At 38.5% G+C, this 144,179-nt stretch overlaps 6 protein-coding genes across 9 annotated transcripts; 4 read left to right on the forward strand and 2 right to left on the reverse strand.

The window, feature by feature from the left end:
• Window positions 1-3,843: 3,843 nt before the first annotated feature.
• Window positions 3,844-37,888, forward strand: rab11fip5a (RAB11 family interacting protein 5a (class I)). Its single transcript, XM_059353279.1, has 6 exons — window positions 3,844-4,737; window positions 20,647-21,158; window positions 24,298-24,880; window positions 27,823-30,309; window positions 32,603-32,759; window positions 34,240-37,888. The coding sequence occupies exons 1-6, from the start codon at window positions 4,361-4,363 to the stop codon at window positions 34,495-34,497; spliced, it is 4,374 nt and encodes a 1,457-aa protein (XP_059209262.1). The 5' UTR covers window positions 3,844-4,360; the 3' UTR covers window positions 34,498-37,888.
• A 1,098-nt stretch (window positions 37,889-38,986) lies between these two features.
• sfxn5a (sideroflexin 5a) lies at window positions 38,987-78,592 on the forward strand. 3 transcript variants are annotated; one of them, XR_009395866.1, is made up of 15 exons: window positions 38,987-39,152; window positions 42,517-42,585; window positions 46,449-46,526; window positions 49,929-49,955; window positions 52,287-52,341; window positions 52,803-52,828; window positions 53,569-53,622; window positions 54,531-54,587; window positions 54,675-54,740; window positions 57,916-58,006; window positions 61,646-61,761; window positions 61,940-62,025; window positions 67,089-67,206; window positions 69,619-69,774; window positions 78,147-78,592. XR_009395866.1 is itself a non-coding variant. In XM_059353296.1 (14 exons), the coding sequence occupies exons 1-14, from the start codon at window positions 39,105-39,107 to the stop codon at window positions 69,694-69,696; spliced, it is 969 nt and encodes a 322-aa protein (XP_059209279.1). In that variant the 5' UTR covers window positions 38,987-39,104; the 3' UTR covers window positions 69,697-69,887. The 3 variants fall into 3 exon arrangements, 1 of the variants encoding a protein (XP_059209279.1); XR_009395865.1 differs by lacking the exon at window positions 78,147-78,592 and adding an exon at window positions 73,448-74,215; XM_059353296.1 differs by lacking the exon at window positions 78,147-78,592 and having other exon boundaries at window positions 69,619-69,887.
• emx1 (empty spiracles homeobox 1) lies at window positions 74,241-81,144 on the reverse strand. The gene is made up of 3 exons (XM_059353298.1): window positions 80,617-81,144; window positions 78,132-78,316; window positions 74,241-75,044 (listed from the first exon to the last, which is right to left on the reverse strand). The coding sequence occupies exons 1-3, from the start codon at window positions 80,963-80,965 to the stop codon at window positions 74,877-74,879; spliced, it is 702 nt and encodes a 233-aa protein (XP_059209281.1). The 5' UTR covers window positions 80,966-81,144; the 3' UTR covers window positions 74,241-74,876.
• Window positions 81,145-91,097: 9,953 nt separating this feature from the next.
• Window positions 91,098-92,220, reverse strand: noto (notochord homeobox). Its single transcript, XM_059353297.1, has 3 exons — window positions 91,845-92,220; window positions 91,549-91,736; window positions 91,098-91,432 (listed from the first exon to the last, which is right to left on the reverse strand). Exons 1-3 carry the CDS (start codon window positions 92,218-92,220, stop codon window positions 91,226-91,228), a joined length of 771 nt encoding a protein of 256 aa, XP_059209280.1. The 3' UTR covers window positions 91,098-91,225.
• A 24,456-nt stretch (window positions 92,221-116,676) lies between these two features.
• Window positions 116,677-125,179, forward strand: cdc25b (cell division cycle 25B). 2 transcript variants are annotated; one of them, XM_059353918.1, is made up of 15 exons: window positions 116,677-117,215; window positions 117,348-117,430; window positions 117,938-117,989; window positions 119,216-119,257; window positions 119,437-119,470; window positions 119,847-119,984; window positions 120,469-120,588; window positions 120,685-120,819; window positions 121,020-121,097; window positions 121,408-121,599; window positions 122,172-122,276; window positions 122,365-122,427; window positions 122,521-122,619; window positions 122,881-123,126; window positions 124,066-125,179. In XM_059353918.1, the coding sequence occupies exons 1-15, from the start codon at window positions 117,001-117,003 to the stop codon at window positions 124,204-124,206; spliced, it is 1,743 nt and encodes a 580-aa protein (XP_059209901.1). In that variant the 5' UTR covers window positions 116,677-117,000; the 3' UTR covers window positions 124,207-125,179. The 2 variants fall into 2 exon arrangements, with proteins under 2 accessions (XP_059209901.1, XP_059209902.1); XM_059353919.1 differs by having other exon boundaries at window positions 122,172-122,251; window positions 122,367-122,427.
• A 6,115-nt stretch (window positions 125,180-131,294) lies between these two features.
• On the forward strand, window positions 131,295-139,722 carry ap5s1 (adaptor related protein complex 5 subunit sigma 1). The gene is made up of 3 exons (XM_059354107.1): window positions 131,295-131,550; window positions 132,747-133,038; window positions 135,092-139,722. Exons 1-3 carry the CDS (start codon window positions 131,369-131,371, stop codon window positions 135,218-135,220), a joined length of 603 nt encoding a protein of 200 aa, XP_059210090.1. The 5' UTR covers window positions 131,295-131,368; the 3' UTR covers window positions 135,221-139,722.
• The last annotated feature ends 4,457 nt before the right edge of the window (window positions 139,723-144,179 follow it).

The following is a 144,179-nucleotide window of genomic DNA, read 5'->3' on the forward strand; positions in this document are numbered from 1 at the left end:
GCTGACTTTACGCCCCCAAGGGAATTTTTTGAAAAGGTTCTACAGTGTGGGATAATCTGCTGTCATAGTGTTTGCTTTCATAGTCTAATATAGTGAAACCATCATGAGAAACACCGACAGGATGTGCCAAAAATATCAGCCGGGTACATCTCAGATGTGGCTGACTTAAAGTCATGACCTTTGATGCTTTGGTTGGAAAATCCTGCCTGCAGTGCTGACGAAGAAAATGGTGCCATTGGCTGTCAAATTAGACCATACTCATAATACAATAAACTCTATGTGTAGAGCACTTTCTACAGAGGATACCAAGACTAGATGTTATCACACTTGTACATGCTAAAATTCTCACATTGTCATTGCTCGTGTTATTTATTAATGTTGTTCTGCGTTTTGTCAGATAGTCCTATTGTTTTTTAGTGCAAACCAAAGAACTGAACTCTGGTCTGCTAAAAAATGGAGGTCCCGGTTCGTTTGCACCAGAGTTCGGTCGCTGCAGGTGAGAACGAAGGAGGAAGTGAACCAAAACACAGAACATTGTAGGTTGAATTTGGGCAAACCAAACCAAAAGAAAAATGCATCACTCAGTGTGTTTACATGCACAGTTTAATCGAGTTATGCTTAAAATTCAGCATTCATTTTGGCGTATAATCGGACTTCTGTCTTTGTCCCAGTTGACATGCAACTCAGAAAATCAAATAACTGACGGGAACATATCCTCTTCCGCAACACTAGGTGGCGACATCGTTTCAGCGGGTTAATATGCCCCCCTTTCCGGTTGACCTATTACGTCAGTAAGTACGTAAGTGGAGAAAGGCAGTAAACCGGCCTTTTCCAACAACAACAACAACAACAAGATGGATAATCATACGCCTCTGTTTATTTTGTACATAATGTACACGTTACTCGTGCAGATAAGGTGCACACTATCCCTTGTGTTCTTGGTGATTATGAGGGGTAGACAAAAAACGTCGGATGCTGTTGGAGGGCTACAACAGTAGCCTGTCTTCGGTTCGACACTTTGTGCCGTCGCTACTGGCCCTTGGATGTTTTTGTTTCTGGGGTCATATGCCAACGTGGGGGATGGGGCAGGTGGAGCATGTGCACATGCGTTGTCTTGTCGTTGGCGAAAATCCTGTTCCAGTCTCATAATTTGGGTGTCTTAATCAGAGTTGGAGAACTCAGACATTAGTCAGACTAACATGTTTACATGCACTTCAGTTGTCCAGTTATAACCGGATTAAAGCAATAATTCGTTTTTTTCAAGAGTCATGTAAAAGTACTGTATGTTGCAACTTGTCCCCTTAATCACACCGAGTCCACCAGACTCTCTATGTGAGAACAACCTGAGTCTGCCCTGTGATAGTCTGGTGACCTGTCCAGGGTTTCCCCTGCCTCTCACCCAATGCCAGCTGGGATCGGCTACAGCCCCCTGCAACCCGAGTCTCGGTTAAGGATAATGAATGTTTGCATCATAGAACAAGAATGAACGACACCTCTCAACTTCCTCCCACTGTACGACAATGAAAACAAAATATCCCTGATACCGGAGCTGCCATCTTGCTCTGATGACTTAATTTGGAGCCGGAATCTGTTCAGTAGTGTGAAAGAATGGAGCCCAGGCACTGAGTTCCCGCCCAAACGCAAGTCAATCAGCTGTCAATCATGATGTTACAGCCCCGCCTTACAGCTCAAATAACTCATTAAAACCAAACTAATCAGAATAATGAATAAACAAACATCAGCATGATAAGAACTACCTATGATGAAAGAAACCATCATTGGGAAACAGTTATTTGACCTATGTTTCGAGTTTTTAAGTTTGGCTCATGTCCCTCTACTAACATGGAGGGGTGTGATTTATGACCTATTCTGCAGCCTGCCACCAGGGGGCGATTGAGATGGTTTGGCCCCTAAAGGTTCACTAGATATTATTACTTATCCTAAAGGAACAGTGAATGACTGTAACAAATTTCATGGCCAATAGTTGTCAAGACATGTCATTCAAAGCCACAAATGAGAAGCTCATGGGGGTGCTAGAGGAAATGTCAGGGGATATCTAGAATCGTTAGGATTCATCCTCCGGCGACCATGAATGTGTTCACAAAACCTTATAACAACTCATCTTAAAGTTGTTTGGATATTTAAGTCTATACTACATTTGTTGACCTACAGAACAAACCTAACCATCCATAGAGTCACACATGGATAAAAATGTGAAAAAATGGCATTTTATAACAGCAATTAAACAACAAGGCTGAAATCTGATTTATATGTACATTTTTACATGTATTCATTGGCAGATGCATTGACCATAACATGGGAATTAGGTAAATTCTAAGAAAATGAGAAATGTTATAATAACAGAGAAAAATCATATGGGGATGAAAAGATAAGTATTTATAACGATTTGGAGTTTAAAAGTAATATAACAGGGAAGCAGTCAGAAAGTATCTGATAATTACAGAGTGGAGGATTCATAAGAGAATTCAGAATATTTATTTGCAAAATGTTTTCCTTGCCAAAGAGCCATTTAAGCACTAATGTGCATTAGTTATCTGATCATCATGTATGGACTGCCTGCAGCTCTCAGACAGAGAAAACTAAACTCAGCCAAGCCATAACAAGGCTCCAAAAATGGCTGCCAATTTCTCTGTCTGGGACATTTGGGCCAATGACATAGCTTTAGGGTGCATCTCTGTGCATCCAGCCTCCACATGTACAACAATTTAAGTATGCCAAAGCACACGCAGACAACAAGGACTGCACTTATATCAGAGGAAATTGAATATTTAACTTGCCATGGCTTTAAAAGGGCCAATTTAACCTCAAACGTTCTTGGATCAGGCTCAAAGAAGTAGTAAGAGTCTTTGCTACTGCTTAAAATACCCTCTTAAAGAAAGAGAAGTTTGAGAGGCAATGAAGATGCTCATGAAGTGATACAGTTATGTTGTAAGAGTTAGTAAGTGCACCTTGAGTTGAAGTTGTTTTGTCAAGAATTAACTTTCAAGAAGTTTTTCATGCAAGGATGGCAGAAAATGCTGTTTTGAGTCTCTCAAAAATGGAGATTGATTATAAAAATGGACCAACCCAGAATGACAAAAAGTACAAAAAGTCTTCATCAAAACATCGGCTTGGACTTTGGAAACCTAGACTGGATATATGTCACTATTTTCTGACATTTTATGGATGAAATGATCAGTCAAGAATGTAATCATCACTTTAATTGATGATGAAAATCATTTTTAGTTGCAGCCCTACATTTTAATGTTATTCATGGGTGTATGTTTTATGTTGTTTGTGAGCCACTAACCTAAAGAAGCAAATAAGCATCTTTAAAAAAAAGAAAAGAAAAAGAAATGACACATCATTTTACAGCCTGCAGTTGTACAACACCTTTTGTGTAGATGTGAAAAAAATGCATGCATATGTGAAGTTTGTGAATGCGTAGTGAATTTTTAGATATAATTTGCACATGTAAAATGATTTTGTAACTATTTTGTGTATATGTAGCATAACTGAAATGTATGCAGAAATATATTTTATCAGTAATTCACAAAGTCTGAAAGACAGACAGAAAATGTCTGTTTCTAAAAGTAATGTGCACAACATCTGGACCCTGTTTTTCTAAACTTAGACAATTTCTATCATTATGCATAAAACAACTAACTTTTTGGGATCTTGAATCTTTAGGAATGACATCAACAGTGTTGTGAACATTTGTTGGACTTATTAAAGTTTGCATGTGTTGCTGTAAAATGACCTCAAGCAGCCTCATTTTGCTTTTAAAAGATTGTTTTTGTGGCTTTTAGTCTAGAGCCCTTCATCATGGTGTCTGCAGTCACATCCAAATAGAGGCGAGTTTTACATTCTTTCAGAGGAGTGGACCTGATTTGGTTGAAATATCACACCCTTACATTCCAGCACGGGCCTGTATTGTAGTGTGAGTGCATGCAGCCCCATGTGTTGTGTCGGAGTTCAACTTCCTCGTCCTGCAGAAGAAGAAGGAGGATAGAGGCGTGACGTCGCTGCCCGCAGAGAGGCCCGTACGGCAGCAGGAGGAGAGAGGCAGGGACACGCCGTGCGGGGACGGACGCTGCTGCTGCCGCAGAGCAAGACTGCTGCGAAACACGGGCAGCGGCCAGGGCACAAAACAACCGGCAACCGCGGCAACTTTGCAGAAACGACAGACAGCCATAATGCGGCACCGCCCGCCGACCCCGGAGCTGATGTGACTGTGCACACCCAAAAGCAGGGAGGAAGCGGCGGACAACCACCACCACCTCTCCCCGGGTTGCCTCGCCTCGTCGCGGTGTGAGCGGCAGGTCAGTCGGTCGGTCTGGCTGTGTGGAGGAGGGGGGACATGTCCTCGCTAACCGTGGAGGAGGACCAGAAATGGTTACCGACACACGTCCAGGTGACGGTGCTGAGAGGCAGAGGCTTACGGGGCAAGGGCAAGCACGGCACAAGCGATGTGTACACTATCATCCAGCTGGGGAAGGAGAAATACTCGACCTGCGTGGTGGAGAAGACCACCGAGCCGGAGTGGAGGGAGGAGTGCTCGTTCGAGCTGCAGCCCGGTGTGCTGGAGAGCGGCGGGAAGAGCAGCTATCCGGCCGGGAGCAACGAGCTGGTCCTCATCGTGATGCACCGGGCGCTCATAGGAATGGACGTTTTCCTCGGGCAGGCAGTGATCCTTCTGGATAAACTCTTTAGTGAGACCAGAAACGTGAAAAACGAGTAAGTTGAACTGTCTATGCATGTCATAGTTGTGTGTGCGTGTGTGTATGTGTGTGTGTGTGTGTGTGTGTGTGTTTGTGTGGGTGCATGCAGATGATTGTGACCAAAAGCTGCATGCATATACTTCATCTTTCATTGCTTTATCTGTTTTCCCATGTTCACTGAACTCATCATAGTGTTTCTACTCAGCTTTTGTGCTGTTTTAGTTGCTACACAGTTTGTTCTCGGATATAAACACAGCTGTCAAGTCTCTGGTGCTGCATCAGGGCCCTGCAGACACACCCTCCCTCCTCCCACAGACACCAAACTAACTCTGAGCACTGGCTTCCCCCAAAAGCCAGACCTTCTAGAAACCTCACTCTCACCCCCTTCAGGGTGTACACATTAGGTGTTTTGTTTTGTTGTGAGTTCTTAAAATGTTGTTTGCCAATAGCCGAGGCATGACGTAGAGCAGGGGGGATTAATGCCTGTCCCAATTCCAGGGATTATCTAAGAGATTCATGATCCGAGAGCTCCAAGGTATTTTTAGCATAACATGTTGTTTTTACAAAGGCCCACCCACTGGAGCACGGGATGTAAAGAAGTCATGAAGTTTGATGTTACATACATTTAACAGCTTAAACATTTGCCAAATCTTAAAAAAAGTTTCTACCCTCTGATAATTGTACTGTATGTAACTGTGTTGTATTTATGATCACTATGTGATTCCGATGGGGTTATTTATTAATGGAGGACAGCGATGGTTTGATGCACCAGCTTTCCTGTAACCTTAAAGGTATACTATGCAAGACATTCCTAAAAAACCCCAATATATACTCATATAAACTTATTGCCTTTAAGCCCTAACTTATGTCCCACTAGAAGTGTGTGGTTGTGTTTTTACCTAAAGAAACTTTGCCTTGTGCCCATATTTTCTCTTTTCTTATCATCTTGATGTCTTCAAACAGTTCCCTTTGGCCACAAAGCTGAGTAAATAGACGAACAAGGAGAAATCAGACAAAGAGCCTGAGAGGAAGGGCTATGTTTGAATGTTATGTTTACAAACAGTAAGGAACAATTCCTGTATAGTATGCCTTAGGCTTGAACACATTTTTTAGAGGGCCATCATCAGCCAAGTAGCTGGTGATTGGTAATATACTTGTGAAGGTGTTGTGCTAGTAGTAAAGCCTTTTCTATTGTGTCAACAACCGCCAACTCAGGTTTGGTTGCGGATCTCTTTTATTGGCTTGTTGAATGAAATCCTGTAACTAAATACTCTCGCTTAGCCAGACTTGTCTTACTATCTTATCTTCCTCACTCGGTGCCATGACCATTCTTAAATTTGCAAAATAAAAGGATAAAATTTGGCCCAAAAATCACGCAAAACACCCCAAACAACCATCAATGTATTCAGTCAATCACTGACAGCAGATATATTCGTCCCATTGCGCCCTAGAATGTCTTTGATATTATATAGTTCTATCTGTGATCTCCAACATTCCACACAACCCCTTTCAACACCTCCCAGAGAGCTTGAACTTGTTTATCTGCAGTTATTTGTAGGTTTGAAATTGCTAGCATAAAAATGAGCGATAAAATGAGAGATTTGCAGTCATGACAGCTATGTTTTTATGGTTTTCTGAGGCTACTCTTCCTGTTTGATTGTAGGTTCATGCACATTTTAGGGAATACAAACAAGTTTTTTTTATTTTGAGTAACTGACAGCAAAACCTGACATTTACTGCCATCAAACTATAATGAGATGTGGTGGCACCTTGTTTACATTCTCCCAGACCGAGCTAAATTACCCCTTTCAACTCGACAAAACAGCTTTTCCCCCCTTCTTCTCCAAGGCAAGTTTAACACAAATATGATGTTTTTGTGAGTTAAAAAAGACCTACTGTGGTTGAAACATGACAAATAAAACCATTAGAGCTTAGTGTGTGGTCACACTCTTTTCAAACATGTCTTGACACAACCGGGACCTAATGTGTGGTGTGTGATTATCAGACAATTCATGCTGAAGAGGTAAATTACACCTGCAATCATCAAATGTGACCTAGCAATAAAAAGTGAATCACACGTAGGTGTATTTGTACAAGTGCCAGAGTATTTTCAGTCCAGCCGAGCAGAATGAATCATGATCCAGGACATCTCCTCTCATTTTGACATGCTGTTTCTCCAGCATAGATTTAATATTTTGGCTTAACAATGAACCCAAACGTTCCTTTCGCCTTCTTTTGTTACTGTGAAAAGACTACCAAGCGAACCCAGCTGTGCTTTCCCTCAGATAGACCTTTTGAATATGAGCTGAAAGGGGAACCAGTCTCCTCCTGTTGGAGCTGGTGGTCACTTGAAGGTTAGAGTCGGCCTGTGATGTTGAAGTGTCAGCAGTTTGGTGTCTTGGTACATTCAGTGTCTCCATGTGGTATTCAGTGAATCTGGGTTGGTCAATAGCAACACTTCCCCCAGTCAACACTGCTCACTTATATCAACCCTTCAAAATGATAAAAATTCTGATTTATATCAGGTTATGTATTAGCCAGTAAACAAGAATTAGACAGTTTTCAGTAGAGATTGTCAATTATTCCTGTATCACAGTTTGGTGAAATCTTATGTCAGGTTATTGATGTATTTAGGAATCAATGAAAGTAGTTTTTAACATTATTATTTTACAACGGGCAGTGGAACATAGTTCAAGATAGCATTAATCTTGATTATAGTATTGATTTTGTATTGCCTGGCCCTAGATACAAACACAATTGAGTTAAGTGTTGAGGTTTAAAACCCAGCCATAGTGATGACACAAGAGTTATTAAGCTTTTTTATAGCTGAAAATAGTTCACAAATAGAGAAGATTAGCTTTATCTTTTTGCGTCTTTAAAAACCAGGTGGAGACTGACAAACGGCACAGGATTGCACAGTTTATCATGTGTTGTATGTTTTCACTTCAGGATGATTTGTGGTTTTGGGCTGTTCCTAGAAACACCCTTGAAAGTAAAGCTGTGATTTGTGTTATCTGTGGCCTCTCTGGATAGAGGAATAATAGGTTCTTTGGGACTAATTTTGTTTAAGGTGAGCTTTATTTGCATGGTGATAAAACCTAGATGGAGGGACGAATGCTGGCAGTAAATTCTGATAATAAAAGTGCAATCAATTAGCTGCTCAGGTGAGATGGAGGAAAGAAAAACAGGTGCCTTTTAAAACGAGCTCAACTCAACACAACCACTTTATGTCAGATGACCTCCTAATATCTAATTTTCAGCTTGTGATTATCAGTGTCGGTAGTGGGACATTTAGTATTGCAGAGGTCGAGGACTGTGCCAAGACTCCTTCACTTTAAAGTTTCTAATATTTATAAAGCCCTTTAGAGGAGGTTGGGGGCGTCACAGTGATGTAGAGCTCTGGGTCGTATATTTCAGCAAATGGAGATACGTCAGGTCGAAATGGCTCTTTTCTTCTCAGCCTCTGACTTGTTTTATTCTCTGTAGGATTCATCAGTTTCCACACAGTGTACTTCTGAATCAGCGTGTTCCAGTCGCAGTCAGTGCAAATGACGGATGAGGTTTAAATTTAGATGTCGTTATGTTGAAGAAGATGAGTTTTTTTCTGCAGGTGAGAGGATGAAAAGAAAGTATAGTGACGTCTAGTGCTCGAGGTGAAGACGCAAGTTGTGAGTCTGGCGAATTTAGACTTTGGACGGAATAGAAAAAGACTAGGACTTGATGTAAACAATTATAATGTCTAACTTAACTCAACATGGAGGACTTTTCTTTTGCCAAAACAGAACAACATGAGAGCAAAGGTTTAAACAAGGGAATAACAGTGTGTTAATCTGCTCTAACATAAGCTGCAAGCGTTGGCACACACAGCTAACTATCTTAATACCAGCAGTAGAAACAGAATGGTAATTAATTGATGAATTAAATGCATTCATTTGTGGCATTACAGGTTACTTTAGAAAAGCAAATGACTTTGACTTTGTTGCACCTCTTAGTTGATCTATATAAAAATACAAATCATTTTGATAACTGCTTAATCATTCAAGTAATTTAACAAGCAAAAAAGCCAAACATTCTCTGCTCCATCATCTCAAATGTGAGAGGATTTGCTGCTAATCTGGGGTATTCTATACCTGTTTATTGAATGTATTTGGGTTTTTGGATTGTTTGTCAAACCCAAAAAGCTATTTCAAGGAATCACCTGGGGTTTTGGGAAACTGTGAAGGGAATCTTCCTGTATTTTGTGACACATAACACATAATCATAATTCTCTCACAGATAAACACCCAAATAGCCAACATTATGAGCATAAATTAGGGCATGGTTGCTTTACTGTAAACATGTCCCAACATGTCTAATCTTTCGTCAGCATTTCCTTCAGTAAATGAAGGCAGAGCAGCTGCCCTCGAACGTGTGGCACTGGGGGAATGGGGTGGCCGTGATGTATTTGCATTTTGAACTATCAGTCTAGAGCAGTTTCCCGGAAACGTTGGGCGTTGGGGGAATTCCCCTGCAGGGTCTGTCAAGGGGAAACTACAGAAACACTGCCAGATTATCACATATTCCTTAATAATCAAGTTTCTTCCCAAGAGAGTAATTTTAAGTTTCAGCTCTTTTTTTCTGCAGATGAGGGATTCTTAACTGTGATGGTTGGGTGGTTCTTACAGTGCTAGATTTTTAGATTTTTATAACCACCCTTTTTTTGTGCAATGCTATGTCAGTCACGTTGTTTATCTGAGGGAAGCAGAGCTCTGATGCTGTTTCAGACAAGTGAGTGTTACTGAGGCAGGCCTGAGAACTGAACCTCCATCTGCTGAGTGAGGCAGAGATACTGTGTGTGTGCGTGTGTGTGTGTGTGTGTGTGTGTGTGTGTGTGTGTGTGTGTGTGTGTGTGTGTGTGTGTGTGTGTGTGTGTGTGTGTGTGTGTGTGTGTGTGTGTGTGTGTGTGTGTGTGTGTGTGTGTGTGTGTGTGTGTGTGTGTGTGTGTGTGTGTGTGTGTGTGTGTGTGTGTGTGATGTACATCCAGAAAAATCCTCTGCTAAGAGCAGACAGACTTTCAGTACTGCTGAGAGAGAATACAGTCTAATGGACATTAGAAGTTACATAACGGCGTGACCGGACAATCCTCGATAATATAAATGTACCTCAACTGGTTGAAAACAAGGAGATTTATCAGATTAACTTCAGTAAAACACGTTTTATTGGTAGCAGGATATTAAGCAGGCTACGTTTTACTCGTTTTGCTCCTCCCTTATTTCCCTGAGTCATGCAGAGGCTGTATAGTTGCATCACAAGTCAGCCTGTCTGTCCCCATCATGGAAGTACAGTGAAGCAAAGACAAAAAGACACATAAAAAACACTGTTGAGGTTTCGCTAAACAACATTTAACCAGCCAGAGGCAGAAGAGACAGAGTTGTTTCTAAATCTAGGTCACTGTGACACAGCAGCCTAAATTGTTTTGTCTTCAGTTCCTGTCGTTGCCATGTTAAGTTCAGGTCAGAGCACTCTTGCAGTAGCTAAATAATGAGCAAGCAAGCAGCCAATGCTAAGCGATGCTAGCACCACTAGCTTCTTGTGCAAAATCATCAAAAGAGAATATACCAGGGACCCCTCATGTCTGTCCTACACTTCTGTATTGTTTCTTATGTTAAAGTACAACACAAAATAAATGTATTAGAAAGCTTTTACATTTTTTAAACATATTTGCAAGAATTTGTTAGAACATAATGTATGAACTATTATGTAGTTGAAAAGGTAAATATTTTTTGTTGAACTATGATGCCTTTTGAAAAAAATAAATTATACAATGACAATTAAAAACTAATTAAACTCTCCAGGGACCCTACTTTGAGAACCTTTTATCCAACTATTTCTGCAAAATAATACATTTCTCTCTCTAAATTGATTGGAAATGCACTTAAAATGTTTGTATTATAAATAAAGGGGGAGGATACTTTTTTTTTTTAAAACCACTCTCAGCCTTTCTTACTTAATTTATTTAATGTTTACTTTAATTTTCAAAGCCCAGATTTCTCTGTGTCATAGTTGTCTTTATCTCCATTAAATGTCAAATGAGAAGCTTTTATTATTTTATTTCACTTCTTACAATAAATCACAAAAATTTAGTATTTTAACCTTTCATATTTTTACCAATGGGATTTTCCATCTCGAGTTCTCCAAAATGAGTGCCAGATCTGAAAGAAAGAAGAACTTTTAGTTGTGTATTTAAGAGATTAAGGACTGGTTCTTCTGCATAAATCTCCTAGAGGCATTACACAGTCGTTAAAGGAGTTACGTCTGCTCAAATAGACAGACAGACACTGTGCCTGTAGTCTCACGCCTGGATTCCACTGGATGCGTAACGGCTGCAGATCCGTCGTCGGAGCCGTTACGCACCCATTATAATCAATGTGTGAGATTCCACCGACTGCAGATCCGCTGCGTAATGAGTCCGACAACGCAGGGCCATCCGACAGCCCTCGCAACACTTGCGCAGAGCTTCTATTTTTGTCGGACGACGGAGCACTACGCATAAATTCAGCACAGAGCAGATCGTTCGGGACAGGAAGTCTTGCACAGACACAAAATAAAACACCGGTATATTTTCAAAATAAAATACCTCGGGTTCGCTAACGAGGTCGGCCGGCTCGTTAACAAGCCGGCCGACCTCGTTAGCGCTCGTTAAGACGGAGTCGCTGGATTTGTCTCCAGTCATTAACGAGGAGATGTTGATTATCTTCCAATTATATCAATTGATTAGGCGTGAATTCGCGAGATCTCGTGCGTCCTCGGGACTCTGCTGTCCGCAACAGCTCCGACACAGACGGATCCGGTGGGTGTTGACGGACTGCGTAGATACGCAGCCGTTGCGGACAGACCCCTGTCGGAGTCGTTACGCATCCAGTGGAATCCAGGCGTCATACAGCTCCACAATTGTGCTACTTTGAGAGAAGATTATGACACAAAGTTAACTGGAATCTGCCTTTTGTAAGGCAGAGATCGGCCTTGAATTTCACATTGGACAACATTCCATTTTAATAACACAGTCCAATAGAACAAAAGATGAAAGTTGTATTACTTGTTTAAGCCATTGTAAACAAACTCCTGCTTCTCTCTGTGCTGATCTATTTTTCCCATTGACTCAGTATACTGTTGCGTCATGCTTGAGTAAACAAAGGTGATCAGTATTTTGGAGGATATGCAGGTATTTCCTTTCCATGTGGTGTTTTCTTGTGACCATAATTTATTTTCTTTTTTCTCTCTCTCTGCGTATAACATTTAGTTTTCCTGTGGTCTTGAAATAATTGTTCTGTTATTATGTAAAATACAATAATTTCTTACATCCTTTAATTTTCTTCACAATATAATTCATGTTGTACAATTAATTAACAATCTCAACAAAACCTGCATGCGTTATTAAGAGTTTATCTACAGTACATCTTTTGCTTAAAGCTACATAAAAACATTGGTCGTTGGTGTTTCAGAGCAGTGCAACTAGAACAATTTTACTTGTACAAGTGCATTTCTTTCGAGCTCACTTGGAGGCTTTTTGTTTTTTTTATACAACTTTAATCTACTTTTCACAAAAACTGAATCATTTCCTTGGTTTTCTATCTCTGTGGGCCAGAGGAGGTGTGGTTTAAAGACACAATGCTGGGCTGTGTGAAAGTATTTGGAGGGAAGTTGGTGGTGAGGTTAGAGCTCATCGCATCCAGATGTGGAATGTGGTCTGGGTCTCGCGGCCCGTCAGCTACATCTGCTGATGAGGCAGGAATCCAGGCCACATTACCAGCATTACCCATAGTGCTTCTGAATGGTTTGCTGGCTTATATGATTGATAGAGATGTCCACTTAATGATTCAAATGAACAACACTCAGCCCTAAGTGGCTTGAGACACTAAGCTGATAATCTGCGTGTTGGGCCATTCTTGAGGCGACAATGAGCATCTTCAGCTGACCGTTGATTGTAGTTTTTTGCTCGGACCTGTTGACTCTAGTGGGACCTAGCTGTGACTGTTTTGCTGAATCAGCAAGACTACTCTCTGAATAGTTAATTAATTCTATATTTCACACTTTAACACAAGATTTTTGTTTGTGACTGCCCATTTTTGGACAAAAAAACGTTGGTTTGTGTTAATAAAAAACTGTCTCATGCATCACCTGTTAATTTTTGTGAAACAAGGTGGTCTAGCAGTTTGAGTAACTGAAAGGTCAAGAGGTTGATCTATAATCTCTATAGACTATTGGCTGGCCAGTCGGTTGGTAGGTCTGCAGAGATATTTAAGATCGAACCGAAGTGATGGACCTACCAACAATTATTTGATAAATTGCCATTAAATTTGGTGAATAAAACAGTTTTATCTCTTTCGGGAGGGGGCTGGTGTCCCTAGTCAATGGGAGTGGAAACACTGATCTCACTTCCGCAAAAGGGCCGTAAAGACCTCTGCCGGCAATTTGCCTTAGGACATTTATACAGATTCAGCATTATATTGGTGTCCATTCACATTGCAATCTGGCATTTTGGGACACAGTGGGAGGAGACGGTAGTGATGTGTAACTGCAGTGGAAACACATTTACAATAAGGGACAGCAGCAGCGAGTGCATTTAAAACAATAATTTCAGAACTGCATGACATTACTGCAAGTCTCGCTGTTTCTCTTAGAGATTCTACAGACTCTGGCTAACTTTTTCTGCATTTTGCTTAACGTGATTTGATTACTGTCGGACTCAAGTAAGAGGCGTGTTTTTGATGATATGGCCCAAATAAGGTACGTCACGGTGTGTCCAGTTCACATTGATCCTGCCTCAGTCTCGCCAATTTTACGCCTCTGTTACTAGGCGGTACAGAGTTGGGATCACTTGGTCCCCCATTACGACTATGGGACACTCAGACTGAAGGCGCAACATCACAGTGGCGTAAATATCGTCTGAAAGGGGCTATTAAGGGGATGTTAACTTTCAGCTTGGCCTACACAAATATCATCATCTATCTAATCATGCCTGCAGAACTCTATTAGTTTGTTTCTAGATGAAACGTGTCAAAGATGTGAAGATATTTTCTTTATTTGCTTGTGTTTTCTAAAGTTGTATTGTAGTGCATTAGGTTCTCTCAGCCCCTGTAGAGGTCCTTGAGCCTCACAACAAACCCTCCAACTCTTTTGGGAGACAAAAAGGGAGTTTCTCAGCATTATATAACCCTAAATACCAATATGTTTGTTGAATAAAGTGCACTTCTAAATCTCACAGTTGACACAGATCTTGCGCCCTCTGCACCAGTTTTAATACAGAGAGTCTCTCCTGTGTGGCTCTGATACCACCCAGGCTTACACAGCCCCGCAGAGACGGAGTACTTGCTGGATAAAATAGGTTGATAGCCTACTTGTCTTGTAATTTCAGCCCTGTCCCGCCTTGACGGCTGGTTTCTAGGGGACGATTTATAAGGCATAGTCTAGAATAAGACGTCAGAGCAGAGAAAACTTTCCTATCTGCTCTTGCGTGGATGAGGGAGGTGGGTTAGATGAGGAGATGGTGTCATGCTGGGATGGGGTGGAGTGTTGTGATTTCCTGTTTTTGCAAGATGAGGAAGCAGATATGCAGTCATGCTCTTCAGCTCTGGAATGGGACTGTTTATAAAAAATGAAATCTGTGTTGACTTCCACAAATTCTCAAAAAACAGGCAGAACATTTGGATATGAAGATAGTTTTGGAACATACACTTTTATAACCAAAAATGCTTTCCAGTATCACAGTGGCCTTGTTGAACTCGACAGGCGTCTGTGTGGGATGATGCTTTTGGGAAACTGGGTCCTCTTCAGTAACAGACTGTTCTCTAGCCCGAGTACGTGGGCTTCAAAATGTAGGCTGCTGTTTTTGTCTGTGTTGCAGTTTCTGTAGTCAGGCCTGATGCTACTTACGTTTACATTTGTTGTTGTCAGGCTTTTTATGAGTCACATGACCCGCGAGCACAGGTGCATGTACCTAAATAGGCCTCTAACTTTTTTTGCATCGTCTTCAAAAAACAAAAGATGGTTTGCGTGTAACAGTAATAGCTTTTGAAATGTTTTTTAGTCTGCATCTTTTCACCCAATCCTTCTATATTAACCATATTAATGTGAGATACTGCTTAAGTCAAATAAATACACTAATCTTATACCAAAAATGAACATAAATTACAAATTTGCATGATTTTGCTGCTTGTAGTAGTAGAGACAAGGAGGAGGACTTCCCCCATGAATAGTGCCCTAAATTCAAAACCCTGCATGGACAATAGTATGATGACGGTAGTAGTAGCTGTAGGTTTGCAAAAGAAAACCCTTACATAGCTCCCAGGTCCTGTGTTTGGAATTTGAACCTCACCTCGGCTACAGGGAGTTGGCTGCCGAATCAGGAGGAGGACTGATACTATTGTTGGAGCATCGATGTGAAACTCGAGTCCACACCTAACAGGCATGTGAGGTAGAAGCACTGCTTTACAATATTAGTCACTTGAGCAAGAGTCTCCTTAAAAAAATCTTTGTGTTTTGGATGGTTCCAAACGTGAAAAAAAAAAGACAAGACAAGCTCAGAATTGTTGACATGCATCTTAATAATCCGGTTACAGGATTGGAATTAATGAAATGCTCCAAAGTAAATATCTGGATTAGAATAATTCCGCGTCTGTTAAATTGATTTTTATGCAAAACCTAATACCACAGCTTATATACAAACTGGCTTCATGGGAGAGTTCCCACGTCTTTTGACACGTGGATTTATTAAAACAATTTCTCGTGTCTCATGCTCATGTGGCACGTTAACATTGTTAATGTGAGACGTAATGTTTGTTGTTCCAGTGGAGCTATAAAAAGCATCAGCATTCCTGTCTGTTCTCTGCTCCGGGCTCCACCTATTTGCTATTTGTAGTTCTCGGAGTGTTTTGTTCTGGAATGAGTTTGTTTGCTAATTGTTTTCACTTACGTTCATCTTGGGTGTTACCGTGTTTTCAGGGCTGAACTTGAGGTCGGTGCGAGGATGATGATGACGATTACATAACAGCTTGTGCTGTGAATTATAGTACTTGTGTGTTTCTATTTCCTGCAGTCTACAATTACACCAATGTTTTTGCTAGAGAGAGAGAAACTTTCCTGTCAAACAGGAACTGGAAATAAGGGCACTGGGTTCAGATGACTGTTAGTGATGGGTTTTTAATAAATATGAAGCTACCAGTTCTGTTCTGACAAGACCTGGGCGATATATTGATATGTTTTTAAATGTGATATGGAATTAGACCATATCACATATATCGATATAGTTCGAATTTGTACTTTGATCCTTGCTCCAGGCAGCTGTGGCTTTTATTTAAGATATTTCTTTTACTTAAATGTGCACTTTATGGAGCTTTGATTTAAAAAAAATAAAGGAAAAAAGGTAGTTGTTACCTGTTGTCATACAGTATTTATGTTCACTTAAATAAACGGATTCAATAAAACTACTTGTGACATGTCATGTTCGGCTTTAACATTTGCTCTCACTTTGCGATAAAAATATCAGGATCTATATTATATATCGATATTCAGCCTAAATATATCGGGATATGACTTTTGGTCCATATTGCCCAGCCCTAGTTTCCTCACGCCACAGTTACTTAAAATAATTAGTGTCTTAAAGATTTAGTTAGTCATTTCTCTTCCATTATTTTTATTGGATACATTGTATCCTAAACAGTCCAACTTCAGTTCAGGGTGAAATATCCTGCAATAGAATTTGGTACAGACATTTATTATCCCCACAGGATGAATAAATGTAAATTAAGTTCCACCATCAGTTTAAAAAACGACAACTTTTTTCTCCACTATTTATATTAACAGGATAATCTCTAAAACTGATTTCTACTCAACCTCATGTGTGGTATGAGATCAATGCTAACATAATGTAGCATGATAACATTTCCTGTTGGCAACATGCTAACAATAGCATGTTATCATGTTTTTTTCCCAAAATAATGATTCTGAGCAGGCTGTTAAATTATGATTGTAAAAAATATTTGTTTGTCATATAATGTTGTAGTTCAGTCTTATGTACAGTTCACCTTAAGTGTCAGTTTATTATTTATAAAACCTTTTCCATGCTTGATATTTTCCTATTGTCCTTTAAGTGCTGGTGGACTAAATAAAAATACTAAAAAAATAATTCCTGACAGAAAATGATCGCCTCCTCACGTTGAAGAACTCAGTGAAAATCTTTGTACTCAATTTTAATGGCTCATGTGATCCATTTCCTTTGCTTTTTGTCGTCGCACAATTATACTGGGAACATCTATCAATGTGTTGTTTAGAAGCTAACAGTGATAAAATAAACCACAATTTTGTAGCACATGTGAACGCTCTCCTGGCTTTGGCCGACATCTGCTTTCTCTGAGTGCCATTCAAGTTTAATGTGTCACTGATAAAAATAAATACTTGCACGCTAACAATAGTAATTTGCAGCATCATGTTTTGCAGTTACATTGTGGTTAAGCCAAAATATCACCAGTCGAACCAACCGGTAAGGTCAGTGAACTTTACATCTACAGCTCGTGTTGGGTTGTGCCTTGTGTTAATTTTCTGCCTCGCCGAGTTTCTGCGAAGTCATACTGAAGGTTTACAGAAAAAAAAGGAGGAAATCTTGTGGGGGGAAATAAAAAGCTCTCTGGTTTCTAAGATAGCTGTGCAGATAAGGTGCGTGTTTCCTTTTCTCAGATCCTACAGACATCAGTGGGTCTGCTTTAGCCTCTGTTCTCTTTCATGCTTCATCTTTGAGGTTTAAACCTCCGTTCTTCTGACTTTTCTTCAGTTGCACATTCGACTTTCCATAGCTCGACATTTAAGCTTTCTTGTTGACTCATTTTAGTTGTTTGTGAAGCAGAATTTAGGTTACTTTACCTCCTCTAACTCCTCTCACATCCTGTTTTATATTTGTGCATTAAGGCTGAATTCACTGCACGTTAAGCTCTCTTTCTGCCTGTCCAGAGAAAAGGGATCCCTCCTCAGATACTCTTCCTGATATATCTCTATTTTTCCCATGTTAGAGTTTTTTTGTAGAGTTTTTCCTCACCCAAAGTGAGGGCCAAAGGACAAAGGATGTTGTATGCTTTACAGAATGTAAACCGCCCTGAGGCTAATTCTTTATTTGTGATATTGAGCTATAAAAATAAAATTGACTTGATTTTTTTGGAATTTCCCAGCAACCTAAAGCAATACCAAAATTAGATGCATGTGATTACATTAAGTTTAGTTAAAGAATTTTGTTAAGATTCAATTTGAACTGTACAGTATTTTCAACAAAACAGCTTATTGAAGACATAAGCTCTTTATTTACATTATAGGATGGGAATAATGAATCGATAATGGTCATTAAGAATTTAGTCAATCACATGGAACTTTTAATCGATCTGCCATTTTTTTTATTTTATCTATGACTGCATATCAGTACTCACTGAACTGAAACACGGCCGAGCATTCAGTTCTGCGGCTGTGCATGAATAAACCAATGAGCTGAGAATTAAGTTGGATAAAGCTACAGTTTGCAAACTGAAAGTTAAAGGTACAATTATAAAAACACACAGAAATACAAGTCTATTAATTTTAGCAAAACTAGCTCTCTGTATCAAACCTTGCTAGCATGAATTACTACGTGTTCTTTATCCAAAACTTATTTAAACACAAAACACACTTAAATATGCAAGATTGCTGTGAAAACGTACTCCCTCTTCGGGGACTAAAACATAAAACATTGAACTCCTTGACGTTATCTTTACAGTATAATCTCAGTTGAGTTAGATTAACGATCAACAGGAAGTCTCTTTCCGTCCTGTCAAAATAAAAGCGGCCGTTATCAAAACAGGCTTGTGAATAGTACTGTAATTTTGCCCATGTATCCATGCATCCATTAATCGATTAATTGATCGTTAACGTTATAGATAATTGAGTTGGCAGGTTTCTTCCAAACGCCCATCCCTATTACATTATGTTGTTTTTTTACTGATACAATTAGATAATATTTCTGTAAAGTCTACTAATTCCTGAATTCAGAGCCCATATATACAGTTTAACCTACCCCTGTCACTACGTCAACTTACCCATTTCTCTCTAAGAGTACTCAATCAGAAAAGTAGAGTGAAAGTTGGGCAGGTACATGTCACCAATAGAGCTTATTTATGAACAATAGAGAAACGCACTGTGGTCGAGGTGTGAGGTGAAAATAGCCTAGTAGCACAGGAAGTGAAAAATTAACTAAGCAGGGTTTGGTTTGAGGCCCAGTTTTCAGTTTTCAGTCCTGCTTCCTGCACTGATAACTTCTCGTTGGCAGCACAGAGTGTCAGAAACACATGTCAACTGGGGGAATTTTTCTCAGTCATATTAATTTTAAACCGGTCACAACAGATGAGACTTTCCCATGAGTCACAGTGTGGTGATCTTGTTGGCGCTGTTACGCCCACCGGTGAACAGTTTCTAAGAACTGCCACCTCTGTGCCCGTCCGGTAAAAGAGTTTACATGCGGACAATCTGTTTTTTTGTCATATTTATGTAGGACAGTCTGTTAAATCAGAAATGAGCATTGTTTTAGTGCATTGTTCTTGCTTACCCGGTCTGAAGACAAAAACAACAGGCCTCCCTAAGGTATTGTGGGATGTCGGGCCACACACAGCCTTGTGGTTTAGTAGGACACAGACACACTCTTACCCTTTGTGAGGACAGATTAGCCCCATTCATCATAACAATACGGTCATTCACATTTCATGACCCCAACTCAAAGGACACCTTATAATTAGTTCCTAAATTGTAAAAAATATATGTACATTTTTAATTTAATGATTGATTTTATGAATCCTATTTCACACTTTTCACGCTTTTTGTAAATAATTTTTTTGTAACCATTATTACACAAAATAATTTATTTTGTTAGTCAACTATAGAGACCATTTTAGAGTTGTGGTGCTGTTTTTTCTTTTACTAATCCTTTATTTCCCTTTACTTAGCATAGAAACACAGGACTGTCCCAGAACAATCCTGGATGTTTATTTCACCAAGGTGGAAACTAAAAAACTGAATGATCTGACTAACAGTTCACAACGCAAATACATTCAATTTACTATGATATTAAACAGGAAATTGGCAAATAAATCATATTTGAGAACCTGGAGCTGACAGCTGTTCTGTATTTCAGCTTGATAAATTACTTCAACAATGAATTGATTTTCTGTAAACCAACTAAATGATGGAATTACGTATTATGTCACTGCTTGATAATTTAATAATAGTAAACTTTATTGCTTTACAATAAGATTACATGAAATAAACATAGAAGGCACATAAAAAGAGATAGAAAGTCATAATTATTTGGAAGTACGATGGACAATAATACACACATAATAATAGTAAAAAATAACAAAATACAATACATAAAATGCATAACATGACATTCATTCAGTCATTCATTATCCATAACCGCTTATCCGTCATGGGGCAAAACATGACATGGAAAATACAATTCACTAAATAATTATGAAAATAGAGTTGAAAATACTAAAATCAGTGCTCATAATTACAGCATCAATGGTGGAGATTTCGATTTTTAAGATGATTGGTGAAGGTATTTTGCTTTCAATTCACTCTCTACCAATACAGTGTTTTCTGTTATTCTCATTAGGGTTGTCACGATACTAAAATTTGATACTCGATACCATTTTCAATACAACAGGGATAAAAACAAAGATCCCAAAATTTAACAGAAACATTTTTATCAACAAGAAAAATGCAACATGTAAAAATGAACAGAACCACAGGTTAAATATTTATAATAAAAAACAGCTGTGCAAAAAGAAACTGCAACTATGATAACAAGCTTCATGCTTCGATACTTCATCGATACTTTTGACAACCCTAATTCTCATGTGTTGTTTTTCTGTTGCAGGTGGTACAAGCTCAACTCTAAGACGGGGAAGAAGGAGAAGGAACGAGGAGACATTCAAGTCACCATCCAGTTCACCCGAAACAACCTGACAGCCAGCATGTACGACCTGGTCATGAAGGACAAGGGCGCCTCCACCTTCGGCAAGCTGAAAGAGCGCATTAAGGGGAAGAGGAGATCCAGTGAGGAGGACTCGGCGTCGGCCGTCCTGCCGAGTGGTTACGGGTCCCTTTACAGGATGCGTAACCGGCTGCCGAGCGACGGTGGCGGGGAGGAGGACTACGAGGACGACGAGGGGGGAGAGGTCCGACGGAGCAAGATGAGGACCTTCTTCTTGAGAGGGAAGCTGAGGAAGTCATCGGACACTCGCTCCAGCACGTCGCTCGGCTCGGAGAGCAGCGAGTCGTCATCACGGGGCGGGAGCCTGAGCCCCACGGCCGGCATCAGCGTGGTGGTGTCTGACCTCTCCAACTCGCCCAGTAACAGCAGCAACCTGACAGTCGATAACAGCCCAGGTGAGTATGAAGGGTCATCACGTGTTGAAAAATATTTGACTATTATATTCACTACAAATTCACAGTTCAGTCAGAGATTTCCCTCCTGTGTAACAACTCTGCAGTCTTAAACAACAAAAACAATCGTTTTTAGTTATGGTTAGTCTGTAACATGTCAAATAATTGGGAGAAACTTAAATTGAGACATTTGGAGGGGCAGAGCAGGGCAGGTTAATGCTCTCTGAACAGCAATTTATTTATATATTTTTTCTCCACTTTCTCCACTCCACTGGTTGCAAAAAGAAGCCAGATTGTATAGAAATCTATGAGAAATTACCCTACTTCTCACTTGATTTATTAGCTTAGTAAACATTTTTTTCTAATGAGCTTATGGTCTCAATCTCTACTTTCAAAGCTTCTTAAATACTGCATGATGTTCATTTTGTAAATTATGGTCCTGTTGGAGTCAAATAGATGATAAAGCAGGGTATGCTTTACAGCCGGGCAACCTTGTGGTTGACAAGTTGCTACCATGATGTCCTTTTCAATTAGGATGAAGACTTAAGACTTAACTTTCTAGAGTCCAAGGTGACATCTTAAAGGTCTTGTTTTGTTTGTTTTGATTGTCTAAAACCCCAAAATATTCAGTTTATGAAGATATATGACAAAGAAAAGCAGCAAATCGTCTCATTTGTGAGCAAGGAATCAGAGGATGTTTGGCATTTATTTCACTATTTTGCTTGAAAAAAATAATTAAAATTATCCATTTAAAGTCCATTATCAAAATGTCAAAATTCTTATTTTTTTTCTTTTCTCAGTTGACTAATCTTTTCTGCTCCAAACCAAATTAATACTACCACTTTAAATGTCAATTGCAGAACTTGCAGCATAGTGTAAGTTTCAGGGTAATTTGAATAAACTTTTTTTGTAAAGTATTAATAAATTAACCACTTCCTCAAAATGATTTAACACCAGCCAGCAGCTAACTTATTAACTGACATCTCACTCAGCGTGTGAGAACTGCAGATAAAGTAATTTGAGGTTTTGTTTTTGTTCTTGCTTATGAAGTTGCTTGTCACTTGTGTTCCTCCGTCTAATAAGAAGCTGCACTTTTGAGAGAAAGGATGGGTGTGAAACAGAATTTCTTCCGCATGCTTCAGGAGAGGTGTTGATAAAACAGGAAGATGCAACAAATACTCCATATTTTTCCTTTAATTATCTTATCTTAATGGAGGTTAAGGGGGATTATGTTTTCACCTCTCTGTTTGTTTGTCAGCAGATTATCCCAAAAAGTTGGGAATGTATTTGCACAACAACTTTTGCAACAATTAAGCTTTTAGCGAGGAGAAACCAGTTTCACACTTCAATGAGTAGTTTGACATTTTGGGAAAAACACTGAATTGTTTTGTTGCTGATTAGAAGATCGCATTAATACCGGAAACGTGGAAACAACATGAAATCTTGTCGACACTTAGACATAATGATGATGATTCACAGTTGTTAAATTCAAGTTAATCATAGTAAAAATATCAGATAACATATACATTTCTCAAAATATAGATTTCTAATTTATGATTGTGAGATGAGTTCACAACAAGATTTTGAATATTTAAGTGAATGTGTTTTTTTCTTAAAATAATGCCAAATTGACACAGTTTATCTCCGCATCTTATAGTCGGATTTTCACATTTCTGACTGTCCTTGAACAAATCATGTGTGTTGAACATCAAAATCACCCTATTCTACATGTATCATTTAAATTGTTATCAAAAATAAACTCTTTCCTGTAAAAAACATTAACTTCTTCTGGGAAGCCATAACTGACCAACAGATACATGACCAAATATTGCAGGCTGTTTACACAAAGCAGAGAGGAGAAGAAAAGAGAGGTTGTAAAAATCTAAAAGGTTAATTTTTTTTATAGCATGTGGAGCTGTCATATATACATACATATATATTATAATATTTTATATAACTAACATTTGGAAGAAAAAATGTAATATAGATAAATTACATTTATTTAGTCCAATTTTGTATACTAAATTATCAAATAAATTTAACTCTAAACTTAACTTTATACTTTAAAAAATAGAATGCATTTTAACAAAGCAAAACTCAAAACTATCAACCTGTGGAGAGCAACAGCAGCTCAGATATCAGACATGGTGACCTCATCAACACCACAGGAACTAGCTAGATCCCTAGCAGACAGTGAGTAGGGAATGTGTGGAGTTATTTTTATTTTATTTTATTTTTAACTATTTTTGTGTTTTGTGGTTTTTTATTTTTATTTTTATTTTATTATTTATTTATTATTTATTTTTATTATTATTTTTCAATGTTTTGTTTCAGAGACCGCAGGCAGGGGTGGGGGGTTGGTGGATTGGGATTTGTATGTTAAGTGTGTGTTGGGGGAACAGTGGGAGGGTAAGGGTGGGTTGTTGTCGGGGAGGAGGGTGGGAGAGGGGGTAAGTTTTGTTGTGCTATGTTCCGGTACAACATTTGAGTGTCATGCATGAAGTGTCATGCTTGCTGTTATTTCACATGTATCTGTTACTGAAAAGGTGTCAATAAAAAGTTGATCGCAAAAAAAAAAAAAAATAGAATGCATTATAACTGTGTTAAACTGCACAAAACATATTTTTGAGCTCTTCCTACTTGTAACCATGATTGTGCTGTTTCCTAAGACGTATAGACTTGTGTATGTGTTTTGAGGTTAAAAACAAGGTGACAGTGAGTAAAATGCACAAATTTAGAAAAAAACAACAACCTAAAACTGGTTGAGGTTACTATGGAAAAATGACTGTGACTGTCTATACAATTCACCTCTTACAGCAGAGTGTTGCTATAATCAGCTAACATACTGAAATGCATGTTTCATAATCTCCTGTTATGAAACGAGTTGATAATGTGCGTGTGGAGAATTAATTAACTTAACACTGAATCACCTGATTGGAGAGATGTTGCACTGTGAAGCTCAACACATCACATTCTTACACCTACTGTACGTCTGCTATTAATACTAATCTGTCCTGCTGTGAAAACTATTATCAGTCCAGGTCATCACAAGGTTTAATTAACTAAATATCTTTTATTATCTTCATCATTTTTTTTCTCTTTTTGTCTCCTTTTCTCTCCGCCTATTTTCTGTCTTCTGCAGAGCACACGTCGCCCAAGTCGTCCTCTCTCAAATGTGAGTTTGGTGATGAGGCCGGTGAGATCACCATCGCAGTGCCTCAGCCCACTGTGTGCGTTAACGGAAGCCATGCTTACAAAATCCAGCCCCCGGACCCAGGCTCAGGAAAACCTGCAGATTCGTTAGGCCTGGGACTGTTGCAGAAGTCTTTGCCTTTCTCCACGTCGCTGCAGAACCTCAGACCTTCCACAGACCTCCCCAAAGGCCTCGTCGGGGACGGGCGCCGCTGGTCTTTTGACAAGCCCGGCGAGGAGGAGAAGGCGGCCATAGCTGCGGCTCTGGAGCAAAGCGGCCCCATGCTGGCCGACGAGGAGGAGGAGCAGTTGGGACAGGCCGCTCCGCCCAAATCCGCCTCCTCCTCCTCCTCCACGGTGGAGTCGGAAAGCCAAGGGAAAAAGCAGAGGAGGAACTTTTTCTCCCACGGGAGGAGTGAGTCTGCGGGGAAAGGGCAGAGTCAGTCCAGGGATGAGTCTGAACAGGCCCCCGCTGCCACCGAGGAGAAACACAAGGGATGGTTTGGATCAAAGGAGTCGCACAGCAAACCGAGGTGAGACACACACTGTGATCACTGACAGGACTAATCACACACTGACAGGTTCACGTGTCACAACATCAAACAGATGATGAATTATCATTTCAACATGAATATGGATTGAATGAAGATGCTCAGGAGCCTGCTGAGAGTTTGTAGCGGTGCTGTTTAGATCTCCCAGCATCATAAGTCCTAGACTGAGGGCTCTTATTGCAGATGACATCTATACTTCAAAAACAAACAATGAAAGAATCCATTTAATTGAGGCTAAAATTGAAGTTAAAATCAGAATTTAACAACTCATAGAAATTTAGATAAAAATGAATGTGTGTTCCAAAACATTCATGCTAATAATAATTCAAAAGTTTTAGAAATCTACATTTAAATAAGCGGCAACAATAATTTAGCAACTACATAGCACCTTCAAAATGTACCTAATAAACCTATAAAATGCTTTTTTACTTTCTTCCTGAGAGTTTGATGAAAAGATTGATACCACTCTTATCTATTAAGTATGGAGTTTAAGCATAAAACTGCAGGAGGAAAAAAAATGGCACCCCTAGAATTCAGAAATTAGCATCTATTTAAAAAAAAAAATTAAAAACAATGTGAAAAAAGGTGCAGCATTCCATTGAGTCAGCCTTTGGAAGGTTTGTTTTTCCAACTTTAAACAGAACATGGCTGCTGTTTCCCCCTATTTTGAGTCTTTATGCTAAGCTAATTGTTCCCTAGCTCTCACTCCAGCTACTTAAAAAAAGAGAGGAAGATTCCTGATATCTAATTGTTAATCAAGGGTTGGGCCAATAGAAGATTGTCCATCCGTGATTGCTCACAATCAATGACCACTGTGCCCAACATCATGATTTAAATGCCCCCACCACACCGTCAAGGCCCAACATTAGGGCATTCATTGTGTTCTTAAAAAGTAACAATTCTGATTTATCAATGATGCACAGATTGATTTTGCAAGTGCAACTGAAGGTGGTGCACTTGTACAACTGAATAGTGCTGCGTGGCTCGGTCTGAGCCACATTTACAGAGCCGGGACTGATTATGAACACCAGAAGTTTTTCTCCGTGCACATACAGAACAGACAGTTAGTGGGCTGTGAGGATATTTGCTGAATTTGACAAAAAAGTTTATTGGATGAGAATCGCTGACTGCACCTTTAACACACAGAAATGAGGGCGGTATTGATCTTTTCTTCTCACTCTTGAAAAACAAACCTATTCCTTTAAAGTATTGAAATATTCCTTCAAAAATAGTTTTGACTGTTGAGGTTCAATATAGAGAGAAAATCTAAGGGGGACCAGAAGGTTGAGTTAAGCTTAAAATGTAACAAGAGGGTTGAATTTCAGAATCTGTGTTCAGAGAAGCAGCATCATGTCACAGTCACATCAGGGTAATTGTTTAGTTTTTACTTCCTGTGTACCAGCATGGCTGCTGGAAGTTGCCTCCAGCTCTGTTCACGTCCCACTTCAGCTCCTGGTCTCAGTCTCTGGTTACAGCAGGTATCTGCAATGCAGATGGAGGAGGGGAGCCGCTCTTGTGAAATTAGCTCCATCAAGCTGAAGCCTCCTGCATGCTTGAGTGATAATGTCAATTTCATTGCAAAGATGATGATTTGAACTGGTACAATATTTGTTCTTTTACAGGTTTATGTGTTTAGCTGTGTGTGTGGGCATGGAGAGGGAAGGGGAAGACACCTCCATCTCATTTTTTCCCCCCACTTCTATCACAAGAACATTCTTTAGTGGGTAATTTATCTGGAGGGTCTCACCTGCTGTACTGTACTCTCTCTGGTTCTGCTCACTGTGGTGTTGAGTGTGTTGCTGCTGCAGCTTCTGTTAGTGTTTTATATAACATGAGTGTTTAATCCAGGTCTTAAAGAACCTTTAAACAACTACTTTTGACTTAAATTTCTAGACCAAAAGACCAAATACAGCTACAGTATCGTGGTGTTTCTATACACTGAGCGTAAACAAAATATTGAACAGATAAGCGCCTGCTGATTGAGGCGAGGTCAGCTATTCTGGATCATAGTACACTCAATAGCTTTGTGCCAGCTCTGTAACTATGCATTTTCACAGCCTACACACCCACATGCTTTTATATCCGTGGAGGAAAACTGCCAAGCTGGCACCAGAAGCACTAGGTAATCATTACAGCCAGCTGCATCAACTTTTCTTATGAAATATTACATCATGGGCCAGTGAAAACATACACAAGGCACAGAGATGAATTGGTGCCAGCTTTAGTTTTGTTTAGTGTGAATGATTTTAACATTTACGCTGTGTTTTGATGACTTTTAATGTTTGCATAGCAGTTACTGTTAAAGCCAGTTTGTGAATAATTTTCATGGGCTTTTAAAGATTTTTCCAATTATCATGATTTAGTTAGTAGGAAAAAAAGACAGAATCCAGGTGGAAAAAAGTGTTTATTTTAGCAGATTTATTCATTCTCTGATAAACACAGTGCAGCATTTAGCAGCTAAAAATACAGATATCTACCTCAGCAGGTGGTGGAGACTAAAAACAGAGATAAAAGAAGAGTGAATGTTGGACTAAAATGCATCAAACTAAAATAACTACAAATGAGCGCCAACGTTCCTTTGAGTCTGTTGGACGTGTAAACTGGCATCAAGTTTTTTTATAAAAGAACATAAAAAGTTTATGTTGTGTTTACAGCTTGTTGCGCTGCCCTCAAGTGGCCAAATAATGCAGGTTTAAAGGTGTTTTCCAGACAACGAAGCAACAATGAAGATAACCTCTATTATAAAGAACAAAACTAGCAGGTCTGACTCAAAACGGGGATTAAAGGAATAAGACGGGATGTTCATTTTGATGTAATAATGTTTAAGATGTGATTAGAGACAGAAAAACCTACTGCAGGCCTGTAGTTGAGCTGTGTGAATAATCCACACTAACCGAGCGGACTGTGTGCCCTTCCTTTCACAGCCTGGTGGTGTCACCTAGACTAGAGCCCAGCACTGACCCCCACCCGCCACCCCTCCCACCCAGTCACCACCCCCCGGGTCCCCCCGTAGATCCTCTGGTTTCTCCACTGCATCACTCTAACCCCTTCTGCAGCTCACCACCTCCCATATCCCCCTGCAACCCTTTCTTCTCTCTCATGCAGCACAACCCTTTTTATGACGACATGCTAACCGCTCAGCCCCTAAAACCTTCGCTGCCTCCTCTGCCCTATCTTTCCAGCGCCCGGCCCCCCATAGCTCAACTCTTTCCACAGGCGAGTAACCCTAATCCCACCCTGACTCCCAATAACCCAGCCACAGAGGACTCCATCATTGGTACGGATGCAAAAAGCGAGGTGATGGCCAAAGCTGAGAAACGACCTCTTCCTCCTCCTCCTGCGGTGGAAGGGGAGAAACCTTTAAGTATGAAGCTATCCAACCCTTTTATGCCTGCCGGGGACCCGGATTCAGAGTGGGATGAATCCTTTGAAGCGTTTGCCGCTGGCAGGCTGCAGTCTCCTGAGGATCTGACCACAGACTGCAAAACACAGCAAAACACATCCAGCGACAATCCACCGAAACACTGCAATAATAAAGGTGCATTACCACCCATAATGGATCGAAACACAAATGTAGATAACGCACTACTTCCTCAACCTTGCACAGAATTTGCATTCGAAGCACATAAAGCCCTCAGCCAGGCGACCAGCACTAATACACATCATCTTGACACATTTGCACAATTCCTCGAGACAATCCCAGAGCACACCAGCTTTGAAAACACAACTTTAGATGCTTCCATTAACTCACAGGAACTGGATGCTCGCACTGAAACTAATCAAGCTCACAGTGACACTAACACAAATGATTTAACCGACACTCATATGCATCAACCCCCCTGCCACACCTCGGCTGTAAAGCTCAACAACAGCTCCCCGGATCCCGGTTCTTCTGGTCTCGGCAGCTCCGCAGAAGAGGATTTCCTCTCCTGTGTCTCTTCCTACTCGGATAAATTCTCAGCATCCTCCTCCGAGGAAGCCGAGGCACAGAACTTTGAAAGCAACATCCTCGGCTTTGAGAAATCCTCTGATTCATCTGTTGAAAAGAATGTTAAGCCCTCAGAATTGGGAGACGACATTACTGACAGGTCCATTGATCTGTCTTTAGTTGATGTAGCCCAGCATACTGTTATTCTGCACAGTGATGGTGATGAAAAGGCAGATTTAAACAGTCTAGAGGCGTTATCGGCATCACAGTCCTCAGTGCTTGAACACCAGCAGCCTGTGATCACCGCAGGAGAGACGGGAAGTGAGGATGCAGATACACAGGAAGAAAACTTTACCAACACTGACTTGTTAAAAGAACTACAGCCAAACATCTCTTCACAGCCGGACAATGAGAATGGAGAGAAAGGCACAGGTGAAATCAACGGAGAGGATATTTCAAATGTGTTAAATGATTCCTCTCTATCTGCAAGTAACTCTACAGATTTGTTGACTTCTACGACTCCTGATGAAGAACTCTGCTCCACACACCCGTCATTACACATCATAACCTCCTCCCCTGATGTGAGGCAGAGTTCGTCCGACTCTCTCATTGAGAGCACAAGTTTAGGAGGACGGGATGCAAGCCAGGCTTCGCCTATCCCATTCAGGCTTTTTGGTGATTTCCTCAACATAGCTAACAGTCCCGGCCAAGACTTTGACGATGCATTGATGCACACTCAGGTGTCCGATCAGAGCTCCAGCAGCAGCTTTTACCAAAGCCTTTACGTCAGCACCAACTCACAGGAATACCAAACCTGTGCGTCCAACCCGTCCTCCAAATGCTCCAGCGGCTCGGAGCCAAACGAGACGCTGCACTCTGCGACCTCGACGCTCTGCGGTGAGCTGAGTGACATCCAGACGACTGCTGATGCTGCGAGCCAAGAAGACTCCACCAATGCATGCAAGCTAACTAATGAAGAAATCAAACAGTTTGAAGGAGCCGGGGACAAGATGGCAACTGTTGCGCCGAGCTTCATGATAGGGGATGACATTGCTTCGCTCCCCGTGGCATCGACAAACTCTCACATGAGCTGTAATCCGAGGAAGCTCACAGAAGGAGGTGTGGAAAGTCAGCACGTCGTCTCCGGCGACATGTTCTCGAAATGCCCTCAGGCACAAAGTGCCACGCTACACCGCTCCCAGTCTGAGGGAACACTGACACCCGCCTTCGACGAACTCCTCCTGCCCTCCTTCGGGAGTGATCCCGGTGCAATACAGGAGTCCTCGCCCGGCCCTGACCTCCCCCCTCTGACCTCCTTTGCTCCTTCTCTAACTCCTCAAAGTAGCAGCTCCCCTGTAGCGCTCTGTTCCCTCCCTCCTTTTGCCAACGCTACAGCGAGGTCACCACCCAGCGCGGCAGGAGCTGCGGCGCCAAAGCAAATGCTTCAGGACACGCAGCAGCAGGCAGCCAATCAGGAGATCAGGTGAGGTTGCACATGCTCGATGAAAAGGTGGAGAGGAAGTACTTTTTTTTTACCACTTCCAGAGATTTCTATCCTGTCGTCTCTCCAGTCTCCCTCGGCCGCTCTGCTTCCGCCTGCTTTTCTTCTGTGCCGCCGACTCTCGAGGGGATTCTCCTTTTGTGGTGTGACCTTCTCTATTTCGTCACTTTGTTAACACGCACACACACACACACACACACACACACACACACACACTGGTGATAACAGGACTCCTCTGCAGGTGTCTTGTGTGTGTCCTGGCTCTGTGGTAACGAGAGGGGAAACAGAGCCTCAGGCCAATTAGCAGTTATTATTTTGCCCTGATTCCTACCACACACCCCCTCCTTCCAAACACACACACATGTACACCCACACACCAAACCCCCACTCCCAACAGGGCCACATAGTGTTCTCACACAGCCGCACTCATTTGCCAAAATCTCAACCAGAAACCAGGCTTTCCACGATGCAAACAAGGTGTTGTTGTGTCGCTGACAGCATTTCCTTTTCACCTCGGGGTAATAACACATTTAACACACGTCTACATGTTTGATTGCACCAACACATGCAATTAAGTCTTTCAGTTTTCAGCTCATTTAATTTCAATTTTCACCAATATTTCCTTTTAATGAGGACTCTTACACATGTCTAACCTCTTTACTCTTGATCACTAACATGAAGAGTTCCTGGGGATTTCAAAAGGTTCATCTGTAGCATCCTGGAGGTCCAGAGGACAATGTTGTGCTCAAATATGGGTTAAGCCTATAATGCCTGGGCCAAAATAAAATATATGTGGCACAGGTTGTGGTTGCATAAATGTCACTGCAGTAACTGATCTGTTAAATGAAAGATTTCCTTGCAAATGTAGGTCACTGACACAGGAAACTGTCTTTCCTGTGTTATTGTCGAGTTGTACTTTGAGAATATCTTTCAAGTTGACCTGAGCAAGGAGCTGGTTTCTGCTTGTTTTTCAGTGAACTGGCCAGCAGGCAAATTTAATAATTCAGCAGCGAGACAGCTGCATATTTTTAGCCCAGAAGGATGGCTTCAAAACAAATTGAATGTTGTGATACTTGTATTCCGTTGTCTGTCTGCAAACTAGGGTTAGTTGTGTGTGATTTTCAGAGTAAAAGCTCAGTAGTGACCTCTTAAAGCTTGTGACCCCTGTAAATAAATCTTCTAGTGACCACTCGCCCCAAGTTATGGCCTCACTAACTAAAGAGTGAGTAAAATAACCTAGTAGTTCACTAAAAAAACCAAACAACCACACAAAGTCAGAAAAGGTTAGTCAAAAACACAAAGAAAAAAGGTGATTAAGTAATAAATACATTTTTTTAAAATGACAAAAGGCAAAAAAGCATATAAAATCTGATCACTGTACACTATATACACCTTTTACTTATATGCCCATGATGGATAATTGCATCTATAATTGTAATACATACATGCTGTTTTATAGCATTAAAGATTGTAGTTTGATGATTAAATGTAGGTAATACTTTTATTTTAATCATCAATCAATCAATCAGTCAATCAGACTTTATTTGTATAGCACTTTCATACAAGAGAGATGCAACACAAAGCGCTTTACATAAAAAAGGAGAAAATAATAATAATAATTAAAAAAATAACGAAACATAGAAACAAGCAAACACCCTCCGCCCATCCCCAACCCTCCACCCTCCACCTTCATCCCACCCATCCTATTAAAAAAAAAAGCACAAACTGAGGAAGCGCCATCTCAACATGGAGCATTGAGGAAACACTGGAGGTAGGTCAGAAATTAATTAGATAAAAAATAACGTACGATAAGATAAAATAAAATAAGATAAAAAAGAATAACATAGAAATGCTAAAAAGCACCGATTGTAAGTCACACTAAAATCATTCTATTGTTTATTAGTAATACAAACCTAGAGTATCACCAAGCATGTATGCTTACTTATGTTTAGGTTTAAACTGTGTAAGTGGCCACTTAAAGGATTTTACTCTGAAAATCACACGCTGCACAATCCATCCCCTATTTCCCCTCTCATTCTTTGCAAATAAAACCAGGGGAAAGAAAAATGTAAATTCAAGTCCTTTTAGGTGATCATTTCAGACCCATGGCTGAAAGGTAATTGGCTTTTTTCAGCCATGAATATATTAAAGAGCTTTGGACCTCCAGCATGGCAGCCAGATGTCCTTACATCACCTGAATGCCACAGAGGTGTTGTTGCTGTATGAAGTGGGATGCCTGACCGTATGTGTGTGTGTGCGGCTTGTCGCCCTCCAGCCCCCACCCGGTGAAGCCCCTGACCACTGCCATGCTGGCTGAGGAGAAGCGGACTGAGGGCCGGTCAGTGCTGGCCACCGGCCTGGAGAAGCTCAAGTCCACCATCCACCCGGGGAGGAGCAGCCAGCCGAGCGAGCAGGAGACAGACAGGAAGAAGGTACAGTATACTTTAATAATAATTATCAGGTAATAATACTGCAACACTGCCCTTCAGAGGAAAACAGCAGCAATTATGTGTTTGTGTTTTGAGGTTTAATGATCGTGGTTTGTGTTTAGATTTATCTTACATTTCAACCTGCACTTCTTACATTTAAAAAAATTTTTTGATACCATGTGTTTGGTAAAATAGTGTCCCTAGTAATTATACATAAGATAGTGTCAAAAGTACCTAAGGTATTAAAAAAAATACGGTCAGCTTTTCAACCCAAGGCTGCACAGTGTTTTTTTTATACTGGTATTGTATCAAAGTCTGGGATCTTGTCGTCTTTATTAAGTTGTTTGTCTCAGTTTCTCTACCTACACAACGTATGCTTGTTGAATTTGACAACTACAACCGTACTGATGATAATAAAAACCTAATTAAACAGTGTAACAAATGTTGCACAAATTACTTTTTGAGCAAATTAATTTAAAGAACTGTAGAAAGCAGAAACAAAACAAACTGGAATCAATCAGGGAGTGAAAACAAAAACGTACTGGTGTAAAGAAAAAACAGGCACAGTTTTATAAACGCATCGTTTCATTATTTTTTATTTAATTTAAAGTATATAGATTTTTAGGCAAATCAAAAGTTAGATTTTTTGCAGTTTGATATCACCATTTTCTCCTTCAATTACATTCAATAAAATTGAGTTTTTAAAGTTTTTATTTTTATTTTTTAACTATTATCATCAATTTTAAGGATCCAGCAGCAGATGATTTGGAAAACAATTAATAAACAACTTTTTAAAATCCTGTATCCTGGATATGATACTTTTTGTTAACATAATTTACTTGCATTCTGTAAAAAACACAATTTTGTTTGCAATCATAGATGACACAGATCGTTTTTAAGTAATAAAACGGGTGCAGTGATGGCCTAAAGGTTAGAGAAGCAGGTTTGTGATTGAAAGTTCCAGTTTCACTTCCCTCATTAATGAAAAATGTAAATTACATCCATCCTGTTTGTTAAAGCTATTGAATCTACTGGTAAATCCTCTGATGCACAAAAGGTTATGTGTTCTTAGATTTCTGCAGAGACAAACTCAATTTAATCTTTGTTACACTTTGATTTCTGTTTCTATTTTGCATATTTTTAGCTCATGTACAGAGAGTTAAAGAAACAATTTGAATGTTGTTATGCTTGTATTTCGTTCATCTGTCTGCAAACTAGGGTTAGGCTGTGTGTGATTTTTCAGAATAAAAGCTCAGTTGTAACCTCTTAAAGTGTGTGACCCTTAACCAAGTTATGGCCTCACTAACAAAAGAGTGAATAAAATAATTTCACAAGAAACAAACAAACACTTTAGAAGTCAGAAAATACTTTTATATACAATTTTGTGAAGAAAAAAAATTGTCTGTATATTATGTCCATTTTAATTCACGTGACAACTATGTTTCTGTGGAGATCCTCTAAAGATTCCTTTTTGTGTCTTCAGTCCGGGTCAGAAGGAGCGGGCTCGTACTACCACCTGAACCACAGTGAACTGGTCGCCCTGCTGGTGCAGCGGGAGACGGAGCTGGATCGGCAGAAGGCGGAGTTTGAGCGGCAGAAATTGTTGCTGGCCAAGCGGGAGGTGGAGCTGCGGAGGCTGAAGCCGCAGGTCAGAGATCTGGAGGACTACATTGACACGCTGCTGGTGCGCATCATGGAGCAGAAGCCAACTCTCCTGCAAGTGCGCTCCAAGTTAAAGTGACGACCGGGGGGGAAAGGGTTTGCAGTTCTGTTCACTCTGTCCTCCACAACAGCTCTTTAGTCTTTTTCACTGCTATGCTGTCCTTTTTGATACAAATATCTAGGCACCGAGAGATGTCGAGGCGACCGTTTCCAGCCGGCATGCTTTACTGTGCTGAAACTCGTCCTCGTAGAAAGCTTTGGATCGGGCGGTTCTGAATGTAGCGGGTCCTCAGGTTGCTTTCAGGTTCACACAGCCACTTGGTTTTGAGCTCACAGAGGAGAGCCCAGATGCTTCCATTTTGGGATCCTGATTGTAGAAACATTGATTCCTCCTTTTCACCTCACCTCACTTCTATCACTTTATCACAAAAGAGAGAAATGGTAGAGTTTCAGTCCATAACACTGTATATCCAGCTAACTCCTCACACAGTTTTTCAAGAACGATTCTCCAAAAGTGTTGCAGCGATCACCATGAAAGGCCACTCCGGTGCTTTTGCATGTTTCAGACCATTAGCTACAAATTGCATATGCTCTAAAATCAATGCAGGCCATTTCTGTAGCATACCATCAGGTTTAGATTGATTTTATACCTCCAAGGCAGCTGCTGGTTTCACTTCACTTCAGTGCAGCATGAAACTCAACTTGCAGAGCATCAGTGAACATTTTGACGTATTTGTTTTTATTTTATAGTTGTGTTAGGAAGCTAGTTGAGAGTCAGTGCTGTGATATCCAAGATACAATTGCCAGAAAGCATTACAATCACAAGCTGAAGTGTAGGTCTGCAACTTTTGTTATTCTAATTTTCAATCAATCCACTGATTATTTTCTTGATTAAATCATCAATCATTAGGTCTAAAAAAATGTAAGTGCAAAGTGACCTGTTTTGTCAGACCAACAGTTCAAAATCCGAAGATATTCAGATTATTGTAATGTAAGAGAAAGGAAAAAAAGCAAATCCTCAAAATCTGGGAAGATGAAAATATCAGGTTTGGCATTTTGATAACTGATTTAAACAAATATTTAATTCTGCAAAAGTTATATTTTGAGTAATTGTTTCAGCTCTACGATCTGTCAGAAAATGAAAAGAAATTTTTAATTCTGGTCAGTTATACTAAATAAATATAAATACACAAATAATAAAATAATATTAAAATGATCCAAGATATGCCAAAAAGGCGCCGCTAAAAACTGCTATACAGCATAACACAATGGCAAAGCAAATTACAGTATCATAAAGTATGTCGACTAAATATCAAATTTGGTTTTTCATGCTTAAAGAAAATATTTCACATGCAAAATGAGTTCTGTTAACTCGGATTTATGGGGAAAATTGAACAGTGAACAGATAAACCCCAAAAATTGAAGTAAATGGGGGGCGCATTTCATAACATCAAAACTATGTCAAAAGATCAGTTTGCAAACTCTCACTGCCAACCACAGTACTTCACAAATACATGCATTTTGCTAAAATCTCACTATTTAAAACAGTTCCCATAAACACAAGAATTGGACAATTCTAAACCATCGAAGCATGCAAGAAAAACAAACTTCTCTTCAAGAATTCAGGCTAACACAGGTTGAGTAATTGATGGACAAATGGTCAATTTTGGAGGGAAGTATTCCTTTTAAAGTATGGTTCAACATTTTGGGAGCATGCTTATTCACTTAACTTACCAAGAGTTAGATGAGAAGTCGATACCGTTCTCCAGACTGAGAAATAGTATTGATCTTTCTGCTAACTCTCGGCCAGAAAGCAAATAAGTGCATTTCCCTAAATGTCGAGGAATTCCAGAAATGAACTGAAACAAATGGCTGCTCAGAAGGAAGGCAGTAAATCGATCATCTTCAAGTATGCTTTGCAAAATACGCTGCATTATTTTAAAGTATACACAGGTAAATACATGCAAAAAAAACACCAACATGTTTCTGAGACAGTTGAATGACATCACTTCTTCCTCACGGTCTACATGCTGTTTTGGATTGACACTCTACAAACGTTCCCTAATTAATACCGAGTGCTCTGACTAGTTCTTGAAACTACAAACCAAATGAGCGGTGTGAGAGCTCTGCCTCATCGCGTGCACAGTAATGGGAACTGATTGTAGCTTCTGAATGTTCAAAAGTGTTCTTAGCCAGCAAGTGAATGGTTTTATTTTCTACGCACGATGAGTGCTGTTTATCTTTTGCTTGCTCCTTTCTACGTTCTTCCCCTCCTTTTTTTTAATTCTTCTCTCTGTTCTTTGGGCATGTCTTGAAATTCCCCATAATGCTCAGCCACATAAGCTAACTGATTCTTGTATGGGTCACGGTGTTATCAGGTGAAGACAGTTCTCACTCAGTATCCAGTTCAGTATCAAGATCAGCCATCACAGCGTCTCTGATCTCAAGCTTCTGCCTTCCCACCTGTGTGTTATCAACACGGCTCCACTGTTGAGAAAATGCCTGCGAACGTGCTGGTTCTTGACTCCCCCCAACCCCCCCAACCCCCGTGTCTGTGTGTCACATACGCTTCTGCCCCAGCACGCATATCGCTACAGCTTTCAGGTGTTACAAAGGGATATATACCGCATTTTTACAGCATATATGCCGTATCGAAATGCCAAATGCTGCCTTATTTTTGTTTTGTTTTGACGCTCGTCAACAATCTAGCACTTCATTTTACTTGTCCGGGCAGGTTTTGAAGAAGAAAAGCCATCTGATCACTGAGAGAGTTCACTTTTTTTTTTTTTTTTTTTTTTTTACTTCTTTCAATGCTTTGTTAAGATATTGTTTAGATCACTGCACAAAAAAATGTATGCATACCAATAGAAAATAAGCAGAAACAGTGATTTCCTGTGAAATGCCAAAAAAAAAAAGCCTTGAAACTTAATCTTTGGAGCAGATCGATACACCATAAAGTATTCTGATATGATGCCACTTTTAACAGCATTTGTGGATGTTCTTGCACTACTTAATCGTCAGAACATAACTCTACTGTACCCGTCTGTTGATATCGGTATAGTTAGATCTACTTTACACCGTACTGCACTTTCTAATTGCTCTGTGATTTAAGCACTTGGCCTACTTTGACACCACAGCCATCATTCGCCAGTGAGCTTGAAGCATCCAAAAACATCAGAAAAACCGTCTCGTCATCTCAGTTCTGCTGTGCAATCGCAGTATCAAGTGCATAGATGACTGTAGAGGCATATTTAAATGTGAGTCGGCACTTCTTAAGAATAAATGTCCTCTTCCATGTCTTCCATTTTTATTTAAGTTTAAACTGATTGTATTTTGTCCTTGAGTGTGTAGCCGGTGGAACGTGCTTAAGGTAGTATGTGAGATTGGAAAGTTTACAATTCGTGATGCAATTCTGTTTCACAAATTTTGTATATTTAATAAAGAATATTTTGTGTTTCTTGCTCACCGTATGTTTGGCTGTAAATCTTTATTTGAGGGTTACTTGTGTGTGTTTTTTTTTGTTTACAGTAGGGTTTTATGTTTGAATTCAAGACTTGTTTCTCATAGCTTGCTCCATTTTGTATCTGGCTCCAAGCTGATAAAATACCTGGATTTAAAAAAAAGAAAAAAAACAAAAACATCTTTTTATTTGCAAAGAAAAATTTACAAAACATTAAGGCATTTGTGTAACTAAAGGAGGTGCTAGTTTTAGTGTTTTTTATGTCCATCTTTTGGTTGTATGTCTTAAATGTAAAACTTAAACTTTTCTCACCTACAATTGTTTGCTATATATAAAATATTTTATAAAATTTATAAAAACTAAATTTATAAAAACAATCGTATGCTCCAGCCCCTATAGCTTGATTTCTTTCAGATATTACTCATGAAAACATTACTTAATAATAAAAAAAGAGAAACTTATTTTTTTATATCTATATTTAAAAAGTTATATATCTGTGCCCACTGCAGTGGTGCTTAACTTAGGGTATAACACCTACGGAAAAAAAGCCTATCACATGTAGTGTCTTCCCTTAAATGTGAAATTAATGTTTTGACATTTGAGCTTACATTTTACACAATACATCTGTCTATCTTATTTTATATATGAAAATCTGTCAATATGTGAATCCTGCATAAGTTGCTCTACATTTAAAATGTTTCACACAACAGAATACATTAACACATGCTTATAAAGGCCAAATACACAATATTAAGTCTAAATATACAGAAATCACCATATGCACTCCAAACCATATGTGCTGTTCATGTTATTTTGTCCAACCCTTCTCATTTTTACTGACTTTAATCTAAAACCACCACTAGAGGGCTATGTTATACTCTTTAAACTCTTATATTTAGTGCTTCCGCCAATATTATACTTAAAATTGTTTTGTCATCTGTTGTGCACCAAAATGATGTATAACACTTTCACCCCATTAACTTCCCTTCTGAGTCGCTATAAACAAAGCATGGCCTCCTGGGAAGTGTAGTCAGCTTTCAAACGTACTGTCTGGGCAGTGCACCCCGGAAAAACTAAATTTCCCATAATGCAACGGGCTGCCCACAGAACAGCTGAATAGTGACCGCGCAGTTCTGCAGCTACAGTTTGATTAAGTGTTTGTGAACACTTTTTTCCACCGTATTTAAGAATAAATCAGTTGCAGAGGTGTGAGCTTCTGCAGCAACATGTCTGAATATGTGACATTCCAGCTCGGCAGGCCCCGTTACGACCAGGTACTGTTATTTAATCGATTAAAGTTTGTCAAATGAGTTTATGTGTGCACTTCAACCCCAATGCAGCAGAATATATGTCATGTGGTCATAAGGTCACATTTTAAATAGTTTATCTCTCCGCTAATAGACTGTTACAGAGTGTAAAGGTTATATCCTGTGCACTCACTAACCGTGTCACTATGTAAACATTAGCATTAATAGCTAGAGTTTACTAGTGCCCGAGCAAAGACAATACAGTCATTTTTACATTTAAACTAGTATTATGAGTATTCAAACTCGACCTGTCCGTATTTAAACATTTTGGTCAACTGAAAGTCAAATTCAGCTCTGAACTGTGAACGGAAAAAAGTTGAGACACTTTTTTTGCATTTCTTTCAGATACTCAAAAACTATTTGGACTAGACCAGCCAAATTTTAAAATACCAAACTTACATCTGTCTGCTAATTACCCACACCATTAACATATGATTGCATATGACATCCGTCAAAAATATGTATTTAAATTGAAATTGTAAGATGTTTCAATTCAACTGACCCCAACCCTGCAACATGTTAAAATACATTAAATCTCACTTAACATAATTAGCTTTTTGTCACCATGAGCATAGTGACAATAAATATCATATTATTGTTTAGATTGATAGATAGATAGATAGATAGATAGATAGATAGATAGATAGATAGATAGCCTTTATTGTCGCTGTATAGGCACACAAGATTAAAAATGATTCTCTATGGTGCAACATAATAACACAGGACATAGAACATAATAAATACATCCTAAAACTAACGTGTTTAAAGTGTTTATAATAAAGTAAAGTGTTTATAATATTTATGAAATAACAATTGAGAAGAGTTGAGATTTGAGTTTTGTTTGTGTATGCATATAAAGTAAACCTACTTAGAGTCAATGTGCAGATGTTACAGATGCTATTCAGTTCTCCATATTTTAATGCTAGTCAAGAGGAGTGGAACCATTTGCAATGAAGAAGAAAAAATGCATTATTGTATTAATAGACCATTACAGTAATAAGTGTGCGTTCATTTGAAATAATTAAATTATTGCATTATTGACTAAATTTATTAAGTTTGGGACAGTATGACAAAGCACTGCTTATGGAAAAAAATACTTTTCATTCCTCCACAAGAAGTTTTTTTCTGACTCAGGTCAGAAGTAGACACAAAACCTTTATAAATGAGTTGAGGTAACAGTAGGTTTGCTATCAGGCTGGAAATATCTATCATAATGTACTGCACAATGTACTTAAAGTAGAGCAGCTCTTTCTGTTATGCCGCTTTCTTCAATATAATCACCAACTATTTTGATGAATAGTTAATTAATTTGTCACACAAAAATGGCAGAAATGCTCTTTCCAGCTTTAAATCATATTAAACTGAATATCTTTGTGTTTTGGACTGACAAAACAACACATTTAAAGATGTCACAATTTGAGACAACTTAGACTTTTACAAACTGGGATGAACATTTTATTTTACTATTTGTTTGACATTGATAAACCAAATTATTAATCGGGACAATAATCTACAGATAATGCAGATAATGGTTAGTTGCAGCCCTGATAGCTGGAAAAGCATACACAAAATTGATAACGGTAAAAATGGCTTATTACCAATAAGTGTCCCAGTAAACTATTCCAGTCAGCCAGCATGCAGGGTTCCCCCTTTTAAGTGGAATGCAATCATCATCTATATAATCTACAACATGCAGTAACTCAACTCAAGAGAAATGTATGAAAATCAAGATTTCTACCAGTACCGGAAGTCCTTGAAAACACTTTAATTTTAATCTGATATTTTCAAGGTTTAAAAGGTGTTTATTTTGAATAAGAAACTGCTTGAAATGTTATTTTTATAAGGAAGTAAAGGATTTAATTGATCACATTAACAATGGCTCAGTACAGGTAAGTGTCCTAGTTAACTATTCCAGTGAAAGCAATGAGTGAGTAATGTATTTAATAATACACCAATGCCTTTTCTATTATGACATGTTAAAATGTCTGCTGTGAAAAAGGTCTTTTGTCATTATTTAAAAAAAAAAGAAGAAGCTTGGATTAACAAAAAAATTCATTGTCCTAACTAAAAATTATATCAGTCAACTGATACATCTGCCGGGCTAGAACTGACTTGTAAAAACATCAAGCAGAGGCTCAAATCAGGTCACATAATCTGCTGGGTCACAGAACACAGTGTAACACTGATGAAGCTGCAGTAAAGGTAGCATCTCTTCTTCTGCTCACCAGTGTCTGCTTCAACACGTCACGTTGGCGTGGTGCTGGTGAATAATTGAATTTAACAGATTTAAAAACCTATTCCCCCACGCTGTGTTTTTACCAACCATCCATATGTTCAGGAAGTCACAAGGCGCAGCAGTGAGTCAGAAACCAGATTTTCATCCAAATTAGCAGTTAGTGTAATTAAACTCAAGTTAGTGAGGGTTGTGGGGGGGGGGTTTCTCAACGCTGCATGGCGTGTTGCTGTATCTCCAAAATTGTTCCTTATGCTCAGTTATGAATAAATGATTGAAAGGTATTTCTGGCACAGTCATTATAGAAATTAATTGCAAATGGTGTGAGTGCATTCGGGTTCCCGAAAAGATGCAGATAGGAAACAGTTTGTCGGAGGGATTAATGAGGAGGCTCCACCTGGTGTGTTAAAACAGCTGGCACGCTGTAATATTACTGTTTACCAGGCAGCAGCTGGAACCTCTGCTTACAGGAACAGTCCAGAATCAGATTTGGCTGCCTATATTTCAGCAAAAATGTAATTTATTTCACCTGTGCAGTAGATAGAAAGTCAGATTTTCTCAACTTCCTCATCCTGACTGAAAACTTTAAAGCCGACAAGTTGCATTTAATATCTCACGTTTAGGCCTCAAGTAACTCTAATTTTAAAGTAATATGAATATGAAATGCATATGAAGAATATGAATCTTCTAGTTTCTGCAGTTGTGCTTCTTTAACATGGCTAAAACGCAACTGATACTACATCAGTTCAGAGAGGTTTAATATATTGTTTTTCCATAGTTTTTAGTTAATTATAGAGCAAATGATCACATTCTGTCTTATTGATGTTGTCAACAACGTCCCCTCCACCTTCACCAGCTGCAACAATTAAGTGATGAACACATGAATGCATCATTAATTATAATCCATTATATATATTCTGTCAGAAATAGGCCATTCTGTATAATGAGTAGTATATTTTGAGTGTTTTTCTAGAATGTGGTGTTACTATTTTTAATTACAAGTTCTGTGGGTGATGATGTTTGAATGAAAAATAATTGTTTAGTGCTTTCAACACATTTAAGATAATGTTTGTGTTATGTATTTTCTTTTTCTCTCAGAACACATTTTTTGGTCGGTTCAGACACTTCCTGGATGTGATTGACCCCAGAACGCTCCTTGTGACCGAGGTAAAGAAACGTACATTTAAAACGTGGATCTGGTGTGATGAAAGCTGAACTGAACCATGTTTTTAAACTGTGTTTCACTGGAACACTTTCTATTGACTATATGTATTTTGCTTTGGTGCACTTCAACCTAGGCCTGTCACTATAATTAATCAACTTATTGTGAGGGACGGCACAATGGATGGATCTGATCAGATTATACTTTTTTAAATTTCTTCTGATATCTGATTTAGTGATTTGGGCCAAAATCGGCCCGATACCGATACTGAATATCAGATTGGTCTCAAATTACAATAATATTGTTCATCGCAGTAATTTAGGGGACGATATATTATCTAAAAGAGATAGTTATTCAGCAGAAGCCCCACGATTCGATTTATCCCAATACTTAGTCACCATACGATACTTATATATATATATACTTATAGATATTTTGCGATATGGTGAGTATTGCAATACAATATTCTGTGAATTAACTGCATTTTGTGTCCACAAAATTAAATTCAACCAAGAATTGTTTTGTCAAATAAGAGAAAATTCTCAGTCTATTCATCCGACTTCCGTCTTTTATTTCTCCAAAATGAGAGTCAAACCCACAGACTGACCAACAAAGTATTCAGTCAAACTGAACTGAACTGATATCAAACATGTATTGACGACAACAACTGCAGCATTTTCTCAAACTTTCCTCAACTTTAAGCTTCACTGCTCTCAATTTTTTTGAATGAAACATAAAAAAGTCTTACTTTGCAGCATTTTTTTGACATCTTCCCGACACAATATCCTGACGCACATGGTGATCTTCTAGTTTCATATTATCTCAAGTATATTCCCTTAAAGTGAAAAAAAAGGCACGAATCGATATAATGTTGCCACACAAAATATTGCAATACTATGCTGTATCGATTTTTACCCCCACCTCTACAGCAGGACGAGATGGAGAAAGATAAAATGGCACACATACAGAGGAGGAAGAACTCATTTAGCACTGACACAGTAAAGAAGGGAAAAAGTGCTGAGTGCACTTAATAAAACGTATTATAAGTCGTTTTGTTTAATTATTACTAAGCTCAGTGTTCATAATGAGGAGAGATTCTTAGCGGTGACTGTTCCTGAGTAAAACTGCAATGTTTTGACGTGTTAAATCAAAAGCATTTTTCACTTTAGTGTTCCCACCCTCTCCTCGTGCAGCTGCTGCTTCTGTCTTTGAGATATTCAGATGAATCTTGCAGAACACAGTGAATCTGTATTCAACTTTCTGCCCATTTTGCACTTTGCAACGCAAAACTGTTGTTCATGGGATGACACCTCGCTGGCTGTGAAGGGAGGAAAATCGGCTGTTGATTGCTGAGGTTTAGTTGGCATCCACACATCTGGTGTGTTACAGGGAGGTAACAGGCAGGTATTCAGCCTCAGCTTTTACATTTTATCTGACCCTGAGGCCACATTTCTTGTTTTTTCAAGCACTGAGGCCCAAGTGGAAATCCTTGAAAGTCCTTGAATTGTCACTTGAGTTTTCAAGGTTTGAAAAGTGGCTTAAAAGGGCTTGAAATTTAGACACAAAGTCTACTTACAAACAGGTGACACATTTTTAAAAACAGGACATTTTGTTGTGCTTTCCCTTTAATTTGCCCTGCAGAATGCTGCCACAAAATAAAGTTTGGGTTGTTTGTAGTATGACTATAGTGGCAACATTAAACTTAACACCAGCTCGTTCCAGCATTTATTTCTATTTTTCTTTCATAAATTAGTTTGCACTCATGTCAGGTCATTGCATTTGTGACTTTATTGGCAAACGTTACATCCAAGTCTTTGATTTCCATCCAAAAGCATTATTTCCCCGGGCTTTTCTTTTCTGACAGAAATCCAATTTGAAAATTACTTGGGCTGTCCAAAATTTACATCATGGTTTATTATCTAATGGTTAAAAAAACAATCCTTTTTACTCCTCAACTACTGCTTGCAACTACTGATTTTTTTCTCTCATCAGACCTTCCAACAACCTTTTGTTGGACCTGCACAGTATCTCAAATACCATAAAAACAGAGCAAATAAAAATGTATCAGATAAAGATGGCCTATTACTTAGAGCCAAACAGATATGGGATATTTGAGACTGATACCAATAGCAAATTTAGAGCGGAAAATGTATTAATAAGCGATATGGCAGTCAATATATACTTTTTAGCTGGAATTAAATTAGATGTTTTTTTATGTGCACGAAAGTTGCACCATTATGACAAAGGCACTTAGAAGGCTACTTCCTCAAACAAATAACTTAATTCGAAAATATTTAACATTATTATACATTATTAAAGATTACACAAACAATGTTTTACATTGTCAACCAATTCTAGAAATAATAACTTAGAAAAAAAAGAGAATAAGTGAAATGAAATAAATAGATAAATAAATATCAATACCACATATTCAGTGTCAGTAAAAAAATAAAAAAATAGTTAAAACCATTTCTAAATCACCCATTGTTTTCTGCATTATATATTGTGTATGAAAGATTTCATATTGGCCTATATTGGACAACATATACGGACATATAACATATGCAGATTGACTGATTTGACAGACCAATATCAGCTGATCATATCGGTCAACTAATAAATCTGTCAGGCTCTTCTACTAATATCCAACCCTGTAATACACAATGTACATAAACCTGCAAACAAATTATAATGTTGTATTATAAAGATTAAAAATGAAGGCAGAAACATTTACCAGACGTATAAACACAGATCTCAAGTGTTTGTTGTCCTACAACAAAAACAATGTATTTTTTAAAGTGAGGAAGAAGTGAAATAATCTTTATACTAGAATGTATTGTAATCGTATGTAATGTAAATTATGTAATTTGCTGCTTATAAATGTACCTTCAAAATGCTTGAAAAGTGCCTGAAATTGACTTGGAAAAGGTGTAAGAACACTGAAAAATCTAAAAGGCATCGACTTTACTCTGTATTCATAGTTCTTAAAATGTCCTTGACCGTGACTCATTTATTAACACACTCTGTTACTGGGAACAAATCTCTGACCTTTTTGGCTGCAGACTGTTCTCTGCTCGTTGAAACATTTCTCCAGGTCTTTGTTGTGTTTTGGTAATTTGGTTCATGGAGTCATCAGTGCTCCGGTGCTCTGGGTAATGAAGCTGTTAGCGAGCGCTTTGGTGACAGTAATAGCGGCAGTAGCTCCTGGGATGTGATGAGGTGTGGACATGTGGGGCAGCTGTGAGGGGTGGAGAGTGTGTACTCCCTCTCTCTCTCTCTCTCTCTCTCACTCACACACACACACACACACACACACACACCTTGCACCCTGCACCCCGCTGAGCCAGGCATAGCCTCAACTTGCCCCTAATGAAGAGAGTGGAACAGGGGTAGTCGTGATTTTGCATACAATCGCACGCACGCACACACACACACACACACACACACACACACACACACACACACACACACAGACACACACAACCTCATGTGTGCAAAAGTGCACACCTAACATTATCACAGAGAAAGGAAGGTACACACACACACACACACACGCACACACACAGATGGCAAGCTCATTAGAGCAAATTGGGCCACATGACCTTGTATTTTGCTCCGCATTAGACAATGATCACACCACAGAAAGCTGCTCATTACCCGTTAGGAAACTCATTTGTCAACTGAAAATCAGCATGAAAGTTTTAGTGAAACACAATTATCGTATGCATTGAGCCGTGTGGCTTAAATAGTGGAATATTAAAAAAAAAAAACATCTCTGAGCTGACTAAGACTCTCCAGGGAAGACTGCCTAAACTGACTAAAATGTTAAATTTTAACTGAGTTCTTTTTATCTATTTGGTCAAATCAGAAATGTCTGCAGGAGTCTGTGGAGCTGCTCGACCGTTTCAAACAAGGAACTCTGCCTGCAGGAGTGACAGACGCTCAGGTAAAGACACAAAAAGATGAGTTGACTTTGACATAATTTAGGACATGTGAAGCATTAGGGAGTCTGAAAAGCAAGAATTGAGAGGGAGGGGAATATAAATGATATCCTATGTTAAAATAATTTGTTATTCTGTCTCTGTTGTCTGTCTCTGTGCGTGACGCAGGTCACTATCAAAGGTCACTATCAAATGCATGCTTAATTCACTGTGTGTGTGTGCCCTCCCTCTATGCATTAATATATTAAACATGTAAGATGCTTTTGTTACAATGATCATGTGCTAATATTGTTTTAAAACTATGATTACTTCAAATACATTATGGTTTGTGTGCACATTGCAACATCTGTGTCTCCAAATTATATCTCTGTAAGACATAACAAGGCAGAATGTTTGTCTTAACAAGTTTGATAGCAGGTCAGGACACGGACTTGATGTGACATGACGTGTCCCTGTATTGATTAAAACTGACGAATCGGCGGATCAAGAAGGCGGCACTTCCTGGAAGAAATCTACCTTCATGATTAGTAAACCATCGTGAGGATAAAATAATGGGTACGAGGGAAAGGAGACTGGTTCAGACTTCATTACCTGAAACCAGTCTCATGTAAATCAGGGAAGTGATGTTTGAACCTACAGAGATCTCTGTAGTCAATACAGGGACACGTCATGTCACATCAAGTCCGTGTCCTGACCTGCTATCAAACTTGTTAACACAAACATTCTGCCTTGTTATGTCTTACAGAGATATAATTTGGAGACAGACAACAGAGACAGACAAAAGAGACAGAATAACAAATTATTTTAACACCTACTATAGACACATTGAAAGCTACAGTTGGTAACTTCACCGGAGGCTGAGGCAGAGTGAGACCAATATGTTTTAAATTATTTGAGGTTAGAAATAGGAAGTGCAGTAACATAATTATTCTTAATTCATATTTGAACAGTGCTGTTTATTTTGACAGTTTAATGAGTTAACAAGAAGACATGATTGACAGTTAGTAGCTAGCCTGCTAACGCTAGGCCGCATCAATCACATTGCAGTTAAGCAAATCAAATCAAATGAATAATACACGTTTTAGTTGGTCTTGTTGGTCACAATAATCCGGCCACAGCCCCTACATAAGTGGTTCGTGGTTCGAGACCAGCAGAGAGTTGGTGCTGTTCTGGAACCAGTTTTCCTGGAAGAGAACCGGTTCTTTGGGTATCTGAAAACGAAGAACCAGTTTGAGAGTAGGCACCGGCTCCGTACTGCACCGGATTCAATCCAAAAGGGGTATCAGATGAGGCAGAGGAACCTGATTTGTTTTGTTTTTTCATGTGACAAAAACTTATTTCTCCAAAAGTTACCAACAGCCATTTTTTGTTTTGACATTTTATGTATTCCATTGAGAAACTAAATATATCCAGCAGTTTACAATTGCAGTATAATTTCAAAAAACGCACCAGAGAAGTCAAAGAGTGTAGGACGACTGGATTTGCACTAAAACATTGCGTACGCTGTTTTTCCTGCACACGCCACATGTATGAAAGTGAACTTGCGGTGAGAATGTGCGGACCGCTGTGCAATCTCTCGAGCTGTCGTGAGAATGTCCAGATTATGATTATATTTTATATTTCACCTGTCACCTGTGTACTGCTGCTTATTTGTGCAAAAATAGTATTTTGAAGTCTGTATATTTCATTATATTATTTGGATAGGCTATTTATATTTTTAAGTGTGTTTATTTTGTAGGTTTGTATATTCTCTCAAGTCTATATATTTTGCTATTTCTACCATTATTATATCCATACATTTCTCTATATTTTTCGTATTTTGTTGGAGTAACTGGAGAGAAACCGAGTTTCCTTCCGGGGATGAATAAAGTATTTCTGATTCTGATTAACATAAAGTGCAATAAAAACCTTGTGAAACAATTTATTCACAGATTACAACAGGCCTTAATCACTGTGTCAAAGTCAAGATCACAGACTGTTTTCCCTTTCCGTTTAACATAGAGTTAACGCTACAGGTGCGCAGCATTCCACAACACACACATCTCTCTCCCTGGAGCAAAAACGTGTAGGTGGGAAAATGCATTCAGAATAAATCAGGTGTAGTGCATAATTGATCCCGTATGTGATGACTATTTAGGACAAAAAGGTATAGGCAAAGTGTGACTTATAAAATGGTGCGTAAACATGAGTTCAGAGGGTGCGTGTGTTTAGGGACCATGCTGATTTACTGTCCCAGGATGATACGTGTACATTATTTTAAAACTTCTCTGAACTCACCCTAATCTCAGTTGGATTTATTTTTCTTACTTCTGCCATGGCTGCGGGTAGCTGATCCAGCTGTGTTAACAGCCACAGTGACACCTTGCCACTCAGTTTGCTTGCACTTGTTGCTGATTCCAGAGCTGAAAAACTAAAAAAAAACTAAAAAGCACAGTTTTTTTGGCCTCCATCTCAGAGATCAGCACATCCACCTTGCACACAGTGGCAGCACGTACATTTACAATTGTTATTTCGAAAATCAGCTGGCAAGCCTGCAAATTTATAGTCATTTGCATGTCATCTGCGTATTCATTTGCGGGAGGAGCCGGGGCGTGGTTGGTGGCTCGTGCATGTGCACTCACATCCACACTATTTGGGATGTATTAGGGGTGGGCGAAAGAATATCACGATATTTTCAGGGTTTTTTTGCGATAACGATATTACAAAATACTGAAAAATATATCGAAAATATGATTTTTTTAGTCTATATAAAAAAAAAGTACAACAAAATAAAAATCAATAATAAAAATGTAGTGTAAAGTGCAAATCTCAACAGTCGCCAAATAATGTACACTAGACTCTTAGTATCAGCAAATAATAAAAATAACCATCTTGGGGGTCCGGGGGTAAATATAATCTTTTAATAGCTTGAAATGTGACATTAGGACATGAGACTCTGGTGGGTCGCCACAGTCTAGGAAAAACCCTTACGCCACTACGTCAAGAAGTAGGAATGTTGCCAATATCGTGATATGCATTTTTTTTATTATAAAAAAAAATATACCGGTATAATCGTGAATGATACGATATGACACACCACTAGGATGTATCAAGGAAAGGAACCTGGCTTAAGCACATTCTGATACATGTGGCAGTAGGCTACATTTGTGCAGTCTTTTATTCAGTGGGGCCCCAGGAGGTTACTATGTTGTTAATTCTGAGATCATGGTGCCGTTATGGGTGATATGTAGCTCCCTAAATCAAGCATGTTGCGATTTACTTCTGGCTTGTAGATAACAGCAGGTATTTCTCCGGCCTAATGTTTCTCAATTACTTATCTGAATAAAAGACTAACAATACTTGGGACAGTTCATTTCTCATTAATTAAAGTTATTCTCATTAAAACTGTTATTAATTTTTCTCTCCAGCTTTGGGAAGCTCAAAAAATAAAGCAGGTAAGACTTTCATTCACCCACACACAAACTAAGATCACTATCTTGTATCATTTCTGGTTGTTATGGTGTCTGTCTTTACACTTTTGTTTACACAACAAGCACACAGCAGAGTGAGGGCACCCATGTGCTGTCCAGTAAAGGTAAAGACATACCAAACAGAGTAAAGCTTTAAAATAAAAATGACAAAGGTGAAGCAGGCGAGTTGTTTTAACTCAAGAGCTAATTAGCAGTAAGTGCCAGCTTCTGAACACGTCAGACAGTCACTGAACTGCAGGTGCAGTTTCTCAAACCAAGAGAACATGATTTACACTAATATGGACACGATGCAACAGCTATACTTTAGAGTTTTATAAATCTGGTCTTTATGACTCATCTCAATAAAACATATTGATTTTAATTGGACTGGAGTTCTGCACTCTTTTTTTTATCTTTAACTTATTCAAAATGTTCACCTATTTTTTTTACATTTAAAAAAATGTTAGAAGCCAACTAAATTAAAGCACTAAAATGCAGCTTGTGTTATGTAATGACAAGCTTTAAATTCACATGTGAATACAGCCAAATGTCACACAAGGTGCACTGGAATTTGAACACCACATTGAGGATTATTTTGATCATATATTCAACTCTATAAACATGTCCCTAAATACAGTAAAGTGCTGCTGGTTCAGATGTGTTGTGTGTAAATATTACAAGTGTGCAGAATTGTAACAGTTGAAACCGGACTCTATACAGTCCATACGGGGGAAATTCACCAATAACCAAGATATAGCAGACGATATATGGGCTTTTTTTTATTTTTTAACTGGAATGAAAATAAATGTTTTTTATGTGCACCAATTTTGCACCATTATGACAAAGGATACTTTCTCAAACAATTAACTTTATTAAATAATATTTAACATTATTATACATTTTTATACATTAGACATGCAATGTATAACAATGTATAATAATGTTAAATATTATTTAATAAAGTAATTCTAGAAAAAAAAATATAAAAAAAGCAAAAAAATGAAGAAATACAAATAAAATAAATTGTTATAAATAACACATTACTGACTATTTAAATAATAAATAAATAAAAACACCATTTCTAAATCACCCAAAGCATTGTTTTCTGCATTGTGTAAAACAGAAGAAGTTAAATAATCAGTAAACTATATATAAATATGTAATTTGTAGGTAATGTTTACAGTGGTGTATTTTGACTTTCCCTGAGAGTATATGAGATCGTTTCACAGGACCAGATATACTATATGGGGCAAATTTCCCATTTTCAGACATGATAGTGCCCTCATACACGGTGCTTCACATGTTCTAGATCGGCTCCATGTGCATCAGAAAGCAGCTTCCGTTCCTCTCCGATCAGCAGATCTCATCTCCGTTAACGCAGTAGGGGAAACAGATTTCCATCTGTCCTATCTTACTGCAAAACATCATTTGTCTTTCATGTGTACATTTAAAAGACTTTTAGAAAAAAACTTTCTCACATAAAAAAGGGAAAAAAAAGTCTTTAAAAACGCAATGTAGTAAAGATCACAGGAGGCTGCCTCTGTTTGCTCGGTTTGTTTCTCTGATAACTTCAGATCCAGACGTCTGATGACTAAAGTCCTTCATCTGGTTAAAATATAGTATATTTACATTCTCTTTATAGAGAGCCAAAAAACAGCAGTAAATGTAAAAAGTATGTTGTCAAAATGTTGCTAATAACTGAAAAAAAGTAAATTTATGACAACCTAAAATAATGAGTATAGTATCTTTACACTATAATCTCACTTGAGTTAGTTTTACGATTGGCAGGAAGTCTCTTTTCGTCCTTTCAAAATAAAACAGGCTTTTGCATAGTACTGCATATATATCTTTTATTTTGCCCACGTATGCATGTTTTTATATATGAACTGAAGTATTTATAAAAACATAGTGATTAATAGATTAATTGATCATTAACATTATAGATGCTCAACTTGGAAGGTTTCTTCCGACGCCCATCCCTACTGTGCAGTATTAAGAGCCTTAGCTTAATAACAGCCAACTTGTCCTTTCTGGTAGACATACAGTGCTAATTATCATATGATATGCTTAAATCTAATATTTTTAGTTATAAAGTTTGTTCGTGTTTCAGCCTGTGGTTGTGTATTGTGGCACCAATAGTCTCCCCTCCTGTGGGCGTGGTCTTCAGAGTATGACATGTGGTGCTCTCTATTTAAGGTGATATTAATCATTTTCATATAACACTCTCTTCTTCCTCCTTATTCAGCTAAACTGAACCAACCCGAATCTTTCTGTTCTCATTATGGTCTGATTCTGATCATTATGCTGTTATTACAGGCCATCATCCACCCTGACACGGGGGAGAAGATCCTCATGCCCTTTCGGATGTCAGGTAAAGTGGCTCGGTGTGGAAGCCTCGGGGGGGGAGTGGGATCTAGGGGCTTGTTATGTGGTCCAACATGGAAGCGTCGTTCACCCTGGGAACTGTCACGGCTCGACGGGGCTCTTCAGGTTGTCTCAGGCCTGAAAAAGGTCACACTCAGCTGGGCGCTGATTAAAACCTCTCTCCCACGGTGACGGAGATGTTCTCGAGCTTCTCTGAGGAAGCAAACACAAGTATTTTGGTCTCAAATCACCTTTTTTTTTGCAAAGTGGATTTTTAAGTGTCGGAGAGAGGTTGGAAGAGAGGAAGGGTGAGGGAGGAGAGAGGGAGAAAGAGACTTTCCAACTTTCTATATATGTCAGACAAATAGAAATCCTATTTGCTGTGTCTGACCTGTACAGACAGGCTGGCTTAAAAACAAACAGCTATGAGTGTAAGATGTTAAAAGTGATACTTCTGTCTTTTAACAGGTTTTATTCCATTTGGCACGCCAGTGGTAAGACTTTTTATATACATTTCAGTAACGCAAAGCCAATCATGATGTTCATTAGAGTTAATCTAAACTGTTAAAGGCTACATAGAAATTAACCCTCAGTACATGTTAGCCCCTGACCAATGTAAGATTTTTCAAACTGATGCAATACTGATTTTAGAGGGAGAAAATTAATTGATGGTGGCTGATGTAGTAATTTTTTTGACCTGGAATAAAAATGTTTATTTTAATTTGGCTTGTGTAATGATTTTTTTTTTTTTTTTTTTTTTTTTTTACCTCTCAGAGAGCCTCTGTACCCAGAGAGCTACTCTCTTAAACATAAACTTAAATAATATTTAACATTGTTATACATTATACAAACAGTGTATTACATTGTCAGCCAATTCTATAAATGATAACTGGGAAAAATAAATAGGTATAAAATAAATAGCTTAATAAATATCATTACTGTTCAGTTTCAGTCAATTGCTGACATTTAAAAAAATGATAATAAAAAACATTATTTATTGCATAAAAAAAGTTTTCATATCGGTGATGTGAAAGGCCAATATCGGCTGATAACATCAGTCAACAGATTTATCTATCGGGCTCTTATACATGTTTCATACAAGGATAAAAAAATAAATACATTGTTTTAACCAAGGCTGACCCTCCAATTTATCTTTAGACTATGTTTTTCCCTTTTAGATAATGTTTATGTGTTTTTCTAGCTGTTTCAGAATTAATTAATTAATTTCATGCAGGTTGTTGGCCTCCTTCTCCCAAATCAAACATTGGCATCCACTGTCTTCTGGCAGGTAAATACCATCTTTTCGACCTGTAGAACTCAGACTCACTGATATTATCAAGACTTTTGCAATTCCATGTAATTAATTGAGTAATTTATAAAGACAAGGCATATTAATCGACATTTCTGTAAATGTTCCAGTATTTGCTAGCCAGCCAGTTTACTATTGCAGTGCTGGCACGATGCTGTTAAACCAATGAAGTGTTTTAGAAACTCCTGACAGGAAGATGCGAAATTTGGCAACAAAATGAAAATATTGCAACAATAACAAGAAATGAAATAACAATGATGCAGTGATATAATAATAGTATCCACTTGAATTGTCAAGTTTTATATTTAGCACTTCAGATAAAAGAATACCAATTTTAAGTTGGCAAGCAGTCTGTTTTTTGAAAAGCTGTGTAAAATAAACACTGCTGGTGTGAGACAAAGTCTGTTATTGTCTAAACCATCATCTCATTTCTACAATAATATAAAATGTTGAACTCAAGGAACACCTACTATTTTTGTAGAAGTTTTGATTCATAATGTCTTTTTGATGCAACTGAAAGCGAAAAAATAGTAAATGAAGTTTGAGCTTAAAATGATTTATCTACATATGGACTCAGTGGAATATTTAGGGGATAGCTGCTGAGCCAGATGGTAGAGCTGCAATGATTAGTCATCTCATTGATGAGCCGATCAACAGAGAAATTATAACAAACTACTTTAAGAATAAATTAATATTTGAAATACATTTTAATGCAAAAATGGCAGAAAGGGCCCCCGAGGCTCTGGAACGCTTTTCATGAGGACATCAGGTTGTCTGTGATCTCCTGTGACGTAATGTTGGAAATGCAAAACGTAGTAGTAATCACACAGTAATACGTCCCATTTACTAACAAGCTCCTCTTCTTCTGACTTCCTGTCTTTTTACAGTGGTTGAACCAGAGTCACAACGCCTGTGTGAATTATTCCAACGGCAACGCCTCCAAGGTACAGCACCAGGAACCCCGTCTGATTTAGACACATAACCAGTGTGAGATACTTTCATATTATAATCTCTTTTATTTTCCACTTCAGCCGGCTCCAGTTTCAAAATTCATCCAGGGATACCTCGGAGCAGTGACCAGCGCAGTCTCCATCGCTGTGAGTTCCCATAATGCCCCTGTTCTAACTGAAGAGGCCCTGAGACTCCAGTGACTTGATCAGAGTCAATTTACAGGAGCTGAGTCACTTATTGATTTGTGATTTCTGTTAAAGCAACAAAACAGCATAATGTAGGGCTTTTATCAATTATAAATAACTCTCGTTCTCTGTAAAATGTCAGGTAAACCTGCAATCAAGTTGTCTTTGCTGTGTAGTTGTGATATATGCCAAAGATTCAGTTCATCCCAAAGACTCAGCCATCCCAAAAACCCACTACACACATCATTAACGCTCTGAACCCAACAAGCCATTTCTGGGCATTTTTTGTTCTTTTTATATTTTACTCACTGTGGCCTTGTGTTTCACTGCACTACAGGTGCTGGTCATATAATTAGAATATCATGAAAAAGTTGATTTATTTCAGTAATTCCATTCAAAAAGTGAAACTTGTATAATGTATACATTCATTCCACACAGACTGATATATTTCAAGTGTTTATTTCTTTTAATTTTGATTATTATAACTGACAACTAATGAAAATCCCAAATTCAGTATCTCAGAAAATTAGAATATTGTGAAAAGGTTCAATATTGAAGACCCCTGGTGCCACACTTTAATCAGAAAATTAACTCAAACACCTGCAAAGGCCTTTAAATGGTCTCTCAGTCTAGTTCTGTAGGCTACACAATCATGGGGAAGACTGCTGACTGGACAGTTGTCCAAAAGACGACCATTGACACCTTGCACAAGGAGGGCAAGACACAAAAGGTGATTGCTAAAGATGCTGGCTGTTCATAGAGCTCTGTGTCCAAGCACATTAATAGAGAGGCGAAGGGAAGGAAAAGATGCTGTAGAAAAAAGTGTACCAGCAATAGGGATAACCGCACCCTGGAGAGGATTGTGAAGCAAAACCCATTCAAAAATGTGGGGGAGATTCACAAAGAGTGGACTGCAGCTGGAGTCAGTGCTTCAAGAACCACCACGCACAGACGTATGGAGACATGGTTTCAGCTGTCACATCCCTTGTGTCAAGCCACTCTTGAACAAGAGACAGCGTCAGAAGCGCCTCGTCTGGGCTAAAGACAAAAAGGACTGGACTGCTGCTGAGTGGTCCAAAGTTATGTTCTCTGATGAAAATAAATTTTGCATTTCCTTTGGAAATCAAGGTCCCAGAGTCTGGAGGAAGAGAGGAGAGGCCCAGAATCTACGTTGCTTGAGGTCCAGTGTAAAGTTTCCACAGTCAGTGATGGTTTGGGGCCATGTCATCTGCTGGTGTTGGTCCACTGTGTTTTCTGAGGTCCAAAGTCAAAGCAGCCGTCTACCAGGAAGTTTTAGAGCACTTCATGCTTCCTGCTGCTGACCAACTTTATGGAGATGCAGATTTCATTTTCCAACAGGACTTGGCACCTGCACACAGTGCCAAAGCTACCATTACCTGGTTTAAGGACCATGGTATCCCTGTTCTTAATTGGCCTGCAAACTCACCTGACGTTAACCCCATAGAGAATCTATGAGGTATTGTGAAGAGGAAGATGCGATACGCCAGACCCAACAATGCAGAAGAGCTGAAGGCCACTATCAGAGCAGCCTGGGCTCTCATAACACCTGAGCAGTGCCACAGACTGATCCACTCCATACATGCTGCATTACTGCAGTAATTTAGGCAACTAAGTATTGAGTGTTGTACATGCTCATACTTTTCATTTTCATACTTTTCAGTTGGCCAACATTTCTAAAAATCCTTTTTTTGTATTGGTCTTAAGTAATATTCTAATTTTCTGACATACTGAATTTGGGATTTTCATTAGTTTCAGTTATAATAATCAAAATTAAAAGAAATAAACACTTGAAATATACCAGTATGTGTGGAATGAATGTATACAGTATACAAGTTTCACTTTTTGAATGGAATTACTGAAATGAATCAACTTTTTCATGATATTCTAATCATATGACCAGCACCTGTATATATAAGTCCTGCACCTCTATGGAACCAGCACAATCATGGTTAGAATTGGGAACAACTCAAAAATGTCTTTTGTGCAGAATAACACAGTTATAATAGCATTAAATCATAAAAGAAATATTTTTTATTCCCTCTTCTTCCAGCCCCCCCATCCTCTCCTGTCTGTGTAAACAAACAGCCTGCAGTTCTGTCTGATGTTTAGTGAATAATTGTCATGTGACTATTCATCTCAGAATCTATCATGGCTTCACGGTGTCACTAAGGGCTGCTGAACTTAATGTTTGTAACAGAATCTAGTTTATCCTAACAGGTTATTTCTGACAACATTTTAAATGAGATATATAGAATAAAGGGATTTTGACAGAAATATCAACATTTTAAGCTTTAGTTTGGTTACTTTTTCTAATGGAAACTCATAACCTTTGGTGCGGTCAAGCACTGTTGAAAAATTCATATTCCGACCATAATGCCAGTTTTTACAGTTTCTTTCTACGATAAACAATTTATTTTTAGCAGTCTTTTAAAGGAAACATACGCTTTAATTTAGGGCTTCAGACGGTTAATCTGGAGTGTAAAGATTATTGTTGTTTTCAATGTTTTTCCACCCTGACAGGAATATATTATTAGGTGAATAATTTGAAATGTTTTGAGCATAAACCTTTGAATACCAGCCATCACAATATTCTTATCAGTTGGACATTTTTCTTACCTTCACATCATCAAAGACTCCGATGTCAAAGGAGTATAACACACACGTTCACACACCTGCCTGACACGGCCCTCAGTGTGGACACAAGGCTCAAACCGAGCCAATTACTGGTCCCGCTGGGCGCCCATCCGGCTGCTGCCCTCAGGCTTGACAACGCCAACAAGCACAGAACAGAAATCGCGGGGTGTCTGCAGGGCGGAACAACGGGGCGGGGAGGAGGGGGGCAGGAGCTCTCCAATTAAACGTCCGCCCTGGTGACGACCCCCCGCCGGGTTGGGGAGTGCCGAAGGCTGAAGTGGCGTTGTGGTGTGTTATCTGGGAGCACATAGCCTCCTGACTGCAGCCCTCTGGTGTGTTAAAACACTGTATTTAGTTGTTTATGCACAGTGCTGCTGTCCTTTTTCTCCCAAACATACCATTTCTTTAAAGACACTTTAAAGTTGAACAATGTATTTAAATATTAGCTACAAACATTGATGTGTGTCTACTTCTTCTTCAGGTGGGTTTAAATGTTTTAATCCAGAAAGCCAGCCGCTTCAGCCCAACCACCAGGCTTTTGGTGCAGAGGTTCATCCCCTTCCCAGCAGTGGGTGAGTTCAAAGAGCTCAGTGAAACAAGGACAGGGGTTGAACCCAGTTCTCTACCAAAATGGCCTTTTAAACCAAACTAGTATATGTTTCAGTTCATAGTGTAGATTTGGTCAAGTCTTGAAGAAACTGACCGGAGTAAAAAGACGACAATTTCTCAAAAAATGACCAGCTTTTTACACAGAATCCAAACTTTCAGGATCGTATATTTTTCTATGAAAATGAGAATAAAGATGCCAAAATTATTATACACACATATAAGTATTACACAGTTGTAATACTACTACTACTACTAAAAATAATAATGATAATAATAATAATAATGATAATAAATCAGATTCATATAGTGCTTTTAAAGGTACTCAAAGTTGCTTAATTGTCCCAAATTATGCATTAGTTGGAAGTAATACATAATTTTAAGTAACACAGTTATAAGTTATACATAATTACAAATAGTATTCTAAAGATTGAAGAAAAGATCTTTGATTGGTCCAGATTCCTCATATAAACTTCACACCATGGTCATTTTATAGAGAATAATTCTTCAAATATTTTTGAAACATATCAGGATTGCAATATCAGTCAAAATAATCACAATGAGATATTTTTTCGAAATCACTCCCGTTTAATGAGCAGCAAGAGAAACAAGCATGAAGTAGATTTAACATCTTGTGTTCGCCTCCACTGCAGTCAAGTTGCAGTTTACATCCATGTCTGATATCCTTTTGGTGAGATTTTGTTCCGAGGATCTGTCACGAATAAAGATTTATTTCTTAAGTCTGTAGACTTTACAGGCAGTGACTTCACTGCTGCACCACAATACTTGCCTCAGTACTTTTTACACATGTTTTGCCTTTTACAATTAGGATATTACAGTGTTTGAGTGTCTGGCCCTACTGCTTATTCAATTACCAAGATGTACTAAATTAAAGAAAATGAGGAACCTAATATAAATCTTCGGATACAGAATAAACACATTCCTATCCCTAATGTTGATAGATACACTGTCAAATGCTGTGTGATCATCACAAATGGCTGTATGAGAGCCAGCCACACTGCTCCTCACGGTCCGTTTCCCTCTCTGCGGGGTTAGAGACGTGTTGTGAGCTCGCTTTGTCAGACATGTGTGGAGCCACAAAGCTGATTTTCATGCCACTCTCCCGCAAACACACACCCAGGGGTATAGACCCGTGTCCCAGAATGCTGCTGGCTCGTAATTAAATTGTTTGCCTGGCCCCCCCCACCCTTCTTACCATGGCGGTTCTTTTAATTAAATCAACAGGTTTCTACAGCGCAGCCTTTGCCTGGTAATTGGCTGCTTGTTAGAACTCTGCTGCTGCAAACAAATTGGATAATTACCCCTAAAGTGGCGTCTATGTCAAGGCCTCATTTACCTGATTTATGTTTGTTCATTGTTGTTGCTGTTGTTGTTTTGGTAGGCCCATATATAAGGTAATTAAAATGGCTAATTGAAGCGAGCGAAAGTAAAGTGCTGTTTGAATTTTCACCCGCTTCATTTTGTTTGCTTACTTAAGGCTAGATTTATTTGTAATAACCTAATCAAGCAGCGGCCTGTCATTCAATTAGATTATGAAGACTTTTAACTGCAGGGAAAGACACGCCAGGGATAATTAATGTGTTGTCTTTTGAAAATATTTATCATTATTTAATTATTATTAATTATTAAGTAATTACGCAAAAAGTTCTTTAATGCATTTCCACGAGTATACCACCAGTTATTAGATGACAATTAGAATGTACATAAATGTAATTATTTCAAATAATCTCAAATTACAGCCACAAATTTCAGCTTTGCGCATTAATTGATTTAATTTTGTAATTACTTTGATGCCTTTATTAATTTAGTCACAAACTGTTTTTTTTTTTAATTTGATCTTTTTGCTGTATTTTTTGTTATTCCCTGCCAAAATCCCACTATCTGTCCCTCTATTAATTGGTCTGGATGAAAAAATCCCTTGTAGGTAAAAAGAGCTATTTGCTCAGTCAATTGAATTCCCCTCACAAAGCGACCTGCGAGCCCTGCAGCCCTTAGTACAGATAACTCTGAACGCTGTTGTCTTAAATTAAAAAGGCTCGCGGCGCCACCACTAAACTCTCTAAAATGAGTTTTTCTTATTCCTATTAGAGTCAAGGAGAAAGGTCCATCTATATTAACATACATTTGTGTTCATTTTGGCTTTCGTGAATAAATCAAAGGGTAACAACACTGCTGTTTGTCGACCTATCAGTCACCTTGGACACGCTGTTCGCTGATGATTTCACTGAAGTCGAAGTCACACACACACACACACACAGACACACACACACACAGTCACACACAGACACACACACTGTCGTGACGTTCAGTTTTGTGGATTATGACACACATGACATGACAGTTATGTACTGCATTTTGGCTTTTTTTTACTGAGTAAAGTGAGGAGAATGAGGTGATAGGTGCACAATTTTGGTATTTTCAGCACAGTAGAAATACGTTTGAACAATTATATATTTATTATATATATATTTATTTATATATATTATATTATATATAATTATGTTAATGATTATATAAACAATCTATAGTGCATGGTCTTAAATGCATTTAGGGTGTGTCCAGCTCCACATTTGCAAATTAAACGGCACACAATCTGAGCACAAAGTAATGGGCAGTGGGTTTTTATTTAGTCTCTTTATTAAGCTTAGGTGTGTTTTGGGTGCTATGTAAATGGTGCATCTGCAAATTGGAGAAGAGGGCAGTGTTCTGCCCCCAGACATGTCCCTATCCTCTCTCCCATCAACAACTCTTTTTGACTGCATATGAGCAAATTCACCAATAACCTATTTAACTAAGGAGGAGGAGCACTGCATGTGTGTTGCAAACAGTGTGGGCGCTTTTTGTGGACCTGCCTTTTTAATCGCATTTTCTGAATAATGAATCTTAAACGGTGTGAAAATACTGTGCCATTGACTTCAGACCAGGTTTTTGTTGGTCATAGCTTTCTGCTGCCTCCAGATAGCAATGCAACACTTATGTGTCTGACTTATTATTATGACCACACTTACAGGCGCAAGTATATGATTGTTTCGCAGCACTGTTTGTCATCTCACACTCTTTATTTTATTTTCGAAAGAAGGCAAGAAAGGACAAGGGCAAAAAGCTGAATGTGCATTCCAATTCCAAACCACATTATTTTCTATTCCATGAAAAGATTTAGTATATTCTAGTATGGTATGCTAACTAGAATATACCAAATATTTTCTTTCTTCTGCATCTGGTTTAATTTTGCAGTATGCAAGCCAGCATGCTTTTTCTAGCTATTCTGACCCACAATCTGTGCAGCATTTATGAGCCAGGGGGTCAAAGTTCAAAGTTGACATGTTATGATGAAGCAGTATGTCCCAATTGTATGCATGCTTCATGCAACAGTACATAATTTATAAGAACAGCTGCTAAAAGTAAGAATAAAATGTATTCCTGAGTCTCTTCCTGCTACTGGAACAGCACTGCTCAGGCTGCCTGGTCTGAAAGCTGGAGGGTGAAAAGACAATCTGCTTATTTGTGAACTAATAAAATATGTCAAATTCCTGGAGGTGAGACACTTGACTTTCATTTCTGAAAATATTCTCACCTCCCTACAGCGAGCGCAAACGTCTGCAACGTGGTGCTCATGAGACACTCTGAGCTGTCGGAAGGCATCAGCGTGCTCGACGACAACGGGAACGTGGTGGGAACGTCAAAAGTGGCTGCCAGGCATGTATGTTGCTTTTTATATGATGGTGTGAATTTGTTATAATTCATAATGTTTCTGAATGCAATAAAAAAGTAAATGATTATGCAATACATTTACCTCTCAACATTATTCAATTTCTTTATTTTTCATCCCTTCCTTCTTTAAATGCCTCTTTGTGTCCTTTTTTTATTTTTTGTGACAGGCACTTTTAGAAACAGCTCTGACCAGAGTGGTCCTGCCTATGCCAATCCTGATGCTCCCTCCCATCATCATGTCTGTACTGGAAAAGTAAGAGACATTTTTTATATTTTATGAATGGGTCAGTTGCCGTAAACTTGTTTTGATTCTACAACCCGGATTGTCAATGTCTTGCTGTGTTAAACGTTAATAAAAACAGAATGTATATTACCATATTAATATATTAACAGAAAACAAGTTAAAAAAAATCAGTCACCTTTGATTTTTTTACTCCTCTACTTCCTCTAACTTTCACTGATTTTTTCCATAATTGGTTAGCTGTTATTTTTTCAATGAATTCATTCTTATTATAGTTTTTTTTCTTGTTTTGGCTGCAATTAATTCAGCTCTCTGAAAGAGCAAATATACATATAAAGAGACAAAGACGGTACAATTTTATTACTCGTACACCCATGATTTCAGTCCCCTTTACTAACCCTAAGCAATGTCATAATAAACCAAATAAACAGCTCTATCTTTTTCAGGTTCCCAATATGTGCTACTTGGGAGCAAAGCACCCTGGGAACATAGGAATAATCCTCAGTCAGATATATATATACAGTACAGACCAAAATTTGGACACACACCTTCTCATTAAATGCGTTTTCTTTATTTTCATGACTATTTACATTGAAGATTCTCACTGAAGGCATCAAAACTATGAATGAACACATATGGAATTATGGACTTAACAAAAAAGTGTGAAATAACTGAAAACATGTCTTGTATTTTAGATTCCTCAAAGTAGCCACCCTTTGCTTACTAGAATATAAGACATGTTTTCAGTTATTTCACACTTTTTTGTTAAGTACATAATTCCACATGTGTTCATTAATAGTTTTGATGAATCTACAATGTAAATAGTCATGAAAATAAAGGAAACACATTGAATGAGAAGGTGTGTCCAAACTTTTGGCTAGTACTGTATATATGTGTGTGTGTGTATATATATATATATATATATATATATATATATGAATACATACATAAATAAGTAATATGTATTTTGTAGGGGAGAAAAGGGGGAAGAGAAATGGAAATTAAAATAAGGGTGGTGATTATATAGGGGGGAATTAAAAGTAATTAAAGTAAAATATGTAACTACCTATAAATAAACAGTTTGTATGGAGAGGTCTGGCATGTCTTAACACCTATATAATTCATTTCAACTGGATTTTTTGCTGATTGTGTTTCTATAGGTGGCGCCCTTTTCTTTGTCTATTCAGACATTGTGACTTCTGCTGGTTTCAAATACTAATGTTGCATCATTTGATGTCTGCAGAAGCATTTTTTTCACAGGAAAAAGAGACCAAACTGATTGACTCAGTGTTTGTATGTTTGTATATCTGTGTTAGAGAGGCATTTTTCTAATTAGAAATGTTAATTAATACTGTAATGAAAGTGGTGAAGGATTTATTGTTCTACTATAATACAAGTTAGATTAATTAAAAATGCAAATTACCCCTTATTAATTTTAATAAAATCCCGTAGTCGGAAACTTAAATACGTTTCAGATAACTTCATCCTCAGAGCTGCAGTCAGCGAACCTTTTCCACCACTGAGATTCGGTGCCGTGTGATATGACTGTAATGATGTCTTAATGATGCAATGTGTTTATACGGACGTCCTGTGATCGATGGCCTCGCTGTTCCTGCGGTGTGTCGAGGAATGCAGCCATCTTTGTAAATCCTTGACAGCACTTGTCCCGACCGCTCCGAGCAGGCGGGCTCAGGCAGCGGGGCCGGCTTCCCAGGTGTGTTTGGGATTCCTGGCAGCTGCATGACTGAACGGAAAGACAGAGAGAGGGAGAGAGAGAGGGAGTGTATGTGGGAGTGAGCTTGGGGCTGTGAGGTGGACTTTGGCTCAGCTATCCTCTATGTCAGCTTACCTTCACTGGCTCTCAATGGAGCGAGAACAAGGGGAAAGAGACGGGTCTCTGGGCGGCCCCTCCATGATGGATTACACTGCTGAGAGCAGATTTAGGGCAATGACAGCAGGTTCTGTTCCTCATGTGCTTTGGTAGATCAAGTGGCTTCAGTAAAATACCCAATAGTTGAAGAAGTACTCAGATCCTTTGCTTCAATAAAAGTAGGGCTGGGCAATATGGAACAAAATTCATATCCCGGTATTTTTAGGCCGAATGATGATAATGATGATATCTTGGTATTTTAAACAAAACATGCAAAGTATTTAGTTTTAACTCAATGCCACAAAAAATCTTCATCATCCTGTTTTATATAAAGATTTTATCAAATTCAAACCCTTCTACCTTTTAAAGCAATTTCATCAGGTTCAGATGCTCTTCATCTGCAATCTGAAATACCTCCAAATTACAGAACCATTGCTTTCTTTTTTTAGGAACTAGCTCTTGCTGGTGTGCAGAGAGGAGCAAACAAATGCTGGTCATAAGTTAAGGATCAGCAGCCGGAAAGATGCGACGTCATCAGCTAACGTTAGCACTAGTTACTCAGTAGTTACTAGTTACTCCCTCAGTAACGCTTGTTACTGAGGGACAATCTAACCTTAGAGTGTATTTTAGTCCAACTCAACACTTAACAAAAGTTTTCTCAACAAACTTTGATTAAGTGAAAACACACTGTGAAAGGGTAAAACACACTTTGGTAGAGATGTGTCAATCATACAATAGCCCCGCCCAACAGCATACCCTGCTTTATTGTCTGTTTTACTCTAAATGAGACCATAATTAACTAAATGAACATCATGCTGTTTTAAAGAAGGCTTGAAACTAATGACTGAGTCCATAAACTCATTGTGAGAATGTACTGAGGGAAGTAGGGTCATCTTCTTATTGACTCAGAAATGGATTTCGTTTTGCAGCCGGTGGAGTCACCCCCTGCTGGCCATTAGAAATAATGCAGGTCAATGGCACTTTGATACAACAATTTTACTGAAAAGTGTATTCAAATGCTTTGTGAGGTGCATTTTCTACATATAAATCATAAAACATGTGCAAAGTTTAAAACAAAATATTTTTTATCCTGTTTTAAATCCTGCATTATTTACATCCATGTTTGATCCCTTAAAGTTTTCTTCTTCCTTACTTTTGCTGATGCATTATGCTGTCCCATAGTGTTTCAACTCTTTAGAGCAGGGAAGTAGCATGAAACCATTAGCAGAAAATGTATATATCTTCCACTCGTGTAAACATTGCTCCATAGCGCTACCAGAGACCACATATTCTACAAGGTAACTTTAATGCACAGAAAAGGGGAAATATGCTGAATTCCTATTTTAAAAGAAGTCATCTCTTGAACAACTACAGAATTTAAACAAAAGCTTCTTCCACTGCTGACAAAGAAACGCCTCTGCCTTTTATTTATTCCGTTGCTTTTTCTTGTTCATCATCACCCCCATCTCCTTCATGAGGTGTTTGTTTAGTGTTGAAGTTGCAAACCTGCTTTACAGTTTAATTGTTTCCATTCACATACTTCTGTATACACAGTACAGCAGGTTTTGCAAGACTGCAAACTAAGTGAGTGAAAGCACCATATTTAATACTGCTTTACTTCCATCACATTTATTTGAGTCTTTCATGCAAACATAATCACAGTTTAGCAACTAAAAAAAAACACTTTTGTTTATATTTTTAGTCACTGTTTCATGTAGAAATTACTACTACAACTGCTACTGTTCTTAAAATTTTAGAAATGTAGGTCTGTTAAAGTCGTTCAGTGTTTGACACAACACAAGTCAGCAGATATTCTATTAATTGGCCTTCTCGTGGCGACAGGGAGGCTCAGTCACGTTGTCAGAGGTTCATGTAAACACTTAAACCTGGCCAAGACCTCAACCAGAACAGGGCTACTAGCCAGGTGCAAACAGAGCCACTATTGTCATTCAGTTAGAATAATAGCAAGTTTTTCACTTGATTTGAGCGTTTTCAAACTTGTGCCCAAACCTTCCCTTGTCACTCTCATACCTCACAACTTTTCTCCCATTGACTTCCTCTTTGTAACCCAGTTGTAAGATGTGTATCTGCACGTTTGCGTGTGTGTGTGTGTGTGTGTGTAGCCTAATTAAACCATGGCAGCCATATGTGTTAATGAGCTCCCTCATTAGGCAGTAGCTCTCCTCGTTATGGGGAGAGGCGTCGCTCGTGGAGGAGAGATGGAGCGGCTCTTTCTCAAGCTCCTGCTGAGTTCACTGTCCCGCACACTGAAGAGGGGATTATCCTACGGAGGGCAGAGGGGAGGGAGGAGGAATATGGGCTGAGACGAGAAAATATATTTCTGGAGATAGATCTTTAAAACGTCCTTAAAATGTTTTTCTCAAAACATCTTGGAGAAAATAATTGATGTATTTGATGGTGATAGTTTTTTTTTAAACTGTTAAATAACTCCTTTCCCTTACAAATGTATTTTAAGTTAAAGGTTTAATGTGTAACTTATCTGCATTAAAATTAAAAAACACAATATATTGTTGTCATATATTGTTGTGTACTTAAATCATGTTTCCTACAATTTTAATACTGATTTTTGTCATTTGGTTGCCGTCACTGCTGTCTTATCACCCTTGTGCATGCCTCAGCATTGTGGTTGTCTGTCAGAAGCTGGCATAAATTGACTTTTTGTCAAGTTTAAGACACATTTTTGCGGTAGACTTTTTGTATCTTGCTCGTTCTTTAACCGGATGAAGGATTTTAGTTGTCAGATGTCTGCATCTTAAGTTTTTAGAGAAACAAACTGAGCAAACGTTAGCAGAACCTCAGCTTGCAGCCCCTCTGGGAGGTACCCCACAGGTTTTTTAATGTGAAACTGCTTCATTCACTGTTTGTACTGGTTTGTTCTGGAGAGAAAAAACCTCTGTTGGTAATTTGGCTCCTAGTAAAAACCTCCTGAACAATGAACACTGAAGGAATCGCACCGGGAAAAGCTGACTGCAATGACAATTATGGTGGTAAAGACAAGAAGTCCCATAATCCCTCACTTCTTTACCGTGTCCTCATGCTCCGTCTTTTGTTATTGTTTTGATTTTGATTGATTCAATTCTACTGCCTTTTCTCTAATTTGTAACAAGCGCTACAACACCTATGTGTTTATTCACTCTAAGGTGAATGAAATGATGGTGTTTCTCTACCTCCTGTGTCCCACCAGGCTCCCTCTCCTGCAGAGACGGCCGAGGCTCGTCCTACCCGTCCATAGCCTGGTCTGCCTCGCTGCCTTCGGCCTGGCTCTTCCTCTCGCCATCAGTCTCTTCCCACAGATGTCTGAGGTATACCATCCCCCAAAAAACCTTCGTTCTCTACTAAGGAATATGTCTTTCCTCTAAGATACAATAGAAACATGTAACAGTGCATTAAAGTGGGCTTTCTAACACTGCTTTCTGTTGTTGAAGTTTAATTGTTTTTCATTTGAGAGAGGTGTCAGACAACTGTTAATGTAAAAGCTTTCATTAACTGTTACATAGGACTTACCAGTTTTGTTTGAAAATGTTATTTATATCAATGGGATCACAAACATTTAAAGCAACTTTAAGGAACGTTCATTTTTTGTTGTTGATTTTGGCGGCACCTGTGGACAAAAGTGGTAGTGCTTCCATGAGCAACACTGACACATAATAAAAAACAGAATGCAATGATTAGCAAATCCTTTGCAACCTGCAATTCAAGAAAAAATATATATTTATTGTTTAAACTGGGAAACGTGTCTTGTGTACACACATATAAACTCACTTCACACCTCACATAAAATAGACATATCGTTAGCCTCATAGCATATTTGCCTAAGTCATATTTGAACGTTTTTGGAAAACAGGAAAAAACATAATATTTAGTAAGCACATTGGTATTTTTTATTGATATTGTAACAGTAAGTTCAAACAGAAGTGTGAACAAGTTTGCATAAAAAATTAGACACAACATCGATTTCATAACAGAGAAAAGTGACTTAGGCAGAATGTGCCTTGACTTAGGCAATTTTTTCTCTTATGACATACCTGTCTAGGAGGCAGAGGGCTGATTCATGATTAGTCTTACAGTTTGACTACTGCAATAGCCTACTCTATGGTTCATCATTCAAAACACTCAAGAAACTACAGTTTATCCAAAACTCTGCTGCTCGTCTTCTCACCCACTCTCGTATCCGTGACCACATCACTCCTGTCCTCCATAACCTCCACTGGCTGCCAATCCCACAGCGAATCCACTTCAAAGTCCTCACCATTACTTTCAAAGCCCTCCATAACCAGGCTACCCCCTACCTGTCTGAGCTCCACTGGCACACTCCATCCCGCTCTCTCTGGTCTGTTGACGCCAATCTCTGATTTCATGTTTCTCCCATGATCCATCACTTTCCTTTTTACCTTTTTTTTGTTCTTCGTCTGTTATTTTCTTTCCCTCTTTGCTGATCCTAGCTCAGTATCAGCCACAACCACAAAATATAATGTAAAACAAAAATTGTTTAAAAAAAAAAATTCTTCTAACTGGCTAACATACTACTCACTGCTAAATGTAAACAAAGGCTCTTCTGGTCTGCTGTAAATTGTTATATGTGATGGGAATCAGACCTGGGGACGGGCTTTAGGAAGAACTATATAGAATATCTTCTCACTGATGGTCTTGTTTTCTTATGCAGGTCTTATAGAGGTGTCAGTATTAAACTGAGACTCGTAAAAACTCCAGTAAATACTAGAATCGTAACTGATAGTGATACAAAGAGCTCATTGTGTTTTCCTTTTGTCTTCCTCGCTGTGTTAAATATCTGCTCTGCTTATGTCAGCCATGACTCGGTCTCAATGACTGATGTTGATGACCGGAGTCTCCTGACCTCTTTATAGTTCCCCATTGAGCTTTACAGGGGCTCTCTCCTAATGAGGCGTAGCCCTCTGAGACTTAACCCGCTCTGTTATGATCTGCCCGGAGTCTATTGCCTTCATTCAGCGATGCCATTCAGGCTCGCAGGCTGATATCTAACTTTAGCCTCACTATGTGTCATTCTACTCATTAAGTGGCTACGCCGTGGTTTGATTTTCACTCCGTCTCTCTCTCTTTGTCTCATCTCTGCCAAATGACTTGCTGACACAAGCCAACCAGCTCTGGCTTTAAAATGTTTAGGATTTAATTACCACTGGAAATAGCTCAGACAGCCATATGGCAAAAAACTTCAGACATATGTGCCGCCAACAGTCCTGTGAAAAGCTGCCTCCCGTTCCAGCGAGGGGCCTGTTTTTCTCGCACAAGTCCTTTTTGCACTTTCGCGAAGATAGCAGATGAAAAAAAAAAGAACTCCCCAAAAAGCAACATGAATGCCGTGCTCCCCTGGACCCCCTGCCTACTCAATTTGTCCCACTTCCCCATTTCACACCTACCAAGATGTCTGATTAGGATTCAGCCTCCAACTCCAACAGCCATCTGTCTCTGGTTCAAATATTAGGAGATGCAAGCCTCAAATTAGACTTTAATCTGCCAAATTGGCTCTTTTTGCACATTAGCAGTAAATACTGAACATTTAAAGCCTTTTAGAATTATTAAGTTACAAATGAAACTGTTTCATATCCTTAGCGGCTCGTGTAGATGATCATGATGCATCTGCAGGATACAATATGTAAACATTTTATATCCGACAGCTTGTGACGAGTATTTCTGTTTGCACTGTTGACCTTTTTGTTCTGCTTTGATTCCCACAGATCAGCGTGAATCAGCTCGAGCCGGAGATCGCCATGGCAACAGATTGTAAGACGGTGACATACAATAAAGGCCTGTGAGTGATTTCTGCTGCCGGACACGTGGAGACGGAGCCCGCCGCTCATCGTGGTTCAAACTGGGAGTGTCGCGATATCCTGGTATTGATGATAACTGTGAAATTTAAATAATGAATTGACATCATGTTAATGATACACATATGATGATATTGTCTCATTCTTTTAAGGGGTTTTACCCTGTAGATTCCTTTTTTTTTTAATATTTTTTAATTCTGCCACTTAAATAATGTTTACATGCCGTGTTTTTTTTTGTTTTTTTTTAGCACCTCACCGATATGATTTGATAATTATTTTTCCACTTTGACTCACTAGATCAACATTTTGAACCCAAAAGAAAAAAACAAAACCATAAAATCTGATATTAAAATTTTTTTTTTAAACTGTCAAAACCCAATCATGCAATGAAGAATTTTAAATGTGAACACAGTACACACATGAGGATAACATCTACTTTTTTACTTTTATACTAAATATATTTGACCTTATCTCTGGTTTTACCTGGCCGATCATCATCAAACAAAAACTGGCATCAAGTTTCAAGCCAGGACTTTAGAGGGAAGTAGACGGCAGGGCTCAAAGCGTTCTTTTCACGTCGTGACGTCATGAGGAAGTAATGCGTCGGCGCTTTCATGAACTCCAGAGAGTTAAGTTTGTCAATTCATCTTGGTGCCTTTTCACTCTGCAGCCAAGTGTAATCGTTCTTTTTGGTCAGTTATGGTTACAATCTTTGTAACCTCCCTCACTTGTATTTAAGTGTAATTAATTTGCCAAAGAAGAGACAAAAATTGCAACAAAGGTAAAGAAAAATTTGTCAGGTTTTTACGCGAAATTCTCTATAAATATCACGATAATGTTGTTATCCTGAATTCTTTTGGCCACGATAAGCGCAACTGCCCTAGTAATTCCCCTAATTATGCTGCCAGAGAATGAATTATGGTGAGCTTGGCTTTTTCATCCAATGAGCAGTTAGTTTACAGAGATATGTTGTATAAATTGTTGAATAAGCGTTAAAACATGAAGACCAATTATGATATAGTAAAAGATACATATCGACACTTCAGGAAGTATTATCACTTTCATAACACTTACCAAAGAAATGTCTATCAAACCAGTGTGCTGTCTTTCAGGCAGAGAGGTCTGGTTAGCTAAGTTAGCGAACTTATTAGCTTGCCTTCTTTCTTTTTTTCTTGTGAACAGGCAGTTAAATCAAAGTTAACTTTAACCAACATGGTGAGGAAAAGGTGGATTATTATAGAAGCAGAATGTGTTTTAATGATTGTAGTTTGAATTGTACAAGTAAATACTGTGAATGATTTAGGGTGAAAGTTTTCTATTTTTTTTATTTTTAAAAAATAGTTTTAAGAAGGGGTACACAACCTTCTCTTGCAACCCCTTAAAAGTAGTCAACATCCAACCAAACAACCCAATATCATAGGTTGCATGTCTACAAGAGGCCTGAAGGGGTCAATCATAAGCATTAAAAAGCACTGATTGAATGGATGATGAAATTTAGCTGAAATGAAATGTAACTAGCCAAGAATTAAATTAATTTTAAACACCATCAGTACTGAAGAGAGATACTCCTGTATTACTCCAATACAAGTGAAAGTTGCTGAGTCAAATTTATACTTAAGTAAAAGTACTGGAGTAATTGCTTTAAAAATACTGAAATATTCAAAAGTACATTTCATTTTTGTAATGTCAATTAATTCATGAGAGTGTATATAGAGAACCTATTGACTGAAACAATGTACTGAATGGATTTGCTTGTAGTATTACATGCTGCAGAGCCACATTGCCTATTTAATACTAGATTTTAGTACCAATCCCTACACAGTGTATGAGATTCTTTATTTAGCAAAAATAACCTAAACTCCCCCAATTTCAGAACTGCAAAGTAATTAGGATTTTGGAACCTTTATAGAAATGTAGTTTAAACTCAAAACTGAAAAAAAAATCAATATCTACTTTTAAATCATCTAATTACAATATGTTTTGTTACGAAAACATCATTATTAAGTAATTTAACAACTTAGCAATTTTTCCTTTGGCTCCCTCTAACCTGGAATCAGTCAATCACTAATATACTAAATGAATGTAAGATTTACTCTTTTTAAGCTACATTTCTGTAATCAAACTAATTGAATACTGTTTATACAAGCATACAAAATGCTGCTTTGTGTATGTATTTGCACTTGATTTTTTACAAATTTCCTGTCTTCAAGTAATGTCTTTTGTCACGATGTGTGTGATGAGTGTGTTTGAGAAGGAACACAACATGCTGAGCTGCAGCGTAATATACATACAGGATCGGTGGAGGCTGGCAAGTTGTTTCACACAACCCGCTGAGAGAAAAACACAATTCATCAGACATACTTTGGATTTCTGTCATCAGATATCTGCATCATATTTAGTTCTTCCTAGTGAAGTTCTCTTTGAGTTTTACAATGGATGCTTCGTAGGACTATATTTTAATAATTTAGCTTTTAACTTTGAATAATAGTCCATAGCGAGTTCAGCTTTATTACCAACAAAAACAAAACATTTTTTTAGCCTTTTTAAATATATGGATATCTCAATTGTTGCTTCTGTTATAGTGTATGAACAAAATGTCAATTATATCTAATTTTATATTTTGGGGGAAAAAAGAACATTTTTATGTGATCAGCACATTTTAGTTTAATTTCAAGTGTCAGAATTGTATGCAAATATCTCAAATTAGGTAATTTAAGTGATTTCAATCACAATCCATGGTCAGCAGAATCCAACTGTTTCGTCAGTGATTTAGAAAATTATTCAAAATGACAGTCTTTGTTTTGCAGTAATGAGGTTGTAATTTGTAATTCAGTGTGCTGCTCGACTGAAACTGATGCAATGTGACAACTGTGACTTCGCTGCATGATTTATCACTCAACATGCAATTTTATAACCAACAATAAAGCATGTGTAATATGTGGGATAATATCTGAGAATACAGAAGGCTCCTTTCATGTCACAGAAAACAACTAATCAGGTTATAATGATTAAATCAGTCGAGTTCTGCGACGCCTTGGCAGCAGTAGCGGGGATGTGTCGCCTCCTTCCCCCACTTCGCAGCACTCTGCCCCTCCGGAGGGACTCTTGTTTTTCACGATGGATTCCTGCTCTCACCCTCAGCTTCTCCTCTCTGCTGACTCAAGCGACAGGAGACGCGGCGTTTAGGGAGACGGTCGTGATTTTTCCCCTTAATTGTTTTCCTAACAGACAAATGAGAGGTGTGGCCCTCGTTAATCATGCTGACCTTTTGCCTAAGAGAGATGTGATTGGCCGTAAGCGCACCTGCTTGTCAAGAAGATAGTGCTGCTAGTGAGTGTCAGCTACTGTGCTGCTTAAAATACACCTTTTCATGGTGTTTATTTGGACAATAAGGAATCTCCTTTACCGTGTATTTGCACCTGCAGTGAGTATAGGATATCCTGGCTCTCAAAACAAGGCATGTGGCCCCTTTTGCAAGTGCAGCTGTTTGTAAAAAAAAAAAAAAAAAAAAGTGAGACTACTGCAGTGTATTTCACTTCCCCGCCTCCCCCCGCTCCTCTCCGTCTCTCTGTTTCTTAGCTTACAAAACAAAACATCAAGGTCAGACGTCAGGGCTCATCTCTAAAGCCTCGGGGTCATTAGGAGGAGATTCCTTCCGTTTCTTTTGACAGGTGATTACTGAGGCCTTTTGGTGAAAGGGCTGCCGCACAATAGTCACTACTTTCCCCCTTTTTTTCAGAGCTTGCACCCACTGGATGGGAATTATTTCAGAGGAAATACCAGCCGATAGGTAACACACCTGACACCTGTGCGGCTGTCCTGCAACATTCCTCACACCTCAGTCTCCATCAGTGGTTCCCAACCTAAGAGAGGGGTGTCATGAAACCACTAAACCGTGCAATTTTCTCCTTATTCTTGTAGGAAGGGATATTTTTGCTCTTTCTTAAATCATACAACAATCTGAACATGTAAAATCATTCTTTGCTTGAACCGCTTCATGTGTCCTGGCGGCCCAAGCATCTGCAGGTTTTCATTCCAATCAAACACTGCAGCAGCCTGTTTCACACTGATTTGCACATGTACCTTCAATCACAAAGGAAGGACCAATGAGTGAAACCTGCAGCTGTAAAGGCTGGTTGGTATGAAAACCTGCAGACTCTGCAGCCTGGTTGACATGATGTATAAAGTCTAAAGATCTGAGTTGCACAAAAACATTACATTTCACGTGAGAGAAATAGTTTTTTTTATTTTTATTTCTAAAACATCTTTTTGTAATTACATGTTCTGCTTGAAAAGTATGTGTTTTTTTAATATATGTTTTATACTACACACGGTACTTAATGAAATCTGCAACAAATGGAGATGTCATCCCGCACTGACAAATGTGGCGTGGCAGAAGAAGCACAAAGCTGTGAACTCGACCCGAACACCCGAGGTCTCTGCAGCTTCTCGTCTGTCCCAGAGTCATGCACAGCTGGTCGTGAATCGCCTTTCTGTGCAGAATCTTCATTAGAAAGCACAACAGAGCAAAGTCACCAGTGAAAATAAAATCATGCTGCAAACTTGGATCTTCTTTGACGCCTCAGGTTCATTTCCTGTTTTGTTCTTCTGGGCCGTCACCAGCCTCTTCTCCCGACTTGCTGGGTGGATAAAAAAGTGTACGACAACATGTTCTTGTCACTGAGGAGAAATTTAAATTAACATGGTACACAGGTGGCGGAGTGGGTGGGGTGAGCAATGAGGTGTTAATGACCTAAGCAGGTGGTAAAAACAGCTTTAATGAAACAAATATCCTCTTTCAAAAACAAACTTTTTAAGTGGCCTATGTACAATAATTAAAAAAAACAGACTATAGAGGTTGACGTTGTTTCTCTTCGTCTTTGGTCTTCACACACCAAAGATCTTTAAATAATAGAAGGATCTGTCCTCATCCGGAGACATTCAGGATGGATGTCATTAAATAAGATGTTTGTAATTTTTTCCAGTGTCACTGAGTGTAGCACCTCGGCGCAGAGATGTGCGGTGATCACATATTTAGTCCTTCCTCTAATGTGTCTAATCATACTTAATAATATTACATAATAAATAGTGTTGGTCCTCTGATGCGTCAGAAGGGGACGCACGGTTTTAGGGCAGCATTGTCGGATGGTTGGACCACGTTTTTTTTTTTAGTCCTCTGAAGTCACGTCGATGTCCTCAGAGCTGGACTGCTTGGTGGCGAGGCGCCATCTGTTGATGTGGTGGTTTCCCTTCTTCTTCTGCTGGCTCTCTGGTCCCTCCTCCTCCAGTTTCTGTCGCTTGTACTTGGTCCGCCTGTTCTGGAACCACACCTTCACCTGAACAGACGAATAAACAGGGATAATGACGATGATGTCGAGCAGAAAGTGGTGTCATTTCAGAGATTTAAATGTAAACAATATGGCATAGAGTTTTCTGACAGTGGAAATTCCACGATTTTTTAAATGAGTTGGCACAGACGGGAACAAGAACCAGTTGCTCATGCACAAGGGCTCATGGGAAAGAAAATTCTACCAATAAATACATCGTTGAAAACATTGGGTATGATGGCACAAGGTACAAGATCTGGATGTGACCCCTTTTCCCCCTCTAGACTCGCCCCTGCAAGGTGGACATTTTGCCTTGTGGGACACAGGTGTACCTTTAGATCTAGGGCGCTTGTATTGTGCATGCTAGTACAACTAAATGTAATCGAGCCATTGTCAATGTATTTAATACCTATTATTGAGGCTGCAAGTAGATATTATTTTCATTATCTGTTAATCTGCTGTGTATTTCGCAATAAATCGATGAATCGCTCGGTCTTTAAAATTTCAGAATATAAAAAATGCAAAATAAAAGCAAGATTTTCCCTTTTCTGAGGGATCCTCAAATGCTTTCAGTTTTTCCCATGACCCAACAATCCAAAATATTAATTTTACAATGTCTGAAACAGAGAAAATCAGCATATCTGTATTTTTGATTAACTAGAACAAGAAGAATAGTAGTGGACAAGGAAAATTCACAGCTGCAAGTTACAGTGCCGGCCTATTGGAATGGCAGGCTGACAGTCAAGATAAAATCAGGGATGAGGATATTTATTGTCATTCCAGAACATGTCATACATGAAAGGGAAGGAAATGGAGTACTCAGGTCCCGGAACAGATAAAAGCCATATGAATTTTGAAAAAAAGAAATGAAAGAAGCAGACAATAAAATATGACAGTGAGTAGATTATTTCAATATAAAAGACTTTAAATCTAATCCTGTGTAATAATATAAATGGCAGTGATAGTAGTAGCAAATGGTTCAAATTGTTGAAATGGCTTTATTCACCATGCCACAGTTTTATATTGCTTAAAAAATGTAAAGAAAAAAAAGTATGCAATTCTCATTTGCTTCCAGATTTTCATTGTATTTACTCCCTGGAACCAAATGTAGGTTTTAATTAACTAATTAAATGATCTGATTTTGAAGTCTCAATTTCCTAACTGTTAAAAAAAAGAGTTGCTTTTCCCTCGCAGGTTTATACTTTTGAATTTTACTTCCTTTTCCATATGTCATCCCAACATCCCATTTGTGCAAAATGCTCTTTTAAAAGGATTCAGGTTTAAAAACAAAACAGCACTTTCTCATGCCGTTCATAACTGCATTATGGTATTAATGTACAGAAAGGGCATTGGGTTAAATAGCTTCCTGGCTGACTGGTGTTGCTAGTATGACCTTGGAATATGAGCTTGGCTGACTAACCTATACATAACATGGCACGATGCATTTTTTAAATAGCAACACGAGCACTCATTATAGCTTCCACCTCTATTACTTCTTGACTCTTTCTAGCCTTACTGTATACACCAATGATATACTCTATTATTTATCAGACCTGGATGGTAGTATTTTTGTCCATGCAGAAGACTTTAAGAACATCCCTATGATGGATATAAACCTGCTGCAGTGGTAGAGTTCTAATTTACCACCCCACAGAAAATCTTAATGCAGCTTTTTATCATACATTGCTTTTTTCTCACAGGTCGACCATTCCTTTGCCTGCTGAGTGTGATATTGAGTAATTATTCTCATTTTTTTTAACACCGGTGACCTAGTTCATGTTTCTATAGGGGTCCATAAAGTGAGCCACTCCATATAAACTTTGAGGGAGTTAATTCATATTCAGTTCACTAAAATCATTATAATTTGCATAACGCAATTGGTGTTTAATTGCAAGCCTTATTGACTTACACAAAACTTGCAAGCAGCATTTATGCACATCGCTGACTCAGGAAACCTCTTTTATATTACCTATTAGACCTAATTGACACCCAGATAATGTGGACTCATTAACCATCAATAATATTTACACTATTTTATCCTATAGCATGCATGAATTAAACACCTTTTAGGAGACGCTTTAACTGACTAAGCTGTCTTGTGTGGCTGGGAAGAGAGATATGGATCGCACTGAAATTATATATTAAAAATGTTGTAATTTATTTTAAAATGTACAGCCATAGCCAATGCAATATGATTTCACATTTATAGTTATAATTTCCTCTGTCATTAACATTGTTGTTGACTCTCACATTTTACATGATAATAGCATACATTTAGATCATTTCTGATTTGCAAATAACAACTAACCTATAATTCAAATATATCACTATAGTCTGTAACACATAAATAAACCATTTTAAACAGGCCCGACAGATATTAATAGGACTAATAATAGTTCTACAGTAAAATAAAAATAACTGACAATTTACCAATTCAAACCAATTTATGATTTCGATCATTTAAAGTGAAGGTATTATTTTATGAAGTATAATTTTTGACAATTTGGCATTTCTAAAATTATTTTTTTACCGATTCAACTGATAAAGCTGATAAAACTCTTAAGGGATTATTCCAGTTTATTTGGATATATCTATCCTTAGCTAGATAGCCTATATGTGAAATAAAAAAAAAATAATTATAAAGTAAATTAAAAAAAGAAAAGAAAAAGTCTAATCATACCCCAATCAATTAACATAACCAGTCCACCCATTATTTTGAGTAAAAAAAACCTGTACATTTTAATTTATCATGTGCTGGAGAAAAATACCGAAATTCTGCCTAACGCCTAATTTTTGTTTTGTTTATTCACTTGCACAAATAAGCCAATTTTCGTTTGAAATATCGCGATAAGCGGCGAGAACACTAACATTCGAATTTGGGGTGTAACGGAAGAGAATGTTGCCATTGAAATGACTGCTTTCAGGACTCTGAATTAGTAAAGCTGAAAAATCAACAAAGACACACTTTTAGTTCAGCTTCTTGTCGTTTAAACAATGTGTTTGATAGTGAAAACCATCCGTGTTTCATAGAAGAATCCCTAACTTTACCACGAACAAGCAAACATTCGGCAGGTGCTAACATAAACATTAGCTCACCTGTGTTTCCGACAGACTCAAGCTGTTAGCGAGCTGCTTCCGCTCGGCCCCGACGACGTAGTGGTTCTTCTCGAAGGCTCTCTCCAGCCGGAGCAGCTGGGACGGAGAGAAGGCTGTCCGGATCCGCTTGGGTTTCCTGGCGAAAGGACCGTGGAGGAGCAGGCTGTCCTGGGACACATCATTACCTGAGAAAACCGTAAGGGCAAACAGTCAGCTGGGGCTGGAAAAGGTCACGTTTTTATAATACCTTCATTTTATCTGGACAGTCTGTGTGTTGAATCTGTCATCAGAAACTCTGTGAACAGTGTAAATGGCCCGACTCTACTGCAAAATGTGACCAAATTATGCTGCAGTTGTCATTAATATCATGGTAATGGCATCAAAAGGTCAAGCAAAACTACAAATAAGCCTACTTTATAATATTTCTAGTTATTTATAAAACTTTTATTAGTAGGCCAAGTATTAGTAGGATATTATGTCTAGGCTAGTGGTAAATAGCCTAATAATAATTATAATAGCCTATTATAACATAGAACAGAAGTTGAATATGTGCATTTAAATAAATAGTAGTCTATTAGAAACACTTTTATACAATTAAAATACCAGCGGTCTTAACAAAACGACCAGCAAAATGCGTAAATTATGGTGTCAGGCCTACTGCAAAATCATGCATTTTATTAATTTATTTTAACGCACACAAGGAATATACACCCAGTTGAATATAGCGTATGGAGACGGATGATATTAAATAAATAAACATTTTGCAGAGCAATATAACTATACTGTTTCTTTTTTAATTATATTTTGGTTTTAATAGACCGATTATTCTAATTAAAAAATAGTTTAACCAAATTAACCAGATATAAATTACCATCGTGCACAACTCCGTTCAGGTTTGGGAGAAAATGCTTTTTAGTATAATAACACTGTACAATAACAAATAGCCTGGTTTATTACATACCGTTCGTTATGCACTTTATGTGTTCTGTATGCACACTGTTCATTGCACCTTATTTGTTCCATAGCACCAACATTTTTATACTGTATATTCATATTTATTCTGCACTGGAATTCTATTCTACTCCTTAATACATACTCCTTCTTTAGACACTTTATATTTTATTGTATTTTTATTGTATTTTATATTTTATTGCTTGAAGTATGCCTAGATTGTTCTTTTTATTTAATTGTCATTGTCTATGTGTGTAATGCTGCTGCTACACTGTAATTTCCCAGCTTGGGATGAATAAAGTATATCTATCTATCTATCTATCTATCTATCTATCTATCTATCTATCTATCTATCTATCTATCTATATATTGGACTATACATGGTCGAATAAAGAGCTATATTTTACTAATTAGTAAATTTAAAAATTTAAAAGTAATTTTACTAAAGTTATTGAAAAATGCAGCACATAAGATAACGTTTAATATTGTGCGATTATTATTATTACTATTAATATTATTATTATTTATTTATACCGGTAATAGTGGTTAATTAACCGACAACTTAAGCTTTGACCGTGATTTATCAATATTTTGAAGGGGTAATAAATGAAAGTTTATTCTGCAGATTTAACAAACTCGCCTTCTCTCTGTTGATAGTGACGTTTAATTTACTTTACTATCCCAATATAGGTCATTATGGGATTTCAATAAATGAGCCTGTATTGTAATGAGAAAAAAAACATTCTGTCGGTCTAAAACACGTTATTAGCCTAGTTTATTGTAGAAAATATGGGCATGTATTTTATTTTGCCCTTATTGTACAATATATTTATTTGTCCACAACTGCATGTATGCAATTAAACGCAATATTAAATTAAAAGTCTCATACACTTTATACAAGTTAGGTAATAGAGATGCATTTATTGGGTACATAAATCACTGCAGGCTGTGTTCAAATGCCTTGCTGCTAATACTTGGGCAGGATTTTTTTCTTTATATTCCCATATAGCCTACTTAAACTATTATTCAGGATTTTATCAATTTTGTCTCGACAGTCTGGCTGTTGTGCGATATATTTTTTTCAGAATGAAATGAGCCTAACCTAGGGCGAGATTTCTTGTATGGAAAAACAAATCTACATCAGAGCTTATCTCCTCCTGCTGCGGCTCTCTGAGAGGAGCTGCAGGGCGAATGAGAGTGGAAATATGAGAGCAGCCCCACAGCCTGCTGGCTGCACACTCTGTGGCCTTGTCGTTCCTGTCTATCTGTGGCTGCAATTTATTGTTCAACTGGGAAATATTTCCAATGTTATCAACCATTTACAAGCTTCTAGTATCTCATTAAACCTCTCAAAAGACTGAAACACTTTTATTGCCTCTATGGAAAAGTATTTTTAATTATAAAAACACCTTATGGATTTGACGGATAACCCATACACTTGTGTAAAATATGCGTATTATTCATGCATAAATAATTACACATATCAAAATAGTTTGCATGATGTTTAAATGAAATAAAACTAACTTTATTATACCTTGAAATCTGTGTCCGAAAAACCTGTTCCGGAGGACCCAGGGGTAGAAGTTGAGCGGGTCTCTGTGTTGCGTCCCGAAGAAGTGCGGATGCTGTAGGTGTGAGCCTCCGAGCTGGTGAGGAGCCACGGTGAGGGACGGGTGGTTTACCGTCTCTGGGAACACCAGGTCCGGGCTCTGGTAGAGGGACCTGGCCGGCGGAGCCTGGTAACTGTTCATTAAGGCATCTGTCGTCGGGTTGGAGTAACTTAAAGCCGTCGGACGGATGGGATCCTCTGCGATCAGGGGGTTCTCTTTGGCGACCAGAGACTCTATCGTGAAGCAGCGCTTGCCTGCAGAAGAAAACATCATCTTTGGATACAAAAGGAAACCAAAGAATTAGATAATCAGTCTTTTTTTTAATCTTCCTATTGCTGGAATCCCTCTCAGAGGTGCATCATTGTAAGCTTATCCAGCGGAGATGCATCTACAAAACTCAACAGTGCTGCAAATGACCCTGATCCATGAAGTCTGCGCGCACTCGGAGGGTTTCTGTGCACAAGTGCGCACCAAGTGAAGCGCCTCCAACCTTCAATGTGGCGCAGGGAGAGCGCTGATTGGACCAGAGCAGCTGCCAATAAGTCTCCTCAAGTACCTGCTTCACAGATCACACAAGACCGGAGCAGCTTAGTTACAGACACACGCTGAGAAAACATGTGTGCCCCAATTAATGGCTCATTGTGCGTCCTATTCAGCCTTAATGTCTTGTTTTTTCTTAAGGTGGGGGGAGAAACTTCCACTTGTTTCAGAGCAGGTTCAGTCATCCAGGAACTCTGTAGAAAGTCACGATTTTGTGGGAGAGAAAATTGGATGAAGAAAATATCTCGGCGGAATTTCCACTCTTTTCACAGTGAAGTGCATATAATGTATCCCTCACAATTACACTGTTAAATCTGTCAGACATCAGCGTTGAAATGTAAAATACAGACTGTAAAGGTCATTATTTTACGGTCCCTTCTCGACTATCACAGTTATAAATTACATGCATCTTTCATTGATGAATTGAAAAAACAAACAATTTCCAGTCTTTGTGTGGAGAGTAAAGCACAAAGCCGCCTATTGGGTTATCACTGCAAAAATAAGAACAAACTACAAGAAAAATATGTGCAGATTCAGACTGCAGCCTTTTTAAAAACCCTTTTGAAAAGATTATGTCCATTGTAAACAACATCTTACGTTATTTAATTATTTTTCTAAATTCAGGTATATGTGCAAACTGAAATATAATGTGTATCTTCTCTCATCAACAGTTTGCTATAGTTTTACTTTAAGAAATAGTTATAATATATTAAAAAACGCCTTTAAAATATCAATTGTGTGTGCATTACATGTTGGATTAAAGCCCTCTGTCTCAAAAATAAAGACAATAACGAGATTCAGTATTTGTAGCCTTATTAATTCGTTTTGTTATAAATGAACAACAACATCAGTTTAATAATCGAGGTTTTTAATTGGCACCATCCAAATAATGTTAAAATAATTGGCTGCAAATTTTGCTTCACTAACAATTCAATAGCTAGTCTATTGTGGATGGTCGATTATTGGAATCAACCAGTGACAGGTGGACGAAAAAGTGAATTCCTAACCTTAACAATAGATAATAATGATGAAAATGATGCGTGACATGCATTTTGTTAATGTTTGCAGTGAACTAATAAATTATTTCAAATTATGATAGTAAGGTGTTTTTGCTTGCAGTAAGATGTGTGAAGGAATCATCAGAGAATGTTTCTTTTTTAATGAATTAATATAAAAAACAATAATTGTGGGAGATATTACTTGGCTTGTTTTAAAAAAGATCTTTAAGTTTTTGGTTTAAACACGACCTGAATGAGGCACTGGATCACCCCACTGTTGAATGACTCCACTCTAAGTCCACAGTAAAGAAGACGTCGCTCAGTGAAATCAGTCCCAGCAGCAGCAGCAGCAGCGGTGCAGCAGGAAGCAGCCTGTCACTGTGTTCCTCATCCCTCGGTGCGCAGCTTCCACGGCGCACTAACCAAGTTAATAATTCTCCTCTTAATACGCTCGTTTGCGCGGAGGTTGCATTAGAAAATCATTACAGAAGGAAATGATGAGGTAAAACAAGTTGTTGATTAGGCGTTTAGAGCTAAAGGCTCCTAAAGACGGCGGTGTGTTGGTATGGCTCGCTGTCCAAAATGCTCCAATATTATTTCTCATAGTGAATGTAATATATTTATTATTATTTCTGCGTTTGTGGACGGATAAAAATCTTTATTTATTAACTGGATAAGCCCTGAACTTTGATTCAATTCCACTAAAAGTATTTTCCCTCTGTTGCATACTCACCGCCGATTATAATGGGCCTAAAAACAATTTTTAAAAATGCTTGTTTGTGTCGTTTATGATGGCAGCATTGAACTAATTGCAGCATAAAGATCTGCAGAGTTAGTTTTGCTTTAGGGTACACATCTTTTCATTTAATCTACATTTTCTGTTTAAAATAATTGTGTTTGGTTCTGGGATCACAATGTGGAGAATACAAGTACATAATAATGATAACATCTCCTACATAACAGGTTAAAACGATGTGAGATCTTTCTAGGCAGAATAAAGAGCGACGTGTTTCAGGTCACATATCTCATTATTGTTTTTACCCAGAGTGCAGCAGCAGCAGGAAGTTGCCGCTCCAGTTTAATGATGAACCCCTGTGCGCCTTTACGCACTGACCCTGATCGCTGCTGGTTAATGGATGTCCAAATCGCTCCGCATTAACAAAAACAAAGCAGAGCAGTCTACCTTTGTTCCGTACCTGCTGTTGGTTTTCCCCCGAGGCACAAAGGTGATTTTAACCTGGAAACAGCAGCTCCTTCTTCTTCAGTGGAAATATGTTTTTATAGGTGAAACTCCTCTGTAGTAGCTTGATGTTCCTGAAATATTTGAGTGCATTTGTGGCAATTATCTTCAATTAATACCCCGTGTACCACACGCATGTCGTAATGTGTGCAGATTATATATTAATTAAAACATTACTCAGTTGGAGCTTGTTAACCATTGGCTAATTCAGTGAAATCAAAGAGAGAATAGTTAACACATTAAACAGTTCACATTCTTCTTGATTTAAGGTGTTCAGTAGTACAACATACAGAGTCATATTTCTACCTGATAGACATAAAAAATATTTGAATTCATGTTAATTCGACCCAACTTTTTTTTTTCTTCATAAACACAGTATTATTATTCTTTCTCAGGGCCACTGAAAAACACTTAACCTCCACACCCAATTTATGAGGTAAACTAAAAACATTGTTCTTACCCAACAACTATCAGTTAAAAGCGTAATGACATTACCACATAGACACACATTTCTGGCTACAGTTGATTATTGGCATGAAAAACTGTTACATTTTGATTAAAAACACAGATTTCCCCAATGACGTGTAGCTGTAAATTATAAAAAAATATATATTTATATTTTTACAAATGAATAAATCATTTTATTTTACTACCAGAAATAAAAATACAAGTTTCCTGACTTTTGTCTTCTAACAATTTTGGTAAAATAGAAAAACTTATAAATGACTGCCCTTAGCTCTACAAACCAACAGAAACTGTAAAAACAAAGTCATCATTCAAGTTTCCTCTAATCAATAGAAGTCTTCAGTCACTCCATTGTCCAAAAAATCAGCACATTAAATAAAAGCACAGTTAAAAGATGTTGTAGCAGATATTGCCTTTTTTTTAAAAAATTATTATTACCCACTATGTTATTTTTGGGGGAGGAAAGGAGGTACAAAGAGACAGCTGGCTCAATTTTATATAAGTGCTGCCATCTAGTGGCCTAAACAAGATGTTCTCAATATGTTTTGTGAACTGATTATTAATGATTGAGAAGAAATTTTTTTGCAGATGCCTTCATGAAGAAAAGTATAATAGCATAATCATAGTGAGTTTCAAATCTGTATTACCAAAGTAACATAATCAGTAACATATGTTTAGAAATGCGTCTAATCTCATGGTTTAGAAAACACAAATTCTTCAGTGCATTATAACACAGTACTGGTCCCAGTGACCTTAAAGCAAAAAAAAATTGCTGACTTTTTACCTGCAAATGGAGTTGGAAAAAATCACTCATCAGTCTGCCAAACCTGATTCACAGTGGGGGTTTTTTAAGCCAATGCTGCCATCTAGTGGTTGAAGGGAGTCGGAGCATATTCATGGGATTTAAGATTTCCAGCAGAGGTCAACAGGAGTCTTTAAGGTTAGTTCCAATTAGGAACATTGCCCAGATTAGACTTCAATACAGAACTGGGTGCCTTATACAAGATGTAATAATAACCACCATGTTGTTTGTCTTACAGTCGTGGCAATCATTTTTAATCCAACCATAAACCCCTAAAAACTCAAGCAAATCACCCAAAATACTAAATGTGTAATGTTACAGAAATGTGAGGTCATTTACAGTGGGGTTACATACAACATTTAGTGATTTTTGCATGTAGAAGGTACAATATGTTGATGTTTTCCTGCAGACAAATATACATTTCAGTGGTCAACCATGACTGGAACAGACAAAATCTCCTCAGCTGTGTTTCATTGCACAGCAGAGGATCAGTCTGACATTAAAACAACTGCAACAGAACCAGCAACACAAATTAAGCCCTCCCAAAGAAGGAAATAACATAACTGCTGCAAAGGAAAAGAAGGCCTCATTAAAATAATCCTAGATGTAATTGATTTAATTGCCCCCTCTTTTTTATTATTATTTGATTGATTAGTTTTGGTCTTAGTCGAGTAAGATTTCTTTAGTCGATCAGTGATTTTTAAATGCTTTTTCGTGCTGAATAACTTCTTTTCAAGAAACGAATGAGCACATCCCTGGTTAAGATTTTAAGTGTTTTTTCCTGATTCTTTGTGGAGGGACTCCAATTTTTTTAGATCGGCTATTGACAAAATTGTACTGTTAGTGTTAGTTGAAACATCTCTTAACATTCTGTTTTTATCTCGTCAGGAAACGTAACTCTTTAAAAAAGATATATAGATCGATTCTACACAGAAGCATCATATTATACTAACTTGTTTGGATTTGATATATTTGATATGGTGCATATATGTTAAGACATTTTTATAAGGTGTGTGATACAGTTAGATAGGGATCAGCACATACGTTTTTATATCTGATGAAATTCTGTTCCTGCCTGCTGTTTCTCCACGACGTTGATGAAACCTCCAGTTGAGGCTCGGGGCTTGTTTCCCCTCTCACCTCCTCCGTTCATTAATAAACTAATTGGCCATTTTGTTTCGCATTAGCTTTGTGTGTTCAGCTAATCTGTCCCACTTAAATACTTGGAAAATTTCACCCCATTATAACGAGATGGGAAAAGTAGCACGTCGCTGCGTTTGTGCCACCTGCACGAGAAGTGCGGTCGTTTAGCCACCTGTACTGGGCCCCGCTCCTCCACCGGCCGCCCTGCTCAGCATAAACAAACAAACCTCTTTTAACATGTTCTGGAGAAAGAATACGCGTTCATATCAGGAGAAGGCATTAGTTTTCCTGTATCTGCTGTGTTTTTGAAAAGTCGATTTGTAACCGTTTTATGAAAACTGCGTAAACCTGAGCCCTTATTAAAAAGTGTATTATGCGCATTTAAAGCCACTACAGCAAAATTACATACACATTTTCCTATTTGAGTTGTATGGGAAAGTTCTGGCGATTTAATTGAGATATAATATGATTAAAAGATCACAAACGTCGTCAAAGACGGATTGTAAAAGTACCTGAAATAAATTTTGCAGCTATTTATAAGGCGATTAAATTCTTAATTAATGCATAAGTGTATCCTCCACTGTGTACCAAAGACTCATTTAGGTCTTGGTAGAATAATATAGATATAAGATCCACTAGTTTTCGATTTTCTCCCCCTTGTATTAATGGGTGGTGTGCGTAAAAGACGCACGTTGGATAAATTACGCGTTATTTGGTAACCAGCAGATTCCGGGCCCTTCTTTCTAATTACTTCATGGTGTTCTGTGCTGCTGAACACGATGTGAACAGGAACTGCTATTTCCTGAGAGAAAATCAAGTCTGTCCTCCACACAAGACTCAGCTGAGGCGAGCTGCTCTGGTCGGTGCCCGTGTCAGAAGTCATTGTGCATCTCAAATGCGGCTCTTTCACCGCGAGACAAAGGGCAGCTTCGACTTCAAACGCTTGTAATGAAAGCTAATGACTATTAGATGGAGTAGAGGGGCCCTCTCCTTTGCAAATGAAATGCAAAGGAGGATTTTTTTTTTTTTTTTAACAATCACCCATACCCTAAAACGCGCGTTGGTCAAATGAAGTGCACTCTCCTATTGGAGCTGGAGGTTATTGCTCTCCCTGAGAACTTTCACACCTTCTTAGAGCTGCATGGCATCTGAGCTGAGTCAAGTGAACCAGGGCATTTAAATTTAGTGAGGAGAAAAACTCTTAGAGCTCATGAAAAGTTTTGGTTATTTAAATCATGATAGTAATACAAATTTTTGTTTATGTGTGCAATTTCTTGATTCAATGGATGGATAGATAAAGAACTCAATTTAGAACATAAGAAGACACTTTCCATACTATACAAATACAATTTATATAATTTATCTACAGACTGCACAATATAAATAATATACGAGAATCGATTACTGACTTGACAGAAAAATAATTAACTATTTTGATGATCGTTTAATCGATAAAGTGATTTTTCATGCAAAAAAATGCTGAGTTTTTTGTCTCAGATATGGATATTGCCAGCTTTCCCCTGATTTTTTAATCATATCATAATAAACATCTTTGGGTTTTGGACTAAATAAACATGACATTTAAAGACATCAGCTTGGACTCAAAGAAACCTGGATTGATAAATTCACCATTTTCTGCAGTTTTATAGACCAAATGATAGCTGTTTAAAATCTGCAGATTAATTCATAATGGAAATAAATGTTAAGTTGCAGCCCTCAATATAAACATAGGGTAAAACATACATTTGACAAGTAAGGGGAATGATAACCAAAGAAATGAAACATTCTCATCAAACTTCAGTATTGAAAAAGTTTGTTTGTATTTTACAAAGGCTATCAGGGTACTCAGGGGATTTATTTAAGTTTTGAAGCATGAGTTAAAGAGAAAATAAAATAACATTATTGAAGTATTATTGTTTTTTTTTTTTTTAAAAAAGGGCTGGGAGTGCTGCACAGGGTCACATAAATACAGCACAAGCCAGCAAACACAACATTGAGACAGTGTAGATAAACATATAATCTCTGTCACTAGTACAAATTGTTGAAAAAAGGAATAAGAGCATCAAGTCAAGACGCAAATGAAGATGTAACAGTTTCATAAGGAGCTTCGGAGCCCTTCAGAGCCTGTAGAGAGTCTTAAGAAACCCAGCCAGCGTTGGCATGTTTCCAGCCGTTAAGGTGCCCTGTGCTAATTGGGACGATGAGCCCGGTGACCCCCGCCCCTCCCCTCTCGGGACTCTCCAGGTTTTCCCAGGCCTCTGACTGCTTCTTTCTTCCCCTCAATGGGATTACGTTGGGCTGTGGAGAGAGGAGAGGAGGGGCAGCTCTGATTCCCGGCTGATCACATCAGAAACGGCTCTCTGGGGTTTTTACACAAATTCTGCTCCTTCAGCGGTGCTTCAGCCCTAATCAGACGGAGCAGAGACACTAGGAGAGAGCAGGCAGGGGGTGGCGGACAAGAGAAAGATCAGCTCTGTTACTGTTTATTAAACTTCTCTCTTTGATACTGTTACCAGACCTCTTCTCCCTCTTACACCACCTCTGCTGCATACATTACATAATGAAACCAGGCCTACAGATGTCCCAATGTATACCAACAGTACAAACAGTTTGTAGTTAAGCTCTAGAGCTTGCTTTTCATCTTTCTGCCTAGCTTATCTGCACTTGGAAAAGAGACCCTCATTATGACATTCATATTGCATTCATAAAATCACAGAGCAAATGAGAGAGGTAAAGGTAGTCTGCACCTCTACAGTAGTAAATTTAATCTAATTTAAATTGAATCAACACGCTAAACCAAACAGCCACCTATATTGTCTGTTTAAACCCTCAAATACAACTTAACCTTAACCTGTTTGGTTAGGGTTAGGCAACTAAACCACTTGGTTAAGGTTAGGGGAAAAAGTTAAAAGATGAAAGTTGGTTAAAAATGGAAAACCAATGGACGTAAATACTGTAAGTGAGGCAGTTACAAAAGTGACGTAAAATCTGATGTAGACATGACTTGTCCATGCATGGGCAGTGAATGGATGGCAAGTTATTTTTGTTGAAATAACAACATTGACTTTTGGTTTCACATAGGAAATGAACACCGCCGTAATCGCACCATGTCGTTCTTTATAATCTGTGACATTATTTCAGCTTCTGCAGATTTGCCTTTAAAGCTATTACAGCCACTAGAGGGCGCCATTAACTACAAACACAGATATGGGGCTTTCATGCTGCTGTATAAATGAAAAATAAGGTTGTTTTTTGGGGGAAGACAGTCTCATTATAGGACTTTTACCCAGCCTGGCACTGTTTGCTACCTATGTGAAAGCATAGCGTTAACATATTTAACTTTTGTCACACATGCTACAAAGCTTAGCTTAGAATTTCTATATGCAAATTAATTTACGTAACAAACATACTTTTATATCCCAGACTTTTTCTTCCTCCTAAACTTACGTTTTGATGCCTAAGCCTAACCAAAACTGCCACTGTCTAGATGATCTCCTGGCATCTGTATGGGCACCAGAAAACAACCTATGTGGTTTTGTGGTTTGGAGATCACTGCAGCTAGTTGATTTCAGAATGTTAACATTAGACATCAGGTTTGTATATCTTATTTGCCAGAGATCTAAATCTACATATGGGACATCTGTATGATCTTTTTTCCTTAAGTATTCTTACTGACTATCTTTAAATCCTGTCCTAGTAAAGTAGTTGAGTAGATGCTTAAAGGCAGTGACAATACATCTAGTGCAAAACATTTAATGTAAAAACCTATTGGGAAACAACGCTCTGTGTTCCTATTATCAGCTTTCTTTGTTTCGGTGTTATCCACAGGACAGGTCTTTCAGGTTGACCACCCCAATTAGCTGCTCTGATGGACTCATTTGCTACATCCCAATCCTTTCTGCACGCTGTCCTCCCTCATGTTTTATCCCTCATGTCTGCCAGGCAGGCTTCAGCTGACAGCATGAGTCCCTTTCCACCTGGAAGGAAAGATGTGGAGTTTGAATAGAGCAGAGACGGGACACCTGCCGGGGGGTGGGAGGGCATGTGTGAGCCCTGTCTGTGGAGAAGCAGTGAGAACAGGCGTACTGACCGTTTAAACAGATTAAACAGTGAGACCCAGCTCTCTAGCCCCGAGACAGACTGACCCCTACCACCCCGGGTTACAGATATCCACAGCTAATCCCTGAGCTGGTTATTTATTTGCTTAGCTTATATCAGAGGGGAACCCGAGTCAATCACAGACTTCAACTTAGATCAAACCCGAGAGGAAATGTCTCGCCATGTCTCTGCCATCTTTAAAACTGAGCACAAAGTGAGATGAGAGGAGCAATAAGGAGAGGTCAAAGGTTGTGATGATGATTTGGGATACATTAGAGAGGAGACTGGCTTTTTATCCCCTCAAATAAATCAGTTTCTGATACTAATGCTCCGATTCATATATCATGTTTATAAACCTTCAGTTATTCTATTTTTAAATCACCTGATCATTCAGGGAGCTGAATCTCGTCACATTGTGTGCTTTCAGTGTAGTTTAATGTTTAAACTGTTGTAATTAATTTGGTAATGTGTTCTTGAAATGTAGATGTAGTCAGTTAAAATGGGTTGATTGGACATAATTATCATTATCTATCCGTCTGATGTCTAATGTAAACATGTTTTACTTTAAATTCCCTTATAATGTAGTTTAAAATTGTTTCATCTCACAATTTCTCCTGAACATTAAATGCATTATATAAGGGTGAAAAGTTTAAATGTAGGGACAACACAACCATATGTGTAATTTTATAAAAGTTTCAAACAAGCTGAGCTAACCTCTCATCAGGACTGTGTTGGTGTGATTTGATGTTATTTTAAAGAAGCAAAAAAAAACAGAATTGGCATCCCAATTTGATAAAATAATATAAAGAGAAGAACAATCTCTTGTGAGTAAAAAAAACCTTCTAACTTTGGTAAAAATGTTTGTTAATGTAGGAACTTTTGTCTCAGCAGAAGCTTATTAAAAAATATATGTTTTCACGGCTTGTTGAATGTTCTAAGTTCATCTGTGTTACATGTGCAAATAATGAATGCAGATTTCTGATTTACTTGTATCACAAAATGTGACCTTTAACTCTTAAGGCTGAATAAGGAAGGACCAGGACAAGGTTGCAATTAATGTCATAAAATATATTTCTGAATATTTCATTCAAATGTACAAAAACTGGACACATGAAGTGAACGTATCAAAGAGCAACAACATTAAATATATAACTATACATCTATTAAATATTCATAGTTGGAGACACAGGCACCCTTTCTCAGCAGTATGTACAAAAAGTCTTTTTGTCTCTTTAAGAGTCCAGGGGTCAGCAGTTATCAGCGGAGTCATCAGACACGTCAATATCCACATCCAGGTCTGAGAACTCCTCATCCTCGTCTCCTTCATCTCCGTGGCCTTGAGATCCGGGGCTTTTAGGTGGGGCAGCCAGGCCCAGTTTGGCCAGTTTGGCCTGCTGCTGCTCCAGGCTCTGTTTGCGCCACTTGATGCGTCTGTTCTGGAACCAGACTTTGACCTGGAGAGAGGAAAAACAACATGCATGTTAGAAATATTGCAAAAAGAAATATAATAATGTTTCTGGGGCTTTTATTTTAAATAGCTATGTTATGATTCTCAGGCTTTATTTCTTACCTGAGCTTCTGTTAGCTGCAGAGCAGAGGCCAGGAGGAACCTCTCTGATCCCACCATGTACTGCTGCCGTGCAAACTCCTTCTCCAACCGGGAGAGCTGCTCGCTGGTGAAGCTGGTGCGCATCCGTTTCGACTTCCCACCTTTGGTTTTGAATGAATGCAGCCCTGCGTTGACTTTGGACATGGAAGCTGCAAAGAAAATATGACACATTTAATCACTCTTCAACATGAATATATATAGATATATTTAAACCGATCTTGCTTTGATAGTTCCAGTAAATAATAAACTCTTTTTACCTTGTGCGTAAAATGCTCCACGACAGGATGACTGGTAGGTGAAAGGCGGGCAGCAGTAGACTGAATATCCGGGCTGTGTGTGAAGCGCTGAGTGCAACATGTTTGGAGAGTAGCCGTAAGGTAAGCCTACGTGTCCGGTAAGAGGCACCATTGGGACTGCTGGTTGATATTTCTCCCCGCAGTGAGGAGGACTCGCCCTGCAGCTGCTTGTGTCCTCCGGCTTGGCGAGCAAAGCATCGATGGTAAAAGATTTTCCACTGGGAGGCTTCGTTGTCGACGCGCACTGGCTCCCTTGGTACTGCGGGTACAGCGACGCTGGTGCGTAATTACGCATGGGGTATCCGTAAGCTCCTACTGGTCTGTTCGGTATCTGCATTTTGCCAGATGCTTAAAAAAACGAAAGAATCAGAAGAAATAAGTTCTCGGTGATGCAGAAGTTGTTGCTTCAAGTGCAGCAGGAAGGTGAATGCTGCTCCTCTGAGGAGACTCCTCATTTATACTCCGGCCGGACACAGAGGTGTCAACAGCCCCCCATCGATCCTTTGTCTTTCTAAGTAGCAGATGAGAGAAACGAACATCCCGACAACGTATCCAATTAATTGGTGGAGTAGTACAAGCTGGGATTGTCAAACATCCTAACCCTTTGAATGACAAGGCTTTTGAAGAGTCGTGGGGGCAGGGAACTCAGGAGATTTACTGGGCTACAAATTCTTGCATGGATCTTAAGTCCAAATGTAATCATTACCGCTGGGAAAGCCTTGATGTTACCAAATCATCTTATTTGGAGCCTTTTAAGTCCTGGCTAGCCGACAGATGCTTTAAGCAGCGTAACAAGTCGGTTCACAATTGGAGGCTGAGCTCAGGCTGTACAATTTACAGAGAATCTGCTGTGTTGGTTCATACCACTTTTTTATATTCCAAACTTTTTACGCACTATTTAAACCCTGTAATTCAGCAATAATCAATACTTTAATTTCGGTTTATCTCAACCACCTGTAAATCAAGACTCACTGTTGTATGTAAACAATCCATAATCTTTTTCCTGTATGAGATGAATGCGCTCTATTTCCAGAGTGTGTCTTTTAACAGCATTGGTGTTGCTCTTAAAATTGAATAACTGCTCTGCGTAATTGAGGCGTCAAATTCAGCGGGTTGGGTGTGGTAACAGAGTAGTGCTGCTGTTTTTTTCTCTTTTTTTCCAAACAACTCCTCTAATCTCAGCCACTGCGTTAATCCACAGGTTGATCCATCCCATCCTTTGAATGACAGACTGGGAAAGGCCTCTGCTTTGATAGAAAACAACACAAGTTGGTGTAAAGCCCTAAATCTGAGAATAGATTAATTTATTGTGTATAATCACAAAACGTCTTGTGACTTTAACAGAAGCCAGTCTCATTATACTCTTCTATGCACACTTGGAAAAGAGATCTTTATTCTGAAATATATTTTGCACCGGAAATAATATCCTTAAACTGCTTTATTTTATCGGTTTCTCATTGAAGTTCTGCAGCGGCTTCTTTAAAGGAAGTGATTTGCCTTCTTACACTGCTCCAGCACAAAGACATCTTCTCTTTCAACTTGGATTATTGCCAGCTCTGCAAACTTTGCAGGCTCATTTCCATCATTTGGAAGTGGGAGAGAGGCTCTCCGCGGCCTTAAGTAACTGTTAAAACACATTTAAACACCGAAGCGAACCGCTCGTTCCCTTTGACTTCAGAGCGTTTTATTTATTCTCTTTCACTGACACTAGAATGTCTAATGAAGAGGGCAAACACAGACTTTCTCGAGCAGACCTGAACAATAAGGATGCTTCTTCTGATGCCTCTCCGAGTGGACCACCCACCCCAGGACCACTGTTTGCTGGCGTGCTCTGCAGAAAATCTCTGTCCTGACAGATCACTCAATTCACATTTAGTGTCCAAACCGTTGTTAAACAAGAAACGAGGGGTGCTCCGATGTTTCTGAGTCACATCAACTTGAAAAATTATTAAATTAGTTGGTTAAACAGTGAGATCAAATTAAGAAAATAAGTGAAAGTCGTCAAAAGAAATTACATTTTCTGAAGAAAATGTCAAGCTTATTAGTCTGAGTATGACATATTGTGGATACCTGTTTGTAAGTGTGAAATGACTAGTCAATTTATCAATATTTTGTAGTAAAAAGGCAAAGAAAACGGCCAAAAAAAGGGGAAAGATTGCTGGGTTTCTATGAAAGTAAATGGAGTGTGTTTGGGTTTTTGACAATAGGTCTCAAGCTCTAGGAACTTGTGAGGGTTTTTTTTACATTCTTTTTGGATATTTTAGAGGCTAAATGATTAATTGATAACGAAAATTACCATAAGTTGCAATATAATATATTGCATATAATGTACTGGCTGAAGATGGAAATCTTATTACCATTTTTAGCCAAGTGCATCTCTAATATTTTGCTCTGATACTGACATACAGAAGTGAACCCCCTGTCCTCTAATGATGCTGCAGTAAAGGCAACATGTCCTCCTTGTGTATTGGGGCCAGACAAGGAATACACGGACCATTGTCCCAGAGAGTCCTCTTTTCATAGTCATGGCCTGAGAGGAGAAAGGAGCTGAAGGGGCTGCTCTCTAATAGCCCTACGGGCCATCCTTCCCAAATGAGCCTCTCACCAAAAGCTTGAAACTCCTCATCAGCACTCATTCATTCAGTATCTGCTGCTGGTTCCAAAATGCAAAAAGGGTCACGTTTTAGGTAGTTCCAAGAAAGACTGAAAGTTATGAGTTTTTCGTGTAAATATTTCCACAAAGCAAGTTAGTGTTAAAGCAAAACTGTCATAAATTCCTACAAAAATAAATCAAAGTCAGTTATACACATTAGACTGTTGCCTCTTGCTCACATACTCTTTCATACTAAAATATTTTGCTTATTGCAGATTGTAGTATACAAGCAGAAGTATAAGGCTTTTTGCATGTGTTGGATATTAAAAATACGGAAAAATTTGTTTGTAAAACAAGTGCTATCGCAGTTCTACATTTGTTCTCAACAATAAAATGCAAAAATACTTTTGTTTTTTATTTCAGTAAGCCTAACATTTAGATTCTCCTTTCACTCATCATGCAGTCAGTGTTGAAAGAAGTAATCATTTACTTAAATACAACATAAAAGTAGCGATATTACACTATAAAATTGCCCTGTCATGTTTTTGTGTTCGTGTTTCAGCTAAATATAAACAAAAAGTGCTAAAAGTTTCAGAAAAATGAAAGCACTCATTATGCACATATGAGTGTATATTTAGTATATACATATAATACTGGATCATACTGATGCATTATCATGTTATCATAATTATCATGTTGTAGGTGAAAGCTTATAAGCTTACTGTAGCTACTTCATTCAGCACTGGAGATTTTATTTGATTAACATTTAGAAATGTTACATTTTTAAAGTAATTATTACATGTAAATTTAGTCAAGTGTAAAATATTTTCCTTTCTGAAATGTAGTGGATTGGATCAGAAGCATAAATGTGCAGTACTTGAAGTGAATGCAATTTGTTACATTGCACCTCTGAATATGACTTTCAGTTTATAGTTGTCATCTGTAGTAAAAGATATAACTTCATGAGTTTAATGTTTGAGTTGTAAATACTATTAAGTCTTTCTGCATAGAAAAAGCACAAGGTTAACCAGCTTTTGTCTAGAGCAGAGTGCAAATTCAACTGTTGTTCATAACTTTTAATGAGATTGATCTCCAAACAATGGATGCTACCAGTATAATTAATATTGGATGTTTGATGTATGACAGAAAATGTGAGATTTAACAGAAATAAGAGCGACCGAGAGGAGAAACTCTTGTACCCTGTTCTGTGTCACCTTCCAGCTCAGTTCACACATGATTGAATGAAACAAAAGCTTTGAGAAACACTGTCATCATTATTATTATTGAGGTGAAAGGGGATCGCTTTCTCACCTGCCCGACACATTTAACAGGCACTGTAATCTGGGCCTTTCCTGTCCACGCACATCCATCGCTAATGAGTTTATGAAGCCATTTACAGGACGATCCAGAACGACCTGCCTCTGTTGCCTAGCTGCTGGGGCTGAGGGCTCATTACTGGGACCTGCTGGGCCTTGGCCCTCACCTTGACTATGAATGGGAGTCCAGTAAAAGGGCAGGTACGCTCCGTCTGGCTCCAATACACATTCAGGCTCTGCTGTGGGCTGATATATGTGTGGTTGTGTCTTTTTCCAGCAGCATTAGGAACTTTTTTTGATATTTTAAAGGACATCTCCCAGTTTTTAAATGAACATTATGTTTACAGGGGTTGCATTTGATGCTTGCTGCAGATGAAACATATACATGTGGCAAAAGTAAAAAGACAGATGACAAAAAAGACATAACCATGGCTATTTATTTCCACCAATTTAGATAAGAAACAAGTCAGTCACAGTTGTTTAATTAAAGCAATACTTTGACCTTCCTCACATGCCTCCATAGTGAAAGAAGAATCCAAAACTGTGAATATACGTAATGAATTGAAGTGTATGAGGATCACGTTTACCAACGGCAAAACTGTATTAAAATATCCATATAAGAACTGTGACACAACTCGTGCAGTATAATGCAAGTGTCATTTATTCAGTCATATTCTCACTACTATCCAAATACATGCAATAAGTACTCTTGAGCCTGCACATGCCCAGTTCTCGTCTGGACACAGCTCAGTAAAGTCCTGGAATGAGAAATTTCTCAGTGTTCATTTACATTGTAATTTACATTGAGCTCACTAATGAACCTCATATCTAAGTAGCCATTGATATGACATCAAATAATCTGGAAACATGTCTGAACATACACACCTGTCTGAAAAAGCACAACTTTAAACATTTAGTTGTGGCTCAAAATTATGAGGTATACATATATGCTTAAATCATTATAGTTATTTCATGACTGTCTTGCGTAAGAAACAAGAGATACGACAGTAGTCCATGATGATGGTTGACATAATAGAAAAATCTGAGTACAAACAACATCCCCTCTCCTACCACCAGAGAATTAAATGTGCAATATTTGTTGTATTGACCAAAAGTTTGAAATAGTTTCCAAATCACAAATATACCAAATATAGTAAAAAGAACAAAAATTGCATCCTGGTGTTAAATAAATTATATCATACAAGTTTTGGGGGGCAAGTCCAAGTCCAAAATTAAAGCAAGTATTGCCAGGGGCCTCTCACATGAAGCTGTCCCAACATAACTAACCATAGTAACCAAAGTTAAATGATATTTACTTTACTATATGGAACCAATTCAACCAAAATAAGTCAAAATAACCAAAATTAGCCTGGCTTATTTGTTAACTTGCCCTCTGTCTTTGAATGCTGACCACTGATAAGAACATTTTAACCACTTAACTCTAAAGCTGTGTTAATAGTGTTTTTATATAGACAAGAATATTTTAATGCATTTCACTTTTTAGGATGTGAGACGTGCCCAGAGTCTACCTGATACTGTCTCTTTTAATTCATAGTATATAACAGAATTTTCTTCTTGAAATTACAAACAAGTCCTAATTTTGAATCTACAGCTCCTTTAAAAGCAGTTAGCAAAGTGATAGTTCACACCTCATTAACACTAGTGCCATGTACCGTGGCTGCATGGCAGTAATTTTACTGCACAGGGACAGAAATAGTGATAACAGTGATAATTTGTATTGGTCTTACATCCTGTCAAAGTGTCCTTGGCCTAAATCTTTCAGCCTGCTCTCTCTCTCTGTAAAATGTGCTACATTAATGCCATCAGCTAAACAGTTAAAATGTGAAATTAACTGACTAATTCCAGCATTGATGCTGGCTCTTTTGCAGTGTCACTATGCAGATTCTGTGTGTTTTTCATTTACATGTGTGGCAGAAGGGAGGACCTCCCGTCACTGCAGCTCGGTCCTCCAGCTAAGCAACCATTAGCATTAGCATTGACACCAGTGCTGTGAAGTGCTACTGTACGAGCTGCTCTCCTCTGCGGCAACAATGAGTCCTCCATCCACTCAGAAATGACTGTCCATATCATTACCAACCTAATGAGGGATTAACTTTCTCTCTGAACGGTATCTGTTGACTGACATGACGGTCCCGTCCTGGGAATAGAGGATGTGTGTATTCAGCCTGTCTGACACTGCATACAGGCCACTACACCACTGAGCTGAGCAGAAAGAGAAACCTGCAGTAAAGGCCTGGTTCATACAGTGAAAATGAACTGCAGTAGATACTTTCTGACATTAGGATAGCTTTGCTTGGAACAAGCTGTTCATATAGGAAATGTGCAAGTAATTTGATGAAGGAAAGCTCCAGTTTTGTGCAGACAGGGAGACACAACATGTTTTGTTTTAGTGGTTCTGGTGATCCAATGTTGGTCTATCAGTCAATCCGCCTCTTTGGTCTTAACTGAAGTATTTCAACAACTATTGGATGGATTTTCATGACATTTTGTTCAGACATTCATATTCCTTCAGGATGAATTGTAATGACTTTTACGGTCTCCTGGATTTAGCACCATCATCTGGCCAAATATTCATTTTGTCCCATGTTTTATTTATGACCAATACTTGCAAAACTAATGACAATCACATCAGCCTCAGCTGCATTTTGTGCTAATTGGCAAATGTTAGCATGCTAACAGGCTGAACTAGCATGGTAAACATGACATGACGCTCACTAAAAATGAGCAAATCCATTGTGGCAAATCTTATGGTACACCATGCCTGATGCGTGTTGCTCCCCTGCATCATGTGCCATCATTTTCTAGGCTTTTTTAAAATGATCTCAACTTTTCATTATTTATTCACACCATTCATCATTGTCAAACTTAGCCCAGGCAGGCATCAAACAAGAGGCAGGCATATAGGACACCCCATTATTCAAATCAATCAAATCAAAATTACTTTATTTATCCCCAAGGGGAAATTTAGTTAGTCTGGTAACTGCTAGGTGAATCTCTGGTAAGATGTGCAGTTTACTATGCAGATAAATATGCTTCTAATCAGTCGGGCTGTGAGAGTCTCACAGGCGCACCACAATGTTTAACCTGTTGCGTTTTGCAGCAGCGCCTGTAGCAATGTTTCTGTGTGATTGCAGCCTTAGGCTGCATTCACACCAAATCAAGCATTATGGTGATTAGCACAGGGTTGTGCAGTCGTGTGGGAGTATCACTTAAATGGCCCATTTGTGTGACTTTGAGTATCTATTGTGTTCCAGAAGGTGCTAGCATGTATCCGTGGTGCTAGTATGCTGGGTGCTACAAGCGAGTCCTTCTCCGCATCAACAGAGGCCTAAAACTGCTGCACAAGGCCTAATTGAGTGGCTACATGTGAAATGTAACATCCACTGTGTTTTGGTCATTCATGCTTCTAGTCATGTTGTAGCTCTGATCGCCCATTATGTGAGCGGCCACCACCGTATGATGTATGGTTGCATTTCTCTCAAAGTTGATTCTTTGAATCTTTCTATTTTCATGCCAGCACAGTGAACAGCACTCCTGCAGTTTGGCATTTTCCTGACCTTGAACTTAGCTTTTTGTAGTATTTTGGTGCCAAGTGCAAAGGGCAAGGTGTACAGGAGGAGGAGAGAGCCAAACAGGTGAGAAGTTCTTCTACTTCACAGAGCCCTCTTGCACTTAAACCAGCTGCTGGCTGTAGATTCAGTTGTGTCATACAGATATGAAGTGGTATTATGTTTTTCCACAAACAAAACAAACTATAAATTTGATTTAATAATCTAGTAAAGTTAAATATAATACAGCGTACAACCAGTTATTTTAAGTTTTGTCTACTTGATTGATCTGAAGCTGATAGAGGAGTTTACTATGCATTTTAACTGAAATATACTTCCTGTCATACCCAAAACCCTCAATAAATTCTAAATATATATTTTTTTGGTAACTCCAAAGGGATTTTAATTAATAATTTCTAAGAAAGTTTATACTTTGTCACATAAAATGAACCTTTTTCCCCACTGCAGTCAAGGTATCGCGATTGTTTTATTTTTGTAAATGCAAACAATGTTATCGTCATGTAGACATTTCACATGTTTGCTGTTTTGTAAAGCTACTTTATGAAACTAATCATTGCAGTATTTTTAAGGGGCCCAGGTGCTTTGAGGGCTCTGTGGAGACCCCCCTCCTCCTCTCTTTAATGGAGGTGAGAATTGGCGGGTTGGACTTTAACACTTGACCTCTGTTTACACTTCCTGTGGGTGTCAGGGCTTGTCCATAAAGCGCTGCTTGCAGGACTCTGCTGCATTGAAAGGAGACAGAGAGCGGCCGAGCACCCCGGCGCTGCGAGCTGAATGCACTGCTGCTCCTGGGCTGTGATTATTAGGACAGGCCATTTCCTCTCTTCACATTCTCTGTTTGCTTATATTACTGCCACACTTCCTCGACCCCCCACACGCCTCCCCAGGCCTTTTATAGGAAAATGATGACGGACCTGCATATTCAACCTGACTGCTGTTCTCAGCTTCTGTTTGGTCTGGAAAGGGGATTTAACGGATGTTTTCAGCATGGAAATTGAGAATGTACTTTCTTTTCGATGTAAAGCTGCAACTAGTGAATCAATAAATCGTTTGGTCTGAAAATTACCACAATTTGCCCACGGTGGCATCTTCAAACTGCTTGTTTTCTCTGACTGAATGTCCATAAACACAGATATCCTAATCTTACTTGGGACATGAAATCTTCAAAAAGCTTTTTTATTATTATTGATAAATAACAATTAATCAATTATATTAATAATAATCATTTTCTGATGATTGATTATGAATAGATCATTTCTGCTCCATTTCTCTGTAACATGTGCCAGATTAATTGTCTTATAGATACCGACTAAAAAAATATATTGCAAACACAAAGTTACTGTAAAGTTGAGTTGTTTTAATAAATGCACTTTCTCCAACCAACATAAAATCACAATTCAGTTTTAACTTGTTAAGATGTGCCATTGAAATATATGACATGTATAATAAGTTAAATAGAGCAATTATATTATATTTATTAATGATAATGTATCAGGAAATATATGACCACAGTTACTTTAGATCTTCAGCAAAATAATTAATACAAATACAGAATATTAGTAGTTTAGGTTATTTCATTATCAACTAAAATCTATTTGTCTTCACTGTAACATGTTGTCATTGTCAAAAGAAAATAATGTGTCTCCAAGATGCATTAATATTTAATACAATATACTACACTTAACATATTATAGAATCAAATTTGAAGTCTTTAAATATGTAGATGAATGTTGATGAGACTTTAACGACACCTGCAGGGCTCTCAGCTGCATCTCACACTTAGAAAAAGGAAGTTATCTATCTGTTATGTTGTTGTAGAAAAAAACAATAGAAGATGCTATAATGTACCCCTGCATAACACAACTTTAATCTATCATATAGTTCCTCTGATCATTAAAAAAGGCTTTTTACTGGTCACCTGGGACTGACAACAAAGGCCCGAAGGCATTTTTCTTGTCAGAACATGTTTCCAGAGAGCCTGAGTTCATTGTCAGTTGTGTGTTGTTGTGACCTTTGACCTCGGTTTAGAAATTAGACAAACACCTGTCTGCACTGTGTTTTGTAAGCTTATATGATACAAATGTCCTTGAAAGACTTAAACATCAATTTACATGTAAGTAGAATAGAAAAACTAGATAGAAATTCAGATTTCTTCTTTATTTTCAATGAATCGGATGAAAAGACGAAAATCAACTATGTGTTATTCTGTGTCTCTGTACTCAGCCATGAGCCCATTAGTTCCTACTGATGACCTAAATCTTAAAAAACAGGTTACAAATTATTACTTTTGAAGGCTTAATAATGTTCTTAAACAACTAGGAACTGTAGTTTTTAACAAACATTACTAGAACAGGAGTAAATGTGTTTGCTAAGGACTTTTTTCAGCTGCGGATTGATCAACACACGGTGAGTATTTATGACAGTACAGTGTATCTGTTCATGGTATGAAGAAACATATCCCCTAGTACATCAGTGGCTACATTTACATGCCTGTGCTGTGACACGCACGCACGCACGCACGCACGCACGCACGCACACACGCACACACACACACACACACAGCCTTCTTTTTTTGGAAAGGTCAGCGTAGTGCTATTTGGACATCTAGGTTCTAGAAACCTATTGATATCCCAGTCTTTGTGTTTAAAGCAAGGGCATGCATCGCGACCCCAGCATGCGAAATTTCATTAGTTAGTTGGTTTGTGTATGACAGACCTGCCTAGAGGCTGTGTGTCACAAACTACGGTAAAACCCCCAACTGAGATGCATATTCTGAACGTGCTCTATACTTGTCCAAACATGTAAAACCTCACTTATATCGGCAAATCCCACATGTCTTAATAGGAAAATGCTACATTCAGATGAAGGCCCGATACGGTATATCTTACATGCAAACCGAATCTTATTGGCCAGTTACCTGTGACATGGACAGGCCAACAGCTGTTCAAGTCTCTTTGAAGGTTGCGGTTGTGATACACTGTGTGTGTGTGTGTGTGTGTGTGTGTGTGTGTGTGTGTGTGTGTGTTTAATAGCACAGAGGAAGAAGCTTTATCTTCATTTACAGGCATCATTTGTTCTGTGCTGGTTTTGGTCATGTTATTGTATTTGTCAATTATAAGAGAAAAATAGAATAACACCTAACATGCTGGAAACCCCTTAAAAAATCTGAAAACCTCAACTTAGTTGGTGTAGTGTTTGAAACACCTGCTATTAGAGTTGTATTCCTGTGCTTTATTATTATTACAGGTACATTTGGATTGGACCTGTACAGTGTACTTTGCTGTTTACTTGAATTGTGTCCTTCATGTATTGGATTTTCTGAAGAAAGGGAGTCCTGTGTTTGAGCATTGTCTCCTTTCTGTAGTGATGTAGGTTTACAGTTGTCGCACCTTAAGCTGTATCTATTGTGTCTGTCCATGTAACTCTGAGCTGAACAGCAGATCAAAGCAGCGGTCTCCATAGAGAAACGCCAAACAAAGACAGATATGCTCACAATGTGGGCCCTGATGGACTCTGAGTGTTGGGAGCAATAATTACTGCAGACAGCCCACCTAAAGGCACATTACACCTCACTTTCCTGTCTTTTAACTTATGCAAAGAGTGAGGGACATTGTGGCTAATTTAGTGATTTAACAAGAACACTTCAAACAAGACCACACACACACACACACACAGGCTGACAGGTAGACTGCAGATCTGCTGAACATCTGCTGACATCTGGTGGGCGACAGAGGTAGAAGTGGTTCAAGTGGGGAAAACCTGAAGAAATAACAGTTTGTATTGTCACGTCTTACAAATGTTTAATGGACCAAAATTATAACAAAGTTTATTTATATAGCACAGTTCCACATATTTTTACAGAAAGCTAAAAAATAAAAACAACAGTAAGCAGTACCCAACACTCATGAGTTTACAAGACACCAAAAATGCAGTTGCGGGGTTAAAATGGGGGAAATATCAATTAGAAATGTGTATGTTAAATAACTGAAAAAAGTTGGGATGTACTGATTTAATGTATGTAATGAACAAATACCTAGATGTTTTTTTGGTGTTCAGCTGGTGACCAGTATGATGCATTTTTGTCAACATGACATAACTAATTGATAATGTAAACAGCAGAAAATTGTATATTATATTTGCCATCAATGTGCCAAAAATAGTGAGAAATATGATGTGCATAAGTGACAAGATTATGTGGAGGTTGAAGAAGCTAATCTGAGAACTGTATCTGAAACCTAAGGGGGATTAGGAAGGGAATTTAGATGAGAAGAGACGATGGTGTGAACAATCAAAGCAGCACCAACACTGCCCCCGTGTGTCCATTACACAGAACAGCGTCAAAAAGCCATCCTTTCTTACATTTCGTCTTAGGTGCTAAACCAGGGCTGCACTTTCATCTTAATTATGATTATATCTTATTATATAGTTTATACTACTTTAGTATTTCCACATGCCACATGCTTGATACTGTATACTGCTCTATAACAATTTGTGACCTCGCTTCAATAGAACTAATTATCTCTATTTACTACAAATTCATTTTTATATTTCTATTTTATTTGTTTACTTGTCGATTCTATTTACTTAAGAATTGTTGCATTTGCATTTTATATTGTAGTATATTTACTGTAGAATTTTTTTTATTTTATCTTTATTTTATTTACAGACTAACTTATTTCTATTTATTTTTCTTATACAGCGGCAACTGTAGCAAAGCAATTTCCCTGGAGGATAAATAAAGCATTTCTGATTCTGAAAAACTGTATATTATTGCACTTATAGGCCTATTCTGGTCAGGGGACCTTGCTTAAGATTTCTGCTTACAAATATTATATATTTATTATATATTTTTTTAATGTAATGTTCTTATTATATTTTACAATTTGTTGTTTTTTATTAGAAAATAAAATAATTCCATCGTGTAATTGACCTACTAGACTAGACTTGGGGGTGGGGGGGGGGGGGGGGGGGGGTGGTGGGGTGGGGGGGGTGGGGGGGGGGGGGGTGTACTTATCTCCTGAAACAAGATGTAACACCATTTCTGTAGTCCATAGTTTGTTGTAGTCCTATCTTTAATTGTAACCAACCTGAAGTCCCACAAATGACCAGCAGATGGCACCATGATACAAATAAATAATTTATCGCATGGGAGGATAATGTAGAGTCTGCGTTGTAGGGAATTAGTGTTGAATCCTCACAAAATGAAAATAAGATATCAACATTGTCATTTTCTTTGCATTGTAAATTTAAATATTATTCAAATTGACAACTTTTTGGAACTTCCTAATACATTTTTCAACTTGTCAAAAGTGTTACCTACACTTTCTAGGAATTTGTAAATTAATTGTTGGGGGGAAATATCTAAAAATATTTATATCTATCTGTATTTTTCTTTTACCTTAAGTAAAAAAGGATGGGTTAAATGCAGAGGTTGAATTGTGGGATTAATAAAGTAATCTTCTTCTTCTTCTCATGACTGTAATTAACTACATTGACTCTACGAGAGTTTTCCATGAAATAAATCTTAATACCTAAAATACTGTAAGTAAAGACCCTTTTCCATCTGTATGTTCCTTTAGGAAGTGTTTGAGGATTTTTCTTCAATTTGTCAATTAATTTTTCAGAGTGAAAAAGCACATGCATAGCAGACATATAATACACAAACCATTCATGCTTTATGACTCCATATGTACAGAGTTAATATTTTAACACAGCCGACCTAAAACAACATAAAAAAGACACTAAATATGTGAGGATCTTTAGGCATTTTCATTTAACTTTTTAAAATCTCATTTAAAGATACCAAAAGGACACTGAGGTGGTTCAGTATTTCAGGCTATTTCAGACTGTTCTGTGTTCTGACTATGAATATACATGTATTCATATTTTAATGGTAATTAACTCAGTAATTGAGTGTCTTCTTAATGCCCGGAGCAAATGTCCTCTGATCTCAGATTGTCCGCTGTGGGATTCTTTTTACAAATTGGCTGTAAAGTATGTAACGATCGCTGAACGTCCTCTGAACAGGATGTTTAACCCCTGCAGGGAACCAATGACACGTCCCCCTATTAATCCAGTATGAATAAAGAATCGATCACATGGGACATTATAGTCGAGGGCTGCTAATTGTTGAATTTATGAACATTTAATGATGTTACCTTTGATACTTGTTGAACTTATTAACATTTAATCCCTGACCTCATCCATGATTAATAACTCTCTGTCTGATCCTTTTTCAGATGAGGCCCAGCTCAGCCTCTGACAGATGGGCAGCCCAACTGCTGCCAACTGCTTTCCATGCAATATTCAAGATGTATGTAACACACACACAAGCACACACACACACTCACACGCGTGCCCATCACTCTTATTAGCAGTCAGACAAAGGGGGGTCTCACTGGCATAAAGCTGTGCTTCTGGACAGGATATAACTCTTTTCTATTAGTTCATCAATGAGACGGAGACACAGAAATAATTTACATGAGAAAAGCAGGCAGGTGTAATAGAGTGACAACTACTCAAAGAAGCATACTGAATATGAAGAAGTCCTATTTGGCCATGAGTTTAGACTACTTTCAAACCAAATAAAGGACCTTGTCATAAAATCAAGTGTTTAATTAAAATAAAACTTGTGTTAATGATTAGTTATATACTCGATAATTAGTGACATGAAAATGAAGTGCATGTTTGTGTCAATATATGACCAAAACCTGTTCCATCAGGATGTGATTTGTACATTTAAGTAGGTGAAGACATGAGAAAGGGTTCATTAAACCTTAACCAGAGTAACTTATCTCACCCAAAACATTTCTCACTCCAAAAACAACAAAAAATTATAAGACTAGATTAGACATGACTTTGACAAGTGCCAGCTCAACGACTAACAGTTTATCTTCAAAATGTGTATTTAAAAATATATAAAGAAAACTCATATACAGAATGAACAATAGACTAATAGGGTGGTGATTGAAATTTAGGATGTAACAAGGATATTTACAGTATAAACAAAACCTCATGGATAGCTTGCACACTAGAATGGCCTGGTTGTCTTATTGACTGTATACGGTACATATTAATTATTAGGTATTAAAATAGGAAATTTTGTTATTATAGAGGACACGTTACCCTTAGTGAGATGTGATAAAACCAATCTACATAGTGAAAAATTTATGATCTTTAACCGAAGATTTAAATCATGAAACTAACTCTGGGTGATGGTAGTCTACATAATTTTCCTTCAGCACTCAGAGCTTGAACCCCCGACACACACACACACACACACACACACACACACACACACACACACACACACAGAGATTGAGATCAGCTAATTAAAGGCTCCAAACAGTCAGTATTCACACACAAATTCTCACACTGAGCCTGTGTTTGTTTCAGTTTGCTGCAGCAGGAATCAGCAGACAGACACTCAACAGGCTGCTCAACACAAATGCACCAAACCCCGGTCTCACATTTGTAAATTTAGAGCAGAGTGAGCCGGGCGGAGATTTTCCTAAACATACATTAAGAGAGATGAGATGTTTCATTCTTTGAAATGGTGACACCTTCTCACTAACAACTCAACCACTGAAGCAATCTGCTTCAGTGGTTGTGGTTCAGTGTAAAGCATGTTAGACTATGCTGCTGTGTGTTGCATGTGTACAATATGATATGAGTATGACAGTGTACAATATAATTGTTAGACCTAAATGTACTGATTAATTTAAAAACTATAAGTCTTCTCAATATATTTGATAAAATATAATCAAATCATTTTTATTTATGCTTAATATAAATAGCTAAATTGACTGAAAAGAGACATATTTGACACATTTCTATATTTATTTATCATATTAAATGCTTTATTGTGACATCGATTTGCTTCTGTTTCACATTCTAGTTATATTTGTGCATTTTTGCACATTCAGCTTCTATAAAAATTGTCCATAACACACAGTTGTTGAGCTAATATTTGTTTATGTTGAAATTTAAACATTATTTTCTATTGTTTTGTTGTTGTGGTTGTAATTCTTGTTGTTTTTTTGTGCCAATATAGAAACTTAACTTTACCCAGAACCAAACTGAAATATAGTGAGCTGTTGCAGTCGTGGTACTCAGATTCTCAGGTCCTTTACTTAAGTGAAAGTACTAATGCAACATTGTAAAAATGATCCATTAGCACAAGTCCTACACTGATTATGTAAAAGTCATCAGGGTAATGTACTTAGAGAAAAAAAGCTAATTAATTATGAGTGTTAAACTGTGATGTCAGTAGATTATGAGTGGTGCCTATCAGCACATTAACACTTAAATCATCTTGTTCATTGATTCTTTTTCATTTTTTATTGACCCTGCTGATGATGTGCAGAGGTGTGGACTTGAGTAACAAATTTTGAGACTTGACAAAATCAAAAAAAGACTTAAAACTAATCTCAGACTTCACTTGGACTTGAGTCTTTTGACTAAATTAAAATACTTGGTTACTTTCCACCAGGTCATGCTATAGGCCATGGTTGTGAAATTTTAGCACTACTTGTCTTCATGATTCAGTGCGGGGGCACTTGTTTTGACAAATATATAAAATACAAATACAAATTTTAAACACCAGCCATGATAAATTGGATATGTAATTACTCTGTTGTTAAAATGCCAATACATCTAAGGAGTGCATTATGACTTGTTTAGGACTCTAAACATTTAGAAATTGTGACTTGAGTGCAAAAACTTACTCGGGACTTGCAAAACATTGACTTGGTTCCATCTGTGATGATGTGTCGGTAACGCTTTATATTAAGGTCCTTGGAATAACCATTAATTAACAAGTAATAAGGCCCTTGTAAGTCCTTACAAGATGCTTATTAACATTATTGTGTGTTTATAAGCTTATATAAGTGTTAATAATGGCATTACAAACACCCATGACCCACCCATTATGTCTTTGCCATGCCTTTATTAATCTTATTTTGTTTGCTTATTGATATTAAAATATACTTTATTGCTCATCTATTATAAGTTAACTATAAGTTAACTATGCGTATTGCAACTTCCGGATCTAAAGCGAGAACAATGCCTTATTACTTGTTAATTAATGGTTATGTTACTGATATCACAATATTTGATTCAGCACTGAAGTACCAAATCTTTAGTACAACAATACCTTAGTTTGATACCTAAACTCAAACAGACAAACAAGATATCTGTCTAAATAAAATTGCCTAAAGTTGTCAAAATGATGATTAAATCCAGATAATATCTCATTTGAATATAAATAAAGAAGGAAAAATATTAAACGTCAGCTGTCAGGACTTCATAGTTTTCAATACTTGTTGCTCTGGCCACAAGAAAAATCAATAACCAGCTCTGGCACTTTCTGATGCTTCTGAATTGCCACCATATCACATGCAAACACACTCAAAGGCTTGTCAGAAACTGTCAGTGCACTCTATAAACCTCCTCCTCCTCCTTCCTTTCTTTAACCCCCACATACATCCACAGCAGCCTCCCGTCTTCGTCCCCTCCTCATCTTTTGTCTGCCTTTCCCTCCAGAATTCCTGGCCAGAGGCTGGAGCCTTGTCCCTCTGTGTTGGTGTCCATCTGTCACTGCTGTGCCTCCTCCACCAGCAGATGTTTACTCCTTCTCCCTAGACCTGAGCCTGGAGGTGTTGGGGGGAAGTTAGTGGTTGACCGGTGAAGGGGTGACCTACACCAGGGGAGAGTCTGTTTGACACCAGTGGAGACAATACGAGGGAACAATGGTATGGATGAACACCAGGGAGGTAGTGGGGGGAAGCAGTGGCTGACTGAGCGTCTCCATGCAGACCGAGCCCTCATTCCTCTGTGAAAGGAGTGTGTGCCAAAGTCTGTGTGGTTACATATTAAACTTGCATGTGTTTTAATTTTTTTTTTTTAAATGAACTGTTTTTTTTGCAGTAAAAAACTGCTTTCATTTAAAAAAATACAATATTTCCCAATGGCCAGAGAGTGAAATGTCATTAAAAAGGATTAGTTAAGTAATGTATTTCCTTTAATCCTCATTGCATAGATATCCAATGTAAATTTGGCCTCTACCCACCTCAGAAACTCAGATCCTTCACCAAAACCAGATCAAATCAGAAGACTTTATAAAAGATAACTGATAACGCTACATTTGGTGCTGTCAGATTTGCAGTGGTGGCTCTCTTTTATATCCTGAAAAGAAACACAATGTTTCGGCAACATGTCTGCATCAGCTCAGTTTTCACTTGCTTATCTTAAACCTTTTATCAGAGAATTCTGCTGGTGGGAAACCAGAAATCCAGTGATAAGGCAAAGAAAACACTGTAGAAGTATTCTATGGTTTAACATTGTAGTTATTTCAGCATTTGGGACAAACAGTTATTCTAACTGAGAGTTAGATGTGAGATCCATATTTATCAATTGATTGATACTCTCACTTAGCTTTGCATAAAGACCCGAAATTTGACTAATTAACATGTTATATCCAGTTTCTAAGATCTGTACACAGACAGAAACGTAAAACCAACAAGTTGTGATTTTAAGGGAGTTTGAGTGCTGTAACTTCAAATAAAGAAATATTCCAGCATGCAACTTGTTGGGTGCGTACAGATTAAACAAAGAAGATATGTTGGTTAATAAAAGTTGAAGGTGCTGGTATAGGTGATTTTTTTTTGGGAAGGATCCAGGATAGATTTTTCCACTTGCTTCACTTTTACCATACAGAGTGGTATTATTCTTCTAACCTGAGTTTTGCCTATGAATTTCCCCAAATATCAAACATTGTCTTCAAACTACAATTAAAAACCACCCTAAATAAATTTATGCTTCATGTAGTGTTTTGCTCTCCTGTTAGCAGAAATGCCTTTTCACAGTATTCCTGTATCCCGCCAGCAGAGTCTCCAGACATAAGATTTTTTTTAAAGATCAGCATATGCAAACATAGCTGGTGCAGATATGTTGCCAAAACACTATAGCTTTATAACCTTCGAAAGAGCCAGGTGAGCCGTTTCCTTCTGCTTCCAGGCTATGATAATCACCAGCTAGGTGTAACTTATTATTTACTGTCAATCTTCTCCCCTTATTCTTCATAAGAACACAAATAAGCAATTTCCAAAAGTTAAAAATAAATATAAAAACAAGTCCAATCAAGACATGTCTAAACTGAATAAAACACACCACTATTTATCTGTATATTAATACATCTCAATTTTGTTTCAGTATTATTTAATTAGAGTGTGTTTGATATTATTGCTTCTCTTCTGTATCTTGAAGCTTTTATCTGCGGTTGAAAGGTGCTTTATAGATTAGTATTTACGACCATGAGGGTTAAAGGGTTTAAATGAATGCAACTGTTATGAGCCAAACATTACATGTTGTGTGAAACAGCAGAGGGCTTGTTTGTGCTTTTATTTAGTGAAAAACAGAGCCCACATTGGGTTACACAGAGGTGGAACTACATTGGCAAAATAAAGAAAAACTTCTTGGCAAGGATGTCTATAAGATTTTGTTGCTAAAGTTGTGAAACTGACTAGATTTTAGAGTCAGTCTCGGTAACTTGCTCTTGTGTTAGAAAAAATGTCATTTCTCATATCATATCTCACGTGGCAGAGAGACATCATGTGATGATGCACGCTGCTATGGAATGAAGATGGGATGCATTTTTCGTGTGAGCAGCCTGCCGTGTTAATTGGCGAGCGTGTGGTGTCATCAGTTGGTGGAGGTCTCCTCAGTCCACGTGACAGTCTGGGTGCTCTGTAATGTAGATGCCACGGAGTCTCTGTTAATGGCCTGTTTGAACTAGTGTCAATGTTAATGCAGCTGCAACGATACACCTCCAGATAAGACAAATGCAAACGCACGAGTGAGTGTCCACTTAAGTGCTCACTGACCGTTCTCCCATCAGTTCTCTGCACCGAGTTTAAGGTTGCCTGCCAGTCCTCCGGTGTTGATGAAGAGATCCCTCCTTAAGCCAGTGGTGGAAGTACATGTGTTCAAATACTGTACTTATTTATGCTTCTTCATCTGAGAAGCTTAATTACTTTGCTCATTAAGATTTTACATCCAAAGTGTACAATTGGATTTCAAAGTATAATACATTGTTAGACAGTTAACTAGATCGAGCAACTATTTGAATAAATGTACATGTATTAATCACTTTGTATTGTCTATTTTAAATGGAATTGTAAAGGTCTCTCTCTGGTTTGTAAATTGGAAGCCCAGAGAAAACACACACCGGAGAAAAAGTCTGGTCTCAATGCTGCAGGCCTTTTATTAGGTCACAGGTAAAGTTATGCAGCGCTGGACTCAGACTGACTCAGCTCTCACAGGATCCCAGTCAGAATGCACCCCACCTTAGTTACAATTCACATTTTCATTCATCTACAGAAATTGAACGTACATGCAAACTTAATCCTATTGGCCAGTTACCTATGAAATGGACAGGCCAACAGCTGTTCAAGTCTCTTTGAAGGTTGCGATTGTGATACACAATGTGTGTTTGTGTGTGTATGTATGTGTGTGTGTATGTATGTGTGTGTGTGTGTGTGTGTGTGTGTTGTTGTTGTTGTTGTTGTTGTTGTTGTTGTTGTTGTTGTTGTTGTTGTTGTTGTTGTTGTTGTTGTTGTTGTTGTTGTTGTTGTTGTTGTTGTTGTTGTTGATGATGATGATGTAACAGGCACGTATCTAGCCTATTGTGTGAACACACTGCCCTGTCTCATGCCTGCCTGTGAAAGAAGGACAGAGCTACAGTGAAGAAAAACACATTGGCAGTCTGTCTTCTTATAATTTTCAAATATAACATAACAGATTTGAACATAACTTCAAAACTGAAACCTTCCCCAAATCTTCAAATGCTTATAGCAGCCTTTGGACTGATTTCTGCTAAGGGCATGGGACTGTTTGATGGGAATATCCAAAGATGTGACGACCTCTCCCTAGCTCACCTATAGCACTAACAATATGCAACACTAGCTGATGCTGGCTAAGAAATACTCCCCTCCAAAACACAGAGTCCAACACACAGTCAACGTGAGCACACACACCAACTCTTTTTCTAATGAAATCAGGTAGCATTAGCTTCAAGTGTTGATGATGTAATTTGCTCATTTGCATATTGGGGAAATCAGCAAGCCTTGGCATAGTGGTTGTGCCAGGCAAATGACTGACTGACTGACTGATGCGGATTACTCTCAACAGCATGCAAGTGAATAATTAACAATGTAGTATATTTAGGGGCTTTTTACTGATGGTCTGAATGAGTCACTAATTTTGTCGCTTGTCACTTTCTAGACAAAACATGCTAAGAGGGCCTTAAAGTTTCAACAAGAATTACCTTGAAAATGGCTCCCTCACAGCCAGCTTCAACATTTAAATGCTGCTTTCTTGTTAATTAATTACTACTACTAATAAAAAGATTGAATAATTAATAATATAACACTAACAGGGGCCATTCTGGTGGCTGATGAGTACTTACCTTTGATCATTTAAGTACATTTGTTTGGTAAAACTTCAACTTGATCATTTGAATGCAGCACTTCTAAGAGTACTTTTACATGGTTGTATTTCTACTTTTACGTAGATAAGTAGAGGATCTCATTAGTTCTTCCTACACAACAGAAGCTGAAAAACTTGAAATGAAATTGCACTGTCTTTGCACTTAATGTCTTTACTGTGTTCTTTTGTGATTGTCTATAGTAAACCCCTGTCTTAAAGTAACATCAATTTATGTGACAATGATCACATTAGTTTTGGTTTCTCCTGAGAGTTTAAGTTACATGAGGGTCTAAAAGCAGCTTCAGACGTTTGTTGTCTGTGTTGACAACAAGAAAAAATATCACTATAGTGAGACCCTCAATACTTGTCTGTCGAGAAAGTAGAAAGTAGAAAGTAGAGATGGCAGTTGTTCAATTTTCACAAAGCATCTGCAGCTCCTTCAGTATAACATAAGTCACCTTGGGAATAATGTTTCACAACTACAAAACTACAGCGGGCAGGTAGTGTGTGAATGTGTGTGTGGGTGTAAAACGCTCCCTTCCTTGTAGCTACACCCTCTACTCACAGCTGTAAATAGAGGGTTTGAAAACGGCTTAGATTGTTGAGCTTTGAGGCCATTGGTGGGGAAGAATCCTTTATGGGTGTCCCAATTACAGGTTACCACAACCCAACACAACAAACTGCCTGCAGATAGCCACACTCTGCGTGCTCAACTCATACTGCAAGAGAAACCGAGATAAAGTTGGTTTTATGGATACAATTGCACAGTGCAGTAATAAACTTTGTCCATGGAGCACTTTTATATGAGCATTTACAAACGTTTAGGTTATTAATTCCACCAACTTTCTGTGTGAAGGTTGTTTTGGGTGCGTAGTAAAACTACTGGTCTCTCTGATTTAAAGGAAGGGAGTTCTAGCTTTATTTAAAAGTAAAACACATTCTTTTTATTTTCATGTATCATGCACGTTTAGGTTTTGTTTTGTTTTTTTGTCCCAGGCAGCCATTGAGGTTGTAAGAAGGACAGGGCAAGTAAAAAGAATTTCAGAGAAAATAATCAGTCAACAGATAAAACAATACTGGAATTAGTATCAGTAGTGTTATTAAGGCTTCAAATGTTGTTCTTTCAACCAACAGTCCCAAGATGTTCTGTTTACTGTTAAAACAGAGAAACGGAAAATTCTCACATTGAGAAACATTTTTGCTCAATTAAATCATTAATCCATTATCAATAGCCAGAGGTATCAAATTTGTCTATTTTATTTCCTTTTGCAAGATGAACTCTGTGAAATATATTTCAAAAATATAACAAAGTTTGCCCAGAATGCCTTTATAAATCATATACTAATGACTCATCTGACTTATGGACAGAGAATACAAAGCACTAAAGTAATCAAAATCCAACTAAATAATCTTGGATACCTGCTTGTATTTTATGGCTGCATCAGTAGCTTTACATCAACAGATTGTGAACCTTGCCTCCTTGTTATCGACATTTGCTGGTGTGAGCTTGTGTAAAGAGGAAATTGGTTGGCATCGGGGTGTCAGTGCAGGTTTTGTGGGAACAGAAGGTGTCGGGAGGTTTGCGGAGGTTTTATTCAGGGTGAGTCTGAATAAAACAGTCTCTCTCTTCCCCCTCTCGTCTCTCTTCTTTTCAGATGTGGGGTGGGGAGCCTTGAGTCAGGGTCTACAGGGAAGTTCATTAAACTTCATTTACATTCGTGATGCAAATCACACAGATACTTTATCCGAACAAAGACCGTTCCAGTGAACAGTGGTTTTCCCACAAGCCAAAGGTCAGCACCCCCCGTGATTACAGCTCCAGGTTAGCTAAAAATGATACTGAAAGAGCTTCTCGTTGGAATACTAAAGCACTGTTGTTGTGCTAAAATGGGTGCTGCCTGCCTGATAAGGTATCAGATTCTGAATTGCTGCACATTCAGCATTGTAAATACAACCAGAATATGTGGATGAGAAACCTGGACTTCTGGTGGAAGAATTTAAAAATAAAGGGTGGAGGAAGAGTTGGAGAACCACAAACACTAAGCTAATCTAATAAACCTCGGTGCTTTTACTGCTAACAACTGTCCGGTTATGTCAGTTGGATTGCCTCATCAGGTCTGGTTGAACAAGTTACCTGCAGGTGTGTATCTGTTGGTCAGCAATGTTTGACTTTACAAAGTTTTAGCCCCTGTTTGCAAAGTAAACTGTGTTTTAAACTTTCAAAATGGAGATCTGAAGAGAAAGCCTGTGGTGACACAACAGGACATGAGGGCCTAATATAGAAGACATTACATGTGTTGAGACCAGCAAGAGCCTGAACCAATGTAATTACTTTTTTGTTACTCATTTATTACCACAAATACACTGAAAATAAGCTTCCTGAATAACATTAAAAAATGCAAAATTGCTTCTTCATATAACCATATTCCATGTTTTAGATTATTGCATGAGACATATGGGTGTATGAAGAAGCAAGCCATGCAATTTAAGAGATTGCTTCTCCATATAACCATAAATCCCATGCTTAAAAATAAATGGATACTGGAAGAAGTGGTATGCTATTGTTTATTTCTGTTTTTTAGCTTTAGTCTTACTGCTTCTTGGACTTAAGTTGCATTTTTTTTCACCTCAGAGTCAGGAAGTGACATTTGATGTAGGAAAATATAACTAAAACCACTTACTCATAAAGCAACTCAATAAACCACACACTTACACATCCAAGCACATTCAGAAACAGCGAGCAGCATTTATCACAGTTGGAAAACATATTCTCCCAATTTCCATACTGTCTTTCACAATTATAAACATTCATAAACTTTAACATGATTTTGAAAAATGTTTAAACAGAAGAATGTGTGCACTGGTGAAACAGAAACTGCATAAAGGAAGTTCTCATCCTGTTGCATCAGTGAAATACTGATTTGTCTGAGTCACTTTGTGTGGGATGTGTATGAATTTGGCTTGACTTACCGGTATGTGTGCACACAGTCGGGTCACAATGTGCTACCAAAATGTGGCAAAGATGAGAGCCTATGTAAGATCTATCTATCCTGGGTACCTGTATAGGCTTTATGTATTTTTTTATATTCAAGTGCTGTCTAATCTTTATTTACAATGATCTTTGATTTCCCTTTCACATTTTTAAGTTTGAAACAAGTCAAAGAAAAGTTATGCAAAACTTGCTTTATATTTTCATCAGAAGCTACATTTATTTCACAAATTTAAAGTAGCCTAATCCATCTATTTCTCTATTTTTCTATATCATAAGAATTATGTTTTATTAAATGCTGTATCTGATTTCAGCTTGCATGCATGGACCTCCTTTTAGATAAATGACAATTGTGTTTATTTGTGAATTGATACCCTGTCTTTATTTGTGAATATACAGACTTGCAAGGCAGCCATTTTGTAATTCGAGAGAGATTTTTTTGCAAAGCTTTGTCCTATTTTTTCTCTTATTTTCCCAAATCTTCTATCAGCAACCAAATCAATCTGACTCCATAAACTAGAATAAAAAATATCATAAAAGCTGGTATATTTATCTGCAAATATATACTATTTTTATGCATGCATTGATAAAACATAAGAATCCATAGTTGAGAATCTGAGAACAAAAGATATCTGAGTAGAAAGATGATTTTTTTTTTTTTAAAGGATTGTGTCACATCCTCCTTGCTCTCCCTCATCCGGTGAGAAGACAACAGCGGTGGGTCGTTCCGTGCTCTGATTGGTCAACTCGATGTAGCAACTGCGCTGATTGGCTGACAGATTGGCGCTCCTGAGCTGCTATTTTGAACATAAATACAAGTAGCTCCAGTCTCTTTTTCTCAGAAACCAGAGGCTGTCAGAGAGGGAGTACGCTGTGCTGCAGCTCTCTGACACTAGCAACAACTATGTGGCTTTAGCAATTTAGCAGGACCAAATCAAAGTTTTACTCCACACGGAACATCCGAGACACTCCCAGCCGGTGTTTAGGATCGTTATGATTTCTTAAATTGTTGCTAGCTGACTGGTTAGCTCTCCGGGTTAGCTTGAAGTTTGGACCGTCTTGCTAATTTCCCACCCGAAATTCAAACTACCACAAAGCAATACAGTCTTAAGGATTTATACGCTGCACATTTGGACAACTAAACATGGAGTCGGTTAATGCTTTTGGCTGCACCAGTCCTGTGAACAGCGTTTCGAAGAACAGGCCCGACTGCATCCCCGGGCTTTCCTCTCTCTCTCTGCCGGAACTGAGCACAAAGACCCCGCACTGCAGGAACCTGTTCTCCCCTGGACCCGCCACTGTGCTGTCTCCTGTCACCAATTTGGCTCTGGACATGGACAATTTAGCTGTACTCGGAAGGTATTATTATTAAAGTTTAATGCATTATTTCGTCTACTTGTGTACACTGACTGTTGCTGCTGTGTTTTCTTGCCAAAGTATGTTTTGTCTCTCCACATTACTGATTTCCCTGTTCATATTTTTCCCACACAGCCATTGTGATACCCCGAAAAGAAGGAAGCATGCACCCCTTGAGAAGATTCCCTCCTTTGCTTCTGACGTCTCATCTGATGCTGGTGAGACCCCCTAAAAATCTATTGTCTGTGCTAATTGATGCTATTACGAGTAATGCCTGAGGGCCTCATATACATATATTGTGTCTCATTTCCATTATGTGCTTATAATGTATTCATGACAGTATTGTCAGTGGTTAATTTTTAGTACAAGCAATTCATTTCTGACTATTCTAATATTTTCCCCCCATTATGAGGATTTGCTTGTGACTTGTCTCTTGGAGTGTTGGTTGCATAAAACAAGCTATTTGTAAGTGTCACTTAAGGTAATTGTGGTGGGTTTTTTTTTTCACTGTCATGATAGATTAATCATCAGTGATAAATCAAATTTACTTGCAACCCATACACACAGTCAATAGGGTAACACCAAATCCAAAATTCTTGTTAAAGTGGTTGAGAAGGCGAAAAATCACCAGCCACAGTTCTTGTCCATCGGCATTGCTAGAGTGAGTTTAGCACCTGATGAAGCTTATGATTTTATTGATCCGTGACACAAAGCTCTTCTCACAGGCCTCGGCATGGATCTCCCCAGCCCCATGGATTCTATTGAAATGGAGGACACGTAAGTTGCACTGTCCTCGTCATGTCTGTTCTAATCAATCAGCCTGAGTTGTGCCCCTCTGCTAACCCAACACCACCACCCCCTCCACCTCCACCCTGCGCTTGGGTTCAGCTGAGCCAAGCGCTATTTCTCATCCACAGGATTATTGTTTCTTCCGTTGGCTTTAAGATGACAGCATCACTCGTTTTTTTTTTCCTAAGAAGATTATCTGATAGGGACACATGAGATTAACTTTCTTTAAGTTATTCAGTGAAAAAGACAGACGGATCTGTACACTAGCTTAAAATATGCAGGTCTGCTTTGTTATCTTAACCAGTTCGTCATCATATCTTCAGTTTTCTAATCTTGGGTGGCCCTTTTTTCGTAATTCTGAGTTGGGTGACTCTCTGCAGACATCTGCTGCTGTCTGATGTGTGACTTCCTTTACAGCAGCATTTGGTCCTCAAGACCTCATTCACCCCCTGTACAGCTGCTTGGTTGCTAGGAGTTTTCCAGGTTGGGGGAGGACATGCCCTGCGCTTGGGTTTAATGATAGCCCACCCCCTCTGGGTTTTGGCACACTCTTCCTATGCACTGTTATTTCAATAGGATAGGGGGGCTGGAGTTTTTTCTGCGTCAGGGCCATTGAAATGAGGGCACCCCAGAGAACCACTGCCCTCCCTTCTCCGGGTCTGCATTGAATGGGACACGCTCTCTCCTCGACAAACAAAAGGCTCTTGCAGAAAAGGGGTTGGCGGTGCTGGCTCCAGCAGGCATATGGTAGATTAGCTGATCTCTGCATCCCTTCTCCTGCCCTCCCTCCCCCCATCACACTGAGCTCTCCTCTCATTTAGCATACAGGTGGGCATTACTCCAATGCAAAGACCACCTCTTGGCTCCATGCATTCACCCAACTTCCTCTAGTCCAACCGTTCCTCTCGCTTTCTCAATAGAGCTCCAGATTCTTTGTCTTTGTAGTTTAGGAGCACAAGGTGTTCTTCGACAGCAGATGGAGGCCTTTCAGCCTCTTTCCTCTGCAGGTTTTTTATAAAGACATGTTACTTTTCATCATGACAACAATAATTTGTTGATAATTGATTAGTTAAAGACATAAAAGTGGGCTCTAAATATTCCCCTTTTTTTTCTAATCGATTTTTGTCATTAGTTGCAGCCTTACTTATCTTTCTTGTATGATATTGGCTTATTATCTTTTCAACTAATCTTGAATTTCATGTTTTGTGTTTCAGATTTGAAAGGGCCATTCAACAGTCGAGCAGAATCATGAACGAGTAAGTTGCTATCTAGTCAATAACCTGAAATCATTAACTGGTCTTTAGTTGTTGCCTCAGCATTTAAACAGTATCGCTCTCCAAGAGGGTTTTTACTTCTTGAACTGTAACAGCCTCTCTGCCTTATAATTTGATTTGTATTGACCATATTTCCTTTCTCTCTCTTCTTTCAATTATAGAAGGATGCCAATTCGAAGAATCAACTCATTGCCGGTAAGCAGATGTGTCATGTTTTTGTTATAGCCATACATGTCTTATTTCAATTAGTCGTTTTTTTGGCAGATGTTCAAGGCTGACAGATGCTGAAATAATTTGGCAGTCCCATGCCAAAATATTCCTCTAGAGGACTTAAAAAGACAATAAAACACAAAAGGGCTCGCAAAGGGAGTTTTAAATTAACCCAAGTAGCCTTTTTATTGCCTCACAGTAAAATAAACATTGGGCCATACAGCTGTGTTTAGTTAACAAGAATTTGTCTTGAGGGTATTTTTTCATTTCTAATGAGTTTAAAACATCCTCCAGTTTAAACCTACAACAGGATGGCTTGTTTGCAGTTGCTGAGTCTCTGCCTACTCTTCTCCCCCCTCAGCTCCAGCTCCAGAGTTTCAGCCCATCTATGAAGGGACCAGAAACGGATCCCCACCGCTACGGAATATTCGGACAACAACCCTCCCAAATGGCCACATCCTCTGCCTCTCAATATGACAACAAGGAGAACATGCCGGAGGTTAGTTGTGTCTTTGCTACAACATGTCACTAAGAAGCTTCATTGTTAAATTGACTGTTTGCTGTTTAGATACAATAGAAACTATAGAACTTGTATAATGCTTAGAAAGCTGACTTGTTGCCACGGAGATGGCATTGCATCATTTGTCTCAAAATGTAGGTCAATCCTTTGATTTTATTATGCCAGTCAAAGTAAATATTAGAATAACGTTGATGTCATTATCAGCAGTTTAAAAGGAGATTAACCTCAACTAAGGACAAGATATATTTTTCCTTCTGTAAATTTGTGGTGGAACAGGTAAATGCCCACATAATTATTAATGACTAATCAGTTCCTGAGCTAATTAGTCGGCATAGATGATACATTTAGTGAAGGGTTTAATTTTCTTGGACATGATCTGTAAAATTGAGAGAATTCAGTGCTGTGAAATGCCTCACAAAAAGTGTTGAGCACTGACTCAAATGTTCCTCTTTTCTATTTTTAGGAGGGCTTTGAATTCAAGAAGCCCACCAAGCCGGTGTCACGGTGCCGGGTGCGCTCCTTCAACGGCGGTCATTCAAAGGACGCGTTTGCCCGCCGTCCCAGCTCAGCACCAGCCCTCATGGTAAGGGAACATGTGAGGAATCTGTGTCCATCTTTTGTGCACAAACCTTGTTTTAGAAAGATGCTAACACCCTCTTTTCCATCTTCCCTTGTCCAGTTTTCTTCACCTCCCTCAGTCCAGCAGCTTGACTTCTTTGACACCAGCCCCATGTTCCTCAGACGTTCTTCCACCACCTCGGCTCACAGCGACGAGGACGACGGCTTCCTGGACGTACTGGACGACAACATGGAGGTGAGACACTGACATCCAGTAAAAATGATGTATAAGTAAAAATGATTTCTCAACTGACTCTAGCAGTAAAAACATAAATACTGAAACCTTTTATGAGTCGCTGTAGAGTTAAGATCCCACTTGATACACATGATTTCTCTGCTATTATCTGTTACTAGATTGTCAATACCAACTCTAAAAATGTGTCTTGTCACCTACAGAACGACTCTGGGATGCCGATGGGAATGGCCAGCTTACTCACTGCCCCACTGGTGGCTGACACTTCAGCAGAAGACTCTGTAAGTTTATCTACAAAGAACAAATCTCTGTGCTCACTTTATTTTAGATGTGAATAATTACTGAGACTCCATCAGCAGTTTCAAACATTTAATTGCATGATTTGATTTATTGTGTTGCCAATGCCACATGTCGTATCAAGCTGATCTAGAAGCTGAAATGTTGTACTATTGAAACTGTTGAAATGTACTTTTACCAGTAGTATGGCCTATTTGTTTGGTGCTAAACCAAAGTTCAAACATAATGTTTCATCTTTGTCCTGAAGATGTCTTCTCTGAATTATTGACCTTAATTTTTTTTTGTCTCCTTCAGCCTGTGATTCGCTGCCGGCCGCGGAGCCTGTTCCGCTCCCCCTCCATGCCCGGTCCGGTCTCGTCCCGTCCCTCCGTGAAGCGGCCCGACTGCCCCAGAGACGAAAACACGCCGGTCAGAGTGAAGAGACGACGCAGCCTGGCAGGAACACAGGTCACCACCCTGGAACAAAACCCAGAATCCCCAAGAATGGTGAGTCCTCACTGACGAACACTGATGATCTCATTCACACCAGGCAAAGTCGTTGTGGTTCCTGGTATCATGTTTTCAATGGTTTAATGAGGCAGGTATTGAGTTTATAGAAATCGGGTTATTTTGACAACACCGACAAGAAGAAAGGAAATATCATCATCCTCTGTTTCATGACGACCAAGTATTAGCTTTTAAATGCTTCTACCCGTATGGAGATTATGGTTTCTAAAAGTTCTCATATGGACTTGCATCTGAAAACATTTATGCCAGTACCTATAGATCTCGATCTGTCTGTTTTTATAGGTAAATTTTGACCAATGAATAGAATAGCTCAAATGTTTGACTCAAAACTATTTTCTGACTCTGGGCTGCTAGTTCTTACCTGGAGAACTGATCGATTGCTGTTGCTTTTAGACTGTAGAAAGTGATCCGTTTAGACAAAAACACAGGTCTTACCATCTGTTACCTCCTTAGTGGAAGGAGAGAAATGCCTTCTGAGGCATCAGACAATCTCAAATTACCTCATTTTCTCCTTGACTGCCTCCTTAAATCGTTCCCTCGTCTCCTTCCAGAGCTGCTCACTGCTCCAGAGGTCCAAGTCCTTCTGCCAGACAGACATTGAAAAGCTGCTGGACGGCGAGGGCGGTTCTAATGAGCTAATAGGAGATTTCACCAAGGTAAGGAAGTTACCTACTACTGTCTCACTCTGTTGACATAAAGGTGTGAAGTTACTCGTCTAATCCGATTTCTTCCTTTGTCTTTCAGCCTTTTGTACTGCCCACAGTGGACGGCAAACATCAAGACCTCAAGTACATTACCCCAGAAACGGTGAGTAGAGAGAACTATGTTGATTTCTCTGGCTTAGTATTTATAAACATGAAGCAAACTATATAATTTAATATTGTTTTGTGTGGTCCTCAGATGGTGGCAGCTCTGTCCGGACAATTTAATCATCTAGTCGAGAGAGTCATCGTCATGGACTGCCGCTACCCTTACGAGTTTGAGGGGGGACACATCAAGGTGAGCAAACATCTCCAAACGTGTTTCAAAGCATAAATGATACATATACATTTTGAGAAAATGGTTGTAAGATCTCTGTTTTGGCACTGCAGATTACTGAGAGCAATATAAATACTTCAGTTTGATACTACTGTGTTTTTTAATAAAATTATGGTGTGGTTAGACCTTTAGTCTGCATTTATGTCCATTTCAGAGTTGTAACAAGTTAAAAGTTCTTATACTTCATGAATTAAGTGGTTGGGTTTGTCTTTCTTGTCTCAGGAAGCCCTGAACCTGCACCAGGAGGACCAGGTGGAGGATTACCTCCTCAAAACGCCCATCGTTCCGTCCTGCCCGGACAAACGCGTCGTCATCATCTTCCACTGCGAGTTCTCGTCGGAGCGCGGCCCTCGAATGTCCCGATTCGTCAGGGAGCGAGACCGCGCCCTGAACGAGTATCCAAACCTCCACTACCCAGAGCTCTACATCCTCAAGGGCGGATACAAAGATTTCTTCCCTCATTTCCAGGTCAGTTTGGCTTTTGGTTCCTCTTAAGATGACATTTCATGCATTACTTTGTAAAGGCATAAAAAAAGTACTTAAAACATGGTGCCTTGATAGTTTGGTAGTATGGATAGTGGCTTTGTCTGCCACTTGAGCTTCAACAGAAACCAGCTATCTCATCACATGGTCCACTCAGAAGCTGTTTGGGAGATCTGTCACTGATTTTTAATTTTTTGGAATCCACAATTATTGTCAGTGAACTTAAGGTGGCTTTATACAGGCTGAGTTTGGAGCTGTTTGAATAATTCATGTAGATGCTCCCATATCCTGCCTAAAGGCCTTAAGCACCAACACATAATGTGCAACAGCTAAAAAGCAAGAGCAAAAGTAAGATTGCAGCCTTCCAATATGAGGAAAAATTAGGTACTTTCATTGCATACAACCCAGGTATTGGCATATAAACACATTTCAGCCCCAGGAAATAACTGTTACAAGTAATTGATACTCTGTGTTGGATGCTCCCAATCCAGTATTTCATGGACAGCTGCAAAGATTAAAGCATTAGTAGTCAACTATTTATTTATATATATATATATATATATATATCCATCCATCCCTAAATAATTTATTTCCAATGTAAACTACACTGATCGATATTTTTCACCATTTCCTGACATGTAGACATGATGTGTTGTAGAACAAATTATCTATTGAAGATTATTGATAGATTAATCGAAAAATAATCATTAGCTGGACCCCTGTTTAATTGATCACAGATCTTGTCCCTCCATGAAAGTTTAAAAAAAAAAAAAAAAAAACAACTCGTAGGGGGACCTTAAGTTAAGATGATTTTTCTTTTTAAATAATCACTGACAAATGGCCATTTAGTGTTTGATAATAAAATTCTTCAAAAGTCTTGATAGCCTCAGTACTTTGAACTCATCTGGTTCTCTTCCTGCGCAGTCACAATGTGAACCTCAGTCCTACCGGCCCATGCACCACGAGGACTTCAAGGAGGACCTGAGGAAGTTTCGCCTCAAGAGTCGCACCTGGGCTGGGGAGCGCAGCAAGAGAGACATGTACAGCCGACTGAAGAAGCTGTGAGCGCCTCCTCGTCCTCCTTAAACTCCCTCTAAAACACACTGCCTCCCCCCCCCAAACAACTCCTCTCAGAGCCCGAGGCCTCGTCCCAACAACGAGGAAATGACTTTTGGGATTGCACCAACAGAAGGAGATTTTATCAATTCCCAAAAAGTTTCATTTAACGATAGCAAAAGTTAGTTATTTATGCAAATTTAAAGAGGGAAAAGACTTGACACGATGAACGCTTGACAGCAGCTGCTGTGGTGCAGTGAACAGATTTTATTAAGAAGCAATGTGATCGTTTTTAAAACCACTTGGACCTACTGCCCGTTTTACCTTTTTCATTATGCTTGCATTCGCAGCACAAATCACTGCCAGATTGCAATAATACAAACCAAACCACACTGCCAAGTCTGAAGTTTGTCTTTCAGTCTTCTCACTGGATATTTTTGTTTATTTTACATTTTTCATGTCCCACCTTATTTAAGCACTTAATTTAAATACCCTGAAATGGTGAGGTGCTTTTTTTTTTTTTAAAAAAAATACTGCTTTTGTATAGTTGTTTTTTTTTTTTTTTAATGAATTGTGTTTATCCCCATTTAGAAGTATGCCTTTCTCTAGGCGTCCCAAAATGCAAATTTGATATTTTAATGACAACTTGTACAGTCTTGGATTAATGCAGAGCTTTGTTTTTCTCCTTCCTGATCAGTTGCAATACTTTTTTTTTTTCTTGGTCAGAAGATACCAAAGCAAACAAACTACCTGTTAACTTTGCAGTGAGATTTTTCTGATGCTGCAGGTCAGCGAGTGTGAGGATTTTTGATCTAACGAAAAAAACATTTTCTTTGCTTTGATTCCTTTTACTTTTCAAAGATAACATGTCTTCCCCTCTGCAGAGCTAATGATGTCAGTTTATAATGAATGGGGTGGTTTGAATATTTTGGTACAGGCTCGTCGGGGAGCTGCTGAAATAAAGAGCCAATGTGTGTTCAAATGTGATGTTCAGTATCTTTTTATTTCTCCAAATTCTCAGTTGTGTTTTCTTGCTGTGAATGAATGAGCCCTGACCTTGAAAATTCTCACGCTATGGACAAGAAGATGCCATGTTTCTGCACAGATACTTGAATGGCTATTTGAATTGATCCCTTACTAAAAGATTAGAAACCTCTTTGGGCAAAAGCTTACTTTAAGAATGCAACAAATTATACTAATTTGATGTCTAAACACAAGCAGCTGTGCCCTTAAAGTGGGTAATCTAAACTGGACAATTTATCTTATCAAAAAAAAAATAAGGACATGAGACCAATATCAAATGGCTAAAATCTTAAAATTAATATAATTGAAATTCTCTAGCCCTCACTGAATAAACTATTGAGTATATTGTGTAATGGATAATGAAGCAGACTTTTTTTTCGTACTTTTTCATGCCTTTAATGGACAGGATAGCTGAAGAGAGACAGGAAACAGAGAGGGGAATGACATGCAGTAAAGGGCCGTCCAATGCGGGACTCGAACCGGGGCCAGCTGCAGCGAGGACTGTAGCCTCTACACATGGGGCGCTTGTGTAACCCACTACACTACCGACCACCCCATGAAGCAGACTTTTTATCGGGTTCATACAAAGTCTTTAGTTTGGACAATGCTTAGTTTAACTAATGTAGAGTTTCAACATAATCTGGTGTTTCAGCTACACGATCACTGATGTAAAGTGGGGAAAAAGGAAATCACTGAAAATCTGAAATGAAACAATCCCTTGTCATAATTTTTTGTCTCCTGACATCCAAACTGGGTGGACCAGAGATTGACTGACGTGGGTGATGAAATGAAAAAGGGGAGTTTTTTCCCTTCTGTGGGACCATCTGCTTGTTTTCCTACAAACTTCTTTCAACAAATGTGATGATAAAGACTTTGACAGTCTTCAAATGCTGTGCAAACCTGGTTTTTAGTTATTTAAAATAAGTCCACAAACTCAATAGCTAACAGTTTTGGTAATCAATTAATTTAGCAAAAATTCTAATTTATCTGGTTCCAGCTTCCATGTGTGTTTTCTGTCTTATATTGGTGTCAATGCAGTGTCTCTAGGTTGAACAAGATCAGCAGTATGAAGCTTTTTCCGTCTTGGTCTTTGGGAACTTTTGATCATACAGCATATTACTATTATCTGACATTTTCTACAAGAACAAACAGATTTTTTTCTAAGATGAAAATGATTGTTTGCAGTCTACCTTTCACTTCTAGTTGTGTGTCTGAGCTGTAAACCTGCTAACAGGCCCTCAGTGTTCTTGTTTCAGTCAGAGGAAACCAGACTTTCCACCTCTGCACTCTAAGAATAGCACATCTGCCGTTCTGTTTGCTCTTCTCCTCTGCATTGGCGGGACTCACGTTTTCCTGCACACACACACATCGGTTCCTGTTTTTCAAATTTCCCTCTCTGGCCGACCTTGGGAGTGGCCTCCCTGCTGCAGCACGTGCTCCTGCATACATACACACATTCCAGAGGGAGTGGCTTGGTGGGGACAGAGTCTTGCAGCCAGCCGCCCTCCTGACGTGTCCTGACAGAGCCACCACGTGCTGAACACACGTGACCCAATATAGAAGCCAGTCTCCCTCCCTTCTGGCTCTTTACCAAAGTTTGAAATCAGGCAGTTTCCCAGCGGCCAAGTGGGTATGGGAAAGGGGGGGCAGCCTTTATTTGCATTCCACAGATCTAAAGACTTATTTACAGCCAACAGTTTCTAGCTGACACAACTGTCTGTGAGTTGTCTTTAACTGAAGATGCTTTAACTCTTTCCTAGAAGGGGACAGGGCGAAAAGAAGAGGAAAAATGTTTCAGTGATCTTTACATGTATTTGTCAATGAGTCTCTTCCCTTCATATCAGGCTGCCACCTTTGTCTGAGAAGACAATCAATCGGGCAGTTGTTGAGGTTTAAGGGCCTCGCACCCTTTATAGAGGCATACATAATGCAACACTTGCAAGAGCCTTTCAAGACAAGCTTCACTACAGTTGGTTTTTAAAATGTAGATGAGTTCTTGGCACTTCCCCCAAAAGAAAAAAACGAGCCAGATTTTTACAACTGGACCCATCCAATTAGGAACTGGAGGCTCGACAAGGAGAAAGGGCCTGAAGATTAGCAAAAAAAGACCTTTCAGAAGATTAACAATGAGTGCTGTCTGGCTTGTTTTGTTGAGTAAACTTTGTCAGTAAATCTAAACTATTCACATAAAAAGATTGTTTTGGATGCTAAGTTATACAGCAGAAAAGTGTTGCAATATTCTGAGGTGCTGTAGTGAGACGCAGGAGCAGTCCGGTTCTCCTTGTTGTCTTTTTTCTTGTTATCCTAATGGTCAATGGTCTTTTTATTCTCTTAAAATGTCCTAAATTTGACCTAATTAAATTGTAGTCTTAAAATGTGACATTTCATAAAATACACTTCTTTTTTTGTGCTGAGAGTTAGGCGTAGCGTAGATATGTAGCTCCAGTCAGTTCCCTAGTTGGGTTAATTGCTTTATTCCCCAGATTCATATGGCACATAATGGGAACATGATAAAGGGTCTAGTGTTTCCCAGCTCTATATGGTCCAATGAATAGATTTATGGGTCGGACAGCCCAGTAGTCTGAAAATACACACTGGAGTCCCTTGTCTGCCAACATGTTTCTTAAAAAAAAAAAAGTATGATGTGAGAATGTCGTGGTTAGGGAATGCTCAGTTTAGGGACAACATCACTTGGTTAAGGTTAGAGGAAGTTTACTATTGAGCAGGATAATGACACAGCAGCCTCTGTGTAGCACATAATGCTAATCTGAAAAAGATGTTCCCCAGCTCTGTATTTACTTAATGTGACATGGTTAGGGGTAAGCATTAACTCACTAATATTTATGAAATATTTTAACTTGAAATAGGGCAAATTTGACCACAACACAAAGGGTAGTTCAGCTTATCTAAAAGACTGTGTTTTTTGTTTGTTGAGAAACAAGATATTATGTGTTTACTCAAGGTATTGGTAGCTGTTTTTCATTATCTTTGGATAAGCCAATCTAACTTTTTCATCTGTTGACAGAATGTATGCTAAATAGGCTGACTGGCTGCTGCCTTCATGGCTTCATATTTGCAGTACAGACGGAGAATGGTATTTATGGTATTTTTCATACCCTCAGCAAGAAAGCAGCCAAGTGCATTTTCCAAAATGTTGCACCATTCCTGACATCATGCTTTGACTTTTACCTTTTTACCTCACCATACAACCTGTGATGAGGGGCCACAAGCAATAAGGTTGGTTGAGGGTTCTTATAGTTGCTGGAAAACCTTGAAATCACTTGATTTAATGCAGTGTTTTTAAGGTTTGGATGAAAAGTGCTTAAAACTGCTTCAAATTTATAAGATGCCTATACAAGTATGTAAGTCTGCTTAAAAACAGGTGGCACATTTTCAAACATGAAACACTGTTGTGTTTTATTTTGTCACCCTTCTGCAGAATGCTGTCATAAAGCATATTTTTTGTGTGTAAATATGTAATTTGCCACAGCTGAAAAAATGCACCTTAGAAGCTCAATAATTTGACTCTGGAAATGTGTTGTTATCACTGGTGTAGATGATGGTAAACAGTAGAGACATCTGTGAAAGTTACCCCACCCTTCCTATCACTTCTTTACCCCAGCCTGTCCTGTTTGAGACACCACCCTGGGGTGCTGCAGGCAGCTGCAGGGCAGAATCAAAGGTGCCCTCCACTCACACAAAGCTTCAGCCTGGGTGTCACCTTTAAACCCCTGTTTGCTCTGACCCGTTGACATTGACAGTAAACTGACAACCCGGCCTGTAAAACATGCTCCTTACAACTGCAAAACACAGAGCATAACACTGTGGTTTCACAGGAAGGGAGGGGGTTGTGGTTTCTTTGAGGTGAACTCTCTTATTTAATGTTGTTGAAGATAAGAAACGTTTCATATCGTGTTCCTGCTCAGTGTACATGTGCAGGCTGAGATGATTTCACCAGGTCCAGGATGTTTTCACGTCTCCCTGCTGACAATGCCGACCCGACAAAAACATATTTAGTCGCCTGTTGCATGCTGTTTCAGCTTCCTTTATTTCAAACTTGCGGGCCTCACAGTTATTGGTCCATATGTTTAGCTGATAGCCCTTCCCTTCACCCACATCCTGTTGTTTTTCTTATTCAGCTGCTTTCTTTCATCAGAGGGAACTGTGACTCATCGATCAAAAACACTGTGAAACTTGCTCAGACTTTTCTTGTGGTGTTTATGACACGAGCGGCTGCACGTCCTGCATACTCTTTGAAAAAATGTATCTTGAAAATCTGATCTTATACATGAAAGTGCTGCAGTGAAAAATGTCCACACTGACAGTGAAGTGGTTGGCTTCACTTTCACTTTGAATGTTCACACTGATTTTGACTAATCATTACCTGCAGTGATCCCGCTCATTCATTCCATTATTATTGGAGGGTAATGCCCGCAAACAGGTCAGAGCTAATAATTACACACAGCGTGGGTGTTAGAGAAATACTTCTGTCCACACCTTTTTAGATGAAAAGCTTCATATAACCTGAATGCACATCAAGTGTTTGCTTCTCATCAGAGTATAAATAAAACCAGGACTTGACTATAAAGTACAGTCATGGAAAAAATTATTAGACGATTGTTTTCTTCAATTTCTTGTTCATTTTAATACCTGGTACAACTAAAGTTAAATTTTTTTGGACAAATATAATGATAACGGTTTTGGCGGTTTTGATGTGATGATGCTACAGATGAAAAGCCAGAGGATCATCAAAGCCGTTTCAAATGTCTCCTCAAGTTTTAAGGGCAATTCACCCTGTTGTTGCTCAGATATTTCACTCTGGACCAAAGTGCTGGAAAGGCTGACATCACCATGTTACTGCTCTCGTCTGACAGCTGTAAAAGTGACAGAAGCAGAGAAAAATGTCAGAAAGGGAAGACTTTAATCCTAAAAAAAGATGAAATCCCACAAACAACTAGAATCATCACATCCTTAGGTCTTGTTACGGCGTGTCTCGCAGGTCAGTGCAGTGCAGGAGGTGAGGAGGTTAACAGGACAGTGGAGTGAATGTTAACAAAGCTGTTCTTTCTATCTTTTTCCTCTGCCACTTCTTAATACACACGCACGCGCACGCACACGCGTGCACGCACACACACACACACACACACACACACACACACACACACACACACACACACACACACACACACACACAGAGCAGGGCCTCTCAGAGTAAATAAGCGTGACCAGCAGCAGCTGTTGGATTAACAGCTGCCTCTGTTTGTCTGCTGAGACCCCCGAAACCATCTCTGATCTCTGATCTCACTCAGTCTCTCTGCAGACTCTTTCTGCCTCTAAGTACTATACACTGTCTCAAATTCTTACCGCTGTTGGTCTTTCACTTCAATCTAATTCAATTGGGGTTTATCTAGTCTGACCAATTTGTTTTTTTGTGCGCTTTTCAGCAAAAATTACAAAAATCCACTGGCTCCAGCTTCGAAAAATAAAAAGCTTTCCTGGTATTTCTGATAATAGCACATTGAAGACTTCTGGAAAGACTGATGGACATTTTTCACTACGTTCTGGCATTTTAGATAAAAAATGTATTGATAAATCAGGCAGATTGTTGCAGCCCTATATCAGATTTTCACTTTCCTAAATATGTGACTGGTAGACATCTTATTTTCATTTGGAAAAAATAACACTATATATACTGAAGAAAACATAACATAAAGAAGAAAAACATTTTGGCTTTTAATCCATCTTCTCCCAAATGTTAGTTCATTATGGTCTCTTTAAAAAGCTAAATACATTAATCTTAGAATATTTTTGTTTCTTAACAGCCCGTCTTTTTTTTAACCTTCAACTTGTACATTTTATCATCTTTTTTTTGTTGTTGTAATTTTGTGTACTTGCACTTGTTGTATTGTACTATACATAACGTATAATACAATATAATATAATATAATATAATATAATATAATATAATATAATATAATATAATATATGCTGCGAGCGCCATCTGGTGGTTTAAACAACACATAGCAACGGTAGCCAAGAGCGGTCAGCTGACCAACGCGGAAGTGTTATTTTGTAGTAACATTTCAGTGCAAAGTAAACACAGTCCCTCTGTTGTGGATAAATAAGCGGACCTTTTGGTCACAGCAACATGGTTCGGTGTTTCCTGATCCACACCGTGTGCCCGGTCAGTGCTCTCGGTGCTGGGGACAGCCGGGTGCTTTACTCCCGGGTCTTCGGTCCAGATGAAGGCATGTTGTCGGACCAGGACCCGGAGCTGAGCCCGGAGGAGAGGCGGGTTCTGCAGAAGGAGAAGGTCCTTGTGGTGGCAAGGTGACTTAGTATTTAAAAAATAATCAGGTTAAAGGTTAGGTTTGTAAAATGACTAATTAGCGTCACTGAACACACTGTTGTTATTGTAATTCCAGGTTCGATATTTGGATAGTTATCACGAAATATGAATAATTTAATAAATCCTGATACATTTTAATGGATTAAGCCACCCAGCAGTATATAAAGTAGATGTATAAGTAGTGATACATTCACCATTAATCTAGTGATATATAATTTTCTGAAATTACCCATTTAACATCATGAGTAAATGTTGATTCTAACTTGAACTTGAATTTATTGATGTTCTAGTGCGTTGGTTGTAAAGCAAGCAAGACTTAAAGACTAATAGAAAAATAGATTAATGAAGTAAAATGTTACAGCCCTATGGCCTATCTTCACTTTCCTAAATATCTGACTGCTTGACATCTTATTTTTTTAATTGGTAGAAATAATATCAAGATCAATGAAGATGTTGCTTCACACTGAATTCCTTTGTTTATATTTCAACACAACGTAACATCACACCTGATAACCATTTATCTAATTTGTCTCTTTATTTCTTTATTTATTAATCATCAGCAGTATATAAAATTGATGTATTAGTAGTGATGCTAATGATATATAATTTTACTAAAATTACCCATTTTCCATAATGAGCTTACTTTTAATTTTGGCACTTCAAGAACATCTTGATCCTAACACTTTTGTACTTTTACTTTTTTTTATTTTAATGCAAAACTTTGTAACTTTGTAAACTTGTAACGGAGTACTTCTACATGGTAGTATTCCTGCTTTTACTGTAGTAAAGTTTCTGACTACTTCTGAGTATAATATTCCACCAATAAGTAGGCCAAATAAAAAGATAGATGAGGGAAAAATAAGTTTTTAGAAACTATATTTTTTGTACAAGATAGTTCCTCACTCTTTTTTAATTGTATATGAATGAGCATTGTCTGCAGATGTAATAACAATGCATTTTACAATAAATAAGAAACAAACAAACAAAAATCAAAACCAATCACACAAGGGATCTACAGTGCTTGCAGTCTTGCTCGACAGTGCAGAATGAAACATTTTTTCTTGCCAATATGCAAAAAAACAAACAAACAAAAAACAAAACTACCTAATATAATCTTAATACTAAGTGATGTGTGGTTATCTGCCTGTTTCTATATTTCTGATCCTGTGTGTCTCAGGCAGGTGCGGAGCGCCGTCTCCCTGTCCCGGGAGGCTTCAGGTCGGCTGCTGGTGGAGACGGTGCCGGGCGAGGAGACGCTGGCTCTGCAGGAGGCCGAAAGCGGAGTGGTGCGTCTCAGAGCTGGAGACCCCTTCTCTGAAGAGATGAGCGCTCTGTGGCTGGGAGTCCAGAGTGTGGGCTTCACGCTGGTTTGCGAGCGCCACGAGAACCTTTTGCTGGCTGAGGGGACCCTGCGCAACCTGACCCGACACTGCCTGGAGCACCTGCACATGCTGGGGCAGGGCAGCGAGGTGAGCACCCAACACACAGGGTTAACAGGGTTAAGTGAGATAAAGGAGCACAGGGGAACTTAATGCAACAGCAGCTCCAAAATGACACCAAGGGGTTAACATCTACATAGTTTTTTATATGCAAAAATCTTGAAATGAGGCTGAGATGAGACTGTGCTCAGACCACTTGAATTTCTCCAACCTGGACTGGATTACCATGCAGACTTGATCTGGACCTGTCCTGATGTGATCTGCATGAAGAAATAGCTGTAAAATTGCCTTTTCTTTCTGTTTTTCATAGAAAAACATTTTTTTTGTAGCTTAACTGCATCGCTTGAAGTATAAGTTCAGTGCATCTCAACGCTTCTGTAACAAGTGTTTTTTTCTATTCAACAATGTAGAGTGTCTGGCTGTGTTCGACGAAGTGTTGGCCGGTTTGTGAAGCAGGGATTAGAGGAGGACAGGATTTATAATTGGAGAGTTTAGCTCTGTCACTGCTATTTGGGACACAATTGTTATTTGGGTCTTAAAGGAGACGTCTGGTGACATTCAACAAATCCCATGAAAAGACCAAAACCAATAATGAATAGTCGTCAAAGCCTGATATTACTCTGTGAGCTCCATTGTCGTTCAAAAACTATTAAAAACGCATCAATCAGCCGCATTGTTGCACACATTGTAGTTTATTTTGACGAAACAAAACATGGAACTTAAAATACATCCCTTTTTTTTCATAAAATAAAAATGTTACTGTTTTTATTAAAATAACTACATGGTACACAGTAATCTGATGCCCCCTATACTTTATTATTATTATTATTATTATTATTATACTAGTTTTTGTGTTGTTTTTTTTAAAGGTTATTTACAATCAAATGTCATGAGTGTTTTTAGGCTTCTATATTTGGTAAAACAGCGCCCCCGCCCGTGCATCAGAACAGTTCAGGTAGAGAATGGTACTGCAGCATAGGAGACCGACGCTTCCAAGATAAAAAGTGCACAAAATGATGATAAATTCAGATAAACATGTGTGAAACATTTATGAAGTAAAAGCTGCTAAAATCAGGAAGACACCACAGCAACTGTAGAAAGCACTGTGTTGTGTCAAAGTATTATTGGGCTGCTTTTCCTTTCAGTCCATTTCACATTAATGAGAAACTTGGACAAATAGTACTTTAAAACATACTATTTGGTGGATAATGTGTTTGCTGAATTACAGGAGATGCTTGGACTGATTCACAAAGATGATCAAACTAATTTTATTGGTACATGTGGTTGATAATTCAAGCCACTTTTTTGTTTTACTTATATTCTTTAACAGAGTTTTGCTGATACAGTCACCAGCTCAGACAGGACTGGTCAGCTGGCGAGTGATACATTATCTGCTTTCATTTCCTTTTTAATTTGAGTCGTTGAGTTCATTCTTCTGGTTAGTGCTAGCTAAATTCCAGGACCCTTCCCTTTTCTGCTTCCACCTGCAAGAAAGTTAAAACCGCCTGCTGCAATCCTCTAAAGCCGAACTCTACACAGACACACTGCCCTTTCTGTTGCACAATGAAGCAACTCAAGAAATAACCCTGGCTCTTATTTTAAAGTACAAGTAGTAATTAAATGGGGTATAGTATTATTTTGATTGCAATTTGTATTACCTGTATACCGTGCAACAATATCCTTCTGCACCAAATACTCACTAAATGTGTATCAATCCGCTGCTGAAAATAGTCCACAACAATTACACTATTTACTCAGGTTTGAGTAATCTTTGCTTGACTGGATGCTGGATAGTGTATCTGCCTGGTGCAGCTTTAACGATACTGTATTCAAATTAAAACCTCTTGTAGCAGGGTGTCTACACATGTTTAAAGGCCTTAAAATCACTCCATTGATTCAGTTTACCTCCACAAAACTGTTGCTATGTCGAGCATTGCTAACCAAATGCTCAACAGCGACAACTCATTATGGAAACGGCAATAAACAGGCAACAGCAGTGAAACAAGATTGCAGCCGTACAGGTTTTATCACCATCTGTAACTAACTGCAGTCGTTAAAAAGTCTGACAAAAGTCTCCCTCCAGGTCCTGCTGAGGAGCCACCGCCTCGACGCCCTGCTCAGCCGCCTGCTTCCTCACGGCCAGCTCCTCTTCCTCAACCACCGATTCGCACAGAGTCTGGAGAAGGAAGTAGCAGCTTACATGGCCAAGTGAACCGGAGCAGCCCGGTGCACGTCGTCCAGTCAGTCACTGCTGCTTCCAAACACGCTGGCTGACTGTTTGTTTACCATTGGTGACATCTCTGCGGCGGTGGAAGAGGAATGGACTTCTGGCAGCTGCTGTTTCAGATTGCACGAGGTGGTAAACACATAAGAGTGGTAAATATCTCCCTCAGCCACTCGCAGCTCACTGTTGACTGTTTACTGTGTGGGAGGCTTCAGTTCAAATCCTGTTTGTCAAATTGAAGAGTGGAAAGGAAAATGTGGCAGATTAAAGAGTGCAGCTGAAGAGGCCAGTTAAAACCTACTCGTCAACATCAAAGACTGCTATTTATCTGATTCACCATGCTTGAAATGTCATAGTGCGACCTTGGGGAACCAGACTTGACCTGTTTTTTTTAAAAACTGGGTTTATAGATGAATCTCAAAGTGCTTTATTGCCTCACTGTGACTTCTAATGCACCTTTGGTCTCTGAAGGGGAGGAAGAGAGCAGATTTATTTTGCGCAGTATGATTCATCTCATTGTAACAAACCGCAGAAATTGAGCAAAGAAAGTTCAAAGTCAGACCTGTTTAATGTCATTTTGAACCAAAAATGTCATCATTCTTGAGACATCGAGGGAAATGACAAAGACAGGAAGTGACAAGAAATGTTAGAAAACCAAAATGAGAGACATGCAGTAATGTTGGCATGCAAATTAGAGAATAAAACAGGAAATGATGATCTACAACGGAAACATTCAGACACAACAATAACAAATGTATTCCTGTACCTTGTGAACATCTGTTGTACCTCCGACTGCGGCCCCCTGTGATGCCAGACTCTCCTGCTCCGCCTCCCGGCCTCATAAAAGCCTCCCCAGTTTTTGTGCTGCGAATCTGTCTGGATGCCAACATCACTCGCTTTGATGTTCTCCTTTTTTTTCTATATTAAAAAATAAAAAACTCATTTTTAGCATTACCCAAGGCATATTCTTTGAAACTTGTGTACTCTACAATCAAGGACACACGGCGCGTTTTTCCAAAAACGAGGCAACGGGGACAGCACATTAAAAATGATAGAACACACAAGAGAAGGATTTAGAGGTTGTGTACGTCTGGGGAATAAAAAAAACACAAACTCAACATCAGCTCGATAAAAACACCTGCAAACTGAAAAACAACTGAATCAGATAACCAGTAAGTTCTGCTGCTGGGCCAGCAGAGGGCGACATTGATACTGTCAGTTTCAATGTGCAATGAAGGACATTGTGCCCGAAACCAATTTACTAAGTTATATATAGTATGAAATAGTGTTTCCAGTACTTTTTTCAAAGGCCTTCAGATATACTTTTCTAAAAGATGAACTTGGATTTATTCTACACAGTGATGCCAAGACTATGTGGACACACAGGCTTTTACTTTTCTAAAATGTTTTCTCTGGCTGTTTTTCATGGTTTAGAAAATGTCCTTTAGTTCCAATGAAGACAAATCTTCTTGTTTTATTTGAATATACCAAGGCAACATAAAAAATAATGTAATAATGCAGTATTTACAGACATTATGTGCTTGTCTTTTTACTTTAAATTGAGAAATAATAAATAATACACAATCAAATGCCGGTATGTTAAAGTAAATATATTGAATTAAAGGAGTTGTTAGTATTTTGGGGATATAAGAGGTACTTATCTATCAGCAGTGTATTACCTTCAATGGATGGTGGTCAGCAGAATATTATTACTGCTTTACCTTGTCAACAGCCCTGATTAAGTTTACATGGTGGATACTGAAGCCATTACCTTTGCTCTTTTCAAAGCCTCCAGACTCCTTTGACAAAAACTCATTTTAGCAACATTTTAGCTCGCAGAACACAGACGTTGCTGGTCTACTGATGCCTCGATCAGTTAGTTTGTTTGTGTTAGTGTGTGACTTTGGTGTTTTAAACTGTTAGTTTGGATTCACAAAAATCACAAAATAACAGAATCAATCTAACTGATTGAGGCCGCCGTAGAAGAGCAGAACAGAATGTGGTCCTCAAGGTAAAATGACATGTTTTTGTGAATGGAGTCTGGTGGCTTTGACCAGAGCATCAATAACGGCTAACTGGGGGCATGCAGATCGCTCTACTACTGTAGGTAACTGACTATGATAAGTACCTCACTTCAATAAATCCAAGCTGTTCTATTAAGTGAATATACAGGTATGAAAATAAAAGTGCACAACAGAAAAGTGTCACTAGATACTCAATTTACATAAAACATAAATATGTGCAACAGCCAGCTTAACAAGCCAGCTTTCCCAAATGTTCCGATATTTGCCCTGTTGCAGTCTAAAATACATCATAAATAATATCATTTCAAATATCCAAGATATAATCCAGAATATTGTTCATGATATTTCTGGTTTCAGCCTGTCACCTGTGTTAAACTGTGTAATGCTGGCTGGAGCATTATGACAAATTGTGCAATTTTCTGGGTTTGCATCCGTGCAAAGTAGTTGTTTCCCCAACATTTTTCCCACTTAAAGACACCACTGGTAATGGCCTTTCTGCCAGCAGCACTTCCAATCTGTAATGAGCATCTTGACTCCAGAGGTAACACTTTCTGAAGGCAGGTCACCCAAATAGAGGGTTTCCAAATTAAGTGGGATATCAGCTTCACTAACTATCTACCTCATGCAGTCAGCTCGGGTCTGCTGCTGAACTTTCACAGCTCACTTCTCACACTGCAAGATATATCCATTGCACCCCTTTCATTAGGGCAGTGTGCTTAAGTTGGTAGTTCTCTGCTCACCTGCTGTGATGTCGCTCACCTGAGAGTTAATCTGTCACATGCTCCTGCTGTTCAAACGGCATTTCATAAGCTCCAAATACACCCGTAAACCCTGAGGAAAGTTATTATTAAAGTTAATATAGCAGCAGATTAATACACTCACATATTCAGGTATCTGCAAACCATACTTTATTGTAAAATGATACATTTAGTTCTTGTTTATAATTTGGTTCTTTCCAAAAAATAACTTTTTTTTGACTGAGCAGGATTTGGATTGTAAAAATCTGTACGTTTACCATTTTCTCCAAGTCATTTCACATCCCTAAAACTTGAACACTTAAAGTCCCCCACCCCTGAAAGTGTTTCTCTTCTTATTACTTCAGACGGATGTTTGACCTTCACTGTGCAGAATGATGTATGTGCACAGTTTGACACTTGAAGGCTGTTTCCGGTCTGGTATTTTTCTTCTAGGTCACATGTGCATGGATTTTAAGTTAAGTGGGAGCCATAAAGTTAAACTTATGTCATGAAAAATATTTGCATAGTTACAGATTCTGTTTTTTTCCAATAAGGGAGACAGTTATAATTGTTGACTGCTATATTAATGTTGTAAATGTCCTGTACAGTCCCTTTAAGAATTTTGACCAGGTAGTTCAATAAATCAATCAAACTTTTTCACGGACTGGGTCTAGATAATAGACAAAATACAAGCCATTACATGAAATAATTAAATATATAATACTGATGTAATTTGACTTCTGTGGCAAAAAAACCCCCATCTGGCACAAATGACATGTCTTGATTTTTTGAAAGGTCGAATTCAACTTAAATAATCTCCTTAAGGCAGAAAAAAACACAATCAAGTCTTGTCAACTCCAAAAAGTGCTATACATTCCTGTAGTACTTATTAAAGGCATGCTATGCAGGAATGATCACTTACTGTTTGTAAACACAACATTCAAACTTGGCCTCTCCTCCTCAACTCAGTGAAGGTGAAACTTCAACGTCACTCCAGTTTTGGTAAAAGCTTTGTCCGCTTGGTGTTTCACCTCGATATTTATTTCCGTTGATGCGTTGTTTCTGCAGTTTTTGTAGCTTAGAGTAGCTTTTCAGAAACGTCACAAGCACAGCAGAATGAAAAGAAACGAGAAAATACAGTTAGAGGGCAGGGTCTCAGCAGCTACAAACCACATCAACATACATCTAGTGGGTCATATAAGTGCTGATTGAGAGAAATTATTTGTGTATGAATCTATCTTTCTTTTTTTTAAAGTAAATCCTGCGTAGTATACCTTTAATTCTTGAAACGTGACATTTAGTTTTCCTTAATTGGCTCCTTCAGCTCAGCACATCCAGTTATTTGGCTTCACTGACATCACTGTATTGAAGTTTCACAACAAACTGCAGTGTCAGGACTGACAAACCAGTACTTTTCCACTAGGGGGCAGTGTGTAGCCAGACAAACGAGCGCTGCAGTCTGATAATAAGAGACGAATAGTGACACCAGAGCACAAATCCAGCAGGCAACAAAATCAGGAATGCTGCGGCTGCTTCGGAACAATTTAAAATAAGCTGCTAGACATCAAACAAACAGCGCCGAGATTGTTTTCATGTGTGTGAAACCAGTTTGTAATTACATCTAATTAGTGATGCACAGGCATAGGAAGTTGATCTTTGCCTGCAAACAGCTGTTTGATAAAATGCATGAGTTAATGTCAAGTGGAGATTAAAATGACATAATCTTGCTGTTTCTCATTTGTGTGTGCGTTTCACTTTTATCCCCTGTGATTGTAAGGTCTGTCTGCATTTCATTACAGCGCAGCCTGGTTTGTAGGCAGGATTATCAATAAGGACAGACACATGTGTACAAAAAAACATAAGTAGGTGAGAAAGAAGGGATGTCAAAGGGGCGAAGTTGCTCAGTTTAATTGCACAAATATCTCACAGGGCTGGGAAGTGCAGCGATGCTACGGAATGAGCATGTTTAGCTGTCTTCACTTTGAAAAGGGAGCCACTCTGAGGTTAAAGTTAAAAGATTAAGTGGATTAAGGTTGTGAAGAGGTTCGACACTGAGTGCTACTGAAGCCAAAGAATCTGCAAGTTTTTATTCCAGCCAAACACTGCGGGTGACTACTCTCTGATTAGCACGAGGCACAAGCTCATCGGTGAAATCAGCTGCTTTAATGTGTAGTTGAAATGAAAACCTGAACACTCCAGGGCTTCAATAGCACTTACAGAGGGAATAAATTGAAGGCCATTAACTGAAGTACATAAAATTCTCATAGCAAAAACAATCTTGTACCATTTACAGACTTTGCAAAGTGTTTTGTAGCTGCTCAAAACCAAGCAGATGGAGAGTTGGGCCCGTTTCTCGAGGGGACACAAAGGTCAAACTGCATAAGGCTGCAGAGCAAGTAGATCAAAGGCAAAGTGTGTGTAGCTGCTTTGTACATGTTATGGAGTGCACTGCTGACTCACTGAGTCAAGAGGGAAAGGTCCTGCACAGCACCTGATACTTAAACGGAGAGTGGAAGAGGTTATCCAGCAAAGATTTTCCAGATTAAGATGTGAAACTGCAACCTTCAGGACCGTAAAGTGTCTTCTCCATCCACCTCCTGCTCTGCCTCCCCTCCTGCCTCTCTGCTCCGAGCAGCCCTCATATTCACTCATCATTGTGCAGGCTGACCAGACCAAAGCTGACATTGTCACAGCCCATCTCAGTCACTCGCTCAATCTTTTCTTCTTCTTGCATTTTGTTCTCTCTCCCTCCCGCCAGCCCGAAGCTCCAACAAAAGGATTTTCTCATTGAATTTAGAGAGTGGCCATTGAATATGCCAACTCCTGAGTTTAAGGATTTTCCTCTTAATATTTTTTCTCCTGCCTCATTAGATGTCTCCCTGACTATTGTATGGCTCATGGCGAGAGCACTGTGGAGAAAATGGGCTCAGCTCCAGCCAGGGATACAATATGAATATCAATGCGAGTTGACGACTTATTCACTTTAGCCTCTGTCAGGGCATGCAGCGTGAAATACCTGAACGTCACGGCTCCCATTCATATACATTAAGCATCATTTCTATTCCCTTTCATGCGTGCATCCCTAGAATTTCAAATATTCCTCTTGCAGGCGAAAGCTAAGTGGAGCTTCTATTGGAGCTGGGGGTGAGGATTGCTTAGCGATAACAGCTAAACGCCACTCATATTAGGTGTCACAACAGATCTATGTGATCAGTAGATCCCTGTATTCTTCCCTGCCTCTGTAGGAGGGAGATTACATGTTTGCAGCGCAGCACGTAGGCGTCGCCATGTTAAACTTGAATTAATGACTTCGATGTAATATTCATCATTTCCTCTTTGACACAATTCTGCAAATTATACCTGAAACTCTCTTAAAAACATCATGCATGCACAGAGAGAATTGCCATTTCCCTCCTGGGCTCATCCGCTCTATCAAGCATCAGAAGAGAGATGTTCTCTCTTAGCATCTCAAATCGCGTTAGATTTCCAATTTCAAGCCATTTATTTGCCCCTGAAAAAATATATTTTTTTCCCCCCACATTTCAACCTATCTACACAAGGCGCCTGCTGTCTTAAGGTATGGCTTGTCAGTGTGGGACTATCACACCACTTCAAACAACTCAATTAATTGAAAATATAAGTCAATTATTTCTTAATTAAGCTCCCACAGCAGTGAGATTCCTCTGTAGGTTTGCCTCTGTTGCTCATTATCAATGAAAAGGCAGAGCTCTCTCTGTGCGGAGAAACTAAACAACAACTTCACAGAAAGAAATGAAAACAAGAACTTTACTATCTTCGATTTTCTGCGTTGTTTTTGCTTCTTTTTGTTTTTCCTCCCACAAATTGATTTGTTGATCTGTAAATAAGCTAAGTGATAAAGTAGTCTAGACTGAAAAAGGCCACATGCTCCTCATGCTCTGATAGCGACTCAGAGGGGATTATATGGCAAACAGGAAGCCATCTGCCTCTGCATGGAAGGCAGTCTTATTATTTTTCACCATTATTTTAATCAAGGACAGACAGACAGATACATTCCCACTCTGTGACAGGCTGCTTCTTACACACCGCCATCTTTAACTTCAAGCTCATTAGTAAAACACACTCATATTTTTGTCCTGCAGGAAACCTTCTGCTTCTTTATTGGTTGCAATTGGTCATTAATTGCAATTTTTAACAGTAATTAAAATAATTGCACAGAGGTTATGGCTTGTTGGTGGTGTAACACATCATCCGGGATCATAATCTTAACAGCTCTGAGCAAATGTGATCATATCCAGCACAGAGCACCAGCTGTAAAATGTTACGACCTCCTCAATAAATTTACATCTGAGAATGGCTGACTCTTTTATGATAAAATTACAGTGAGACTGTGTGTCACTGTATTTTACTCAGGCCTGGAGGGTTTAATGGGTCATACCCCTTTATCACACAAACACTCCCTGACTTCTCCTCCCTGCTCCTCACAGCATCATTCAGAACTGTGTAGGAGGATAAGGCAAGTTTATACCAGATGAGGGCTTCAAAATATTGGATTCAAGCTGTTTCGTTCCTTTTCACAGTTTATCATGACACTAAATATATCTGAATGTAAAGAACAAGGTTACTGCGATACAAGAACCAGCCAGAAGTTTCACATAGTTGTTTTGCCTATAATATTTTGCACAGTAATTGGAGATTTGCAGATTTCCTTAAAGGAATACAATAAATTAGAATATCATAGAAATGTTTATTCATGTCAGTAATTCAATTTCAAAAATGTGGAAATAACATATGTTATATAGATCCATTACACAGAATGTAACAATTCATATCTTAATTTATTTAATTTCTTCTTATTATAATGATTATGGCTTACATTTAATGAAGACCTAAAATTCAGTGTCTCATTTTTTTAATAATACAAAAGACCAATTTTAAAAAGTATGTTTAAAATGGAAATGTTGGCCTCTGAAAAGTAGTGGGGCTATTTGACTTGAACTACTGGAAATAGACTTTTCCATGATGTTCTAATTTATTGAGACGCACCTGTATGTCAATTTGTGGAATTTTTAGCCAGTGTCTTAGCCTTTACAACTTTAAAAGATACGGCAAAGGTTTGTGTCTGTCAGCTTGTTTCTCCTGCACCCCCAAGTGGCCAAAAACCAGTAAATGCTCCTTTAAGACCCAACAACTAGTAAAACTTCACATGCAAAATTACCATTTTTACTTACCTCATGTTACCTTGAATTCCTAAACAAAACCTTTCTTTCTCCAATGTCTCCATGGTGAAGATGAATTGAAGTAAAAGGGGGGGCTGCATTTAACAACAGTAACACAAGATCAAAACATTTGTATCCAAACTCACACAACTTGTGGAGTATTATCCAAGTTTTATTTTCCAGTCATAAACTGTTGAAGTGAAACTGTAGGAAGGTTTGTTGAAGTAGTGGATGAATAAGAGTTTTAGTTGTGTAAGAGCCTGTAAATAGATGTTTTGATATGGCTTTGCTGGTTTGAAATACGGTCTTTATAAACTTTATATACTTCATCCAGAATGAATTGTAATCTTTTGGTTTCTCAACAAACTTTTCTTCAAGATATAATTCAAGGTAATATGGTGAGTACAAAAGGTAATTTTGCATTTGAAGTATACATTAAAGGTTAACTAGTTGTTGTCAGATTTAAAGCAGCAGTAACTGTTTTTTTGGCCACTAGGGGGCAGGAGAAACAAGCTGACAAACATAAACCTTTGACATTAAGTTGTTAAGGCTAAAAAAGCCTATTTGCACTTAAATAAACAGTTATGTTTATGTTCATCCGTAGACTGTATAAAAGAAGTGGACCTAGCTAGCATGACTTCACCCACTGGTTTGTGACTTACCATTTTAAAGTCTTGAGTTTGACATTTTTTGTCGTCACCATCTTGATTTTTTTTGAGCCATTTGTGAGCATTATCTCCTCACTGTTTTTCATGGATGCAGGAAGCTATGATGAAACATCATGCCAACATTCTTAATCCAGCCTTCAAAGCTCTGACTGGTCGATTGTTCTCTACCTTGCAGAAACAGCTGTCAGTGCACACAACAAGGCTTAAATGTTTCACTTTCTTCCCCAGCTAGTCACTAACCGTGTCTGTCTGCCATTTGGTTTGAGGCAGGTGCTGTACAGTCGATTTATTGAAGGATTTTTTTTGCTGGATAATACTGT

Source organism: Centropristis striata, chromosome 16, assembly GCF_030273125.1.
Source record: "Centropristis striata isolate RG_2023a ecotype Rhode Island chromosome 16, C.striata_1.0, whole genome shotgun sequence".
In the NCBI taxonomy this organism is placed as follows: domain Eukaryota; kingdom Metazoa; phylum Chordata; class Actinopteri; order Perciformes; family Serranidae; genus Centropristis; species Centropristis striata.

What these genes read in the sequence shown, in the direction of transcription:
- sfxn5a (XM_059353296.1), top strand. Translation starts at nt 39,105, where the DNA reads ATGTCTGAATATGTGACATTCCAGCTCGGCAGGCCCCGTTACGACCAG. An exon ending in AAGCTCAAAAAATAAAGCAG is followed by an intron (nt 49,956 to 52,286) that starts GTAAGACTTTCA and finishes CTGTTATTACAG; the next exon opens with GCCATCATCCACCCTGACAC. An exon ending in CATGCCCTTTCGGATGTCAG is followed by an intron (nt 52,342 to 52,802) that starts GTAAAGTGGCTC and finishes GTCTTTTAACAG; the next exon opens with GTTTTATTCCATTTGGCACG.
- ap5s1 (XM_059354107.1), top strand. Translation starts at nt 131,369, where the DNA reads ATGGTTCGGTGTTTCCTGATCCACACCGTGTGCCCGGTCAGTGCTCTC. An exon ending in AAGGTCCTTGTGGTGGCAAG is followed by an intron (nt 131,551 to 132,746) that starts GTGACTTAGTAT and finishes TGTGTGTCTCAG; the next exon opens with GCAGGTGCGGAGCGCCGTCT. An exon ending in TGCTGGGGCAGGGCAGCGAG is followed by an intron (nt 133,039 to 135,091) that starts GTGAGCACCCAA and finishes GTCTCCCTCCAG; the next exon opens with GTCCTGCTGAGGAGCCACCG.
- cdc25b (XM_059353918.1), top strand. Translation starts at nt 117,001, where the DNA reads ATGGAGTCGGTTAATGCTTTTGGCTGCACCAGTCCTGTGAACAGCGTT. An exon ending in TGACGTCTCATCTGATGCTG is followed by an intron (nt 117,431 to 117,937) that starts GTGAGACCCCCT and finishes CTCTTCTCACAG; the next exon opens with GCCTCGGCATGGATCTCCCC. An exon ending in TTGAGGGGGGACACATCAAG is followed by an intron (nt 122,620 to 122,880) that starts GTGAGCAAACAT and finishes TTCTTGTCTCAG; the next exon opens with GAAGCCCTGAACCTGCACCA.
- noto (XM_059353297.1), bottom strand. Translation starts at nt 92,220, where the DNA reads ATGCAGATACCGAACAGACCAGTAGGAGCTTACGGATACCCCATGCGT. An exon ending in TGGAGCATTTTACGCACAAG is followed by an intron (nt 91,737 to 91,844) that starts GTAAAAAGAGTT and finishes TTTTCTTTGCAG; the next exon opens with CTTCCATGTCCAAAGTCAAC. An exon ending in TGCAGCTAACAGAAGCTCAG is followed by an intron (nt 91,433 to 91,548) that starts GTAAGAAATAAA and finishes TCCTCTCTCCAG; the next exon opens with GTCAAAGTCTGGTTCCAGAA.
- emx1 (XM_059353298.1), bottom strand. Translation starts at nt 80,965, where the DNA reads ATGATGTTTTCTTCTGCAGGCAAGCGCTGCTTCACGATAGAGTCTCTG. An exon ending in TTTCGGACACAGATTTCAAG is followed by an intron (nt 78,317 to 80,616) that starts GTATAATAAAGT and finishes CGGTTTTCTCAG; the next exon opens with GTAATGATGTGTCCCAGGAC. An exon ending in TGAGTCTGTCGGAAACACAG is followed by an intron (nt 75,045 to 78,131) that starts GTGAGCTAATGT and finishes TCGTCTGTTCAG; the next exon opens with GTGAAGGTGTGGTTCCAGAA.
- rab11fip5a (XM_059353279.1), top strand. Translation starts at nt 4,361, where the DNA reads ATGTCCTCGCTAACCGTGGAGGAGGACCAGAAATGGTTACCGACACAC. An exon ending in GAGTCGCACAGCAAACCGAG is followed by an intron (nt 24,881 to 27,822) that starts GTGAGACACACA and finishes TTCCTTTCACAG; the next exon opens with CCTGGTGGTGTCACCTAGAC. An exon ending in GCAGCCAATCAGGAGATCAG is followed by an intron (nt 30,310 to 32,602) that starts GTGAGGTTGCAC and finishes GTCGCCCTCCAG; the next exon opens with CCCCCACCCGGTGAAGCCCC.